This window comes from Callospermophilus lateralis, chromosome 19 (genome assembly GCF_048772815.1).
Source record: "Callospermophilus lateralis isolate mCalLat2 chromosome 19, mCalLat2.hap1, whole genome shotgun sequence".
In the NCBI taxonomy this organism is placed as follows: Eukaryota; Metazoa; Chordata; class Mammalia; order Rodentia; family Sciuridae; genus Callospermophilus; species Callospermophilus lateralis.
The window spans coordinates 30683384-30807667 of record NC_135323.1 but is presented as its reverse complement, the minus strand read 5'-3'; the positions used below and the strand labels follow the sequence as shown (position 1 = coordinate 30807667).

Genomic DNA, 124284 nt, shown 5'->3' with positions numbered 1-124284 from the left:
CTGAGTCTGGGAGCCCAATCAACCTGAGATGGGCTCCACAGACAGAGGTACCCTGACATAAACACTCGTTGACCAAATAGGGTAAAAAACACCTAGGTGAGCTAAGGAGGGCATGTGGTGTTAGAATAGGATGAATGGAATTTATCTGTATAAAGAGAGATTGTTTAAAAAAGCAAATACATCAAGGACACTGAAATCCAGTTTTCATAGGAAATGTTGGTGAAGTGACTCTCTGGTTCAGGAAAGAAAATTGGAATGAGATCTGTGAAGGAGAACTGAAATGGAATGTATCACTGTGAACTCATGCTTTTCCAGATAGAAAAATAGAGAAACAAGTGTGTGTGTGTGTGTGTGTGTGTGTGTGTGTGTGTGTGTGTGAGAGAGAGAGAGAGAGAGAGAGAGAGAGAGAGAGAGAGAGTTTGTTTGAGTGTTCGAATGCAAAAATTTAAATTCATACTTGTCTACACTAATGGGACTGGGTAACAGTGACATTTTAATAGCACTGGTCACCAAGACTGATCAGTGGATCAGTCTTGGTGACCAGATCCTTGAAAAAATATACCATATTTCACTATAGGAAGCAGGGATAGTTAGACAAAAGACTAATTCCAGGTTAAAAATTGGGAAAGACAAAAGTGAACCTTTAACACCTTTTTGTGAAAAATGCAAGAACACATTCAAAAAAGGGAGGAAGGTGTCCCAGGTCTACCCAGGCCTATCCAATCTTCATCTTGGTCCCCTGTAAGCATCTCCATAGCCCTTCCTATGCAATAGCCTCCACCTTGGGACAATAGGTAGGACTTGGAGGCAGCTGCATCTCAGAACCGGCATCCCAAAGCCACTGTAAGGCCCACATTGTAGCCCCATCTCTGGAAGTAGTTGCAACTTCACAGCTATCTTGAGTTATCTCCACTATTGCCACCACCACATTTACTTGCAGTAGCATTTATCATGGGACATTGGGTGGGGGCTAGAAGTCCAAACCAAGGTAAGGTACAAGTAATCTTCAGGATCACTATAAGATTATAAGGTAGAAACTGTAGTAACTCAGATTTGCACTGCAAGAAAGGAAGACAAATAGACAACATGAAAAAACACACCAAGATACTACAATAATAGAATCCATAGAAAGTGCAGTTGATGAAATGTCAGAGAAGGAATTAAGAATATACATAATTCAAATGACCTACAAAGTAAAGAATGACCTAGTTGAGAAAATACAGGCAAACATTGATCACACCAACAAAGAGATAAGGGGGAAAATACAGGTAGCAAAAGAGTACTTCAAGAAGCAGAGATCCTGAAAATAAAATCAGAAATCAAGGAAACAATCAACAAACAGACAAACAAAAAACAAAAACTCAACAGAAAGCATAAACAGCAGATTAGATGACTTGGAAAACAAAATTTCAGATAATGAAGACAAAATATACAATCTTGAAAGTTGAGCACACAGTGAAGATGGTAAGAAAGCATAAACAGAACACCCAATAATGATGGAATAACATCAAAAGACCAAATATAAGATTTATTGGGATAGAGAAAGGCATAAAGATTCAAACTAAAGGCATGCACAATATCTTCAATGAAATAATATCAGAAAATTTCCCCAAGCATGAAGAATGAATTGCAAAATCAAATACAAGAGGCCTATAGGAAACCAAATTTACAAAATTAAAACAAATCTACACGAAGATACATTATAATGAAAAGGACTAGCATACAGAGTAAGGATAAAAATTTAAAAGCCACAGAGAAAGGTATGAGATCACATATATGGAAAAAATTAGGATCTCTGCAGATTTTTCAATCCAGAACCTCAAAGCTAGAATATCCTGAAAAAAAATATACCAAGCTATGAAAGAAAATAGATGCCAACCAAGAATCATATTCAGCAAAACTAAGCATTAGATTTGATGATGAAATAAAAACCTTCCATGACAAACATAAGTTAAAAGAAATTACAACTAGAGAGATTGCAGTAGAGAACATCTTTGGCAAAATAGATGATGATAAGAAAATGAAAAACAACAACTAAAATCAGCAAAGGGAGTGATTACACTAAAGGAAAAATCAGCCAAACAAGAAACCAAGTCAATATAAATACCAAAAATAAACAAAAATGACATGAAATACAAATCATGGCTGAATAGTAACCCTCAATATTAATGTCCTGAAATCACCAAACAAAAGACATAGACTGGCAGGTTGAATTTAAAAACAACAACAACAATATGCTGCATTCAAGAGGCTCATCTCATAGGAAAAACCATCCACAGACCAAAGGAGAAAGGTTGGGAAAAAACACACTCACATGGACTGTGGAAACAAGTAGGGTTTCCACCCTCATATCAAATAGACTTCAAGCCAAAGTTAATCAAAAGGAATAAAGAAGAGAATTTCATACTACTTAAGGAAACCATACATCGATAAGTCATAAAAATTATAAATATGTATGCCCCAAGCAGTAGAGCATCTATGCTCATCAATCAAACTCTTCTCAACTTCAAGAGTCAAATAATCCACAATGAAGTGATTCTGGATAACTTTAACATGCCTCTTTCACCACTGGATAGATCTTCCAAACAAAAGCTAAACAAAGAAATTATAGAACTCAGTAATACAATCAAGAAATTATGTTTAACAGACATAGAGAATATTTCATCCACCATGAGTGAATACATTTTCTTCTCACCAGCACATAGATTCTTCTCTGAAATAGACCATATATTATGCCACAAAGCAACTCTTAGCAAATACAAAGAAGTAGAGATACTTACCCTGCATTCTATCAGATTATAATGGAATAAAATTAGAAATCAATGATAAAATAAAGAATAGAAAATACTCCAAAACCTGGAGAGTAAATATTATGCTATTGAATGAACAATGGGCTGTGAAAGACATCAAAGAGGAGATTAAAAATTATTAGGGGTTTTGGCTCAGTGGCAGAGTGCTTGCCTAGCATGTGTGAGGCTCTGGGTTTGATTCTTAGAACTGCTTATAAAAATAAGTAAAATAGACATGATGTCCTTGTACAACTACACAAAAAGTCTAAAATAATTTTAAAAATTCTTAGAGGTAAATGAGAACACTGACACAACATATCGAAATCTCTGGGACACTATGAAGAACATACTAAGAAGAAAGTTCATTGCATGGAGTTCATTCCTTAAAAGAAGGAAAAGCCTACAAATAAATCCCCTAAAATTGCATCTGAAAGCCCCCCAAAAAAGAAGAACAAATCAAGACCAAAAGTAGTAGAAAACAGGAAATAATTAAAATCAGATATGAAATCAATGAAACTGAAACAAAAGAAACAATTAAAAAAATTGACAAAATAAAAAATTAATTCTTTGAAAAAATAAATATAATCCATAAAGCCTTAGTCATGCTTATAAAGAAGAGAGAATAAACTCAAATTACTAAATCTGTAATGAAAAAGGAAATATCATGATGAACATGACAGAAATACACAAGATAATTAGAAACTATTTTGAAAATTTGTACTACATTAAAATAGAAAATATCAAAGGTATTGACAAATTTCTAGGGTCATATGATTTTCTCAAACTGAATTAGGATAATATTCACAAGTTAAATAGATAAATTTTAAGGAATGAAATAGAAGATGCGATCAGATGCCTCCCAACCAAGAAAATCACAGGACCAGACAGATACCAACTGAGTTCTACAAGACCTTTAAGAATTAATACAAATACTCCTCAAAAAATTTCATGAAATAAAAAAGAGAAAGCTCATGAAAACTCATTCTATCATGGCAATATTATCCTGATTCCAAAATCACACAAAGACACATCAAAGAAAGAAAGCTTCAGATTTCTATCTCTAATAAACATAGATTCAAAAATTCTCAATAAAATTCTGGCAAATAAAATACAAAAACATATTAGAAAGATAGTGAACTACGATCAAGTAGGGTTCATCCCAGGGATAAGGATGATTCAACATAAATATAAATGTAATTCATCACATCAATAGACTTTATTCATTATAAATTGTAATTCATTACATCAATAGACTTAAAGATAAGAATCATATGATTATCTCAATAAATGCAGAAAAGACAAAATACATCACTCCTTTATGTTCAAAACACTAGAAAAACTAGGGATAATAGGAACATTTTCAATACTGTAAAAGTTATCTATGCTAAGCTACAGGCTAACATCATGCTAAATGGAGAAAAATTGAATGCATTCCCTCTAAAAGCTGGAAGAAGACAGGGATGCCTTCTTTTGCCACTTCTATTTAACATAGTTTTTGAAAACCCAGCCAAAGCAATTAGATAGATGAAAGAAATTAAATGGATATGGATAAGAAGAAAAGAACTCAAATCATCCCTGTTTCCACCAACATGATTGTATGCCTAGAAGAAACAAAAAATTCCACTAGAAAAATTCTAGAACTAATAAATGAATTCAGCAAAGTAACAGGATGTAAACTCATACCCATAAATCAAAGGCATTGCTTTACATCAGTGACAAATCATCTGAAAGACAAACAAGGAAAATCACCCCATTTACAATATCCTCTAAATAAATAAATAAATAAATAAATAAATAAATAAATAAATAAATAAATAAATAAAATACTTGGGAATTGACTTAATGAAAGAGGTGAAAGACCTCTAAAATAAAACTACAGAACACTAAAGAAAGAAATTGAAGAAAACCTCAGAAGATGGAAGATCCTCCTATACACCTGGATAGGCAGAATTAATATTATCAAAATGATCATACTGCCAAAAGCACTATAGAGATTTCATGCAATCCCAATCAAAATACCAATGACATTCCTCATAGAAATAAAAAAAGCAATCATGAAACTCATCTGGAAAAATAAGAGACCCAGAATACGTAAAGCAAACTTTACCAAGAAGAGTGAGGCAGGTGGCATCATTATACCAGAACTTAAACTAAACTATAGAGCAATAGTAACAAAAGACAGCATGGTATTGGCACCAATGGTACAGAATAGAGGACACAGAGACAAACCCATATAAATATAATTATCTCATACTAGACAAAGGAGCCAAAAAATTATACTGGAGAAAAATAGCCTTTTTAAAAAATGGAGCAGGGGAAACTGGAAATCCACATGCAAAAAAATGAAATTACACCCTGTCTCTCACCATGCACAAAACTCAACTCAAAGTGGATCAAGGACCTGGGAATTAAACTAGAGACACTGCACCTAATAGACAAAAGTAGGTCCAAATCTTTATCATGTTGGATTAGGCCCTGGATTCCTTAATAAGACCCCTATAGTCCAAGAAATAAAATCAAGAATGAATAAATGGGATGGATTCAAACTGAAAAGCTTCTTATCAATGAGGTGAATAGAGAGCCTATAGAATGGGAGCAAATTTATAACCACATACACATTGATAGACCATTAATCTCTAGGATATATAAAGAACTCAAAAAATCTTAAGAACAAAAAAAACACATAATCCAATCAATGAATGGGCCAATGCATTGGTTAAGACCTGGAACATAATACATTTTAGGACTAAGCACAGATTAGCCTATTGGTATTGATATCAGTTTTTAATGATTCTATTTGTGTGTTATATATAATATTGGGGTTTGTTTTGATGTAATCATACATGCATAAAATATAATTTGCTTCACTTTTGTCCCTCGTGAATTCACTATCCCTCCTCTCCTCCTTCCCCTGTCCCACTTCATTTAATCTATTGGTTTTCTATTTATTTATAGCTTTTTAAATTAGTGTTTGTAGATGTACATAAAGGTGAAATTCAATGTACGTAGCACATTCATTTATGGACATAGCATAATTTGGCCAATATTTTTTCTCCTTTTTTTCCCATTCCTCCTCCTTTCCCCTCATTCCCCTTTCTCTGCCCCACTGATCTCCTTTCACTTTCATGGGATTCCACTCCACTTTTTATTTCTTAGTTTGGGGTATAGCTTCTGCGTATGACAGAAAACATTCAACACTTGTCTGTCTGAATCTGGTTTATTTCACTTATCCTGATGTTCTGTGGTTCCATGCATTTCCTCTCAGATGACATAATTTCATTATTCTTTATGGCTGAGTAAAACTCCATTGTGTCCGTTTTAACATGTGTGAGCTGTTCCTCATGTAAGCAGAGCAGGTGGAAAGTCAGATTGGATTTAGTCATAATATCATCTCAGAAAAACACATGTTTTTATAACATTGAAACATATAGTTTCCATAGGAATGTGTTTCCAAAAGAAAATAAAAATGTTTTGGGGTTTGGGTGGACTAATTAAATTGTTTATAGTCATGAAATAATATGCAAAACTTTCCTTGTTGAATGAATGTTGTTTTACATGCATTCAAATCTTATCATATTTTGCCAGTGATAAGTCCACATTTTCAGGCCAGTGTCAGGAATCCCTGGGGATTTACAGACCAGAAGGATGCGAAGAGTTGTCTGGGGTAGTTCAAAGTTTATACAGAAGGTTAACAATAAGAACAGATAAAAGAAGAATGACCTGCTTGTGCTGCTTAAATTTCTACTCTATCTGTTGATTTTTAAGAACTTTGAAGATTTATCACCTAATTCTTTATTCCTCAGACCAAGTAGACCCAGAATATTAGATAATGTTCCAATTAGATAGATAGTCCATCATATGGTGACATTAGATAATAAACTTGTGTTATTTCCAAACAGTCAGGGGATGTCTTTCATCACTAAAGTGATGGAGGCTCACAGGTAGTAATGACACCTGTTACAGAGCTGTTCCTCTCTTAGCTGCGAAGACTCAATGTCTACCCATTCAATTAATCATCTATTCACCAAAAATCAGGAGGCCATATATTCTGACTTATCGCAAAGGAAAAGCTCAAATCATATTTTGGTGTTCCTTGATCTTGTATCTGCTCTGTAATTGCACCAAGGTGTTTGGAGGTCTATGTGTCCATGAAGGCCACTGTTTTTTCCCCCTATTTAACATCCATTGGTTTGGGACATGCAGACTTTCCAGAAAACATGAACCTCTTTTTTGTCAAGAATTTGGGTAACTTGCTGTATACTGCAATATTCCCTCAGGGACTGCACAGCAACATGAATACCACTGGTGGGACCATCAGCTCCATCTTTTCTATGTCCCATCTCTCCTTGAGAGGCCATCTTTCCAACAGAATTAGTACAGAATGGCCTGAAAGTACAGTGAAGGTGACTGACACAGAGCCAACTCTTATTGGTATATTAACAAAGCAGGAAGATGGAGTGGTCACCAAATACTCCCGAGAAAGGATCATGCACAACCACAACAATCTCACCCAATTCAACTCAGTCAACTTTTCTTGATGCCAGGAGTAAAACCTTCTGCTGGATATCAGGATACAATAGTGGATAATACCCAGACTGGGCCCTTGAGAAGCTCAACGTCTGGTTCAGGAAAACACTGGTGGAAACAAGCAATGTGCTAGAAGAGTAGAGAGGACAACAATGGAATGGAGTGCAGAGCACAGAAGTTGCTTCTGAGGAATAAATGCTGTTGATGGTGGTGATGGTGGTGGTTTGTTCATTTCTTGGTTTGTGAGGATTTTTTGTTGTTGTTCTTTTGAACTGGGAATTGAACCCAGAGGAGTCTCTCCACTGAGGTGCATCTTTTATTCATTTATTTTATATTTATTTGTTTATTTATTTTGGTAATGGGGATTGAATCCAGGGGTGCTTAATCACTGAGTCATATCCCCAACACTTCACTATTTGTTCTAATTAGTTGTACATGACAGTAGAATTCATTTTGACACACTATACAAAAATGGAGTATAACTTCTTATTCTTCTGGTTGTACATGATGCAGACATACACCAGTCATGCAACCATATATGCCCATAGACACATAGGGTAATGACCAGTTCTTTCTACTATTATTCATATATATATATATATATATATATATATATATATATATATATATATATATATATATATATATATAATGCTTAGAGGACCACTGCATTTCTGAATCTGATTTTGAACTAATGATTTTCCTGCCTAAATCTATAGAGTCCTGAGGAGAACAGACAAGGAATAAGTTTTCCTACTCTTTGAGATTAGTAAGGAAGGCTCTACCAAAATAGATGCTATAAGAGCTGGTTTTTGAAGGCTCAGCAGGAGTCTTTTATGAGACACAAAAATATTCTAGGCAGAAGAACCTGTGTGGGCAAAGATATATGGATGGAGCTTGTGTTGACAAAGTTCTCATGATTTGTAAATATAGCACTCATGGGACTGGGGTTGTGCTCAGAGGTTGAACGCTTAACTACCATGCATGAGACACTGGGTTTTATCCTCAGCATCACAGAAAAGTTAAATAATGATATTGTGTCCACTTATAACAACAACAACAACAACAACAAAAAGACAAGCAGCTAGAATCCAGGAACATATAAGGATATTTAATGCCAGTGGCTTCACGTGAGTTTCTCATAATATCACATAACCTTTGGCATTATTGATTATGCAGTAATTTCTTGATTTTCCACAAAATAAGACTTGGAAGAATTACAGGAGTCCCATGCCAGGTACAAAATACAGGTCTGGCCACACATCACACACCCCTGGGAAAATCCAAAGAGTAATTGCAAAAATCAAGAAAAGAACATTAGTCAGTGCGGCCACACCAGAAAGACAAGGGGATCCATGTTTTAAGTCATATCTTCTGGGTGCTGGAATGACCCGAAGGTTTATAGAAGCAGAATTGGGACAGTGGGGAAGAGGTATGCATTGCGAAGCAGTTTTGTCCAAACTGATGTCTGAAGGATCACTATCTCATTTCTAGCACTGTTAGGTGGCTCCTGAGAAGTCCTTATCATTGAAAGGAATACATTTTATTTATTGTTCAGGATGTTTATCTACCAGACCTGGAATCCTAAAAGGGGCAGTGTAGGTCCCATGGGATGATTGCTCCTGTTGAAAAAATAAACTCCTGTGTTTATTTGTCTACAAGGGTCTACCTTAACTGGAAGTAAATGAACAATGAAGACTTCTTGGAACCACCCTGGGGTTCTGAACCAAGATACTGTAAAAGCTGACACTAGAGGAGCTGGGGTTGTGGCTCAATGGTAGATCACTTAACTGTCATGTGTGAGGCACTGGGTCTGACTCTCAGCACTGCATAAAAAATGAATTAAACAAAGGTGTTTTGTTCATCTATAACTAAAAAGAAAATTTTTATAAAAGCTGATAGTTGAATGTCCCTTCAATCTTGCCTCAATATTCAAGGGGGATAAGATAGGTTAGATAAATTTGTAATCTATTGCTAGTTTTTATCTGAGCACTCCTTAAATTATTAACATGTCTATGTGCAGAGCTGAGCAGTCACAAATATTAAGTTAGTAAAGGATATTGAAGGAAGGCAGAATGCCAAGCTTTATCCTGCTTTTAGTTACTCATTGTACAGCTGCAGTCCCCAGAGTCATTGTCTTTACCCCAGGCAGTATGTTTAAGTCCCTGTTTTCAAACAAAGGTCAAAGTAGGAGAGTGCATGATTCTTTGCCAACTGCAAAGAGGACACTTGACCCCTCCAATTCCAGGAGATGCAAAGGTGGCCTTTCCACTGAATTCATTTCTGGCCTCACCTCCTTCCCCAGCACAACTGGCCTCACTGAATTGTAGCTTGTGAAGGGGCACTCTGCAGGCACAATTCTGCAAAGGGCAGCCCACATAGCTGAAAGAAAGATACAGAATTCAAATCTGATGAAGTAAAGTGGTGAAGAATCTGACCCTAAATTCTTCCATAGAGACCCGGGTCCTCCTGGCTATCAGCCTTATGCTTTTCTAGCTGTGTGTCACTGTCCAGCCTTTTCTCCTCCAGAAGCCTGGAGTTGGTGGCCTAATCAGGTTCCTGTTTTCCTTAACTATTTGGAAGATCAAAATATATGATGGAATTGAAATCGCTATAAACACTTAAGAATTTTCTATTGATCTTAGGCAGACTGCTTGAGCTTCTCCCTGTCCTGAAATCTATTTTACTATGGGTTTGGGGATTCATGGGGAGGTGTGTCCCCAGAGATAATCTGATTGGCTCTGAATTCGCACGTAGAGTGATGAACAATAATTCTCCATATACAGCTAATGCGTAAGTTCTTATCACATGCAGTGGGAATCTCACCCTTTCAAGCTTTGGGAATTCTGGGGGAAACCATGTTTCTTGGGTTTTATCTCTCCATCTTCTGGGTTTTCTGCAAAAAGACATTCTGGAGGAATGTACCGGTTCATATAGTGATTCCTATGACCTCATGACTGTAGAACCATTTGTACAGTGCACCATAGCCCCTCAGACTCCATGGGAGGCTGACTGAAGAATTCCCTATTTTCTGTGAACCTCTCCTAGCACATCCTTCCCTCCTAAAACTCCATTCTCCCACCTGAAATTCAGAGAAATGTCTAAATGGTCAGTGTCTAGAACAGAAAATTCCTGACAGAAATTTTAAGAAGTTTTATTCTTTTCTTTTGTATTATCTTTCCTCCCTCTGGGATATTGGCATCAGTAAAGAGACTTATTTACCCCCAATATGAAATCTATATTTGGAGTGACAAATACCCCTAACCTAATTGGGCTTTTCTTTTTTATTTCCCTCTACAATAAGCATGAAAGAATGAATATATACCATCTAGCAGTGATGTAATTTAATTTTATTATATTGTTATAGTTAAAGCTTCATCCCAGAGCTTCATAAATTCACTTCCATACCACTCACATATAATTGCATCAACCCTTTATTGAAGCACACTAGTGGTCACTGAGGAGAACATAAAGCTGTTCCCCCAATCAGCCCTGAACAATTGCAAGGGTGCTCCTTATAAGCCTGAAAATCTCAAAAGGAATATTCGGGAGTCTAGCAAATGCAAGCAAGCCAGGTTACAGAAGCAGGAGAGTGCAGTCAAGTGTAGGGAAGCCTAACCAATCACAGTGATCCCAGTCACCCCAGTTTCAGAATCAGAGCCCTGTTACTCTAGTTACAGAAACAATGCCCCATTAGGTACTTTCATATTCTTAAAGGTTTCGATAGCAAAAGGAAAAGAACATCTTGACCCAGTCATGACCCTTCTACTTGGCATGGTTGTTTTACAGAATGAAGTAACAAAACAAAATGGAGTCACATTTGCTTTTGCTATCACATTCCCCACTTGTTTTAGTAGATTTGATGTCAATCTTACACATGATTAGAACTCAGTTTCTTTTTCATCCTTCTGCATCTAAGGGACCATACTAGGCTCACAAGACCATAAGTTGGACCTCAGCTACACATTTGTTTAAGAGGCAGGGCCCTATAGTAGTCCCAATCAGGAGAAGGACTAGGGGCCCAACTATGTCTGAGATGATGGTAGTCAGCCAAGGAGAACATGATAATAAGTTTTGGAACTAATTGCCTGAAGCATCTTATTTTTTTTTTCTTTCTCACTAGCACCAAACTGTTTTTTATTTTCCCAGAATGGTTTGCATAAAGACAACAAGTTTTTCCTAGGGCCATACAAAGTCCTACTTGTTTTAGAAAGAGGAGATGTAGACCCCATCTCTTTGTAATACTATTTCTGTCAGAGAGTCTAGTGAAATCTCTCGTTTGGAGATTGACATTTTTAGTTCTCCTAAATCTATATCTATTTGATGGCTGAGGGACTTAAAATTTTTAGAGCCTGTGATAAGAGCTACAGTTCCCAAAGCAGTATACTGACCAGCTATTCCCATACCAGCCAGAAGGGGAACTAAAATGGGGGCAGCCTGTCTATGTTGATAAATCAGTGGGCCCTGGCCTTTCAATAAGCCCAGGTTCTTTTCCTTTTTCTCCATCAAAATAGTAGGTTACATAGTTCAGAGTATTGACAGTTTTGAGATTTAGGCAAGGAGTTTGAAGTGGGACCCGGGAAGCACAATTTTTGGTGAACAGGGAGTTGTCCCACTTATAATTTGGGTTGTGGAAGCAAGTGTCTCTTTCTGAGAGATCACACAGGGTGATATTGGGGGTAGTTCCCCAGGTACATCTTCCTGAACTAGACATATTGGCGAACATCTATACTGACCATAACTTTTTCTCTAATATTAGGGACTTACTACTGCTGTAAGGGAAAAGGGCGATGACCGTTCTTGCTGCTTCGAGCTGAGAGGGGGCAATGTGCACTGGGCAAGCAGTTTGGATTCCCTTTGTGGAAACTGAGAGGGTCAAGGAGTCTATGGTTAAAATCTGGTTCAGGAAGAACAGATTGTAAATTCACCTGGGGGTGGGTACTTCTCTGAGAGAAACAAAAAGACATGAGTACTGAAATAAGATTAATGCAAAATAGCAGTTGTAATATCTGAAATCTTTTCATGAATATTATGAAAATGACAGAAATTAATTATTGTTTACCAGGAGGCAGAAGACCTGAGAAATTGTTCTCATAACAAGGCCTAACAAAGCCTAAAAAGGCCCTTTTTTAGGGACATAAATCTTTAATATTGTCAGAATTATCAGGAATGTAGACACAACATTTAGTTAAGTTAGTTAATGTCATCTGATTTTTGCAAAATATCTTTATTGGCATGACCTCTACATTCAGTAGAGATTTCTTTGTTACTTAGGGGTAGATAATTATACTAGCGAACACTTATTATGTCTACTTGTGTATGAGATTAGGAAAATATGTAGGCCTTAATTTGACTAAAAACTTCTGGCTCTGGCAATTTTTATTTTCAGGTATTGTTGCCTAAAAATTTTTCTTTTGTTGCCTCCAGTCTTACTTATTTTTTGGGGGGGGGGATGTTAACACAAGTGCTTTGGTTTTTAACTGTTTTTGCTAGGTGTTTAAGACCAAGCTGGTCAAACTGAACTTTTTCCTATTTATTGGTAAGAGTCAGCTGAGTTTCCTTGGAGGACACTCTTGGGGAACTTGTGAGCCACATTTCAGCTCTGGTAGTGCCATCTGCATTAGGATGGGTCAAGGTCTTGCTGGCCATGTGGCTTCCTTTAGAAGCATCAGGCATGTCTCCCCTTTTTAATGAACCTCCTCTTTTGCAGCATGCACACTCATTGGCTTTCTGTTCTCCAGTAGACTAATTAATCTCCCTTATCAGGAGGTTATGTGGCCCAGAGTTGCAAAGCTCTTCCTCCTGTCCTGGGTTCAGCCTGACTCAGAGGGCAAGAGCCAAATATCGGTTTTCTTTTCCCCTTTATTTTAACCTTAATTTTTAATTTTTACCTTAAGCATCTAGCAAGTCAGTTTTATCAGTCTTAAACTGAGAATACTCTGTTTTAACTTTAATGTTTATAACTTTAGAGTTATTTTTTTTACATAACACAATATCTTTATTTTACTTATTAACTTATTTAATGTTGAGGATTGAACCCAGTGACTCACACATGCAAGGCTAGCACCCTACTACTGAGCCATAACTTTAGCCCCTTTACAGTTAGTTTAATCCCTTTTAATTATTATCTGTCTACAGATGATGGCTTAATATCTCAAATTAACTTAGGTTGTGTGTTCATGAAGTATTACCTCTGTAAAACATTAACAGGCATCAGTTATTGTTAGTTTCGGAGCAGGCTGAACAAATGTTAGCTTCACTTGTTTGCCTCAAGTCTGAACACTCAACCCCACTCAAGGTTGAACACTCGACTTTCACCCATCTGTTATAATGGAAACCCACATCTGACTCCTGCCTGGTCTGCCTGAAGGCAGAAGATGACACCCTTAGCAACTACAGTGGTACAATCACTGTATGCCAACAAGGCAGTTTGTAGACCCAGAGAGCTCATTAGATTTGGCTATAAAATCTCTCTCCTGCCAGGTCCCCCTCTCTTGTTCTCTCTTTCTTATCTCACTTTTGCTCTCTTTCATTCTCCCTCTCATTCTCTTTCTCTTTCTTTCTTTCCATCTCTCATATCCTTTGTCCTCCCCCTTGTACTTTCCTTTCTCTCTCTCTTTTTTTCCTATTAATCAGACAATGCCATTATAAAGGTCTGTTGGTTGTTCTGAGTGTCATGGTCACTTTTTTTAGTCATAATGAAAATACAGGGCTGGGAATGTGATTCAAGCGGTAGCACACCTGCCTGGCATGCGTGCGGCACGGGTTCGATCCTCAGCACCACATACAAACAAAAGATGTTGTGTCCGCCAAAAAAACTAAAACTAAAAAATTAGTATTAGAAATCTCTCTCTCTCTCTCTCTCTCTCTCTCTCTCTCTCTCTTTCTTTAAGAAAAAGAAAATACAAAGTGAAATTAACAATAGTAAAAACATATCTAGCTTGTATATAATTTTGAATCCTGGTTGAGTTATATATTATATTTTTTATTTGAGATCATAGTAATCTTTTTAATAAAATCAATATTTGAATATAACTTTAAATTAATCTTTTTAATAAATCAGTCTTTGAATATAACTTTAAATTAACTGAAATCTGGCCTACTTTGAAGTTATTTTGACATGCTGTAAGGTGGGAGGCAGAGCCTTATCTCAGGTAAGGCAGGGCTCTTTACAAATCTTAGGTAAAGTGTTTTAGTTCTAAAGCGGATCTTTGTCTCTCTTTTTAGATATTATTTTATAAAGTTTACATATATTGTTTTCTGACTCTGTACAAATGTTAACTAGCACAATATGACATACATCTGAAACACTAATTAAGAAAAGGCTGAGCGCTCTTTTTTTTAATGTGGAAAAGTGGAAAAAATGTTTTATAATATTAACCTTTAAACAGATCAGGTTCTCATTATCTTTTAAAGTACCTTTAATTTTTTTTTTGGAGGAAAATTATAAAATCTTTATTTGACAGCAACTTAGTTATATACTCATGGCCCATAAAGAATTCTTATAATCCAAAATAAGAAGAAAAATAATCCATTAATAAAACAGGCCCCCAAATGCAGACAGTTTAGAAAAGAAGCTAGACTGGTAGACAATGCACACAGGAAAACATGCTCACTATCATTAGTCATCAGAAACTGTAAATTACAACCATAGACACCACTAATCCTCCCCCTTACAAAGAGAAAACAAAAACAATAAAACGTCAAGTGGAGATGGAATACTCTAATCTCTCCTTGCTAACAGGAGTAATAACTGGAACACCACTTCAAGAAATAGTTTGGCAGTTTTTATGTGTACCACAAGACAGTTTTACTTTTAGATATTTATCTACCCAACCCCTGAAAATATACACAACATTTTTATCTGGATGTTTATGGTAACTGTATTCATAACAGGCAAAGCTGGAAACAACCCAAATGATCATCCATTAGTGACTGGATAGACATATGATAATGTAGTTCTACAATAGGATGCTGCCTGCTAATGGAACACTATGAGAATGAATCTCAAAAATATTTTAAGCAATATGCTTGGTCATATATATAGAAAATTTCATAATAGGAAAAACTAATTTGTAGTGGCAGAAAACAAATCAATGGTGCCTGCGCTAGGGGTGGCTAGAATGCACTTCAAGGGGCACAAAGGAGCTTTTTTGGTGGTGAAAAAAGTTTTCAACACACACACACACACACACACACACACACACACACACAAATAAGAATTTGTTAATTAGTTCCATCTATTCATTCCAAAACATGTGCATATTTCAAAATAATATGTTGTACAAAAATATATACAACATAATGTTTATTTTTAAAATAAATTTTAAGGAACTAGAGATGTAGCTCAGTGGTAGGGTACTTTTTTTATTGGTTGTTCAAAACCTTACAAAGCTCTTGACATATCATATTTCATACATTAGCTTCAAGTGAGTTATGAACTCCCATTTTTACCCCAAATACAGATTGCAGAATCACATCGGTTACACATCCACATTTTTACCTAATGCCATACTAGTAACTGTTGTATTCTGCTACCTTTAAATTTTTATATCCCAGTGTAAAAGGTAACATAAAGTTTGGTTACAAAACATCAAGTAATATAAATAAATTCCCAATAAAATCTATTATTCTTATAAGTTTAAATTATCATTACAGACAATTTTAGTTTGGAGAATACCAACATGATAAAATGTTCCTTTAAATCTTTTACCTTAAAGACTTGCATACCTGAAAGATATGAACATATTTAATCTGTAAAGAAGAGTAATTTACCACACTTTTATCAATGTTTTTATATTAACCAAGGTTAGCTTTTAAAGAAAAATCTAGACTCTGTAATGTAGGACAATACTTTAAAATAAACTTTGCTGTTTAACCAAGATGACTTGTTCTAGAGGATAAAATTAACAGACACAATGTAATTAATATTTTTAGAAGTTTTTGTCATTTTAGCATATAAATATACCAGTACATTAATATTTATCTGTAAGGAACGACCTTGAATAGTTTTAACTATTTGTGTTACATACATAACCAACTTAGTTTCATATAAACCTTTTAATATTTATCTTTTATATGTAGACCTATATATTAATTATTTAGGCCCTTTTGTTGTTTACTTAGATATATTATAATTATGCTTTACCACATAAAGACTTTTTATCTGGAAACAGTTTTTACTAAATATATTTTTATATTAGAACCTTTTATTAATTTTTAATCCATTGATCCTTCTTTCTGTTTGTACCTTGAAATAACCCTTATACATTTCTGAATTTAGATAAATTAATCCATTTTAATAAAATGAAATATTTTGTTATTTATGGTACTTTAATTGAAATGCAGTTGAAACCTCTTGACTCCTTGTATGTAGAATTATACCTGTTGGAACTTTTAATTTATAGTAACCTTATTTTTATGATAACAAAATATTTTTTAAAGAGAGAGAGAATTGTTTAATATTTATTTTGTAGTTTTGGTGAATACAATATCATTATTTTATTTTTATGTGGTGCTGAGAATCAATCCCAGTGCCCTGCGCATGCCAGGGGAGCGCATTATTGCTTGAGCCACATCCCCAGCCAGACACAAAATAATTTTAATTTTTTTTAATTTACCAACTTATGAAAACACCAACATTGTTTGAATATTTTGTCTTATGGAATTTAAGAAGTTAAGAATACTTGATATTATATTTAAAAGTTAGCATTTTAACTTTGTAAAACAATTAGATGTCTCTAACAAACATATTCATGATTAATTTTATATATGTTTAGATGTAAATTTATGTTTCTTTTTTTAAAAACAAGGTATCATACAAGTGCCTTGAATAGTGTTAGTAATCATTTTTTCCTGTTGAAGAAAAATCCTAGAGACAATGGATATCAAACACTTTATAAAAATTAACATTTTAACAGATGTTTGACCATCTAGAAACAAAACTGTGCATTAGTAACTTTAATGACATTTGTACTTTCAATTATTTTTTCAATTTAAATTGAACCTTTTAAATCATATTAACCAAAGATATTTGGATCTATTTTTTAAATTTTAATTTATGAGCTCAGATGTCAATTTTTTTTGTACCAAATATATGTAGACATGGCAATACATGTAGATGGACAGTACACTGGTGCACCCACACAAAGCAAACAAACAAAAGCCTTGTAGCTTATATTTTAAAACCTATTAGATTGAGAGTTAACCCTTGTAAATTGGCCTTAGAATAAAGCAGAGTGTACTCAGAAAAACATATTAATCTAGGCATATTGGATCAAAGTTTTCAATTTGACAAATATAGAATTTTTAAAGTTTTTCTGACCTTTTTCCTGAGGTGGTCCTGTTCATAAAAGCTAAATAGAGTTAAGGGAATATAGAAAAATGAAAGGGTATTATTTTTTTCCTAAAGGAATTTCCTAAAGACGCAGCTCCATTGGTCTCCTTTGGAGAGTGCTCCAGGTTGGGGTCCCATTCTAAACTGGTTTTTCTGATTTCTTGGATAGTGGCCACCAAATTTTAACCTGATATTGAAAAATCTTTGGACCACTTTTTTAATAGTTGGGAGTTATTCCCCATGCTTGCAAATACTGAGAGACAAAAGCCAAATTTCCTAGACAAAATTATGCTTTTTGTTATACAATTTAGGAATAATAATTTTATAAAACACTTTAGTTTTAATCTGTCTTCTATAGGAACTGACATGATTTACCCAGTTGGCCACCTGGCCCAGTTCCTAAATGAAGGCAATCTCCAAAATGCTTTTTTTTTTTTTTTAACCTTTAGCTTTTACTTTTGACAATTCTTTTATTCCTGTTGGCAACACTTTACATTTTAATGCAAGCTGTAGTGAGCACAGTTAAAACCATTTTAAGCATTTTTTCCCATTAGAAACAAACTGAAGTAGAAATTAACACAGAACACAAAGGGAACAAACAAAAACAAATCAACAAACAAAAGTTCTGAAATTGTGAAGAAGATAAGTTAAATGGGTCCAGGTAGAGATCTCTATAGAGCTCCCTTGTCCCATTATGTTGATAGAGGGAAGGAGTCCTGATGAAAGAAGAGCAGTAATGAGAACAAGAAAAGGTCCACACACAACACACAGATAAACACAAGACAGATGGCTGGCAAACAGACACTGGACAAATGACAAATAGCAAGGCAGAAGCTGGTGAAATGACAAACAGCAGAACAGATGCAGGACAAGCAACAATCAGTAAGGACACACAAGGAGACCTCTAATGGGGCAGAGATCATGTCTCCTCTTGCCCCCAGGAACAGATGAGGCTGCAGGGAGGCCTCCAGTGGGACAGAGACAACATCTTGACCTGCCCCCAAATATAGACAGATGAGGTCACACAAGGAGAACTCCAAAGGGGCTGAGACATGACTGGTCCTGCCCCCAGGTACAGGTAAGGGCCCACTGGGAGGCCTCCAGGGAGACAGTGACAACATCTCATCCTGTCCCTGGAAAGTTGTAAGCAACAGCATCCAATATGAAATTTTCCCCAGGGAGTCGAATCACCATATCTGACAGGCTGGCAGGAGGCTTTTCAGAGCATCCTAGGATGGGGCCGAGGTTCAAAGGCCCATGATTGGAGGCAAATTTGGTGTGAGGGTAAGGAAGAAATGAATCCTGGATGAGTCCCCAGATGTTATAGTTAAAGCTTCATCCCAGGGTTTCATAAACTGACTTCCAGACCACTCTTGTATAATCAAATCAAGTCTTTATTGAAACACACTAGTGGCCACTGACCAGAATATGAAGCTGATCCCCTGATCAACCCTGAACAATCACAGGGTGATTCTTATAACCCTGAAAACCACCAAAGGGTCACTTGGGGGTCTAGCCAATGCAAGCAAGCCAGGTTACAGAAGCAGGAGAGTGCAGTCGAGTGGCAGGAGGCCTAACCAATCACAATTGGTTCAGTCACCCTAGTTACAGAAACAATGCCCCATTAGGTTGTTCCGTGTCCTTAAAAGTTTTGATAGCAAAAGGAAAAGAACATCTTGACCCAGTCATGACCCTTCTACTTGGCATGGTCGTTTTATAGAATGGAGGCACAAAACAAAATGGAGTCACATTTGCTTTTACTATCACAGTATTTAATGGCAGGATTTGTACAGAATATATGAAACCTACACTGCCTTAAACATTCTCCTCTAAAAATCAGCAGCAAGTTCTTATTGAAACTGTCTGGAACACATTATGGGTTCTTATTTTATGTTGCATATTTTCTTCTCAGTCAACAGGACAGTTCCTGAACTTTGGAGGGTCCCCCTTCATGTAGATGAAAAGAAATACAGATCATGCTGGGCCATTTATTCATGCCACAGTTTTCTCCTCTGCCACCATGGGGCCACTTTTCCAGAACTAGCTGTTTCATGGTTAAAATAGCTGCCAGGACTCTCTTGTGCATCATTTCTTTTTTCCATATTTCTCTCATCTTTTGAGATGGTGGGGCAGGGGTTGTATCACATAGAACACTCTGGCATGGGGCTGTGAGTATGACACCTCTGAGTTTCTGGCCAGCCAGGCCAAAGGAGCACCAGCCTTTGTGAGTTTTCATACAAATGGAGTTGATGCATGGAGGGCAATAAACAAAGTGTGCTGTGACTGGCCACCTTGGTGAACATGAGTATTCCTGGCTTTGAGCTGCAATCTGAGCATCACCAGTTGGAGGAACACACTCAACAAGAGGGAGAATGGCCTGGAGATGATTACTCAATTATTCATTCCTTGCAGTAGCACTCAGAGTACATAGGGAACTCAGCCTTCCTTCTGACTCAAGGCAACCAGATTGTCTGACAACAGATTTCGGTGACACTCAACATGGCTCACATTTGTGTGAGGTAGAGGGAAGTCTCATTGTTTCAAAACACTACATTTGCCATTCAACAGAAGAATATTATTACTGCTTCCAAGGATACATATAAAGTCAATTTTAAATAAGGGCTGGATGCTGAACCAGGAGCATGGCATGGAAAGAAGGAAAAGCCCAAAAGCTTTATGACCAAGTTGCAAAAAAAAAAAAAAAAAAGTCACCAGAGGCTCTCATTGGACCTGCTGTGATTGAGTAGATTGTGTTAACCAAAATCTCTTCATCAAAGTAGCACCAAAATATTATACACACACCCTTTTTAGACGGAAAATACTACATTAAGGAAGGGCCAACATACCAAAGAGACATGCAAATGAAATGCCCTGGCAGAAAGCCAGGCTAGACCTTGTAGGAGCACTCAAGTCTGGGAATGTTTCAAGTATGAACCCAAGAATTGGGGCATGAAGTCTCAACTTCTCTTGGCTCATCATTATGCCTTTGGGGTGAGGGGGGACTCTCTAAATGGAGTTGGGAAGGAGCAAATGTGCTGTTGGAGTTTTTGTTGTTATATATCACCTACATGTTACCTCCCTCATTGTCTGGTCCAGTTTCTGAGTCAGAGACTTGTCAGGCCCTTATTTACAGAATGACAATCATAGTGACCTGACTTTCTCTCTCACTTTATAGATATGGAACCTATTCACATGTGCTATGTGAGAAGCTGGGAATTCCTGGGCCAACACCTCTGCATTTCTTTGGAATGCTTCTGTAAGGTGAGTATGGTTGAGTTTCTTCTTTTTCTTTGGCAAAGAAAATGCCAGTTTAATGTCATTGGTAAAAATGCACTTCTTTGGAAAGAAGTTCCTCTCATCCATTTTGAAACAGTGTGCAAGCTCCACCCTGAGCATGGCCAGGTTTTCCTTGGGGCTCTGATGTCAACTCTTCAAGAGCCTCAGTGGAAATACTCAGATCCCTAATTCACCTGCGTTTGATGCTCATGATGTTGTTCAGACTTGTACATATCATAAAGAGGAACTTTAATTTGCCTTTGCACATTTGAGCAAAAATCTGTGAAAGAGAAGATATCAAGCACATTCAAACATTTCTATTCATAACTAGATCTCATGAGTAGCTTTATTTTAAAAACTGTTCATGGATATATTTGAAACTACAATTTCTTGAACAATGCAAGTATTCATATTCATATTTGCACATACATAATTTATTAATGTCTAAATCTATGGTTATTTCCATGGCAGTACCCAAGTTTTACTACTAAAGGTACATGTAGAGGATTTAAGAGACGAAACAAAAGCAATCTGCATTTTTTTTTTATTATCCTTCAAAGATAACACCCTATCTATGAGTCTTAGAAGGGAAAAAATACAAAAGAGATAAGACAGCTCTTATTTATGGACTTCACATAATTAACCACAAAATGAATATTGTTTTTCAACAAGGTCAGATTTAGTGATATAAAATGAGCAGAAATTGGATGATTTAAAAAATTATTAGAATTTAAGTCAATTGAATGGAGTGTTCCAAAAGAAATGTGAATTTGTGGCTTGCATTGGTGATTAACCTGGTTAGGTATTTGACTCAGGACCTGAATACTGGATATAAAATCATGAGCGCTAATCCAGATGATCAGAGGATATGCTGCTCTCTGCTTAGATTATCTTTACCAAAGACTGAGGCTTCTTAATTAGATTCTATTTCTACAATTTGGAGACCTAATGACCACTTGAGAATTCCATACTTATGTTCTCTTTGGAAAAACAATCATTTAATCTTCACACTTCCCAGATAAACTGTTTACTAAACAGCCTGTAAGGTTCATATAATTGGGGTCTCCCTGTGCATCCTGAAAGCATCACCCCTGAAACATAGCAACATAAAAAATTATTTTTAAGTGTTAGAAGCAAAAACTTAGAGCAAGGACTTTATTTATTGACTCCCATGGGTAGGGGTGGCATCTCCCCATCTTCTCCACATTGATCTGGAAAACTGGAAGGTGACTCCATTTTGTCAATCCTCACTTATTCTTTCCTCAATCCACAACATGCATGAGAATCACTGTTATGGTTGTGCCGTCCCCCAGAAGCTCATGTGTGAGGCAATGCAAGAAAGTTCAGAAATAAAGTGATTGAATTGTGAAAGCCTTAATCTACTCGGTACACTATTTCCTCAGCAAGGATTAACTGGAGGCAACTGTAGGCAGGTAGGGTCCCTGGTTAGTGGAATTTCTGTCTGCTTCCTGATGCCACGTCCTGAGCTGCTTTATTCTGTCACACTCTTCTGCCATGTTATTCTGCCTCACCTTAGACCATGGCAACAGAGGAAGCTGTGTATGAACTGAGACCTCTGAAACTGTGGGCCCAGTAAATCTTAGTTTTCTACATAGTTCTTATCAGGGTCACAGTAGTGAAAAAAACAACTAAACTAACCACATCAACATGGTCAACTTAGAGGTGACTGGTGCCTTGAACTTCCTAATTTCCCAAGTACTCTAGGGAGATTCAAGAGAGAAATTAAAAAGATCTGAGGAAAAAATGAGTGAAGTATCCTTGTGAATGTCCCTGGGAAACTCACTCACTTTCTCTCAGCTTTGGTTTTTTCACATCCATGTGGATGGTATGATTCAAAGTTGGCAGGATTTCAGAAACAGTCCATGCACATGAGAAAATGATACAGAAAGCCAGGCTTGCTTCATATTCATACTCAAGGACAATTGGCCAAACAGTGGCACACACCTGTAGTCCCAACCACTCTGGAGGCTGAGGCAGGAGAATCATAAATTCAAAGTCAGCTTGAGAAATATAGGAAACATGGCAATACCTTGTGTCAAAAATAAAAAAAGAAGGATAATTTCTTCAATATGTACAATACTTCAAGAAAATTCAAGATGGACTCTAAATTCCCTTTTCTAATATCTCATTTATTTTCTCTTCTTTGCCTTTGGATGTCTTAGAATAAGAGCTTCCCTCTAACTGACAGTGATGGACCATATTCCAATCTGATTTCAAGGGATTGGAATCATTGGTTCCTCAATTGGAAGCAGGGTTAAATATTTTCAAAATAACAATATAAATTCTCTTGTTTCTCCTCCCAAGGTTTTTGGCAATATGACCCCCAATGTCATGAAAAGTATGGGAAAATGTGGGGGTGAGTATTTTGGAAACTTCCCTTCGGTAGACTTGTTGGATGAGGAACTCCAGGGCAAGAGGACAATGCCAGCCCATAGCTATTACTGATAATTAATTATCATAAAGCTTGGCAGGGGCTCCTCCTGCCAAGAGTCCCATATTTCACCAGGTGTCAAGGTTTATGTCCAAGAATGTCACACTTCAGCCTTTTCTCAGTCTCTGATGACCCAAACACTCTTGGCCTCACCTTCTCTCCAGTGCCCAGCCTCTACACCCTTTTCCATTGTTTTTCTTTATTAGGAGCCTTTAATACTGCCTAGCAGGCATTAAGTCAGACCTTTCTAAAATGAGCAGCATGCATGGCTTAATCTCCTTTCAAGATTGTCACTTTAGTAAAAGCAACCTTTATATAAATCTGGGGGTTATTATATACATTTGAACGAAAAGTGGAGACAGATATGAACAGATAAGGAAATGATTTGACCTCTGCTTTCTTTTATTTTAACTTTCTCTGCAAGTGTAAAGTCTTGGGGATTTTATTTGTTTTTCCCTGTCAATTAGGAGTTTTCAATAGAAGTGTACACAGGGATTTCTCTGCCTGCCTCATTCTATTGACTTTGAAGAATGGACTTCCAGTACATTTTAAACCACTGTGTTCCCATGACCTTTAGTACTTCATAATATGTTAGGGTGAAATCAGCTAATTTCAGCAGCCATTTTCTTAATAATGCTTGATGAAAGCAGTTCCAGAGGTATTATTGTAGTTCTTGTGTGCCACAAGAACTCTTCATTTTCTCTCATCAAGTCCTCAAAACTGCAGAGCTGGCCACATTATCCTGCCTAACTGGCATGGCTCATAAAGGCCATGTTGTTGAGTGGAAAAAGCACATGGGGCTGAGTCTCCACTGATACTGTCTCTTGCATCTTAAGCACTTGTAAGAACTTAATAATTTAATTTAATAGACAATGATAATTTAATTGTTGTCTATTTTCTCTAATCTAATATCCTTTTACATCAGAAGAAACAATTGAGAGCATAAAGAGAGAACCTTCAGAAGTGGTTGTTAATTTATGGTGTTAATATTCACAATATACAAAGAACTCAATGAGCTTAATACCAAAAAAATCAAATAACCCAATCAATAAATGGGCAAAAGAACTGATCAGACCCTTCTCAAAAGAAGAAATACAAATGATCAATGAGTATATGAAAAAATGTTCAACATGTCAAGCAATTAGAGAAGTGCAAAATTATTTTCCATGATTTTATAATAATGTCAAAATGAAACTTATTGTTATGGATAAATAAAAAGAACTAATGAAAAATTTCAAATGACCATTTATCTTTATATCTAGAAGAGATATTATTTGATTCATTATAAGTATCTCATAACTTTATAATCCGGGGAAAACCACTGCCTCAAGGACTCGATTCTCCTCTAACTGTGGGTGGAGTTGTGTTTGTGCTTAGATGTTCCCCATCATTAACCAATATGGAGATGCATTGGTGAAGTACCTGAGCCAGGAAGTGAAGAAAGATGAGCCTGTCACTGTGAATGAGTAAGTAGCAGGCCAGCCCTGGGGTTCTGAGCTGTTTTGAGACCTTCCAGCAGCCTGCCAGGGAACTGAAATTACCACTGTTGAGCTACTTCCTGACCAGACAAAAGCAAGTGTGTGGTGTCACTAACACAATGGGCCAACCAAGAAGAAGAGGCTCCCAGGAGAAGGCGGGGCAGCTGGGACATCTGTGTACAGAAAACAGAATTAGTTTATCTGCTTGATCGTCAATGTGGATATTATGTAAGCCAAAACACATGTTTTATAATGAAGAATGTGATCACTCAGAAGTTGGGGGTAGAGCATAGGGAATGTTGGTTGGGGGAAGTTTCTGATACCTATTGATCAGGGATAGAAAGATACGATGGAGGCTATGGAACAACAAATCTCTTCATGGTTGCACTGAGAATGTCAGCAAAATGAAAAATATAAAATATTCCTACCACTTCTTCCTCCAATCTCCACAGAGATAGGGTCCTAAAAGGATACGGATTACAACTACCACATCATTTCTTGTATAAAATGGGTTATTTTGATCCATGTACAACCTCTGATACTGTAAAGGAAAATCTGAAGAGAATATTTTCACCAAGTTGTGAGATCATCCAAGTACATTTTGAGGAGATTTTTAATGTTTTAACTGAGGATATTCTTACTCATTCCCTTTTGCAAGATTTTGCCTTTGGGGCCAATTCAGATCCTGGAGTGCAGGACCTCTTGGGAGCAGTAGCAGTGGGTGCAGAGAAGGGAGGACAATGTTTCTGCCTCTCAGAACAGGGTGTTGCTGTTATGTGATGTGTTAGAGAAGAATCAGCTCTGGGCACAGACTGTGCTTAGGCAGGACCTAGGTCAAGGTCACCTATATTGGATCCCCTACCAGGAGTCAATTATAACACCCTGGTCCTGCTGAAGCTCTGTACTTAATCACTTTTATAATCTACACTCCACTCACTGATGTAATTTGTCTAATTAAGGGTGTCTGTCTCTTTGTGACTGAACTCCTTGAGCTCACTGCCCTAGTGTCCCTAACTCCCCTGGCCCAGGGGCAGCTGCCTCATGGCATTTGATAGGAGCATGGACTAGTCATTTGATCAACAGATATTTCTGACAGTGTGTGAATGTGCTCATATCACTTCTTCCAGCATGTGTAGTAGGAGAGTAAAGCAGTACAGATTAAAATTTTACATTTCTTTCTCTACTCAGAATTTTGGGGAGCTACAACATGGATGTGATCATTAACACATTTTTTGGAGTTAATGTGAATTCCCTCAACAATCCACAAGATCCATTTGTGAAAAAAGCCAAGAACATCCTTGGTTCAAATGTCCTCCAAATATTTTTTTCTTATAATTAGTATGTGGATTACCATTTCTTTTTTCATTTAAAATAACAACTTCATTAAGATATTATTTACATACTTTTGATTCCTTAAATGTAAATTCCATAATTTTTAGCATGTTAAATGATACATGCAGCCATCACCATTGTCAAAACTCAGAAAACTCATTATCTTTTAACCATCAGCTTTCAAAATCATTGATCCTAAACAAACACTACTCTATTTTCTATCTCTTTAGCTTTGCATATGATGTATACATTATAAAAATGGAGACATGTAATGTGTGGTCTTTTGTGATGCAAAGTGATATCATTTAGCATTTTGTTTCCAAGTGAAATATATATCAGTACTTCATGTTTATGACCAAATAATATTCCATTGTATATCTATTTAGTTATCCTTTCATCAGTTGATGGATATTTGTGTTATTTATATCTTTTGGCTATTGTGATTGATGCCGTATGAACATTAGTGTGAAACTTGTTTGTGAACTCTAGTTTTCAATTTTCTTTTTTTTTTTTTGAGTTTTCAATTTTATCTGAGTGTATATTCAGGAGTGAAATTGCTGCCTTACAAAGTACTTCTGTCAGTGTTTTCCATAATAGCTGTATCATTTAATATTCTTTCCAAAAATGTATGAAAGTTCCAATTACTTCATTTATTTCCTAATACTTCATGATTCCATCTCTTATTTTAGACATTGTAGTGGATGTGAGATGGCATCTTATGTGGTTTTGATATGCATTTTCCTGTTGGTTACTGATTCTGAGCAATGTTAATCACTTTTTAAAATTCTTTTTAGTTATGCATGATATGTTTATAAAAAATAAAGTATATCTTATTCTAATTAGGATCCCAGGCTTGTGGATGTATATGATGAAGATTCACAATAAGGTATTCATCTATGTCCTTAGGAAAGATAATTCAGATTCACTATTTTGAAGAAATATCTATCCATGTCTTTTGTCCACAATTACCTGAAGTATTTGTCCTTTTGTTTTAAGGCTTAAGAAATTTACTGGTGTGAGTCTGTACCATGTACAACCAGAGGAAGGAAATATTGTGCTCCATTTGTGTACAATGTGTCAAAACGCATTCTGTTGTCATGTATAACTAGTTGGAACAAATTAAAAATAAAAGAAAAAAGAATTTTTAAATAATTTAAGTGAAAAAATAAGTATTTCTATATTCTTTACACAGTTTCTTATCAGATTATGCTTTGTAACATGTTTGTCCTATTCTACAGATATCTTTTTACTTTCTTGATAGTGTCCTTTGAAGCACAAAATTTTTAGTTTTTTGCAGTTAGTTCATATCATGGGAGGTACTACATATCCCAAATATTAAAATGAATGAACTGGATTTCAAAATCTTATAATGTATTAATCTCAAAGCTGTAGTGTTCACAAAAAAAGTAATTGACAGTAGATGCATGCAACCTGATGCCATTTATATAAATGTTAAAAACTCAACAGGTCTTGGAAACCTAGCTCAATAGAGCTAATATTGTGGCAAGCATCATTGTTGGAGACTGAGTTTTTCCTTGCTGCTGAATCATTTGCTCAGCCTTCAGCGTCAGATTCTTTAGCTCCTTCCATGAGGGTAGCTTCATGGGTAGAGGGTAGAGACTATTGGGTCTCTTTGAGTCATCTTCTTTCCCCTCTTCCTTCAAGAGTTTCTCTTGGTGGAGAATCAGGTCTGGCATTTCTGGGTCAATCCTCAGTTGTCTGAACCTTGTTCTAGGTCCTCCATGTCTGATGGCACATTCAATTACCCAAAGAGGAAGAAAAGCACCTTCTGGGAAAATACAAGCATGACCTCTGCCCCACATTATGACTGGATTTGGTCCTCTCCATTGACAAGTTTGTAAATCTTTCCACCAAACTTGGCCTAAAGGGCCTGTTGCTGTGGAAGGCATGTGTCACTCAGCTGCAGTGTGACACTCTGAGTCACAGTTTTAAAAATTAAAATTGAACAGAGCATGATTGAGGTTATTTGGGGGGGTCTTAGTCCTATCTCCCCCTTTTCATTTTTGTAATTGTACCTTAATAGATAAACGACCTTGATTTACAATAACTTGACCTTGAGAGTTGTAAGGAATACATGTTTTATGGTCAACATGAAACTCTTGGCAAAACTGTTGAAAAGAGGAGCTAACATAAGCTGGTGCATTATGTTTTAATTTGTAATGAACATCCTAATACTTCAAAAGCAGGTAGAAATGAGAAATAGCATGTTGAGTATATTCTTTTGCATGAGCTGTGGCAAAGGTAAATCTAGAATAAGTATCTACAATTACATGTACATAAAATTGCTTACTAAATTGAGGAATGTGAGTTACATCCATTTGTCATAACTGATTTGGTTTTAATCCATGGGGATTTACCTCAGATGGTAAAAATGGAGTGTGTATAACACATTGGGGGCAGTGATGTACAATTTGACAAAGTTGCTCTCTAGTAATATTGAATTTTTTATGTAAGCTAGAAGCATTTTGATGATGCAAAGAATGCAAGGATTGTGCACAGTCATGTAAAGATATTTGCTGACAAACAGCAACCAATTTATCAGTCTTATCATTACATGATGTTAAAGGCCCTGGAAGATTAGTGTGGGGCCATATGGGGCCTATAAAACATGGGTGTTTTTGCATTTGTACTGTCCTTTGGAGGGTCTGAAGCAAATTAAATAATTCTTGTGATGGTGTATACTCAATAGTTGAAGTTTCAATATTTTTTGCAACTCAAACTGAATATAAACTGTCAGGATAAATAATGATGGACTCATTTGCAAAAAAGACATAAAGCACAAATGAGAACTGAAGTTCTGCTCATTGGGCAGAAGAAGATAAGGTTTATATCACTTCTGTATGAGCATGACGATAAAACCTTATTTCCCTGAACTTGAGCCATCAGTAAATACCATTAGTGCTTCCACCCTAGTCTTCACCTGCACTGGGACAAGGCAGGAACTCTGGCAATGCTGGCTAAAGAAAATCCTGTAGCATTCCACTAAGAAAACAACCTTCTGAACAATTTAGTACATTATCTCAAGGTTTTTTACATTTGAAATAAGCTTTAATAGTGCTCATTACTCAGTAGCTTCAAGGTGTGGGAGAACCATTTTAGTTACTGGCCTTGGAAATGATCAAACTTCAGGGACTTCTTCTGCCTGCAGCTCTGCAGCATCCCTGGCGGCCCCAGATGGCCCTGGGGAGAGTCCTGCGAGTGTTCTGGACTCAAACTGCCACTGGACACAGGGAGCAAGAGCCTGGGAGACTGCTTCCGGGTCAGGTTTGGATTTGGGCTCTAGCAGTGGCATCCTGCTCCCTGGGCAGTGGGCTGGGAAGAGCCCGCTGCCGCCACTTTGAAAGTCCTTGCTGCACCATGACAGGCTCGCACACGTGGCATCCACCGAGCGGATTCACGCACCCCTCCCGTATGAAAAGTATTCAGTAATAGCCTTTTGCTGCAACTTTTTTCCTGATAATCCTTCCTCCTCTGAACTTTCTTCTTTCTGACTAGAGTTCCCAGGCTTCCATCAACACATGCCCTAATTGCTCTTGGTTCCACTGGGGAGCCTTCTTCCCTTAGTAATTTACTTCTCACCCCTTCCGTATTTTCATCACAAAACAATACAACATTTCAAGACAAAACAAGACACAAACATACTGCATCAATCCTCTCCATTTTCTCGAAATGGCCATTTTTCCTCTTGCCCCATCTAGGGATGAGCAGATTTGCTCCCATCCTATCTATGGATGGGCAGCTTTTTTTTCATCACTTACCCCCAAGTGTCCCTGGGCTCCCGGTACGGGCCACCATCTGCCGCAGTCTGGCTGCAGCAAAATAACCGGGGGGTGACAAACAACTTGTGTAGATTGATACAGCAGGAGTGGGAGCCGTTTATTGTAGGACCAGAGGGGTATATATACATTACACACAGCTTATCTTAATTAACATAAACTACATACAGCAGTCAACCAATAAGGAATCTCCACACTTAATGGCTCACTGGCGTTACTTCACAAACCACTCCCTCTGCAAAATGTGAGGCGCCATCTTGACTTGTTTACAGACTCTAACACTCCATCTATCGGATGTACATGCACAATCTTTTGAAAAATAAGTGTAGTTACAAAGGCAAATTGAATAATTTTATCACAAGGATAATGACTTTCTATCTGACCAGGAAAATTAGCAAAAGCTACTTGCCAATTATTAGAAGTTTGGAAAAGTCAATCATTCTGTTGAGCAGAAAATGGAATGATTATAATATTAAGTTCTGATCCAACCAACTATAAAACTCTGCCCTTGATAACTAATTGAGCAACCAAATCATGAAAAGGAGTTAAAGACCTTTGAGAAGAGTAGGCTAAGTGAATCCACTCAATAACTCCCATATTGCCCCTGTAGGAGATTAAGTAGTGGTGAATATCAATAAATATGAAGGCCCTTGTGGGTTAATTCTAATAAAGTGAGCATTTTTAATAACGATTTCAACTTTCCTCAAAGCCATTCTTGCTTCTGCTCTGACCTGAAGAAAAGCTGTAGAAGGCTCTCCCTGTAATATCTGGAATAAAGGATTTAAATCTGAAGGAGTTAGCTTTAAAGATGGCCTCGGCCAATTTATATCACCTAATAATTTTTGAAAATCATTAAAAATGTGCAACTCCTTGACTCTAATTTGTATGTTTTGAGAACAGAATATACGCCCTTCAATCACATGACCTAGATATTGAAAAGGAGATATCCTTTGTACATTTTGAGGTGCAATACACAATTAATTGCCCTGCAATAACACAATTAATTGGCCTGAGATCTTGTAATAATCTCCAGTTGCCAGATTTTTTCTTAATTACAAAGATGTTCCAAGGACTGAGCATAGGTTGTAAATGGCCAGCCTGAAGTTGTTCCTGAACTAACATGTGGGCTATTTTAAGTTTTTCCCCTGTTAAGGGCCACTGACTAACCCAGATTGGCTCTTCTATGAACCAATAAATTTTTTCTGCTGTTCTCTAGATTGGGGATCAAATTAGGGGGCCTATCAAAAGTTTTGGCTGGGTGTATTAATTAGTGTCTCTTGGGAAGATTGAGTTGTAGGTAAATACCCTTGTAAATTTTCCTCTATTTCCCTAGGAAAATTTTTTTATTAAGTACCTCAAAAAACATGAAAAATTTGAAGTTAACTAATAACAAACCTAAGCTGCTTAGAATATCATGGCCCCACAAATTTACTGGCAAGATGTCTAAAACATAAGCCTTGAAAATTCCAGAGTTACCACCTTTATTGTCCCAGTGAAGATACTGAGCTCTCTGTGCAGGCTGAGAAGTCTGACCTATCCCCTCCATGTTAGCAGGTGCAATATGTAAAGGCCAGCCCCTAGGCCATAATCTAGATAGAACAGATCTATCAGCCCCAGTATCTATGATCCTGAATTTTTTTATGATTAATTTTAAGATCCAGTAGAGGGCATTCTTGTTGAACTAATTGAGCCCAGTACACTTGGTCTGGGGACCCAGAAGTTGAGGTCTACTCTGGGGATAGGCATGTGGCTCAGTGGTAGAACACTTGCCTAGCATGTGTGAGGCACTGGGTTTGATTCTCAGCACTGCATATAAATAAATGAATAAAATAAAGATCCACAAAAAACTAAAAATATATATTAAAAATAGAATGATCAATTTCATAAATGCAAATTCCAAATACATGACTCAGTACCTAGATCATAGCAGTAAAAAGGACTCAGTAAATATTTGTCAAATATATGTATTTTACCACCATTTCACCCAGCTATTCCACTCCTTGGTTTATACCCAAAGGACTTAAAATCAGCATATTATAGTGATGCAGCCACATCAATGTTTATAGCAGCTCAATTCATAATAGCTAAACTGTGGAACCAACCCAGGTGTCCCTCAATAGATGAATGGATTAAGAAAATGTGGTATATATACTCAATGGACTCTTACTGAGCTTTAAAGAAGAGTGAAATTATGCTATTTATCAGTAAATGGTTGAAGTTGGAGAAAATCATGCTAAGTGAAATAAACCAATCTCACAAACCAAAGGCCAAATGTTCTCTCTAATATGTGGATGCTAATTCACTATAAGGCAGGGGACACTAGGGAAGAATACCATTACCTTAGATTCGGTAGAGGGAAGTGATGGGAGGGGAGGAAAGAGGATGTAGTGATATGAAAGGCAGTAGAAAAAACAGACATTATTACTGTATGTATATATATGACTACATGACCAATATATATATTACAAATAGTATATACAGGAACTATTACGTTGTATGTAATAACACTTCTCTTCTAAAAACTTACTGATTCAGGAACTTATCTTTCACTCTTTCTTTCAAGAAACACTTCACTTCATGTCCCATGATTCTGACATTAAGCAAGATCTTCTGATTTTATATTTTATAAATACTCTTGAGTGGCATCATTTATATCTGTTTTGTGGATGAAAATATTAATGGTAAAAGCTCTTATATCTTTTTCTTAATATTTGTTGGAGTGTCACTGAACTTTGCAAGTTTTCTTTGGAGAGATTTTTAATCTTTTCCCCTAGTTCTCTAAGGGAGTGTGAAATGTGCCCCATGATGCTTGGATACCTGAGAAAAAGTTACAACAGTGAAGTTATACATAAGCCACCTATTTTTTGCAGTATACAAAGAGAATCAGAGACCTGGATTCTTGAAAGGTTTATTCAGATCAACATAAGGAGCTTATTCTACTCCATTCTCTGTTTGGGACAACTGCGAGTGGAATCACTGGGTGATCTGTATCCCTAACACTCTCCTCAGAGCCTTAGCTACATCCTTGTTCCGGAGAGTATAAATCAGAGGATTCAGTGTGGGAGTAATGATGCTATAGAACACAGAACCAACTTTGTCTTGCAGTGGAGTGCGCTGGGACCTGGGCCTCATGTATGAGAAGATGCAGGCACCAAACCAGAGAGAGACCACAGTGAGGTGGGAGCTGCAAGTGGCAACGGCATTTCTCTTACTCCCAGCTGAATGCATCTCAATGACACTGTGCAGGATGAAGCCATAGGATGTAGAAACCAGGATGATGGGGAGGAGGAGAAGCACAATGGTGCTGAGGTACACTGTGGACTCATAGACGGTGACGTCAACACATACCAACTTCATGACAGCTGGATACTCACAGTAGAAGTGGTGTATTTTCCGAGATCCACAGAAGGGAAAGTGCATCAAGATGACTGTGTGAATTAGGGAGTTCAGAGATGCCCCCAACCATGAGGTGAGGGCCATCATCAGTATCACCTTCCTGCTCATGAGCACAGTGTAACGCAGAGGATGACAGATGGCAACATACCTGTCATAGGACATGAGAGCTAGCAGAACACACTCAGCACCACCCAGAGACAAATAGAGGAAGTGCTGGGTGGCACAGCCCAGGAAGGAGATGGACTTGCTGCCAGACAGGTAGTTGGTAGCCATCTTGGGGATGGTTGTGCAGACGTGCATCAGGTCCATGAGGGAGAGCTGGCTGAGCAGGAAGTACATGGGGGTGTGAAGCCCACGATCCACACAGATGAGGAGGATGGTGAGGGTGTTGCCACTCAGTGCAACAAGGAAGACCACCATGGTCAGGCAGAAAAGGAAAAGGTGGGTCAGGGAGTCATCAAAGAGCCCTTCAAGGATGAAGTCTGCCAGAGACGTCTGGTTCCTCAACCACATGGTCCCTTCTCAGTCCCTGGGGAAACAGGAATGGAGACAAAGTGTGACGCCAGAAATATGGGAACCTGTGTACAGGGTGATAAGCTCTCTTGACCCAAGAAAACATTTGTGAAGAGATTTTTTCTCTATTTGTAAGTATCCAGAAACTGAAATTATTGAAATTCAATGTTTTTCAAAACAAGACAAACCTAAAATTTGTCATCACGATCATGGTCATTTGAAATTCCATGACTCTATTAAGTGCCAAAATTTAGAATTCTTCTTACTAAATATAGGCATATGTGTGTGTAATCATATGTGTGATTTGTGTTAGTGTGTGTCTGTGTTTGTATGGTTGTTGGATTATGTTTCTTATTTTACCAGGCAGCTTATAACAAGAGCAGCTGAACCACTAAGATGTTCCTAGTTATGCATGTAATTGTTAAGGGTTGCATTACAGAACTTTGGCCTTATTTCTTTGTGGAAGCTGGTTAAGAAGTTGGTGTACTGCTTTCATGTTTAAGTCTGATGTGGAAACTTAAAGTCTACAGGACAAGCAGTAGAAAGGGAAGATAGTACAAAGCAGGGCAGACAAGAGACAGACTAAATCCAAAAGCATGAGCTATAACCCCACAAGAGAAAAACAAAAAGGGTCAGGTCTGCTTGCCTACTGAATTAGGGACTGGGGTTCTTTTTTTGTATTGGCTCTTTTGAATTCTACAAAATATTAATGTTTCTTTTAACATAATTAAAAAGCATAAAATAGGCCTCAATTCAGTCCACATACTTCTCTTTCCCTCTCCTTCTCCCTTCCTCTGATCTCTTCCCTCTACTCTGCTGATCTGCTATTTATTTATAGGTTTTTTATTAGTTACTTGTGGTTACACATAAAGATGAGATCCATATGGTATATTCATATAGGCATATGGGAAATTTAGGTCAGATTTCTAATGAAGCTGAATGCACACCCCTAGCCCAGAATTCCAAGAGTCTAAAGGAAAATGCTGGGGAAAAGTGAGCAACTGCAGGTCCAGCCACTGCTCTATACCAGTGAGGTGTTAGCCAGCAGATCAACAACAACAGTTTAGCACTACAGAATGGCTGCTTCCATTCTGCCCTCTAATCTCCCAGGAAGCTACTCTAAGACCCACCTTAACTAGAAACACGAAATTAGAGAGAAATTTGGGGAATGTAGTTCATCCTAGCCAACCTCACACATCACAAAGTCACTGCAGTCCATCTTCTGCCCTTTAGGCACACATGCACACCTCCATCAGTCAGGTTAACCTCCAAATACAAAAATTATACCTGTGTAACTAAATACAATACATCCAGCATGAAGGCAAACACGTTAACCCTATCTCCAGGAGAAAATCCAAAGTTCTTTATTTTGCCTAGGGGAGACATTCATTCCTCTGATACATGTGTCCCCTTTAATATCCTGGAACTTCAAAATTTTCTGAATGATATATATGAAAAATATTCTTATGGAAACAAGAAAGAAATACTCATTACTACCACCCACAGGATAGAGATTCTTATCCAAAAATGGGTTAACATGTAATTTGGATATCAGCCCCTGTTTCCTCACTCAGTCCTGGCATCTGCCCAATAGATCCATGAACAAACTGGACATGGCATCAGGGGTAAAATTAATCCCTGGATTCAGCATGATGGACGTACACTCACCAAGGCCAATCTGTCTGAAGCCACTGCTGAGTACTCATGGCTAACAGCAAAGATCATCGTGAGTTCCAAACATCGTACCAATACCTGAGGTGATCAGCCAGCTCCTACATAGCACATTGATGACATTGGACCACATTCAACATAAAAGGGACACTCCTTTTTTTTCTGGACTGGACACTCACTCGGGGTATGGATTTTGCTTCCTCTCCTGAAGTGCTGCTGCCAGAACTACCATCTCTGGACTCACAGAATGCTTTATTCACCATAAGGGTATTCTACACAGAATTGCTTCTGAACAAGGAGCTCGATTCACAGCAAACAAGTGTGTAATGTGGCCTGTGTTCATGGGATTTGTTAGGTCCTCCATCTTCCTGAAACACAGAACCTGATAGAATGGTGAAATACCCTTGGAAGACTCTGCCTCAAGCAACACCTAGGTGGCAACACCTCTCATTGCTGGAGCAATGTCCTCCAGGATGTGATACATGCTCTGCATCTGCATCTAATTTATGGTACTGCTTCTCCCACAGCAAAGATTCATAGGATCAGACCCCCAAACATTCAATGGATAGAAATGAGAGTGTGTTCTCTCCCTATAAGATTGATGTCTATGAACCACCAACATTATTTGTCCCTGCACTTTTCAGTTCTGCTGCTTTAGAAAACTCTTAACTACAAAGGGAGAGATTCTTCTACAGATACAAAGTGATTCCATTTTCTGAGAATTGAGGTTGTCCTACTGCCACTTTAGGATGCTCATTATAGCTGAATCAACAGGTGAAGAAGAAGGTCACTCTGTGGCAGGGAGTGATTGATTCTGACTAGGAAGGGGAAACTGGGTTGCTACTACACAATACAGAGAGGAAGATCAAGTGTGACATAGGACATTTTCTCGGTGCCTCTTCGAATTCCCAGGTCCTGTGATGGAGGGCAATAGGAAACTAAAGCCCAAGTCAGGTCACACTGATAAGGGTTCATATTCTTCAGAGATGAATGTTTGGGTCACCCTTCTGACTAGGAAAAATGGCCAGCTGTGAACCAAGGCAGTATGGACTGCAGAGTGAAATAGGATAGTTATAAACACCAGTAATAACCATGTGGACAACCCTCAGGAACACAAACTGCCATACTTTGTGCATTTCTTCGTAATGCTGATAAGAATTTGTATTTATATTATACACATTAAGCATTTATTTCATTGCCATCCTCTTATCAAATATGAGGTGTGATTAATACCTAAAATCATATCTCAGTATTTAAATAACTGGATATAAATGAAGGAGTATGAATCAGTAGAAACAGAATATATTACACACAAAATGCAAAAAAAGGATTTTTCTCCCTAAATGAGGAAAGGGTTGAATATTTTATATAATCTGCTTGGGAAAAGATGATGATATCTTAGGTTATACATAGAATAGTCATATCAGACTAGGTAGAAGGATATTTTATGTTGTCTTTATTTGAATAATGAGCAAAATTTTTTAAAAAATGCCTGAGTGCTGTGTTGACACAAAACAAAGCAACCATACCTATGTCATGGGTAGATTTGTGAGTCAACAGATGACAAAAAATACTGACAAAACTAGGTTTCTCACATTGATTCAGCCACACTTTCCAATCTGCCCTCTCTCCAGTTCTCCCACAAACACTAATCAGAATGAGAAGTTGATCTCCATGGGGGAAATTAGACTCAAAAAGTCATAAACTAAGTAGAGTCTTCTATCACTTCTTGTGTCTTACCTCCTAAATATCTTCCTATACTTCACATATTCTGAATCACTGATGTACATTAACAGGAAAGAACCACCACCATTGAAGGAAGTGATCATGACAATTATAGGAATGAATACCAGTAATTAAAAATAATTATATGAGCATAAAAAATAAACTTCAAAAATAAAAGCAAAAAACACAGGACTTAATGCATTCTGATCAAATTTCAACTCCACCAGTAAAAACGAGCTCACATTTATTTTTCTTCTGTCCTAGGGTCACTCCAGGTTTATAATGATAGTCATGTCACACTGTTACTTCCTGCTCAGCTTCTGTGGACTAAGAGAACAATTTCAACGCTGGTTCCCCTGATTACTTGAACCAGTCGTCATCATCTGCATACATCTTTTGTACCTAATTATCCACAAACATCTCTTTTTCTTTCTTCATTAGTTTCTCACTTTCTCTATGAACCTCCTTGGTATAAGTTTTCCATAATCTGGCTCTATTCTCTCTTCCTTCCTTAGGCAACCCATTCTTATTTGTACCCCTTAAATTATGTTTTTCTCTATCTTCTCAGGAAACATCCTCATGTGCTGATGAAATGTCACCATTGATTAAAGAATAATCTCACAATGCCCTAGTTTCTGATAAAGGCTTCTGAACACCTCAACCCCCAACACTATCTTACCTGCAATTTGCTCTGCAGAGATTTGTGTTCAGAAGTGAAATGGAGAGAGAAGAACAGTCCTCCCAGCCACACATTGGCTATTGGTCTTCCACAGAAGCACTTGCTGAAGTACTCCTCAGACTCCTCCTCTAACCCTGGAAGCTGCATCTTCTAGCAGAATACCAGAGAGAATATTTGTCCAGCTCACTCATCATGGTTTTCACTAATTATCCTAGGATGGAGCATCACACAAACAATAGGACATGGTGTCCTGGGAGCCTCTCAAAATCTGTGTTCATTATTTTGAGCCCTGTCAGACAGATTAAGTAAAACTGAACGCATTTGGCCCCTACTAGTTGGGACTTGGTGTGGTGCATATGTTTCCTCTTGACTCTGAACTTATATTTGAACTTCCTTCCATTACCAGATCGAGAGCCTGGGAAATAGAAATGGCCATTCATGTTACCTGAGTAAGGTACTAAACATAATAGCAGATTAATCCTCAATGCTCCCAGAGTCCAACAAAAAACCTCTTTGCAGTCTCTGTGGTTTTGGATCACTGTAGCACACTTGCCATAGTTTACCTCATTCCCTAGTAGTAACATACAAGTATGTATGTATTATGAGTTACTAAGCTCCTTCCTTATCACAGAGATGTTTCCTCAACAGTAATCAAAGGGGTCAGAAGAGGCCAGACTGGCCTGACCTGAGCCAGTCATGAGGGAAGAGGAGCATGCTCCATGAGGATGAAACATCCCCCAGGTCCTCAGGACTTCTGATGTCAGCAGCGGTGAGTAGAGATCTGAAGACCTGATGGCATCAGGGATTCCCACTCAGAAGACACACCGGATGTCTTCTGGGCACCATTCCCCAAGATACCAATTAGTCTGTGCTGTGTGCACTGAGGTGAGTATCCCATGGTGCTGTACTTGAAGTTTGTTTGCAGGGGTGGGGGATCTGGGTAATTTGGGGGATCTGGTTCTGAAGATAACATGGGAATACTCTCTCTAGGGGCTAGTTAATAAGACAGAGTAGCTGTTCCTACAGTCCCTGATTTGTTCTGTTCATTACAGAATCCAGGTCCCAGTAGCCCCTTTCCATGCTACACTTTTGAGAAGACAGTCTGAGTGTCTTCTTGCCCAGTGGCCACTTTTCTGGGTTTTTTTCCCATGTGTCGTATTATAGAAATGACAACAGGTAATTGCCATGCTCAGTCTTGTTGGTGCTTCAATTCTATGGACCAGACAAAATAGCATTTCAGGAGAGATAGAAAGAAGAGTACATTTCCCTACATTTCATTTACTCCCATGTTTTATGCACTCACTGCCCTCCTCTAATCATAAGCATATTTGAGCTATTCTTGTTTCTCTTTTCTCAACTCAGATATTAAAATGCCTCGCTTCAATAAGCTTACCTTGACTCTAGATCAAGGCTTGTTGTTTAAGTAGGGGAAACGTATTATCACTTGCTTCAAATCCTACAGGCTATTACTTTTATCTGGTACCTTCCTTTATGACAGAATGTAGTTTTAATTAAGGCAGTCTTGGCATTTCTATGATTTATTCATTGTTTGAGAAATATTTTATGAGCGCCTGCTGCATTCCAAGAACTGTACTGATTATATAGTGATTAACAAGCATGAGGGGTCTTTTCCTCCTTAGGAGTTATAGACACAACTATGTCAACTTGGGTTACGAATTTGTACTAATCAAGACCCAATGCAAGTGACATAAAATAGAATGTGTTGATTTTGTTTTTCTTTTTTAGTTATGTCTAACATTAGGATTCTTTTTGACATAATTACAAAGCATGGAATATAATTTGTATGGATTACAACTACCATATCATTTGTTGTATAAAATGGGTTATTTTGACCCATGCACAACCTCTGATACTGTCTTGGGAAATCTGAGAGAATATGTTCACCAAGTTGTGAGCTCATCCAAGTACATTTTGAGGAGATTTTCAATGTTTTAACTGAGGATATTCTTACTCATTCCCTTTTGCGAGATTCTGCCCTTGGGGCCACCTTGGGTCCTGGAGGCAGGACCTCTCGGGAGCAGTAGCAGTGGGTGCAGAGAAGGGGGGCCAATGTTTCTGCCTCTCAGAACAGGGTGTTGCTGTTATGTGATGTGCTAGAGAGGAATCAGCTCTGCACAGACTGTGCTTAGGCAGGACCTAGGTCAAGGTCACCTATCTTGGATCCCCTAGCAGGAGTCAGTTATAACACCCTGGTCCTGCTGAAGCTCTGTACTTAATCACTTTTATCATCTACACTCCACTCACTGATGTAATTTGTCTGATTAAGGGTGTCTGTCTCTCTGTGACTGAACTCCTTGAGCTCACTACCCTAGTGTCCCTAACTCCCCTGGCCCAGGGGCAGCTGCCTCATGGCATTTGATAGGAGCATGGACTAGTCATTTGATCAACAGATATTTCTGACAGTGTGAGGACCTCCTGTTCCTCTTCTTCCAGCATGTGGAGTAGGAGAGTAAAGCAGTACAGATTAAAATTTTACATTTCTTTCTCTACTCGGAATTTTGGGGAGCTACAGCATGGATGTGATCCTTAGCACATCCTTTGGAATTAATGTCAATTCCCTCAACAATCCACAAGATCCATTTGTGAAAAAAGCCAAGAGCATCCTTAGTTCAGATGTCCTCCATCCGTTTTTGTTTTTTTTTTGTATAATTAGTATGTGGATTACCATTTCTTTTTTCTTTTAAAATAACAACTTCATTAAGATATTTTTTACATACTATATGATTCCTTAAAATTTAAAATTTCATAATTTTTAGCATGTTAAATGATACATGCAGCCATCACCATTGTCAAAACTCAGAAAACTGATTATCTTTTAACTGTCAGCTTCCAAAATTATTTACCTGAAACAAACACTACTCTATTTTCTGTCTCTGTAGCTTTGCATATAATGTATATATTATAAAAAATGGAGACAATAATATGTGGTCTTTTGTGATGCAAAATGTATCATTTAGCATTTTGTTTTCAAGTGAAATATATATCAGTACTTAATGTTTATGGCCAAATAATATTCCATTGTATAGACATACCACAATTTAGTTATCCTTTCATCAGTTGATGGACATTTGTGTTATTTACACCTTTGGGCTATTGTGAATGATGCTGTTATGAACATTAGTGTGAAACTTGTTTGTGAACTCTAGTTTTCAATTTCATCTGAGTGTATACTCAGGAGTGAAATTGGTGCCTTACAAAGTACTTCTGTCAGTGTTTTCCATAATAGCTGTTCCATTTAATATTCTTACCAAAAGTGTATGAAGGTTCCAATTACTTCACTTATTTTCTAACATTTCCTGTTTCCATCTCTTATTTTAGACATTGTAGTGAATGTGAGATGGCATCTTATGTGGTTTTGATTTGCATTTTCCTGTTATTTACTGATAACAAGCAATGTTAATCACTTTTTTATTTGTTCTTTTTAGATATGCATGACATATTTATAAAAACATAAAGTATACCTTATTCTAATTAGGATGCCAGGCTTGTGTATGTACATGATGTGGAGATTCACTATGAGATGTTCATCTATGTACATAGGAAAGATAATTCAGATTCATTATTTTAAAGAATGTCTATCCATATCTTTTGCCCACAATTACCTGAAGCATTTGTCTTTTTGTTTTGAGGCTTAAGAATTTTACTAGTGTGAGTCTGTACCATGTACAACCAGAGGAAGGAAATCTTGTGCTCCATTTGTGTACAATCTGTCAAAATGCATTCTACTGTCATGTATAACTAATTGGAACAAATTAAAAATAAAAGAAAAAAGAATTTTTAAATAATTTAATAGTGGGGGATAGGAAGGGTAGGAGAATACAACAGTCATTAATATGGTATTATGTAAAAATGTGGATGTGTAACCGATGTGATTCTGCAACTTGTATTTGGGGTAAAAATGGGAGTTCATGACCCACTTGAATCAAATGTATGGAAGATGATATGTCATGAGCTTTGTAATGTTTTGAACAACCAATAATAAATAAATAAATAAATAAATAAATAAATAAATAAATAAATAATAAAAGAAAACTACTAATATTAGTAATAAAAATAATGAACACCCATACATGTAAAAAAAAGAAAAAATACTTCTTCATATATTCTTTACACAGTTTCTTACCAGATTATGATTTGTAACATTTTGTCCTGTTCTATAGATATCTTTTTACTTTCTTGATAGTGTCCTTTGAAGCACAAAGTTTTTAGTTTTTTGCAGTTTATTCCTATCATGAATGAATGAGATGAATTTTAAAATCTTAAAATGTATTAATTTCAAAGCTGTTGTGATCTCAAAAGAGAGCAATTGACAGTAGATGCATGAAATTTGATGCCATTTATATAAATGTTAAAAACTCAACAGATCTTGGAAACTTACATTTAAATGATGTATGATTTATGTCATTTCCTTTTATTATTTGTGTTTTAAGTATCAAATCTAAGAATCGATTGAGACCATATGAACTTATACACTTTTATGGTCTACTACTAAAAATTGTAGTTTAGCCCTTATATTTAGGTTGCCCAACCATTTTAATTTAAGTTTTACATACAGGGCCAGGTGAGGACATCATGTTATTCTTTTGCATGTGGCTATCCAGTTGTTCCAGTACCATTTTTTAAAGAGTGTCTGCCCCATTCAATGGCCATGGCACCTTTCTCAAAATTCCATGGACCATAGACATGTGGGTTAATTTCTGGACTCTAAATCCTATTCCATTTATCTATATGTTTACCCATCTTCCAGGACCACATTTTATTTTTTCTTTGGAGTAGGTTTTGAAATCAAGAAATGTGAGTCCTACAACTTTAATCTCATTTTTCAACATCATTTTAGCTATTCTGTGTCCCTTTGAATTCTATGTGAATTTTAAATCAACTTGCCAATTCTTCAAAGAAGCCAGCTAAGATTCTGTTTCAAATTCATTAGGATCTGCAAATCAATATCAATACTATTGCCATTTGGACAATATTAAGTTTTCTGATCCACAAACCTGAAATGTTTTTTCTAGTCATATAGATCCTTTCTTTTATTTCAACAGTATTTTGTAGTTATTAGTGAGCTTGTTTTGCACCTTTGTTAAATTGATTCCTAAGTATTTTATTCTTTTTGATGACATTGTATATAGAATTATTTTTTTCACTTCTTAGTTTTTCTTTTGGTTTGTTTGTTACAGTGTATAGAAATGCAGTTTATTTTTGTGTACTGATCTTACATCATGAAATGCTGGTGAACTTGTTATTACTTACAGTACTCCAAGAGAAGTAGTGAGAGAGGGATGCTTGTCATGTTCTTGATTTGGGGTGAAACTATTAAATTATTAAGCTACAAGTTTTCATAGATATCCTTTATCAGGTTTACAAAATTTCATCCTAGTCCTAATTTGCTGAGTGTTTTATCACAAAAGAATGGTTTTGAGGATTATTTCTCTGGGGGGAGGGGTAGTTTTGATTTTTATCAAATGTTTTGTTCTGCATCAATTGAAACAATCCTCTTATGTTGACTTTTTATTTCATGGATTTCGTGTATTACACAACCTTTTTCTGTGTTGTCTTTGCTTGGTGTTAGTATTAGGGTAATACTGGCCTTTTAGAATATATTTAGAAATGCTCTTTTAATATTGGAAGCGTTTGTGAATACTTGATATTAGTTCCTTATTTCATAGAATCTACTATGAATAATTTCTACTACTAACACAATCATGTTACATTTCACAAGTTTATTCAGGTTGTATATTTAATTCTCAATCAATTTCTATGTCTTTAAGGATTTTGTGCATTAAGATATGTGAACAATTAAATTGTTAGAACTCTCTCATAATCCTTCTCCAATGTTAGTAATAATTTCTCCTTTCATTTCTCATGCTATTAATTTCATTCATTTCTTTTTTAATACTTATTTTATTTTTTAATTAACATGCATGTGTTATGCAAATAAATGGGGTTCCGTGTGATGTCTCAACACATGTACACAGCATACACAAATGAAATACAGCCTTTCTTTATACACCTTCAGCCGTAACCCTTCCCAGCCTTTAATAATCACTATTATACATTCAGGTCAAATATTTTACCTTCCACATATGAGAAAGAACATGTGGTACTTGTATTGATGTATCTAGTTTAGTTCATAAGCTGAATGTCCTCTAATTCCATCTACTTTTTGATACAAAATACAGGATTTTATTCTTCTTTATGAATGAATGTTCCATTGGGCACATATGTATATATATGTATATATTTTATTATAATATAAATACATAAATTTTATATTATAATATATAATATATATATATATATATATATATATATATATATATATATATATCACTTTCTTTATCCATTCATTCATGGATACCTAGATTTAATTCACATCTCAGATTTTCAGATTAATATAGTAATAAATCTGGATGTACAGATGTTCCAATCATTTAGATAAAAAATAAATTAATATAAAATAGGTTTATATCTCTATAGAGTATTACATTTATAAATGATACATAATATAACAAATTTTTAAAAACCTAACAACCAAAATCCCAAGTAATCCAGTATAAAAATAGGCAAACACTCTAAATAGTAATTTCTCAAAAGAAAAAACACAAATGACTTAAAAATACACAAAAAACTATTCAAAATCACTTGGTGTCAGAGAAATGCAAATCAAAACTACAATACAACATCATCTCACACTGGTTAGAATGTACATTATCAAAAAAAGAAAGAATGAATGAAAAAATAACAAATGCTGGCTAGATGCAGAGAAAAAGTTCTCTTACATATTGTAGGTGGAAATGTACACCATTCTGGAAAAGAGTGTGAAGGTCCCCAAAATATGTAAAAGTAGATGTACCTTTGGATCCAGATGCCCCCTTCTAGTACATATTGAGAGGAAATATCTTCATATGAAACTGTTATCCCTTTGTATTTCTTGGTCAATCTGGCTAAGGGTTTGGCAATTTTTATGATATTTTCAAAGGGGTGAGGTGACTTATAGACACCTTTTGTTTTCATCAATTTTATTTCTTTTCTATTTCATTTGTTTCAACTTGGGTTTTTATAATTTTCTTCCTTATGTTTGCCTTTTGTTTAATTTCCTCTTTTCACCATTTTATGATTTAACTTAGACTATTGACTTGAGAACTCTTTTTTTATAAAACTTATACATCTGTAGCTATATGTTTATGAGCGCTGCTTTTGCAGCTTCTCCTAAGTATAATATAACGTGTCTTCACCTTAATTCACCTAAAAACAACTTCTAGTTGCCTCTGGATACCATCTTTGATGCTTGACAGCTGTATCTGGAAGTTTTATGGTTAATTTGCACTTCTGTCTGAGTTTCCTGATTTTCCATCTGTTATTGATTTCTGGTTTCATTTCTTGACAGCTGAGGAACATAGGCCAAATTGTACCTATCCTGCCTACTTTCCTTGAATGCATAATTAATTACACACTGATTATATACTGGTTTACCCAGAGACCCTATCCCAATACACAAAAGGGTAAGGGGCCAGGGAATTTAATCCCCTTCCTTTGCTCAGTCCAGTTGCATTGATGGGGCCACTGATTCCCTGCTATGGTGGCTGCAACCCCATGTATGAAGTGCCCTTGCTCAGACATGAACCAGACACCAGGTACTGGCCACAGAGGGAATGGCTGCTGGTTGAGAAAACTGATGATTTTTCTCTTCTGTATTTTTTAGAAAATGATCAATGCTCCTGGGATGTTGCCTTTTCATCAAGGTTTCTCTTTATGTTTTCTTTCACTTTCTTTCTAGTGCTATTTCCATTCCTTAGACCAGTGTTTCAAGCATTAAATGTCTGCAGGTTTTCAAAAAGTGTTCTGGATTTTTTTTAAATGTTGTAATGCAGATGAAACAAAAACGTCTAGAAGATAAAGAAAAGGTAAAACCTGGTGGTGTTGACATGACGATGTTCACTTTCTGATCATTTATTTGCTGTGTACATCTGACTTGTGCGTATATAAATATACATGTAATTTTGTAAGTGGTGCTGGGGATTGAACCCAAGGCCTCATATATGCTAGGCAAATACTGAATCACTGAGCTTCATTCCCCAGACCCTCTCTGTACATTTTTTTAATGTTGATGGAATACTTTAAGATTTGCACTGGAGAATTTTTACATTTTGGATAGAATGAAGATCAAATTTAAAAAAGGCAAACTGATAATGAGTAAGATTGACAATGTTTGACACAATAATAGACGTGATGTTATGTCTTTTTTCTTTTTTTATTGGTTGTTCAAAACATTAGAAAGCTCTTGACATATCATATTTCATACATTTGATTCAAGTGAGTTATGCACTCCCATTTTTACCCCGTATACATATTGCAGATTCACATTGGTTACACATCCATGTTTTACATACTGCCATACTAGTGTCTGTTGTATTCTGCTGCCTTTCCTATCTACTATCCCCCTCCCCTCCCCCTCCCATCTTCTCTCTCTACCCCATCTACTGTACTTCATTTCTCTCCCTTGTTTTTCCCCCCCTTTCCCCTCACCTCCTCTTATATATAATTTTGTTTAACAATGAGGTTCTCCTTCCATTTACATGCAATTTCCCTTCTCTCTCCCTTTCTTTCCTACCTCTCGTCCCTGTTTAATGTAAATCTTCTTCTCATGCTCTTCCTCCCTGCTCTGTTCTTAGTTGCTCTCCTTATATATCAAAGAAGACATTTGGCATTTATTTTTTAGGGATTGGCTAGCTTCACTTAGCATAATCTGCTCTAGTGCCATCCATTTTCCTGCAAATTCCATGATTTTGTCATTTTTTAGTGCTGAGTAGTACTCCATTGTGTATAAATACCACATTTTTTTATCCATTCATCTATTGAAGGGGATCTAGGTTGGTTCCACAGTCTAGCTATTGTGAATTGTGCTGCTATGAACATCGATGTAGCAGAATCCCTATAGTATGCTCTTTTAAGGTATTTAGGGAATAGTCGAAGAAGGGGAATAGCTGGGTCGAATGGTGGTTCCATTCCCAGCTTTCCAAGGAATCTCCATACTGCTTTCCACATTGGCCACACCAATTTTCAGTCCCACCAGCAATGAAAAGTGTACCCTTTTCCCCACATCCTTGCCAGCACTTATTGTTGTTTGACTTCATAATGGCTGCCAATCTTACTGGAGTGAGATGGTATCTTAGGGTGGTTTTGATTTGCATTTCTCCGGCTGCTAGAAATGGTGAGCATTTTTTCATGTACTTGTTGATTGATTGTATGTCGTCCTCTGAGAAGTGTCTGTTCAGGTCCTTGGCCCATTTGTTGATTGGGTTATTTGTTTTCTTATTGTTTAATTTTTTGAGTTCTTTGTATACTCTGGATATTAGGGCTCTATCTGAAGTGTGAGGAGTAAAAATTTGTTCCCAGGATGTAGCCTCCCTATTTACCTCTCTTATTGTTTCTCTTGCTGAGAGAAAACTTTTTAGTTTAAGTAAGTCCCATTTGTTGATTCTTGTTATTAACTCTTGTGCTATGGGTGTCCTATTAAGGAATTTGGAGCCCGACCCCAAATTATTTAGATCGGAGCCAACTTTTTCTTCTATCAGACGCAAAGTCTCTGATTTGATATCAAGCTCTTTGATCCATTTTGAGTTAACTTTTGTGCATGGCGAGAGAAAGGGATTCAGTTTCATTTTGTTGCATATGCATTTCCAGTTTTCCCAGCACCATTTGTTGAAGATGCTATCCTTCCTCCATTGCATGCTTTTAGCCCCTTTATCAAATATAAGATAGTTGTAGTTTTGTGGATTGGTTTCTGTGTCCTCTATTCTGTACCATTGGTCCACCTGCCTGTTTTGGTACCAGTACCATGCTGTTTTTGTTACTATTCTTCTGTAGTATAGTTTGAAATCTGGTATTGCTATACCGCCTGATTCACACTTCCTGCTTAGAATTGCTTTTGCTATTCTGGGTCTTTTATTTTTTCCTTATGAATTTCATGATTGCTTTATTTATTTCTACAAGAAATGCCATTGGAATTTTGATTGGCATTGCATTAAACCTATAGAGAACTTTGGGTAATATCGCCATTTTGATGATGTTAATTCTGCCTATCCATGAACAGGGTATATTTTTCCATCTTCTAAGATCTTCTTCTCTTTCTCTCTTTAGCGTTCTGTAGTTTTCATTGTATAAATCTTTCACTTTTTTGTTAGGTTGATTCCCAAGTTTTTTTGTTTTTTTTTTTTTTTGAGGATATTGTGAATGGGGTGGTTGTCCTCATTTCCAGTTCAGAAGATTTGTCGCTGATATACAGGAATGCCTTTGATTTATGCATGTTGATTTTATATCCTGCCACTTTGCTGAATTCATTTATTAGCTCTAGTAGTTTCTTTGTAGACCCTTTTGCGTCTGTTAGGTATAGAATCATATTATCTGCAAATAGTGATAATTTAAGTTCTTCTTTTCCTATTTTTATGCCTTTAATTTCTTTTGTCTGTCTAATTGCTCTGGCTAGTATTTCAAGAACTATATTGAATAGAAGTGGTGAGAGAGGGCATCCCTGTCTTGTTCCAGATTTTAGAAGGAATGCCTTCAGTTTTTCTCCATTTAGAATGATGCTAGCCTGAGGCTTAGCATATATAGCTTTTACAGTGTTGAAGTAAGTTCCTGTTATCCCTAGTTTTTCTAGTGTTTTGAACATAAAGGGATGCTGTACTTTGTCGAATGCTTTTTCTGTGTCTAAATTTAGGGGGAAGGGGAAGAAAGGAGTTCTTAAAGAGAAAGAGGGAGAGAGAGATAGGTAGAATAGAGGAGAGTGGAAAGAACAATAAAACTTGAAAAGGGAAAAGAAAGAAGGAAGGAAAAAAATCGAATAAAGTAGAAAATAAAAATAAAAATAAATGAAGTCTTAGAGATCCATTTTCTTCTCTTCCAGTAGGCGGAGCTGTGCCCTCCAAGCTGAGCTTCTGCCCTCTATGTGCAGGCAGCAATCCCTGTAAGGCGGCTCCTGGGCGTCTCTCAATCCTGTTAGTCCAGAGCCATTTCTCTTCTCCAGCCCCTCCCCCCTTTCCTCCTGCCAGCCAGCTAGACTCCCGCTCATCGGAGGCGCTCTCCAAGGACCTGGTTACACTTGCAGCCCCACTGCATGCCCTATTTCCCGAAAGACTGAGCACTCTCTCTGTCATTCATCCAAACCCCAGGGCTGTGGAGCAGTGATCTGGGAACCAACAGTTTAATTTGTCCAGACCCCGTTGGTGGGCACGCCCCCGGGAATTGGTGGCTAAGACCTTGGGTGTCACCACTGGCGGTAGTGGGAGTTGGGGGTCAGGAGTCTCCTCTGCTTCCCTCGGCCCCTACAATCACGCCCACGGATCTCTGGGTCGAGATTCTTGAGGTTTCCCAGCTGTGTGTATCTGGTGGGGGTGGGAGTCAAACACCTGCTAAAGCTGATTCCGCTGGGAAGGGATCCCATCAGGAACTCTGGTGACGTCACCTCTCTGCTATGGGGCTCCAGACTCCTTGCTGGAGTGTCCAATGTGAGTGGCGGGCCTGGCCTGTCTCTGGTCTGACCCAGTCTCAGTTGGTTTCAGTTCTTGTTCGCTGTTTCATGAAGGCTTGGTTAGTGACCTCTTCATAGGGTCCCTACACCCCACCTTGCTGAACCGCCTCCTACTGTGCTGGTCGCCACTCAGCAGCAGCAGGTCTGGACCTCCGCACCGCGTGGGGCAGAGATTCACTCGTCTGGGGCAAACTGTCACCTCCAATAATCCTACAGGTCTCACTTCAGCGGAATTTTGCTAGAAGTTTCTCAACAGGTAGAATCTGACCATATTAATGCATCTCTCAGTCCCCGTGATTGAGGAGGTACTGAAAGCACTGCCTCCCCGCCATGTTGTCTGATCCTGATGTTATGTCTTGAAATAAATATCATTCAAATAAAAACCTTATCATTTCCCTCCCATTCAGTAAACTGTCAAAATAAAAATCCTATTTCAAAATGATTACACTGTTAAAAAAGTATTCCCCAAGTCTTAGATTGGTGAACAATCATTACAATTCCAAGCCCTTTACATCTTAGTTGACACATTCTTCAAAGGAAGGTCCTATTGGGCACCTGGTGAAGTATGTGTATCTTAAATCTGAGTCCTGTACTGTCCACAATCAGGCCGTGCTCTTCAGTGACCATCAAGGTGATATGCTAACCCAGCTTTGCCTTCTGCTTTGCCTGGAGGTAGGCACAAGAATGTCTCCAGGTCAGGGAGGCAGGACAGTTGTCCCCAAGTGTCACTGAAGATTGAATCATGTACCTGATGGGTGGAGAATTTGATGATACACAAACAAAAGCTAGTAATCATCTTTGAAACTACCAAGTGTATTCAGTGTGGCCATTGAATAAGAATCAAGGCAAACTAAAAGAATTGAAGTCCAGGACCACTTCCTGGGCAAGCAGGTGTGACAGGAGAAGGAGACAAACCCAGCAATAGGGAGAGCAAAGACCAACAGATATTGGACACCATAGCTGGATTTCTCTCAGGAAAATATCCTGTTTTCCATGGTTTATACATGCATGTCTTGTTCACTGGTGGGTTGTGCAAACCTAGCCAGACTTCTGGACTTAAAGGAGCCATACTCTAAGAAGGGAGGTGAAATGCTACATTCCAGATTTACTTCTGATATATGGCTGATTTAGTCATTTCCATTTCCATTTCTGCTTCCAGCACCTCATTGATTTTCTCCAGTTAATGATTGATTCCCAGAATTCCCAAGACAAGGAATCCTGCAAAGGTAACCAAGAATGTTTCATGGTCCATTGACAGGGAAATTCAGAGTAAGCAAATTATCCTGAAAATATACACATTTTCTAGAAAAAGATTTCCACCAAATTGCAGGAAGATACACATTTGGATATTGCAAATGGTGACCACTTGTACTGTCTGGAATCATACAGGTGTAACAAGGCTCAAAAATTGAAGGGAAACTAGGAGAAAGCATTTCAGTCATGAAATTAGTCAGTTGTATTTTTACCATCGACATCAGAACAATCGCTGATTCACAGCCTCATTCAGATGCACTGAATCAGAATCTCTGCCTGGATATTTGCATTTGTACATCCAATCAGGAGGTTCACTGTCCCAATAGTGGTGAGGGTCACTGGCAGTACTGGGTGAAAATGTGTTCACTAGCTTCATCTGATATTAAGATTAACTTTTTCCCATGTAATTCATAGGACTGTTGTGGGGGAAACCTCTGACACTGTGTAAGCATCCTGTTCCTCAACATACTTTCACCAACTAGTTTTATCATACATTTATGATTTTTGATAGAAAGAATTTGTATTATGATCTTTACAAACTGCTGTCTTTATCATTCTATCATCTATTGTACATATATGAGTTGGTATTAGATTGTAAGAGAGTTCCATTCTTATTTATGTCTGTATGATGTTATATACTATGAATTTATTCTCTTGCTAACATTTTTTATTTTGATGGTCAAATTCTCTTGGGCTTAAGTCTTTTAGTAACTTCTCTCTCCTCCTTCTGTTCTTCCTCCCTCTCCTTTCCCTCATCTTATATATTGTTAAAATTCACTATATTTTACAGCAGTTTTAGTTTCATAACAAAACTGAGGAGAAGGCTTAGAGATTGCCCATATCCATTTTTTCTCTAAATTCATATGTTGCCCCCATTACACACATCCCTCACCAAAATGATATATTTGCCATAATCAATGAACCATCACAAAAAAGTCACCTTACCCCTAAGTTCATAGGTTAACATGAGGGTTCTTGAGTTTGTACATTCTATCAGTTTGATACCTATATAATGACATATATCCATATTATAGAAACATACACAGTATTGCATATGTTTTCTCATATTGTTTTGGGAGAACATTCTTGCTTTCTGGTGCAAGAAACTCTAGGTTCCTTATCTATTTTCTCTGATCAGGCCTGGAACCACCCATTTTTCCAGAAGCCTTGGCTCCTTTAAGTGAGAGACGGTATTAGAAACCAAAATCTGGAAGTGTAATGTGACCATTACTACTGTAGTTTCTTCTAGATCCTTTCTCTGAATAGAGATATGAAAATAAAATATATTTGTGCAGACTGAGCAATATAAATATTTCTATGTGAGTCCATATGCATGGTGTAAACAGTACTCCTCTCCCTGCTTCCACTACAACTTTCTGTGGTGAAGGAAGTACTCAATATACGGTATATTGTTCATACAGTAAGCACTAGACACTTGGCTATGAGCTTTTGGCATGTAGGTAGTGTTACTGAAGAAGTGAACTTTCTATTGTTATTTAGATTAAATTCATTAAAATTTAAATTTAGGTAGACACATATGGTTAGTGGCTACCAGATTGTACTGAACAGTTGTAATTTAAGTTTATAATCCAATTTCATTTCAGTATCATTGGGTTTATGCCAGTAGTGGGGAAAACACGGTGTGAGTTTTCCCACAATAGCATCATAGAAAGCTTGTGTAAGATAGAATTCCATGTAGATCTTTCTTACACTCATTTTGCATTAATTTTTGTTATGAATTACATGGTTGGAATGTATACCATGTTTCTTTCAGGTATTCCAGTATCAACAAATCCTAATCATTTCTCCAATCAATGAGATGAATGCTTGAATGTGACTTTTCAGGAGAAAAGTCAAGAGAAACAACACCTTCTATCACAAAGGCTGTTTGATGATTATAAAGTTGAGCAAATAAGGGGACATGTACTAGGAAAGATGACATTCAGCCCAAGATTGATAAGCAATATTAATTCCACTCACTGAACCCCATCTTCCTATGGTTTCTGCCTAATGCCCTGTATCAACACATTCTTTCTTGTGTGATTTATTTATACCACTCATTAGACTCCGGTTAATCACTACTCTTCTGGTTTTTTTTTTCTCTGTTTAGTTTCTGCACACCCTGAGATCATCCATTTTGAAGACTGGTGCCCCAGCTCTTCTATTACCTGATGATTCTTAGGTAATAGAACAGAGTTGACCACATCTCATGAAAGTTCAGATTTCAATTTGGTAGCTCTAGAGCAATGCTTGAGCTTCTGTGTTTCTAATAAGCTCCTTGAAGCTGTTGATGCTGCTGGTCCATGGACCACAATTTGTGTAGAAAAATTTCTCTGTGGCTCAGTATAGTTCTGTCAATTATGGCCTTTATTTTCCCTGCAAAGATGTCAGTATTGAAAATTCTTTCAAGGTTCTTCAACCTACATTCTAGATAGAGTAAGTTTATTTTTTTTCCCCAGGGGAAGAGTGCTACCCAATATTTATAGCCAAATAACTTTCATCATTCTGATTTATGTTCATGTAAACTGTAAAGTGTGCATGGACCTGCTTAGGCTAAATTGTCTTTCCTCTCCTTTTAGGTCTATCTGATCTGGAGATTGCAGCCCAGTCTATTATCTTTATTTTGGCTGGCTATGACACCACTAGCAGCACTCTTTCATTTATTATGTATGTACTGGCCACCCACCCTGATGTCCAGAAGAAGCTTCAGCAGGAGATTGATGAGACTTTGCCCAATAAGGTGAGTGAATGGCACCTGGAGGGGAGAGGAGAGGTAAAATATCTGGGCATCTCAGTGTGCCATTGGGCAGTTCTAAAATCATGATGGTTATTAAATGCTTTGTAAATGCTATGGTATTTTACCAATATGAGTTATTTGAGGAGCTCTGAAAACATCACTGTACTGTGTCAACAGTGTTTTAAGTCATTTCCAAATCTTAATTTACAAAAATTTCTTTCTTGCTAGGCAACTGTCACATACGATGTACTATTTGAGGTGAAATATCTGGACATGGTGGTGAATGAAACTCTCAGATTATATCCAATTGTTGAGAGAATTGTGAGAGTCTGTAAAAAAGATGTTGAACTCAATGGGGTGCTCATTCCCAAAGGAACAATCGTGGCTATACCAACATATAGTCTTCATCAAAACTCCACGTACTGGCCAGAACCTGAAAAGTTCTACCCTGAAAGGTACAGGGCTCCTGAGAAAGGAAATCCACCCTTAAGAGGCTGTTTCACACATATTCTGAGGTCTCTTAGTGCAGATGACATACATGTGATTTTAAAATTTTCTTGTTTTAAGAAAATTTAAGAAGTTTATTACAAAGTGGTAATTGTTTGAACTTTAGAAAACAAGCATTAGAAAAAATAAATGACTATAGCCATATATGGCCCTAGAACATCAAGATAAGCCCTATCTATTATTAATGTGATAAATGTCTGTATGAACATTTTTATATAAATATGTAGCTTTTAAGGGCTGAAATGCTATCACATTATATTTGGTGTTGAACTCTTATTTATTTTATTTAACAGTAATCTATAAACCTTTCTGCCATTTGACCACTCTCTTATTTTAGGTGCTTACATTTTTTAATAGTTTTCGTGTTTTTGTCCTGTTCACTTTAGCTCCTTGAATTTTCTACCAGCTTTAGGAAGCACTTCTGTCTTCCATTTGATTAAACATTGCTTACTGGTTCCTCCAGCACAATTGTTAAATACAAGTTAAGGCCTGAGAATCCCCCCCCCCACCGCCACCGCCAGATGGTTTAAGCAGCCTCACTGAGGATGGAGAGAGCTCAGATCCTCTGAGTCGTGTCTCTGGAGTGTTCTGGGCCAGCTTCCTCATACTCTCCACAGTTGATGACTCTTTCAAAGCCAAGTAACCTGTCCCCAAGACACCTGAGATATTCATCCTTAGATATGTCTTGACCTTGGTCTTCTGAAAATTTGGATCTAACCTCACAGTTTGCAGTCTGGAAAGAGTTACTGTTCTCCTGTTGTTGTACTGAAGAGCAAAATAGAGAAAGTTTTCAGGGTAGTGTCTGGTGGGTCAGGTGGCATGGGATCAAGACTTCTTTGGCCCCTAACTTTACACTTCTTAATTAGAGTGACCTTGTCTTGTTGGTTATGAGTTCCTCAGTGCCAGTTTCCTCCAAATTCAGCACTTCCATCTTTTGAACTTCTCAGATAAAAAATCAGAAATTACACATCTCTTTGATTCACTGAGGCATGGTAAGATACTAAGTGCTTAAGGTGCATAAGGTACTAGACCAGGATGAGGAAAATTATAAAGATGTATAATATGGAGGACACTTGACACACACGCAAGCATAATCTACAGACAGTAGTTTGGAAAAACGCTTTAATGCTTCAACATCTGCTCATCATCTGCCCAAACAACCATCCACCAACCTCATGAGAAACTCCACACACTACCTCACCCTCCAATAGCTTCCATGTTACTTTGAATCACAAAAACCTGTAAATTTGCCAAAATGCTCTCAAAAATATAAGAATACTTTTTAAAAGAATCACAATGTCATTATCACTTTCTTCAAATCAACACTTTCTCCATAAAGCAATCAAATAACTAGGACTCAATTTGAATAAAACCTGGGTTCAACATTCAAGGAATTATTTGTAACCTGATGAGACAGACTCAGAAGACAATGATGATATTCTATGGGGAGAGAGGCAGAGACAGAAGGAGAAAGAGAAAAAAAGAAGAATGAGGAGGAGATAGAGGAAGAGAAGAATTGGGAAAGGGAAGGGAGAGAGGAAGGAAGGGAGACAATACGATTGAGAAAAAAAGGAGTATATTGAAGAGAAGAGAAGAGAGGTAATTATACTACATAATTATACTCCTTCATTAATAAAAATACAAAATGCAGGAGTGGGAGTTGAGGCAGGAACATACTTTTCTTCATTTATAAGCTCATTTTCTAATGTTTTCAGAGTGTGTATGGATCACAATCCTGAATATAATTTCAGTACTTAAAGACATATGTTCTTTTAAATAGCATTCATCACATCTTAAGAAGACAGAGAGCTCCTCTAGTGTAAAGAGAATGAAAAAGTTCTGTAGGTTTCAATTCTTATAAGCAAAGTCACAGCAGGATTTCAATGACCATTCCACAAAAGAATCCTGTGTTTTGCTGCTTATGAATGTTTAGGAGACAACCCCAATTATGTAGCTTTTATACATTTATGTCTCAAATACTTGTTTTCATCTATTATTGTGGAATCAGGTTCAGTAAGAAGAACAAGGACAGCATCAATCCTTACGTATACATGCCCTTTGGAAATGGGCCCAGAAAAGGATTGGCATGAGGTTTGCTCTCATGAACATGAAACTTGCTCTCATCAGATTACTGCAGAACTTCTCCTTCCATCCTTGCAAGGAAACACAGGTCAGGACACTTTATGAAAAAGTAAGGTCTTGTGGGTAGTTTCTTTTAGTTGAGGAACCTATTTAAAGAAAAGTATCTGCTCATTCAAAGAATCTCTTTTGTGACATTTGTGCGATGTTAGGCTTCTTTAGTTTTGGAGCTCTATATCTGTGGCTTTATAAAAAACAGAGTATAAAAGATCAGGTAGCATCCATTGAGATTAGGTTGACATGCGTATGTGCAGTGTTTTTGAGCTTTATCAAAGTATAAACTCGATTATAATTCAAATGAGGATGAGGCTGCTTTACATAATCAATCCTGAACTGTGAAAATCATGTTTTGATGATGTCAAGTGCTGTTTTCCTCAACAGAACTTATGGAAATTTTGTGACAGTTTTTCTCAACTATTTTCTGAACTTTGAAATCAACATAGAATTTTTAAAATAAAAGGTATTTGAATCATATCCAAAATTCTAAAATTACTTGCCTAGAGTTTGACTCTAAAAGCTCCCTGTTGGTCTCATTCTCAGACAAAGTTGAGAAACATTGACATCAATCATTTCTTAAAGATATGAAGAATTTATGCAGTTAAGTGTTTTCCTAATTGATCCAACCTTCCTGGAGTCCTATTGCAGAAAAACTACTTTTAGATTTCAATATTAACACTTTGAATCTTATTTCCCCATTTTCCTCATTCTATTCTCATCTTTCAACTTCTAGTTCAATCCCCAAACTCCTCTAAGGAGTCCTCCCATCTAATTCAAGACCCATTCATTCCTCTATTTTGATATTGGTTACTCCAAACTTTTATGATCATCTAAGTTAATATTTTGTCCCAAAAGCATCCCATTTAGAGGCCCGTTTATTTCTGTATATTAACTACATCATTACCACTTAACTACATCACCTCATTTTTGCCCTTCATGAACTCTCAATGGTGACTTAGAGGGAAACTTGTTCATGGATGGATTCAGGAAATATTTAAGGAGAGACTTATCATTGATTTAGAGTACTTGGCTATCAATTTTTTTATTCTTTTAATATTAAAATTTAACAAATGACATTTCTCTCTCTTCTCTCTCTCTCTCTCTCTCTCTCTCTCTCTCTCTCTCTCTCTCTCTCCATCTCTCCTAATCTAATGTCAACTTAATCTAATGTTTGTGTTTCTCTCTATGCAGAAAATATTTGTAAACTATTTTAAATTTAAAAATAGTAATGTGTTACATTTATGGAGCTATGTGGAATCTCTCCTCTGAAGAATACACTGTTCATTGAGTCACAAAAAGCAAGGTTCTATATGGCTTATTCTAGGGACTGATCATTTATTATGCAATTTCTTTCCCATTTGTTCATGTTCCATATGGGAAAGGAGGAGACAGAAGTGGTGACCATTTTAATTGAGAAGTCAGGGCAGTCAGGTAGCTACCCTCTAAGCAGGAAGGAACTTAAATCTCAGAGAAAGTAGGTCTCTAGTACATCTGAGATGGGGCAGGTACTTTCTGCAAGCTCCTAGTATTTCCCAGACTGGAACTCCTCAATCTCCATGACAATTGTCTTCCCTTCTCTCTCTTGGTGTAGAAGATTACTCTGTTGGAGGTATCCCCAACACTAAAGGAATGCCTTGGTGAGAATGGGACTAAAGGGATACTCAAAACTATGTAGGACTCAAATGTTCCCCATTTGCACTACAAAGAGAAAGAGAAACTTTAGGGGGAAAAGCATGTTGTTCCCTGAAGGTCTTTTCCATCTTTAAACTTCATGGGTTCTATCAAGAGGCATGCCTGGACTCTTAGAAGGGAAGGACTGCTCATAGAGTTCAAATTATAAAACCTGATCAGGGTTACCTATGTAACCCATCCGTGAAGCAACCTGAGCAAACATCCATGAAGTTCACTTTATTTAGCTTTACAAAAAAGCGTTTGAAATGATATAAAAAATCTAGTTAAAATTATTTAAATTCATCTATTTTGCTGAATATTTTTTGTTTGTGTTGTTAGGGAACCAAGGGCATCACACCTCCTAGGCAAATGTTCTACCACTCAGGCTCATCGTCACCTGTTTTTCTAAAATTTAAATTAAAAAGAACACAAGGCAACATTATTTTATCTTAGGCATGGTAGAGAATAGATGCTCATGAAATACTTCTTTGAATGGACAGATGTATGTATGCTTTCATTCTACAATCTTGGCAAAGCTTATAAAATAAATGTAAGGAATCCCAGACACATGATACTGAAAGTAGTTGTTATATGTTTGTATAGCTTTATTGTCTGAAATATACCTTTTCCAATTCTTTCTGTTGTTCGAGCTTCACTTACTATATCTAAATATACTTGGTTAATGATTGCAGATACCTCTGAAATTAAGCAAGACACCATTTCTTCAACTAAATAAAGTAATCATAATGGAATGAGAAACAGCATCCTATCAATCCTGAATGATGGAGCTTCTTTCTTGCCATGGGATGGTCCATCCTCTTATTCTTTGTCAGCCCAAGTGACATCTTTGAGAAGTCTGTTCTGACTTTCACTGGCAACTAAATTGCTCATGGTATTGGTTTATGTTTTACATTCAAAACTCAGAGGTCATAATCTTAAATATTCAAAAAGAAAAAAGAAAGAAATGAAAGAAAAGAAAAGATGATTTGTGTAACTCAGCTCTCAAATGCCCTTTCTTCAAAGTAGGGATTATCTTCATCTTGCCAGTTTTGGGGGCAGTATCTAAGTTTTGTGGCTGGGAGAGGGAATGGCCAAATCTTCTGGCCTTTGTGTTTGTGTTGGTGAGGAGAGGGTCAGGTCTAGGGACACTCCCTCTTGGCACTGGATGAAGTATGTACCTCACCCCAGTATCACTGCAGGGTGACTGGGCTGCATGCCTGCTGTGTTTAGGATCTGAGCCATGCATCACACATAAGCCAGGCAGAACCTTGGCCTTCATGAAGTTTAACATTTCCTGGATGAAAGAGACACTAAACAGCAACAACAAAAATTTCATTCATACAGATTTTGAATTACAAATTGGGATAAATTCTGTGAAGTAAAAGAATCTTTTACTGAATCTTGCAGCAGGATTTAATTCATTCATCCTTTCTTTTCCTCAAATCACTCCTCCTTTGAAAAATATAAAAACAACAGAATCAATGGAACTGGAGGAATGGAAAGTGTGAGGCATTGGGTGTGCCTGGACCTCTTTCCTCATGTGGGAAAAATTGACCTAAGAGGTCCAAAAGCCTTGTTATCTCAATCACAAAACCCACTCAGCATTGCCTGCCTATCTCAAGCTTGGCATGAAACACACCCATTCCTCATTATTCTAATTATCTTGTATATTATAGTCCCCAAATTTCTCCAGTTCAAGCAGAAACCAAGAGATCCTATGGTCAGGATGCATAAAGGGTGGAATAAACTGGAACTGAAAGATGACACACCTGCCACAGAGGTCCTGAGCTGTAAAATCTAGAGAGGGTCTCTCAACTGGGAGTGCAATAAAAAAGGCACCACATACAGGAATCAATAACTCTGGAAAGAATAGCTAGCATTTATTTACTTATCTATATTTTTTATTTGGTCTTTTTACATATACATAACAGTAGAGTGTGTTTTGACATTACACATACATGGAGTATAACGTTTTAATTAGAATAACATTCTTGTGGTTGTACATGATGTGGAGTTTCATTGGTCTTGTATTCATATATGAACATAGAAGGTGATATTCATTTAATTCTACTGTCTTTCCTAGTGTGTGTGTGTGTTTTTTTTTTTTTTTTTTTTTTTGTTCTAAGAACTTCATTAACTGGCACAATCCATTCAACAACTCTATGAGATTTGTGTGGTTATAGTCATTATTTTATGAATGAGTAAACTAAGTCCCACAAAGTTTAACTCGCCCACCCATGGTTACCTAGCTAATTACTACCAGAGCCACTGTTTTAATTTAAATCATCTCACTCTAGTGCCCAGGATCTTAACCTTGCAACCTGGGCTCAGCCTCACCTACTGCCACACAGGATGCGTTAAGGGACTGGAATGTGGCCCAGATCTTCTGAAAGTGCTGTGCCCAGAGCTCTGTCTCCTACAAAGGCACAAGTTGAAGATACCATTTTAGCCGCCTAGGGGACATCCTATCTCCCCTCCTCACTCTGGAAGAGGAAACCTTCTGAAGATTTTGAGGTAAAGAGTAAGAAGTCTTCATCATGGCTGCTCACTTCCTTCTCCATCCCTGAGCCTTTCTTCTTTTGGAAATAACCAATAAGTGAACAGAGTACCTCATAGTTTAGAAAACTCATTTACATGTCTCTTAATGATGGATCCTATTTCTACTCTGTGAGACAACTAGAGTTGGGTTGTTTTAATTCCCCTGTTATAGCCGTGAAACCAACACTGAAGAAGAAACTTGCTGAGGCAATTTAATCCTGAATTGGGGCCTGGAGCCAGAACTTGTGATTCCAAATTCTGCTGAAGGTACAAGGGATTCTCTCAAAAATCTGTTTGATGTGTCAGCCTCACATGGGTTAAATATTTCTTTCCACACCTCCCAGAATACTCCCAACATAGTTATGAAATGGTGCAGAACTGCTTGTGAACACAAATTCACAGACAGCCTTTAGTTTATTACTGGAGTCAACAGACAGTCAGAGGTAGAAAGAGTTCAGTCATTTTATAATCAGAATCATTTTGATAGGCAGGAAAGCAGGAAGCAAATGAGGACAAAGCCAATAAATCAAAGAGAAATCAGAATTCGTGAAAGAGAACATGAGTAAGGAGAAGATGAGCATCATGGGGTCATGTTGAAAAGGACGGCAATGCCTGCACACTCCCCTCCACATGGGACAGTGAGCTTCTAACTTGCTTGATGGGACTGTAGGCTGGTCTTATCCAGGCAATGCCCTGCTCACCACCAGGAAGAGCCTTGTAAAATGGGTCTTTTAATATTTATTTATTGATTTTAGTATTCAGACTTTTTACTTTTTATTTTGAATCCAGGTCTTACAAAGTTGGTTAGGACCTCACTAAGTTGCTAAGGCTGGCTGTAGACTTGTGATCCTCCTGCCTCAGCCCCCCGAGTCACTTGGATTACAGGAGTGTACCACGATGCCCAACTAACATTTCTCTTTTACTAAAATCCCTCCAAATGCTACTAACACCCACAGGATTAAACCGAATTGCCTTCAGCAACACCTGATTCTTCTTCACAAGGACACACAGGCCTCTTCAGTCTTGTCTCACTCTATACCTCCATAAGATGTTTTAAGGGATTGTTATCATTTATCACATCCCAAGCTCCCTAAATGTGACATATTCTTGTTTTCTTTTGTCTGTACAGGCTAGTCTTCTCCTGGAGTGACCCAACCTGTTTTTCATTTAGTGAATTCCTAACCAGCTTTCAGGAGTCACACAGGGCATCATGTACCCCAACTAACCCCTTCCACTGACTCATCAGAGAGGTGGTGAAGAGCTCCACTTCTTCCCTCTCATAAATCCTACAAATAAACACCCAGTGGCTGTCAACACAGGATTCCCATTAAAATTGATGTGCATGGGAGGCTTAAAAAATAGATACCATAATCAAACAACATGGAATATAATTTGCCCCACTCCAGACCCTAGTAATTTCTCTCTCCCTCCCATTCTCCCTCCCTCTGTTGCCTTTCTCTATTCTACTAGTATTGCTTCTATTTATTTATACCTTTTGAAAATTAGTGCTTTATTGTTATAATGAGATTACAATAAATCACTGAGTCAAACTCAATATAGGAATTGGAACTTTTATTCACCAGCTGGTGGGCCAAGAGAAGGCCAAGAGAAGTCTGCACTACTTGACCCACTCCAGGGGTGGAGCACACCATTTATCGTTTAAAACCACAAGTCACTACATTAAGCATAAGTGGCTGTTACTATGATTCAAAACATACACACAAACCATAAGCTCTAAAATTATAAGCAGATGGGGGAAATGGATCAAAACAACCCTAAATGAGTACAATTGAAAGAGTGGTTACCAACATCTAGGCAATCATTCTATGTGGTTAGGGTACATTGCCAAGAAAAATGGGAACCAAAAAGAGAATAATTTTACATTGTATAAGAAGAAGAGAAACATTTGCATTTCTAAGCAGGGTGTGGCAAGCAGGATCAGGATGGCAGTGGCAGGGTTTTCTCCTGGCAAAAGCATTTCTTATATGAAATGGAGTCTCAGAGTAAAATGGAGTTTGTCTGGTTAAGGCACATATATCCTGGCCCATATCATTTCCCCCTTTTGAATGAGGTAGGGGGTTGTAATGAGGAGATATATATATATATATACCTGATTCAAAAAATATGTTGTTTTAGTAGTTCTGGCCTTAGAACACAGTCTGAGCAAGAGAAAAAAACCATAATTAACTTTTTCTTTCTTTCTTTCTTTCTTTTTTTCTTTCTTTCTTTCTTTCTTTCTTTCTTTCTTTCTCTCTCTCCCTTTCTTTCTTTCTTTCTTTCTTTCTTTCTTTCTTTCTTTCTTTCTTAATCTTTAGAGGGTGGTTGGGGTCTCTTAGTCTGTCCATTCTTTTGCAGGAGATATTTTTGTTGTCTTTACTTAGGTGAGGTAAATCTACCCTGTGAGTTCATTTACCTTCATGGCCATTAGGGTAGTCAGGATGAATGAATAAGGTCCCATCCAACTAGATGTTAATCCTTTGTAAAACCATTTGACATAGACAAAGTCATAGTCTTTGTTTTCTTTAATAATGAAATTAACAAGACTAAAAACATGCTTAGTTTGTGTAATAGCTATCTTGAATTTTGGCCATCTTATACATTATGTTCATCTTTTAGATCATAGTAATCTTTGAAACAAATATCACTCTTCTAAACATAACTTTAAATGAGCTGAAGTCCAGCTCATTTTGGAGCCATTTTAACATGTAATAGGTAGAAGGCAGAGTTTTATCTCAGGTAAGGTGGGACTTGACAAATTTTAGGTAAAGTGTTTTAGGTCTGAGGCTGATTTTGCCTCTTTCTTAAATGTCATTTTATAAAGTTTGCATATATTATTTCTTGAGTCTATATGAACATTAGTTAACACAATATAACATTACATTTAAAACATGGATCAGAGAAAGGCTAAGGGGGCTGTTAGCTTTCCTTTTGTGTGGGTAAGTGGCAAAATGTTTTTATGTTTTACAATATCACCTTTAAACATATCAGGCTCTCCTTATTATTTTTAAAAGTGCATTGAAATTTCAATTGTAATGTGAGGAGTAACACAAAATTATATATATCTTGTAGACAACAGGTTACTTTATCCAGTTATAAAACATTAAATGACATGAATAAATATCAACCCAATTTGTTATTTCTATACACATCTAAGACTTTTTTTACAGATACTTTTAGCTTGGAGAACATCAACATGGCAAAGTGCTCTCTTAAGATTTAAAGTTTTACAAATTTTAACTTTTACAGTAAATTTAGAATCCAGAGTATAGTAACAATAATTATAGATCTGCATGGGTTTATAAAAATCAAAGGATATCCTTAAATTTCCTATACATTTAGTAAACAGTGTTAATAATCAGAAACTGTCTTGGTGAAAGTAAAGAGATATAAGAGAGATTTCCTGGGACAACATATGAAGGAGGTAGAGCAGATTGACCTGGCCCCACACATCAAGGAGGTGGACAAGAAAGATCTCAGCCCCATGAGCAGAGGAAGAACAGACTGACCCCAGCAAGACACACAGAAAAGGAGAAAACTGACCCCAGCCCAATATGGGGAGGAAGAGGAAGAGGAGACTGACCTCAGCAAGAACATGGAGGAGGAGAAGAAGATCTATCACAGCTGTGTGTGTGTGAAACAGGAGACCAACTATGCACATGTGGAGGAAAAGACCAAACCATATTTACCAATGCATAGCTCTTCTGGCTCACTTCCATCTAGAGACAACAACCAGGCCCTGGAAGACCATCACCAAGGTCCTGGTCTGGTTACACCAGAGGTATCCTTGCTAGCTTACTTCTCTTGATACCTCTTTCACTCTCCCTATGACCTAATACCTCTATATTCTCACTTCTACCTCACAAATCCCACATCCTATACCCTCCCCTTTGTTCATCATTCAAAACTGTAGATCCTTATGCAAACCTACTATTTTTAATGTGGATACTAATTGAATGCATTATTTCTGTTTATTGTGACAAAACTGTAATTGTCTAAATAGGAGTTATATAGTTTAAGGCTGCATATTGTTTGCTTTGGATGCCTTAAATATTAATATCCTCCTTAATGTTGAGGTATTGGTAACCAGCAGGGACATTACAAGATTATAGAGTAGAAACTATAATTATTCAGATCTGTACTGCTTGAGAGGAAGACCATAAACAACATTAAAAGACAAGAGAAGAAAGTGACCCCCAAAAAACCAAGACAGTACAATAATAGAATACATTGACATCACAGTAGAAGAAATGTCAGAGAAGGACGTCAAAACATACATAATTAAAGTGATCTTCAAGGCACAGAATAATGTAAGACAGCAAATACAGGAGACAATAGATCACTCCAACAAAAAAATAAGAGAAAAAACACAGGTAGCAAAAGATTACTTCAAGAAACACATAGAGATTCTGGGGAAAAACCCCAAACAACAGAATCCTCAAAATGAAGGAATCAATAAACCAAATTATAAATTCAATAGAAAGCATCACCAACAGACTAGACCACTTGGAAAACAGAACCTCAGGTGATGAAGACGAAACATACAATCTTGAAGATAGAGTTGACTCTGCAGAGAAGATAGACAGAAACCATAAATAGAACATTCAAGATTTATGAGATAACATGAAAAGATCAAATTTAAGAGTTATAAGCATAGATGAAAGAACAGAGATACAAACCAAAGGAATGCACAATAATTTAATGATACAATATCAGAAAATTTACCAAACCTAAAGAATGGAATGGAAAATCAAATACAAGAGGCTTACAGGACCCCAGATGTACAAAATTACAGCAGACCCACACCAGGATACATTAGAATGAGAATGACTAACACAGAGAATAAAGTTAAAATCTTAAAGGCTGTGAGAGGATAAAAATTAAATTACATATGGGGGAAATTAATGTGGATCTCAACTGGTTCTCAACCCAGTCCCTCAAAGGTAGGAGTTCCTGGAATAAAATATTTCAAGATGTAAAAGAAAATGGATGCCAACAAAGAATTTTACATCCAGCAAAATTAAGTTTCAGATTTGAAGATGAAATGAAAACCTTCCATGATAACAAACATTGAAAGAATTCACAACTAGAAAGCCTGAGCTACAGAACATTCTCAACAAAATATTCCATGAGGATGAAGTTAAAAAAAGTGAAAATCAGCAAAGGGAGGAACTACACTAAAGTAATATTCAACCAAAGGAGAAAGTAAGTCAAATTAAAACCAGAAGCAAAATGACAGGGAATACAAATCATATCTCAATAATAACCTTGAATGTTAATGGCCTAAACTTATCAATCAAAAGACCTAGACTGGCAGATTGGATTAAAAAGCAAGACACCACAATATGCTCACCTCCTCTATGGGCATGCTTTCCTCTTACCTCATGAGCTCTCTCCTCGAGTTCTCATAGAGTTAGGAACCTGAAGACACCAGTGGTGTGCTTAGACCAACAGACTTATGTACATCCCAGGCATAGTGTGGAGTAGAAAGTGAGTGAGCAAATATCAGAAAACTTGCCTCCTGAGTTCCCACTCAGCATGGAGAGATGGAGAACTGCCACCTCTACACAAGGACAGGGCAAGTTCAACACTTGCCCTGAGTTTTCCCTTCTGAAAGTTAAGAATAAATCTTTCCAATGTTAAAATGCAATTGTGAATTTTAACTATATAAAAGTAGGTCACAGAAATGTGGATTTTGGGATACATCTACTGAAAAGTTCATTTGGGAGATATGGAGAGGAGATTATTCCTTTTTCAAAGAGAAAATGCATGGAGTCCTTCACTGGAACAAACAAAATCCTCTTGATGTGCCAGAGATTTGGGCTGTGCACCTGAGGCAAACACTAAGCTTCAAAGTAATAAGGTTAGAGCCCCAAGGAAATCCTGGCTATACTCTGTGGAGCCCACACACAGTTTCTGAACCTCAGCACTTCTTCCCAAGGAACAACATCTACATGGAACTAAGTGGATCTTTGCAACCAGGAGAAGCAAAACAGGGAACTCAAGCAAGACTTACCTTGCAGCAAGCCAGAAGAGTTCCCCCAAACAACAGAGGTTTTGGTCCCAGAATCCCCAGCTCCTTAAAAAAGTCCACATAAAGAGGTCCCATAGCTATACTGTATAAGAGAAAGCCAGGTCACAGGAATTGTGAAAATATGTGGGGCTTGCCTGTCACAGACTCAAGAACCAGAGCAGTCAAGCCATGGAGGTGACATGTAGGTGATAAAATGACAGCAAAATCCCCAAAGCATTAATAGCATTCACTCACCTTCTCCTCCTCCACCTCCAGTGAGGGACCTCCTAAAACTCATGATTAACTAAAAGATCCTGAATTCTTTATGCTCCCATCCTTAAATGAATAGTTGATAAGCATCCCCAAACTAGAGTGTTCCTGAGAGGTTCAGACTGAAATTCTGCCAGGGCATTTGATTTGCCTATGTCGATTGGAGAAATTGATTACTCCATGAAATTATAATTCTCATTCATGGAATAATAAATGCAGTAGAAATAGAAAGATTTTTTCTTTTTCCTCAAATGATAAGATTTTGCTTAAGTACATCTTCTCAACATCACAAAGTCATGAAGCACCTGTGGTAACATCGTTCTTACAATTTGTTCTGAGGGTTTTATAATTTTCCTTTTCTCTGAAGCATGCTCCTATTTTAGGATCTGGCATTTAGATCTGTCTTCCCAGAAAGATCTGGGAGTGCTCACAGTGCTCTTATTTATATAGAATGACAACTGGGTCCAAGGCTTCCCATGACATCAGAGAAATCTGAACACCTTCAGAGATACCCAAATTGCTGTCGTCAGACAGTCCATATGATTTGACATGTAGGGAAGGGTGATTTTCCACATTTCACCTGAGTGGCACTGGGCACAAAAATGGGTTACCAAGGAAAGAATGTTGAGGCCATTCCTCTCCTCATGAAATCTTCCACCAGTGATGCTTGCATGGTCAGCACAGTGCCAGCCATACTCACACTTATCAAGAGGGTCAGTTACAAAGCCATTCATTTGCTGCCTCTGTCCATCAACTACCTCTGTATGAAACCCATTAGGGCTGATGCTCCCTAGGGCACGCCTGCCTGCAACTCATCTTTGATATGTCATGTCCTGAAACCCACAGCTCTGGGTTCTGGATCCTGCAAACCTCTTTACTCCAATGTGGCTGACATGGGGCAAACTTAAGAAAGAAGAGAGACAGAGGAAAGAGGCTGCCAGCAACCACTGAAGCCTGTAGTTGTTATTCCCAGAAGGTTGGTCCCATAGTGACAAATGGGGAAGGTATGAAAAGTTCTATGTATATGAAAGGAATGTTTCCCAAGAGACCTTTCAGTTACAATAGAGGTGCCCTTTGTAGTTCAAGTTTCTTCCTGTTCACAGCAAGAGATGCACTGTGCAATATCAAACAAGAAACTGTAATGTGTTCCAGATGGTTGAATTAACATCTTCTTCTCCAGAGATGAGCCTTTAAAGCAGACAGTGTGTCAAATATTCTGTAAAAATTCAGTTACTCTTGTAAAATATCATAAAATTTATTTCAGGAAAAGACTTGTGTTTGAAGAATCCACAGGCATTCCTCAGCAAGGCCCAGCTGGGCTCTGGGATTCCTCCTCTGTATTTCCAACAGCTGTCTCTGCTCTAAAAGTTCAACATTGAGAGGTAAATAGTTCTGCATATTGCATGGTGTAGAAATTGAGTTCTAGGAGGGGATGGAGGTTTGAGGGGAAGATCACAGAAAAGAGGGAAGGTGAAGTGTGACCCTCCCACTAGGTATGGGGTGCACTGTGGAGCTTTTTGTAAATGATGCTGGAGAGTAGGAGGGAGGAGAACAGGAAACCCTGATATCCACAAGACAACCACACATCTCCTCCAGCAGACATAAAAGAGAAGGTAAAGATAATAAGACAAATCTCCAAATAACCCAGATGCCTCCAGAATTCCCAAAGGGAATAGAGAAAGGGGCAAGGTTCCTACTGCACATGGCAGTCAGTTTTTTTTTTTAATTTTTTGTTTTGTATAATTTGCCTCCATTGTATTCTGGATCATTGGTCTGGGTCTAAAATTCAGTTAATCAGATCATCCCAGGAAATAATTTTGTCAATAACCCCATAGACACAGGAATAGGAAGTTGGGGGAAGGGGTAGGAACTCAAGCAGATATTAAGGATCTAGTTAAGATTAATAGAAACTTATGCATTTCTAGCATTATCTGTTTTCACCTTCCAAACACTTTAAAAAAAATAAGGCCCTGATAACCACCTCAATTCCAGGGTTACAGAGGAGAAGGGCCTGGACAGCTACTCACGGACAGAGGAACACCAGGATGATTGTGAAGAGGAGCCAGGTCTCCATGGAGAAGTCGGGGATCAGGTCTATCACAGCTTTCCATGGACAATTCTCTACACTGAGTTTTCCTGTCAGCTGAAGATGAAAAACTTTAAGGCTGCCCTATGCAAGGCTGTCTCTGCAGAGGTTCCCTTCTGTGCCCAGATGTATTTGGTGAGGCCAGCCTGCATTTTCACATTATGGAAGAGGAGATGGAGATAGTATGTCGGCCAGGAGTAGGGCCACCTGTGCCCCACCTGAAGTTGGTGGGGTTAAATGCCCTCTGAACCCTGGCAGTTGGAAAAGGGTCATAAACACCCCTACTCTGACTTCCTCTGAATGCATGTTCTATGTAAAAACAATAAGCAATTATCTTACTATTGTCCTAATGCCAAACATCGTTTACTCATATTAGATATTTAAGTGAGCCCACTGGCATTACATCTCCTGACTTGCTCTTCTCTCCATTGCTCCCCTCATTCTAAAATACTTGAATTCAATCCAACAAGTCACATCTACAGATCATTAACCAAGTAGTTTCCTCAGCCTAAAATGACACTGTGCCCCACAGAAAGCTCCAAATCACACTTCAAACACAACTCAGGAACAAAACCATTCCAGTAGAAAGTTTCCTCAGCAATTGCCTCCAACAAATAAAATCATATCTTCCTCTGGATAATTTCTACCTGTCTCCCCCACCTCCATTTCTATTATTGGCCTCTCTGTGCTCTTCCTCCCTTGGGGACTTCTAGGAATATTTCCCTCACCAGATTATCAAGGAAAATGGGTATCATTCACTGTTATGTCCCTAGTCCCTAGCAGAATACTTGGTACAGAGTTGGCATCCAGAAACTTTGGTTGAGTTGAATTGAATTTGATGGCTGGGCCCCTGCATGTCTTCCCCTGTAAGCCCTTGGCATCCACTCTACCTACCTAACAGAAGGTATCACCTATGCCTCATTCTTTGTCCCTGTAAGTTCAGGTGGATCCAGCAGGGTTCTCTTGACAAAGGGCCCTTGAAGAAGGGACTGGACATGGTTGAGATGGAGTTGACAGCTGAGTGAGCACCATCAATTCATGGTGCTCTTTGGGAAGTTCCTCAAAGGTGTCTGCCACAGAAAGGAATTAAGGGTGATTTTGGAACAAAGAATGGCCCTATCTCCCTGGCATAATGAGAAAATGGACAGAAAAGAAGAACCATCTGTGTGGCCACTTGGACCCCAAACACCTTAGCTACCAATGCTGTGGAAGACGTCATTACAGGCAGCATATACAGCACCTTGTAATCCATAAATGATTCCAGGTTTGGTGGGAGGTCCATGGGTCAGAGACAGTGGGTTCCACTTTTTGATGAATGGTGATCACTCAATGGGTGATTAAGAGACCTGGGAAACTGGTCAGGGGACATTGTGTAATTGATATCTCTGTCACTTGTGAGTTTCTACCACATCTCCAATGGTAGAGACCGCACAAGTGAGTGTTTGGAAATCACACAAGCTCATTATTATCATTCTGACTTATATCCTGAATAAGTTTATTGTGAAAAAAACATGATTCATGACAAGGAAAAAAACCTTCATAGTTCTTGATAATTAACAAAATTGAAGACACTTGAGCTGCACTTAGCATGTCTCTTCCTCTTTATCTTTTCTCATCATTGTCAGACTTTCCACAGAAAACTATAGGTTATGCATGACCTATACTTAGAGAACCCAAGTTCCCTCCCCACATTGGTAATTGGAAAAGAATTATGTACACATTCAGTCTGACCTCCTTTTAGTGCTTATTCTGTGGGAAGTCAATAAACACCTCAATCAGTGTTATTGGTAAGTTCAGTGGTTACAGATCACCACTTCCATTTCATCCCATTATTCTGGGTTTAAGTATATGGGCTGCTGAACAGTGGCCTGTGTAGGTGGACATCTCAATACTAAATATCGGCCACCTCCTTTCTTTGCTTTGGAGCTTATCAAGCAGCATTAAATGTTGAAGATCATAGTTTGTCACTTTGGAGTGAAAGATTTCTTCAGGAGACACTAGATAGACACTACAGCTCCTCATTTAAAGTGCGATAAGGAAATACATCTATTTATCCATGCATTGATTCAAGGCCAAGGGGAGGTGTTGTACCAGGTAGAGTCTCCTGGCACACAGTCTCCTTACCCAGGAATAGCTTTAGGTGAGCAGAAGACACATAAATGGGCTCTGTGGTATTCCTGTGGAATGTCTGAAAAAAATGACACTCTGCAGAGATGTGATTAAGGATAGATGTGGCAGAGATCTTTACAGACAAGGAAAAGGACAGGAAAGGAAAGCTGGCAGACAATCACCAGGCATGGTGGGATTGATAGCCCAGGAAATTCTTACACATGCCTGACTTCTCTCCTTGACTTTAATGGACTCTGTTTCATAGAGTGAGGGTACTATCCCTGGTTCAAAGAGGTTGAAACCGAGGCTCAGTGACTTCAAATGGCTTCACAACAGCTGTGGATCACAACAAAGTAGGATAGATAGAGCTAACATGAAGGGAGTTTGAAAAGTCTTCTGCTTGTCTTTTCTCAGTGCTTGCCATTCCCTGACAGGGTCAACCTCAGACATAGCCAGATCCATGACTGCAACAGCTAATCAGTTGAGATTCTGTTCCTATCCCATGGTTACTCCCTCAGCAGCTCCCCTGTGGCATTTTCAGAAGTAAGAACACCTCTCCCCCTTTCTCTCTCTCTCTCTCTCTCTCTCTCTCTCTCTCTCTCTCTCTCTCTCTCCCTCCCTCCCTCCCTCCCTTCCTCCCTCCCTCCTCCCTCCCTCAGGAGGGATAAAGAGGGAGGAAACTCAGGGAGATACTGAAGGTATTGATGAGTAAGATCGTCCTCTATGATCCCCACCAGAGGGGTTCACAGAATGCATCAAACAAGGTCAGAGTGTCATCTCATAACCACTGGCAACTTAATCCCAATGCCTTCCTTATTTTTTTTGGAAATAAATCCCCTGTAGAAATTCATGTTTTCATTTTCCTCCAAAGCATATAATTACAAATACTGTGTAATTACCAAGTCCAATGTGATAGTTCCTCTGCCCTTGTCATCTTAGGCCCTAACCAGGGTGCTTAGACTTCATATACAATGGAAGCACTAAAAAATAACAAAATCATGGCATTTGCAGGGACATGGATGGCATTAGAGCAGATTATGCTGAGTGAAGTTAGCCAATCCCTAAAAAACAAATGCCAAATGTCATCTCTGATATAAGGGGGGCGACTCAAAACAGAGCAGGGAGGAAGAGCATGAGAAGAAGATTACCATCAAACAGGGATGAGAGGTGGGAGGGAATGGGAGAGAGAAGGGGAATTATGGAAGATGAAAGGAGACCCACGTTGTTATACAAAAATACATATAAGAGGATGTGAGGGGAAGGGGGAAAAAAGAGAGAAAAAAATGAGTTATGGTAGAGGGAATCGAGAGAGGTGAGGTGAGGGGAGGGGAGGGGAGGGGGGATAGGAAGGGGATAGGAAGGGGATAGGAAGGGCAGCAGAATACAACAGACACTAGTATGGCAGTATGTATAAACGTGGCTGTATAATCAATGTGATCCTGCAGTATGTACACATGGGAATAATAAGAATTCATACCCCATTTGAAATAAATGTATGATATATGATATGTCAAGATCAATGTAATGTTTTGAGCAACTAATAAATTTCTGATGTTTTAAAAAAAAACAATAGCTATCATTACTTGGGATGAAATGTAGTCAGAACTATTTCCCAAATGGTGCAAATGGCCTTACTCTACAGAGGATAATAATAAGAGACATGTTCTTTGTGCCATTTGATTCCCCAGAAGCAATGTTTTCTAACATAAAAAGTTTGCAAACTGACAATTTATTTGAACATATACAGAAAGCACCCAAACCACCCCTTGTCTCCCATCTACTCTTTGTTGTATTGAAGCATCTCCATGTACTTTTAGAGGTCTGCTGTAAGTGCTGAGATTACAAAGATGACTAAGATTTAGGTGTTCTGTCCAAAAATGATGACAAACAGATAACTACAGCAACCATCCAAGTATAATAAATGTCTTTGTCAACATTGAATATCTGAGTTTCTGTCTCAGTGTTCTTCATATACTATCAATGTGGAGTCTCAAATAATATTCACAGGGTATTAGGCTCAGATTCCATCACTGGATTCAGAGTATTGCAAGGATCTCCGTGAATCTGATATTATACCTTACATTGTTAGCCCAAGTTTCTCCTCTTATGGGAAACCTGTCCTGATTTCCATTGTTTAAGTATTTGCTCTCATTGCAGGGAGGCAGTGTTGAGCTGAAATGATTTGAGTGTTAGATTCAATTTTCACAATTTCTAATCTTGACTGTGCAAAAAAGAGAGTAATTTTTTAAATGCAAACAAGATTTTTTTCTAACTCTGTTCTCAAGAGCCTACACTTCTTAGTAGGGGCAAACTTGATTAGGTCTATTTAGGAAACCAGGTGGTATCTGGCTTTGATTGCTGAAGAAGGGGAACAACGAACTCTTGTAGGCCTCATAGTTGGATGTTGTAGGGAAAGTGGCAGGTCCCATGGCGTTCTCTCCTGGCATTGGAGGAGGTGTGTTCCTTACCTCAGTGACACTATGAATTGGCTTGGCTGCATGCCTGCTGTGTTTGGGACATGCAACAGCACTGCACATAAAGGTCAGAATTATTGCTCTCATGGAGCTTAACATGTAACAGGAAAAAGATGCAAATCCTACAAGCAGAAACAAATATTGAATTAGAAATAGAACTACTATATGATTCAGCATCCCACTTCTGGATATTTATCTAGATGAAATATGCGTCAGAGAGGCAAGTGTACTCCCATGTTTATTGCAATATTATTCATGATAACCAAGAATAAAAATCAACTTTAGTGTCCATGAATTAGTGAATGGATAAAAGGAAAGGTGGAATGTATACAAGAGATAACACTATTCAGCCTTAAAAATGATGAATTTCTATCATTTGGGACAGCACGGATGTGACTGAATGGCATCATTTCTTTACAATATATCCTGCCTCAAATTATTCATTTTAGTAATAAAATACAGATTTATAGAGAAATTGGTAGTGAGGCATATGGTCATTACTGTAACTAAACTGAAAAAGTGGAAGCATTTTTAGAATTGAAAAATGCCCATAGGTTGGGAGAGTTGGGAAACAGCCAGATCAACACATACATGGAATTTTAGAAAAAAAGAGGAGGAAATAGTAACAGTATCGAGGGGAAATCATTTCAGGAATCCAGACACCATAGACACAAATCTATCCACACCTGACCATGGGAATAAATCTATATTCTTCTAAGTCTAAACCTTTCAACTACATGTTCTTAGTCAGAGAAAGTAAGTGAGGTGACTGAGACTTACAGCCAGCTGGAAGATGTCACAATTCCAACAAAGTCAGCAAGGATGACATGTATCCAATAGCTTTTTACAACACTATCTCACTAGCAAAACTCTGGTTGATATTAAACACCAACCTCAGGTGACCACAAAAATCTCAGAAAGTGTAGACAATAACCAGTTCAGGAAGGGTAAGAATGGGAATTTGTGTCACCCAGGAACATGCTTTTAGGCATTGCTTTAGAGCCTGTCACTAAAAGTCAAGATTTCATTAACAATTTGTCACAGATAGTATATATAAAAGTGAGTCCTAAAAGGCAGACCTTGACTGCCACCAATCATGACATGTATCTAATGTTTTTATACCTTGTAGATATAATCCTGGTTGACTATTAACTAACAACTTCAACTTACACATAAAACTTAGGAAGTTCATATTTTAATCACCCTAATCTGGCCCATTGAGATTGTGAAATTAACAGACTGATTAACTGGTCACCTTACAAGACACCAGTTTGGGCCCAGATTCTACTTGTCATAAAGAACAGTTGGAACTCAAATCTTATTTGCCACGGAGAAGGCCATGTAACCCTGCAGAATTATAAATAGTTCACACTCATTAAATTTTCTAGGGTATTTAATCAATAAAACCCAATGGTGATGAATTATTTTAGCAACAACAAAGTCAGAAAGTTTCAGATACTTTACCAGAAAGAGAGAAGGGCTGCATAGCCTTCTGTGACTACTATAATGAAATAGATACTATTTTTTTGCTAAATATTAACATGAAACCATATGAAAATATCCAGAATTTTGGTAAAAGTAAATATATGAACAACACTAAAAAATCTATAAAATAGTTTTTTTGTTGGTAGATCTTTGCTCCTTTCTGTTATAGGTTATCAAAGCTAAAAGATTAAAATGAAGATAAGTCATATTAAGTGAAATAATACAGTCCCAAAACATTAAACTTCAAATGTTTTCCCTACTAAGGGGAAGCTAATCCAAAGTAAGGCAAGTAAGGTGGAGATAAAAATACAAGAAGAAAAAGAGAGAGGGAACAAAAGAAGGGAGAGGTAATTTCATCAAAATAGAGGAAAGCTCAGTAGAATAAATGGAGGGGTTGAGGAGGAAGAAGAAGGGACAGAAAAAGGGAAGAAGAGTGAAATGAATCTCACTGAAGATGGAATGTGCATGCATGGGTGTGGCACAGTGGGTCCCAGCATCACATGTTTCCATAGGACATTAATAAAAAAATTGTAAATGGATTTGTTATCGGATGCTTTGAAAATTAAGTCAGTCTGACCCAATTTTGTTCAGACAATTCACCCTGGGCAGAATTGGCCCCCATTTCTGCATGAGCCACCCTTACCAACTTGATCCCTGAGAACAATGTCCTTAACTGTAGAACTAATGCAAGCTTACTTCCTGACTATGCACAAAAAGGTGCCAATTCTGAGAACTTGGTGCTTTCCACTTTATGAAATATGTCTTATAATTGTACTTGCCTCTCCTGCCTCCCTTCTTTGTGCTTTTTTGTGTTTTTAAGCTGCCCCCCACCAGCATTCAATTCTTGGGCTGCAGAACTGGCAGCTTTGTGTTCCCTTGGCCCTGGCCAGAATAAACTTCAAAAAGACATAGAGTTTTATTTGGGATTTTGGAATAGTGCCTTAACATTCGGAAGCCCCAGAGAGATATTCTCTGGCATCTAGGCTGTGGCTCTTGGCCACCTGAGACCCCAATGCCACAAACACAGAGAGAAGATCCTGGAACCACATATATCAAGCTCTGAAAAAAATGGGTGCTATTTGCAGGGAAATGGATGATACTAGAGCAGATTATGCTAAGCGAAGTTAGCTAATCTCTAAAAAACAAATGCCAAAAGTCTTCCCTGATATAAGGGAGGTGACTCAAAACAGAGTCAGAAGGAAAAGCATGAGAAGAAGATTACCACAAAACAAGGAAAAGAGGTGGGAGGGAATGGGAGGGAGAAGGGGAATTGCACAGAAGATGGAAGGAGACCCTCATGGTTTCACAAAATACATATATGATGGTGTGAGGGGGAAGGGAAGAAAAAAAAGAGAGATAAGTGTCTCAGTAGAATGAGAAGAGAGAGGTGATGGGAGGGGAGGGGGGATAGGGAGGGCCACAGAATACAACTGACACTAAGATTGCTGTATATATACACATGGATGTATAACCAATGTGATCCTGCAATCTGTACACGTGGAAAAATGAGAATTCATACCCTATTTGAATCAAATGTATGATATGTCAAGATCATTGTATTGGACTGAGCAAATGATAAAAAAAATTACAAATAAAAATGAAAAACAACAATGAAAATCAGCAGAGGGAGGTAGTACCCTAAAAGAAAAACTAATCAAAGGAGAAAATCAAGTCAAGTTAAATAACCAAAATAAACAAACATGGCTGGGAATACCATGTCTCAATAGTAACCCTGAATTTTAATGGCTAAAACTCACCAATTAAAAGACATAGTCTATCCCACTGGATTAAAAAAAGAACAATATGCTGCCTCCAGGAGACTCATCTGATAGGAAAAGACATAAAGAGACTGAAGGTGAAAGGTTGGGAAAAATCATACCACTCACATGGGCTGCAGAAGCAAGCAGGGGTGTCCATCCTCATATTAAATAAAGTAGACTTCAAGCCAAAGTTAATCAGAAGGGATAAAGATGGACATTATCTACTGCTGAAGGGAAGCATATACCAATATGACATAACAATCATAAATATATATGCCCCAAACAATGGTGCAACTATGATCATCAAACAAACTCTTCTCAAGTTCAAATTGAACACAACACAATAATTTTGGGTGACTTTAACACACCTCTTTCACCACTAGATATATCTTCCAAACAAAAATTGAATAAGGAAACTCTAGAACTCAATAATACAATCAATAACTTAGACTTAATGAACATATATAGAATATTTCAACCTGCATCAAACAGGTAAACTTTCTTCTCAGCAATACATGGATCCTTCTCCAAAATAGACAATATAATATGCCATAAAGCAACTCTTAGCAAATACAAAAAGTAGAGAGATACAATCATGCATTTTATCAGATCATAATGGAATGAAATTGGAAATCAACAACAAAGTAAAAAATTTCTCCATCACCTTGAGACTGAACAATATGCTACTGAATGAACAATGGGTTGCAGAAGACATAAAGAAGGAGATCAAAAAATTCTTAGAGGTAAATGAGAACATAGACAAAACATATTGAAATCTGGGACACTATGAAAGCAGTACTAAGAGGAAGGTTCATTGCATGGAGTTCATTCCTTAAAAGAAGAAAAAGCTAATAAATAAATGACCTTATATTACATTTCAAATCCTAGAAAAAGAGGAACAAATCAGCAGCAAAAGCAGTAGAAGGCAAGAAGTAATTAAAATTAGAGCTGAAACCAATAAAATCGAAACAAAAGAAACAAGTGAAACAATTGACAAAGTGTTGGTTCTTTGAAAAAATAAATAAAATTGACAGGCCCTTAGCTATGCTAATGAAGAGAAGTAGAGAGAAAACTCAAATTACCAACATACACGATAAAAAAGGTAATATCACAACAGACATTACAGAAATTCAGAGGATAATTAGAAATTATTTTGAAAACTTATACTCCAATAAAATAGAAGACATTGAAAGCATCGATAAATTTCTTTTAAAAAAAATTTTTTTTAGTTGTGAATGGATTTTTTAATTTATTTGTATGTGGTGCTGAGAATCAAACCCTTGCTTCAGGCATGCTACGCAAGCACTCTACCACTGAGCTACAACTCCAATCCCAATAAATTTCTTAAGTCATACGATTTGCCCATTTGAATCAGGAAGGTATACACAATTTAAACAGACCAATATCAAGTGATGAAATAGAAGACGCCATCAGAAGCTTACCAACCAAGAAAAGCCCAGGACCAGATGGATACAGGGCCAAGTTCTACAGACCTTTAAAAAAGAACTAATACCAATACTCTTCAATTTATTTCAGGAAATAGGAAAAAAATTAAATGTTTTAGACAAAAATTTCACCTATTTTATCAGTCATCCACTTCATGCTTTGAATACAGTCTTTGGCTGCTTTGCCACTGAGGCTTATTTTAAAATGGACAGGATTTTATTTTCCTCTTCTCCCTCTCTCTCTTCATAACCTGGGGGTGAGGAACAAGATTATCTTTTCCCATCCTAGGCTGAGTTATCCATCTGTCTTTGAGCATACACCCACCACAGGAACAAAGTAATTCAGACTTCAGGACTGGCGCCATAAGAATGGCTATCTCCCAAATTAACAGGTGAATTGAACTCTCACAGGGAACACCTGGAATGGATTGTGTCTTTAAAAACCATCTGTTCTTGGGTTGAGTCAGAGCACTTGCCTAGCATATATGAGGCACTGTGTTCAGTTCTTGGCACCACATAAAAATAAATAAATAAAATAAAGGCATTCTGTCCATCTACCACTACCAAAAAAAAGAGCAAACAAACAAACAAAAAAGGAACCCTCTGTTCTCCCTGATGGGCAGAATCACAGCCTCTGGGAGAGGAGTTCCCTGTGCTTCTCCTTCCCCAGTAAAATAATAAAACTTTCTCCTTTTCTCAAAACTGTCTTTTTATTGAATTGACACCAGGGACAAGACTGAGCTTTCAGTAACACTATTGTTGCTTCAGGTACATTATGTGTGTGTGTTGGGCACAGTGATGCACATCTGTAATCCCAGGGGATCTGGAGGAGGATCATGTGCTTGAAGGTTTAAAGGCCGATTCAGCAAGGTTGTAAGCAACATAGTGAGACCCTGTCTCAAAATAAAAAAAAATAAAGTGTGCTGGGGATGTGGCTGGATGTTTAAGCAACCTTAGGTTCAATCACTGCTACTAAATCACCCCCAAATTGGTGTGTGTGTGTGTGTGTGTGTGTGTGTGTATGCATTTGTATTTGTGGGCAAATAAGTGTTATTGTGCATGTGTATGATGCCCTTTACTCTGTACTCCTAGTTGAGAAACCACTTTAGAATTTTAAAGCTAGGACCTCCTTGGCAGATGTCTTCTTCAAGGTCCAGTCTATTCCGCTGTCTTTGTGCTTCATCCTGTCCTCAGGAGTTCTTGGTTGCTGGCTGAACTGGAGGACCTGGGGGACTCTCATGATATGCAAGATAAATAGAATAATGTAGAGGTGGCATATTTTTAAATACAAGAGAATCATAGAGGTAGAGAGAGGCAGGTGATCCTTGGGGTCCTGTGATTTGAAAGATATTTACTGAGCCCCTTCTACAGTCAGATGAGGGATTAGAGCTAGGCATACCAAGTTCTCACACAACCAACCCCTCAAGTCCTGTGGATTCTGATTTCATAACTTACAAAGTAGGAGAGAGTTAAGGGGTAAAGGAAAAATCATGATATGGTTTGACTCTGGAATGTTCCCAAAGGCTCAAAGATTAACAGCTTGGTTCCCAGTGCAGCAATGTGCAGAGGTACAGATTTGGGGAGGTGATTTGATCATGAGCTTCCCTAACCTCATCTGTGAATGATCCATAGATGGATTCACAATTTTATGGCATTATCAGCAGGTGGTAGAGAGGACAGAGCCTAGGGCCTAGTTGGAGTTAGGTCACCAGGTGCAGATCCTGGAAGAGCTTATCAAATCCCTGGCCCCTACCTTGCCCTCCTTATGCTTCCCAGTCACCATGAGGGGAGCAACTTTCCTCCATGGTGCACTTCTGTCATGGCAATCTGCCTCACCACAGCCCAGAATCAATGGATCCAAGTGATTATGGACTGAAGTCTCTCAAACTGTGAGTCCAAATATATCTTTTCTTCTTTATTTAATATGCTTCAGTTATTTTTCTCTTATGGTTTTTAAATTTTTATTTGTGCATTATGATTAGATAGATGAGTGATTTTCATTGTGATATATTCATATATGCACATAGCATACACTGTCTATTTCATTCTCAGATCCCTCTCTTTGCTCCCCCTTTTCCCTCCACTATTTCCATTTCTCTACTGGTCCTTCTTCTGTTTACCTGAGTTCCCTTTCTTTCCTTTATTTCTCTCTAATTTCCACGTATGATAAAAAACGTATGAACCCTTAGCTTTCTGAATCTGGCTTATATTACTTAGTATGATGTTCTCTGTTATGGTTTGGGTGTATAGTGTTCCCCAAAGGTTGAGGTGTGAGACAATGCAAGAAGGTATGGAGGAGAAATGATTGGGGTATATAGCATAGTCTTAACCTAATCAGTGAATTAGTCCCTGATTGGATTAACTGAATGAGAACTGTAGGCAGGTGGAGTGGGACTGGAGGAAGTGATTCATTAGGGGCATGGCTTTGGGGTATATATTTGTATCTGGCAAGTGAAGACACCTCTCTCTCTCTCTCTCTCTCTCTCTCTCTCTCTCTCTCTCTCTCTCTCTCTCCCCTTTCTGATAATCATTGAGCTGGTTCCCTCTGCCACAATTTTACACCATGATGTTCTGCCTCACCTTGAGCCCCCATGGAATGGAGCTGGCCTTCTATGAAATAAGACATCTAAAACGATGAGCCCTTAGATAAACTTTTCCTCCCCATACAATTGTGCTAGCTGGGTCCTTTAGTCACAGAAGAAAGAAAGCTGACCAAATAATTCTCTGTTTCTATTAATTTTCTTGCAAATGGCATAACTCTATTTGTGTTTATGGCTGAGTAAAACTCCACTGAGTACATATACCATATTTTCTTTATCCAGTTGATGGACACCTAGATTGCTTCTATAAACTAGTTATTGTAAAGTATGCTACCAAAAACATGGATAGGCATGTGTTGCTATAGTATGCTGATTAATTCTGTTGGATAAATATGGGGGATGATATAGCTGGGTCATATATTGATTTAATTTCTCATCTCTTGTCACATCAACCACCCATGTCAAACACTGCTGGGAAGTTCAACAAATTTTCTTTTATTTTGTAATAAAATTTGTAATTTAATATTATTTGTGTATTTATTTGATTAACATTGCTCTCCCTTAAGGTTAAATTTCATAAGGGCAAGGATTCTGACCTGCATATAGGTAGAATTTAACACAAGTCCTGAACACAGTAGCCAGACAGTCCTGCCAATCTACAGTGATACTGATGTTAGGCACACATTGGAGGAGTCCAATAACGAGAGGAGGAACTGTTGCTTTGATCTGACATGCTCCTCAACCTTCCCATCCATTAGCCCAGAAGAGTTGGTTATTTCCTCTTCTACCCACCAAAGCTTAGATACCATCTGATTCCCCAAATTAGCAAGATCAAGTTTTACCCAACTGAGAAGAATGGGCACTTAACTAAGTTAAATAATCTTGCTTGCATTTTTTTTTCATAATTGTAATTATAAATTGTGGAATTTGAACCTGAAACACAAATCATTCCAGAGCACTTCTGTGTCTCTCTACACCAAGAGAAATTTAGTCAGACAATTCCAGTCAAGACAGGCTTTCCATGGGAATAACAACTTGGGCTACCATTATGAAAGGATGGAAATATCATAATGATGGGGACCCTTAAATCACTAAGTTTGTGGATCACCTGTTCATTTACATTATAGCAGCCTGATGTTTCCTGAATGTAATCTGAGATTGGACTTTTATCTGTTGTATATGAAAACAAGAAAGAAGATAAACCATTCATATTGATAAGGACTGTATGTTTTTCATTCTTGTATGATTAATTTTATGTGGCTGAAACATCCTTATTTATACTATGTCCTTATTTTTTGCTATCACTATCTGCAACCAAAATAATAACTGGGAATTAAACATCTGAATACTTAAATATATAGAACAGATCTTTAAAGTATGTGGTTAGTGCTTCACTAAATGTATAGAGGAGATTCCAGAGTCATGAGGGCAGTCTTCTGGCACATAATGCTTTCCTGGACATGCACAGCAAAAATTTGGTATGCAAATATCTTTGTGTTTGATGATATTACCTTCTATGGAATTAAGTTCATGAGGAACATGCCTCTCTCTCTCTCTCTCTCTCTCTCTCTCTCTCTCTCTCTCTGTGTGTGTGTGTGTGTGTGTGTGTGTGTGTGTGTGTGTGTGTGATGACTTCTCCCTGTGTTACCTGGCCTTGAACTCCTGGGCTCAAGTGATTCTATAGCCTCATCCTCTTGAACAACTAGGACTACAGAAGTCTGCCACCCTGCCTGGCTAGAGCTTGGCTTCTTTGATTGCCCTTTGCAGAAAAAGAACTTTTGCATAGATTGGGGTCCAGCACTGGATGCATTTTTCATCTCAAGGAATGTCTAACCCATCTTTGTTGGTACAAATCACAACCAGTCCAACCAGGATCAGAGCTATGAAAGATGGGGAAAATAATAATAGCCCTGGATATTTCATTATAGTAGTCAAATACATGATTTGAAGGAAGATGAAATTATATTAGTTCCACAGAGGTTTTATATACAGAAAATATAAAAAAGATTTTGGGTTATGGTAAGATTGTTACTGACAACCTAACCCTGGGAACTGCCTTGATCCTAGCTGGCTGGATTTGGCTTCCTGCCCACATAATAAATAGACAAAAGATGGTAAAATGAGTATTGAACTTGATGCAGTCCCATCAACCCAGGAGGAAGTGGTTAGATTACTTCTCCTTACCTATCCCACAGACACAATTATAATTTACAGAAACAAAACCCAGGTGATAGACATGTGTATATTTGGTTGATCTGAAGAGGGAGCATCTGGAAAAAAAAGACAGGAAATGCACAGATGCAGATTTAGTCTATGTTGTCCCAGATAGAATGAAATCCCCATTTCCATCCTCTTTGGTGCCTGTCAGGGTGGGAGGTGGAAGCCCCATGGCCCCCAGCTTCAACTCTCAACATAAGGAAGTCATTCCCAATTTCAGATGGGGTGCCTCTGAATTCAGTCTGTTTCAAGATTTTAATTGTCAGTAGTTATCAAATGACACCATAATCTCTCCTTGTTTGAATGCATGACAGAGATGTAGGAAAGGTTGGTGAAGGGTAAGTATCAGTTGGCACAGAGTCAGAAGAAAGAGAGAAGGAAGCACACAAGCACAGCTTGAATGTCTTCTCATTCTGTTATGTTTTGAAAACTTGGAGGCTTTGTTACCTAAACCTCTCTTTCTCAGGCTAATCAGACAAGGAATTTGACCCAGACTTGAGATAATGAGCTGATATAATTTCCAAACACTCAGACATGGCATCCTCACATCAGGAATCTGTTGAGAGTCTCACAAGTGACAATTGTTTTTATAAGACTCCTCCTACACCAGCTCCCAGGGTCTGCTCTCCATCCACAACCACCAATTTACCGAAAAGCAGGGAGCCACCTGCTCAGATACCTCTTGGCCGAACGAAAAACCTGGGATCATCTTTTTGGAGTTCTGGTGCTGGATGTGCTCTCTGTGGTGATATCTGCCATGAGATGGTTGGGTAGAGATTTGTGGTTCACCTGGTCATGCAGGCTGCATGTGTCCTTTCACACCCATTGATCATGGACATGCATTATTTTCAGAGACAGAAGTTATTTTTTGCTCTAAAATCTGTCTAACTTGCTGACTACTGCAGGGATCTCTTAATGGTGGCACAGGAAGTAGCCTGAATTGACATTACTCAGTGCATCCATCAGTGTCATCTTGTTCATCCCCATTTTTTTAGGGGACTTCTGGCCATCAGGGTACTGGCACACAGCCTAAATGTGCTGGGAAGGTGGCTGTGGCCCAAACAAGCCAAATTATCTTTCTGTATTAATAAACCAGGAAGATGAAGTGATCAGCAAAGACACACAGGGAAAGAACCTGCAGAGGCCCAGCAATCTCACCTGACTTAATGACCAAACGTCCCAGATACCAGCTCTTTGTAAAGAACTCTGCTAGGGACTAAGGGCATAATAGTGGATAGTACAGAGACCCTGCTCCAGAGAAGTTCACATTCTGGAAAGTTAAACAAAGGTGGAATCCAACAATGTTGTAGGACAGTAAAGAGAACAAAAACAAGAGAAATGTGTTCCAGGGAAAATAGAGGTTGTCCAGGGGAGGAAGTGGCTCCGTGTGAAGAGGTGGTGTTGAAAGCCTTTACCAGATGAAGTTTTTTTTCTGAGCTGGGTTTTGAAGGATGATTAAGAATCTTCTGGGTTGGGGCTGTGACAGAGTGGTAGAGTGCTTGCCTAGGGTGTAAGGCCCTGGGTTTGATTCTCAGCACTGCATAGAAATAAATAAGGAAAGAAAGAAAAATGGAAAAAATGGTCCATCAACAACTAGAAAAATATTTTTTAAAAAGTCTTCTATGGGGCATGAGGGCATTGTAAGCAGAGGAAAGTGCATGAGTAGTTATTTAGATATAACTTTTTGGGGTGGAATTCAAGGATTTGTAATGAGAAGACCCAAGGAGACAAAAACTGATTAGAGGATATTTAATTCCAATGTTTCACTTCAGTTTCTGATAAGAATTAATAATCTTTGGGTGTAATGATAACTCTGATCGAATTTTTTATTAATAATTTCATAAACCTGAGCTCATAGATCAAAATGGGCATGTCTCATGACTCACTGCCAACTGCCAAGGTGGAGGGGGCACCTGGCTTCTGCAATAGTGGGTGGGGCACAGGTGGTTTTTTCTACTGGCTGTACACCCAGCTCCACTTCCTTTCCCAGCATATAAATATGCCAGACTGACTTCACTGACTCACAGCTGTTCACAGAAGACAAGCTTGGCACCTTCAACAGTGAAAAGATAGCTCACATAGCTGGAAGTCAAACTCAGAGGAGAAAATTTTGGAAGGAAATTAGTGATGGATCTGATCCCAAACTTTTCCATGGAAACCTGAGTTCTCCTGGGAATCAGCCTGGTGCTCCTCTACCTGTGAGTAACTGTCCCAGTTCCTCTCCTCTTGAAACCTCCCATTTCTGTGACTAGGAGGTTTAGTGATATCATTTGATTTGGGGGATGAACTTCTGATAGAGTCTCAGTTTGTGCCTAGATTAATCACCCGGAGTTCTGTAGAGGCAGATTACAAACAACTGGACACCTTCTGAAAAGTGATGCACCCTCTGCAAACTTTCAGAATTCTGGGAGTAAAGAGGAGTCTTCACAAGTTTCTGTGTCATTGTTTATCTTTTGTGTTCTATGTGCACTGCAAGAGATGTGTAGGAGGCTCATCTCCTGTGGAACAGGTGGTTCCTGCTCCTTCTCCCCCTGTCCCAGCACCACTTGTAAAATGCACCAAGTGCACCCCAGGTGCTACCACAGGCTCAGACTCAATTCTTCCCTCTGTCCTCTTCCCTTTCCCTGGAACAGTTCTCCCTCCAAAAACTAAATTCCTTCTCCCTGAAATATGCAACTACTGCTGAATGATGAAACTATTGAGCAAAGACCTGGGAGAAATTTTGAACTTTTATTCCTTAAGTTAGCATCAGTGTAGAGATTTGTTTCTTTCTTGATTTGAAATCTAATGGCAGCTTCAAGAGACAGAAGTTAACAAGCCCATTTTGTATTTTAAACATTTTCCCATGATACTCCAGTATAGGAGCATGAATAAAATAATCTAGTAGAAGAATTCCTTTAAATAGTGGGATTCCTGGGCTGGGGTTTTGGCTCAGTGGTAGAGAGCTCATCAGGCATGTGGGAGGCACTGGATTTGATCCTCAGCACCACATAAAAATTAATTAATAAAATAAAGGTATTGTGTCCGCCTACAACTAAAAAAAATATTTGAAAAATAGTGGGATTCCTGGTTTTATGGAGCAGGTGAAGAGAGCAGTTATTTCTGACTGAGGGTAGAAGACATTGCCCCAAGGAAACCTTTGACTTCTATCTTAAATCCACTTTTATAAGAGTAGGCATTCATAATGAGGTGAAAATAGAAAATATAAACCTGGTTGTAACAATTGAAGTAAAGGGTAGTATTCAGGCTTTTGTTGCATCTATTTCCCCTCCAGTGGCATTTTAAAATTAATGGAAATGTTTTAATTTCATTCTGTTCAATAGTACAATTTTTTGAGGTAAGTTCCTCATGTTCCTTCTGAAAGTCAAAATAGGACCCTAGGATTCTGTATTTGTGAAAACCAACCTGTTTAAAAATGACCCATCGGACAGCCGCCCAGCCAGACCGGAGCAGGAAGGCGCCAGCCGCCAGCCAGACTGGAGCAGGAAGGCGCCAGCCGCTCAGCCAGACCGGAGGAGGAAGTCCGGTCCCGCCCAGAGCGCTAGTCTCCAGGAAGCCCATCAACCCTTAAAACCCATCAAAGTGGGTGTGGCTACCAGCACAGTTGCGGCTGATCCAGGTACCCGGTTTCCAACTCCCCCACCCTTAGCTGCGATAACTCAAAATATTTCCCACAAGCTTTTGGGGATTGTACCTATCAACACAAAACAACAACTCTAGAGGCACCTGGTTTCTACCTCAGAGACTAGAGTAGGGAAGATACAGGTGGAAGCTCATTTCCCTTCACACTGGCTATACCCACCACCCTGAATACAGAGGCTCAAACTAGGAATAGACAACGCCACCTACTGGAAGCAAGGAAAACAGTGTTCTGAGAGACTTTTTTTTTCTCTCTTTCTCTTTTCTTCTCTCTCTTCCACAACTTCAGCCTATGTGAAACCAAGAACTGAGCATGAACAACTGAATTACCAAAGTAATATAATATAGAGGAATTGCATATACCCCACCTCCCCCCATTTTTTTCTGTATTTCTATCTTACTTCCCTTTCCCTTCTCTTATTTCTCTTTTCTTCCTTGTTATTTCTTTTCTTTTCTTTTTTTTTAATTCATATTCTCTCTATACCACTTTCAATCTCCTAACTTTTGCTATCTATACATAGGGTAACTATCTAAATAGGAGGTTGAGTCTATACATTCTTCCATAAATTACCAGTTGAGTGGTTAGAGTTCTCCAAAGGTGCTAAGTTAGTTTAACCTCATTCCCTCACTCCTTTCTCTTTAAGTATAACATCCTTTGTCTGAAATTAAGTTTTCTATATGCCACCAGATATGGTACGCCTTTTATGAAACTAAGGAATATATTCTTAAGTAATAATTAAATCCAACATCTATAGTCTTAGAATCTAACTATAAATGTATTAATAATGAAAACTTGTCCTTAGATAATGTACTGTTGATATTGGGATCTGTTAGCATTGTCTTTCTCCGAAAAAGAGGGATATTGGAGCTATTCAAGAACAATACAAATATATAAGGGGAAAAACATTAACTCAACAGTTTCACAAAGCTAGAAAGAATCATGAGCAGTATGAAAAGACAAGGAAAGAAAGGACCACAAACAATACAGGTCAATTCAACATTAGATGAGGTAATATCTGCAGCTGATGGAATGTCAGACAAAGAGTTCAGGATATACATGCTTCAGATGATCTGGAGTCTCAAGGAAGACATTATTCATCAAATTCAGACAATGAAAAATCACTTGGACAATGAATTACATAAACAAATCCAAGAAGCAAAAGATCAACTCTATAGGGAGATAGAGGATATAAAAAACAAACAAACAGAAATCCTGGAAATGCAGGAAACAATAAACCAAATTAAAAACTCAAATGAGAGTATTACCAGCAGAGTAGAACACTTGAAAGATAGAACATCAGACAACGAAGACAAAGTTTTTCAACTTGAAAAGAACATAGACAGCTCAGCAAAAATGTTAAGAAATCATGAGCAGAACATCCAAGAATTATAGGATAACATCAAGAAACCAAACCTAAGAGTTATTGGGATACAAGAGGGTACAGAGGTCCAAACCAAGGGAATGAGTAATCTATTCAATGAAATAATACTAGAAAACTTCCCAGACTTAAAGAATGAAAAAGAAATCCAAATACTAGAAGCCTACAGGACACCGAATATACAAAATCATAAGAGATCCACACCAAGACATATAATAATGAAGATGCCCAACATACAGAATAAGGAGAGAATCTTAAAAGCCACAAGAGAGAGGAAGCAGATTACATTTAAGGGTAAACCAATCAGGATAACTGCTGATCTTTCAACACAGACTCTGAAAGCTAGAAGATCCTGGAACAACATATTTCAAATGCTGAAAGAAAAAGGGTTCCAACCAAGAATCATGTATCCAGCGAAATTAAGCTTCGGGATTGATGATGAAATAAAAATCTTCCACGATAAGCAAAAGTTAAAAGAATTTGCAGCTAGAAAACCAGCTCTTCAAAACATCCTTGGCAAAACATTACAGGAAGAGGAAATGAAAAATAACAATGAAAACCAACAACAGGAGGTAGTACAATAAAGGAAAAACTAAGCATAGAGGAAAAACTAATCATGTTAAGTATCATACATAACCAAATATGGCTGGAAATACAAACCATATCTCAATAGTAACCCTAAATGTTAATGGCTTAAATGCACCAATCAAAAGACATAGGCTAGTAGAATGGATTTAAAAAAAGATCCAACAATATGCTGCCTACAGGAGACTCATCTGATAGGAAAAGACATACACAGACTGAAGGTGAAAGGTTGGGAAAAATCATATCACTCATACGGACCCCGGAAGCAAGCAGGGGTGTCCATACTTGTATCAAATAAAATAGACTTCAAGCCAAAGTTAATCAAAAGGGATAAACAAGGACAATACATACTGCTCAAGGGAACCATACACCAACAAGACTTGACGATCATTAATATATATGCCCCAAACAATGGTGCAGCTACGTTCATCAAACAAACTCTTCTCAAGTTCAAGAGTCTAATAGACCACAACACAATAATCATGGGAGATTTTAATACACCTCTCTCACCAATGGACAGATCTTCCAAACAAAAATTGAATAAAGAAACCATAGAGCTCAATAATACAAGAAATAACTTAAACTTAATTGATATATACAGAATATACCACCCAACATCAAGCGGATACACTTTCTTCTCAGAAGCACATGGATCCTTCTCAAAAATAGACCATATATTATGTCACAGGGCAAAGCTTAGCAATTACAAAGGAGTTGAGATACTACCATGCATTTTATCTGATCATAATGGAATGAAATTGGAAATCAATAATAAAATGAGAAAGGAAAAACCCTACATCACATGGAGATTAAACAATATGCTACTGAATGAACAAAGGGTTACAGAAGACATCAAAGAGGAAATTAAAAAATTCTTAGAGGTAAACGAAAACTCAGAAACAACATATCGAAATCTTTGGGACACTATGAAAGCAGTACTAAGAGGAAAATTCATTTCATGGAGTTCATTCCTTAAAAGAAGTAAAAGCCAACAAATAAATGACCTCATACTACACCTCAAAGCCTTAGAAAAAGAAGAACAAATCAGCAGCAAATACAGTAGAAGGCAAGAAATAATTAAAATTAGAGCAGAAATCAATGAAATCGAAACAAAAGAAACAATCGAAAAAATTGACAAAACTAAAAGTTGGTTCTTTGAAAAATTAAATAAGATTGATAGACCACTAGCCACACTAACAAAGAGAAGAAGAGAGAGAACCCAAATTACTAGCTTACGGGATGAAAAAGGCAACATCACAACAGACAATTCAGAAATACAGATGATAATTAGAAATTATTTTGAAACCCTATACTCTAATAAAATAGAAGATAGTGAAGGCATAGATAAATTCCTTGAGAAATATGAACTACCCAGATTGAATCAGGAAGATATAAACAACCTAAACAGATCAATATCAAGGGAGGAAATAGAAGAAGCCATCAAAAGACTACCAACCAAGAAAAGCCCAGGACCGGATGGATATACAGCAGAGTTTTACAAAACATTTAAAGAGGAACTAATACCAATACTCCATAATCTATTTCAGGAGATAGAAAAAGAGGGAGAACTCCCAAATTCATTCTATGAGGCCAATATCACCCTGATTCCCAAACCAGAGAAGGACACCTCAAAGAAAGAAAACTACAGACCAATATCCCTAATGAATTTAGATGCAAAAATCCTCAATAAAATTCTGGCAAATCGTATACAAAAACATATAAAAAAGATTGTGCACCATGATCAAGTAGGATTCATCCCTGGGATGCAAGACTGGTTCAATATACGGAAATCAATAAACGTTATTCACCACATCAATAGACTTAAAGATAAGAACCATATGATTATCTCAGTGGACGCAGAAAAAGCATTCGACAAAGTACAGCATCCCTTTATGTTCAAAACATTAGAAAAACTAGGGATAACAGGAACTTACCTCAAAATTATAAAAGCTATATATGCTAAGCCTCAGGCTAGCATCATTCTAAATGGAAAAAAACTGAAGGCATTCCCTCTAAAATCTGGAACAAGACAGGGATGCCCTCTCTCACCACTTCTATTCAATATAGTTCTCGAAACACTGGCCAGAGCAATTAGACAGACGAAAGAAATTAAAGGCATAAAAATAGGAAAAGAAAAACTTAAATTATCACTATTTGTGGATGATATGATCCTATACCTAGAAGACACAAAAGGGTCTACAAAGAAACTACTAGAGCTAATAAATGAATTCAGCAAAGTGGCTGGATATAAAATCAACACGCATAAATCAAAGGCATTCCTGTATATCAGCGACAAATCTTCCGAACTGGAAATGAGGACATCTACCCCATTCACAATATCCTCAAAAAAAATAAAATACTTGGGAATCAACCTAACAAAAGAGGTGAAAGATTTATACAATGAAAACTACAGAACCCTAAAGAGAGAAATAGAAGAAGATCTCAGAAGATGGAAAAACATACCCTGTTCATGGATAGGCAGAACTAACATCATCAAAATGGCAATATTACCAAAAGTTCTCTATAGGTTCAATGCAATGCCAATCAAAATCCCAACGGCATTTCTTGTAGAAATAGATAAAGCAATCATGAAATTCATATGGAAAAATAAAAGACCCAGAATAGCAAAAGCAATTCTAAGCAGGAAGTGTGAATCAGGAGGTGTAGCGATACCAGATTTCAAACTGTACTACAAAGCAATAGTAACAAAAACAGCATGGTACTGGTACCAAAACAGGCGGGTGGACCAATGGTATAGAATAGAGGACACAGAAACCAATCCACAAAATTACAACTATCTTATATTCGATAAAGGGGCTAAAAGCATGCAATGGAGGAAAGATAGCATCTTCAACAAATGGTGCTGGGAAAACTGGAAATCCATATGCAATAAAATGAAACTGAATCCCCTCCTCTCGCCATGCACAAAAGTTAACTCAAAATGGATCAAGGACCTTGATATCAAATCAGAGACTATGCGTCTGATAGATGAAAAGGTTGGCTCCGATCTACATATTGTGGGGTCGGGCTCCAAATTCCTTAATAGGACACCCATAGCCCAAGAGTTAAAAACAAGAATCAACAAATGGGACTTACTTAAACTAAAAAGTTTTTTCTCAGCAAGAGAAACAATAAGAGAGGTAAATAGGGAGCCTACATCATGGGAACAAATTTTTACTCCTCACACTTCAGATAGAGCCCTAATATCCAGAGTATACAAAGAACTCAAAAAATTAAACAATAAGAAAACAAATAACCCAATCAACAAATGGGCCAAAGACCTGAACAGACACTTCTCAGAGGAGGACATACAATCAATCAACAAGTACATGAAAAAATGCTCACCATCTCTAGCAGTCAGAGAAATGCAAATCAAAACCACCCTAAGATACCATCTCACTCCAGTAAGATTGGCAGCCATTATGAAGTCGAACAATAACAAGTGCTGGCGAGGATGTGGGGAAAAGGGTACTCTTGTACATTGCTGGTGGGACTGCAAAATGGTGAGGCCAATATGGAAAGCAGTATGGAGATTCCTGGGAAAGCTGGGAATGGAACCACCATTTGACCCAGCTATTGCCCTTCTCGGACTATTCCCTGAAGACCTCAAAAGAGCGTACTACAGGGATACTGCCACATCGATGTTCATAGCAGCACAATTCACAATAGCTAGACTGTGGAACCAACCCCGATGCCCCTCAATAGATGAATGGATAAAAAAAATGTGGCATTTATACACAATGGAGTACTACGCAGCACTAAGAAATGACAAAATCATGGAATTTGCAGGGAAATGGATGGCACTAGAGCAGATTATGCTAAGTGAAGCTAGCCAATCCCTAAAAAACAAATGCCAAATGTCTTCTTTGATATAATGAGAGCAACCAAGAACAGAACAGGGAGGAAGAGCAGGAGGAAAAGATTAACATTAAGCAGAGTCATGAAGTGGGAGGGAAAGGGAGAGAAAAGGGAAATTGCTTGGAAATGAAAGGAGACCCTCAATGTTATGCAAAATTACATATAAGAGTTTGTGAGGGGAATGGGAAAAAAATAAGAAGAGAAATGAATTACAGTAGATGGGGTAGAGAGAGAAGATGGGAGGGGAGGGGAGGGGGGATAGTAGAGGATAGGAAAGGTAGCAGAATACAACAGTTACTATTATGGTATTATGTAAAAATGTGGATGTGTAACCGATGTGATTCTGAAATCTTTGTAATGTTTTGAATAAAAATAAATAAATAAATAAAAATGACCCATCTTTTTTGAACAATTGAAGGAATATTAATCTAATACATACATCCACGATGTAGATTGCACATGTCTCTAAAATATACCTGCTCAGCAGGTTATTCTTACTCAATAGTTTCCCATATGCCAGTTTTCTTAATCTCTTACAGCAGATGAGTAAGAGAGAATGTGGACCAGGGATGCAATAAAAGGCATCCAGATAGGAGTTATGAAAAAGTGGGAGAATACTCCTGTCTGCTCAGTTAAGAAGTCCCAGAGTGGGGATGACCCCACTGGAGGCCACTAGAGGGGCCAACGTGGTGGCATCAAGTCAACTTCCTAAACTGACACCAGTGAGTGAAATTACCTGGAAGAAATTTAGGCTGAATTGCTCAGGAATTTTCAAGTTCATGTTTGGGGACTTATATCAGATATTCACTGTAGCATTGGGAGCCTAATGATGGAATTAGCTGCTCTGAGCTAAGTATTATGACTTTTGGAGTCTCTCAGGGAATGTGAGAGAGGAGATGATGAGCAGATGTAATTAGGGCCATTGGAGTTTTTGTTGTTATTTATGGCCTACATGTTACCTGCCTGGCTTCATGGTTCCCATTCTTGATCAGTGACTCATGAGCCACTATATACACACAGACACAATCCCTTGACCGGGATTTCTCTTCCACTTTATAGATATGGGACCTATTTACATGGATATTTTAAGAAGCTGGGAATTCCTGGGCCAACACCTCTGCCTTTTTGGGGAGCTCTTCTTAATTATCGCCAGGTGAGTGTCATTTGAGCTCCCTGTTTTGCCTCTTTGGGTTGCAAACATCTGCTTAGTTACATCAGTAGGAATTCAGCTCCATGAGAGAAGTTTCAAGATTTCTAAGCTTCAGAAACTGTGTGAGGGCCTCATCCAAAGCACAGTCAGGTTTACCCTGGGGCTCTGTTTACAACTCGTCCTGGCTTCAGGTTCACTTCTGTTGATGGGCTCAGGACTCTGGCACATCCACACTGTAAGCTGTGGACTTTATGTTCAGCAGACTGAGCATTCTCAGAGGATTTTCATTTTTCTCAGTGCAGATTCTAGGAAGACACACTCAAACCTCTGGGATGCTTTATTTTCACACTTAATATATTACAAATAAAACAGCATGAGGAAGATTAATTGCTTAGTTTTTATGATGAAAACTCACAGCCAGTGTCTAACTATATGTGTCCTATGTGCAGAGAGATAGCAACTTCCCTTTTCCAAGTTGAGCTACAACATAGGAAGGCAAGTCCACTTTTAAATAAAAGTCACTTACTTACTCAACAACATGATTGTAACAACATAAATGTCCTAGGCTAGATGAGGTTGCTGGTGTCCTTAACTCCCTAATTCTACTAGAATTCTAGTTAAAACACGAGATAAATTAAAATGATACTCAATAAGGAAATAAAAGATCATGCGTGGCCCTGGGAAACACTCACTTTTCCTCACCCTGGGTTTCCTCATGTGCCCATGGAGGTGATAATTCCGAAGATCCCAGTATTTCTGAGTCAACACAAGCAGACAAAGAAATACTGCAGAAGAGAAGCATGTTGTATTCATAGACAAGGGGAATTGGCAGATTATTTATAATACTTAGAGAAAATTCAAGTGACTTTACATATTTTATTTCAAACATTGCATATTTTCTCTTTTCTCCTCAGAAGTCTCTGAATAAGAGCTTCTCTCTAACCACCTGTTAGGAACAACAAGCCTGATTTCATGGGATTTGGGTAATTTGATGGAATGTCAGTACATTTGCAACAATAATGTAATTTCATTTTGTTCTTCTTCCTAGGGTTTGTCTAATTTTGACACAGAATGTTATAAAAAGTATGGGAAAACATGGGGGTGAGTATTCTGGAACTTTCTCTTTGGTAGACTTGTTATGATGTGGCGCCCCAACGCATGAGGACAACCTCAGCCCTGAGCTTTTGGATGCAACCTTGTGTGCTGCAAAGTCCTTGGAGTCTTGCCCTGCCAAAGGTTCTGCATGTCACCAGGAGTCTGGGTCTACAGTCTGACTTAGGTTGAGAATGTTGCATGTTTTGGCTTTTCTCTTGCTTTTGATGACCCAGAGTCTCCAGCCTTACTTTGTGTCCAATGTCTGGCTATTCCTATCTTCCCCATTTTTCTTTCTTTTTGACCCCTTTAGCTGAGTAAAATGTATTATTTGAGAATTGTTTTTTAAAATCATGGGTTTATAAATTTATGGCATTCTCTCTTTCCTCCATTGATTTCCATTTAATTTAAAGACAAAATTCTCTTATTTAAATTTCAGATTTAATGTATGCTTTTGAACAAAAGGCTGGGAGGTACTGGGAAGCAGATGGGAAACCATTTCTGCTCAGATTTTTTCATTTACTTAACTTTATTTCTTCTTTTTTATTGTCATCATTATTGTTGCTCATATGCCATTTTTAAATTTTCAGCATTGACTTTTCAATGAAGCATTTCTTTCTCTCCTTCACCCATTTAATGTTAAGACCAGACATAGGATGTAGTTACACCAGTGAGTTCCCTGGTGAATTGATAGGGTTTATATTGGAGGGTGGCCACAGCTAACTGTAGCAAGTATTCCCTTTTAGAGCTGGTGGGGGGTTGGTGGGAGCCGTAGAAGAGGTGTAATCATTTTGCTCTACACTAAAAATAGTGGTAGAAGACATTGACTCTTCTTCTCCATCTTCTCTCATCAATCCCCATAAAGCCACAGGCCTGGCCAGAGTGTTCTGCTCAGTTGACATGGCCCAAGGACACAACATGTGATCCAAGGATACAACATGTCCCACTGGATCTCCAAATCCCCCATTCTAGCTACCACTTGAAAAACTTAGTAATTGTGAGAAGTTATTCAGTTGTCTGCCTTCAATTTTTTCACAAACCTATATTTTGCTATGTAAAAAATTATGGAGACTATGGGCTGGGGCTGTAGCTCAGCGGCAGAGCGCTTGCTTAGCACGTGTGAGGCACTGGGTTTGATCCTTAGCACCATATAAAAATAAACAAATAAAGGCATTCTGTCCACCAACAATTACAATAAATAATAAATAAATAAGTTATGGAAAGTAGTGTACGCAATACTATTGTATTCACCATCTAGATTTAACAAGTGTTCCAATGCTATTTCTAATTATGATCTCTTAGGTGGTGTATTTTGTCTCTTTCTACCTACTTTACCTACATTACCCTTTATGATATGAAGACTGCAGTGGCTTTGGTGGTCAGAATTCCCAACTAGAACTTCATGTTGCTATGTATTGTAGGACTAGGCAGATAGAATAGGTAACATCAGGATCAAAGTCTGGATTTCTGCTGCAGAATCTAGCCTGTTAGATTTAATCAGCCCTATTTTTCTAACACAGCATATATGATGGTCGACAGCCTGTTTTGTTTATTATGGAGCCAAGAATTATCAAAACAGTGCTCATCAAAGAATGTTATTCTGTCTTCACTAACTGGCGGGTAAGCATTCACTTTTCAACATTTTCACATTTAATTAGTCATATTTTAGTTTTAATTTATTCTTTTCAGTTATACATGACACTAAAATGTATTTTGACATATTATACATACATGACGTACAACTTCCCAAGCCTGTGTTTGGACATAATGTGGAGTTTCTCTAGTTGTGTATTCATATATGAAGATAGGAAAGTTGTGTGTGATTCATTCTACAGTCTTTCCCATTCTCATCCCCTCACCCTTCCCTTTGTTCCCCTTTGACTAATTCAAAGTAACATTTATTTATTTATTAACTCAATTTTTATCCTGAGATATTTATAGGTTCAGAGGGTATTCCTTGCCAAACAAATTATCAGGCAGTTGCATGTATAATTTATTCTGTTTTACCAAATGATAATTTCTTACATGATTATAAATTTATTAAGTTCCTATCTCTATAGTAACAGGAAATTGATACAATCTAGGCTTTTTATTTTCATTTTTCCTGTTTTGTGTGCCTATATGTATGAGTGTGCAGCTCTGTGCAAATGTATCACAAGTCTACATTTGTGCAGATTTAGACTGTGTTTTTAATATGTTTTCACAAATTCTTCATTAACCTTAGAAATGTGCCTGGTTTCTTGTGTGTTGACCACATTGGTCAACGTTTGCACATACAAATAGGGAAAATCCTATCTGTATGCTTTTTATTTGTTTGTTTTTCTTTTCCTCTGACATTAGCTCAGAGTTCCAGTGTGAGATTGAATAAGAGCCAGGAGAGTGAACATTTCTTTTGAAGGATATAGACTTTAATCTTCCAAAGTTTACCCCAATTTTAGATGAGGCTGATGTGTGTGTGTGGATTCCCATACAATCTCTATCTTCACTTTTTAAAAACTTTGGGGGCTGGGTTTAGGTCAGTTGGTAGAGTGCTTGTCTTGCAGGCACAAAGTCTGGAGTTCAATCCTCAGCATCACAAAAAAAAATTTTAAAACTTTGATTAGTGTATGATAATTGTGGATGATAATAGGATTTGCTGCTATGTTCAATAATACATCTACACTCAGATGAACGTTTTTATTTGTATTTCTGTATATGACTGAGCAGACATTGTAGAATTGTTCCTGATGCTTGGGAGAAAGCATTCAGTTTGCCACCAGTAAGTGTATAGTTAGCTGAAAATGGATTTTTTGTAGAATCTCTTTATCAAGTTGAAGAAACTTCCCTCTGTTCCTAATCTCCTAAATTTTTACAGTGAATGAGTGCTGGAAGCATATATTTATTTTTGGGTGCGGTGGGACTGAACATTGAACTCAGGGCACTCAACCACTGAGCCACATCCCTGGTCCTATGTTGCACTTTATTTAGAGACAGGGTCTCACTGAATTGCTTAGCACCTCACCGTTGCCAAGGCTGGCTTTGAACTTGTGATCATCCTGTCCCAGACTCCCGAGCTGCTGGGATTACAGGCATGACCACTGTGCCTGGCTGGAAGCATACATTTTAATACAAATATATATTTTATATGATGGAACTAAATTTCAGGGATTTTGCTTTGGTGGGCTAGCTCCCAGGTGAAAAATATAATTATCTTCCTTTCGCCCTCTGCCCTTGTAGAAAATATTGGAAGAACTTCCATTAATAATTTGTGTTTTTTTCTATATGTCTTTTATTTATTTGTTTTTCTTTTCCTCTGACATTAGCTGGGAGTTTTATGTAGACAAAATCTTTTAAGTTTCAAATATTATTATTTTTAAAATTATCATACCTAAGCACCCCTTTATCAAGATGCGTATGCTGTAAATGCATGTAAAGACAGAACTGGTCTTAGGAAACATACAGTTGACCGAACATCTGGTATCTGTCACCAACCCATTTCTGCTCTGCATAGCCCTGGGGGTTGTGCTAGGTTTTCTTAAGTCTTCTTCCTGTCTATTCCCCTGGAAAAAGCTTCCAACCAAGGGAAATTTTACATCTAAACAAGGGTTGGAATATAAAGTCCAAAAATGATGTGAGGTACCTGGTGTCTCTTCCAAACTCTCAGGTGGTTAGGCATTTGGAATAAATTCTATTGAGTGTCTGACATAGAGCTAGCTACCTAGTAGGCAGTCAATGTTATAGTTAAAGCTTCATCCCAGGGTTTCATAAGCTGACTTCCAGACCACTCACGTATAATCGAATCAAGCCTTTATTGAGGCACACCGGTGGTGGCTGACCAGAACATAAATTGTTCCCCTGATCAGCCCCGAACGATTGCAAGAGCACTCCTTATAAGTTTGAAAACTGCAAAAGGGGTGTTCAGGGGGTCTATCCAATGCAAGCAAACTAGTTTACAGAAGTGGGACAGTGCAGTCAAGTGGAGGGAAGCCTAGCCAATCACAGTTAACCCAGTCATCCCAATTACAGAAACAGAACCCTGTTACCCTAGTTATAGAAACAATACCCCATTAGGTAGTTCCATGTTCTTAAAGGTTTCTATAGCAAAAGGAAAAGAACATCTTGCCCCAATCATGACTCTTCTACTTGGCATGGTTGTTTTACAGGATGAGGTCATAAAACAAAATTGAGTCACATTTATTCCTACTATCACATTCCCCACTGGTTTTAGTAGGTTTGATGTCAATGTTGCACATCATTAGGCTTAAGTCCAGGTGTTCTTTTTTTACTATCACATTCCCCACTGGTTTTAGTAGGTTTGATGTCAATCTTGCACATCATTAGACTTATGTCCAGGTGTTCTTTTTCTACTATTACACACTAAACATTTTTTTAAATAAATAAAGCTTGTTTAACAAACTTTTGCACCTGTGGAGACCTCCACATTTATGTAGGCAAAATCTCTTTTTCTTTGGACTCTAGAATTTTGTTCCAGTGGGATTTATGAAAAAAGCCATCAGCGTGTCTGAGGATGAAGAATGGAAGAGAATAAGAACACTGCTGTCTCCAACTTTCACCAGTGGAAAACTCAAGGAGGTAATAAAGTAGGAAGGCTTTTCATTGGAAACTTAAAGGATTAATCTGGGTATGGGTAGAAAGTGTGATAGATAGTTGTCCCTTTCAAATGGATAGTCCTCTGAATTTGAACTTCCTAAAAATATTATTTTGTCTTTATGTTTTAGAAGAGATATAATGAGATTCATTATAAATGTCTCATACTTCTTCATCCTGGGAAAGCCATAGCCTTGGGAACTGAGTCTCCTCACTTAACTATGGGTGATCTTGTGTTTTGTGCTAGATGTTTCCCATCATTAACCAGTATGGAGATGTGTTGGTGAAAAACATGAGACTGGAATCAGAGAAGGGCAAGTTTATCAACTTGAAAGAGTAAGTAGCAGGGCAGCTCTGGCATTCCAAGCTCCAATAGGAGCCCCTCCAACTGCCTGCCACAGAACCGAATTCCAAATGTTGAGCTAGTGCAATGAGCAGACAAAAGCAAGGGTTTGGAGTCAGATCTCCAACTGTTAATCCAAGAAGGAGCTGCTCCCAGAAGGAGACAGGGCAGCTGGGGGAGAAAGGATCTCTCCTGTATCCACCAAGGTTTGTTTGGCTGCAAATATTTGTGACTTTGGATATACTAGAAGACAAAATACTGTCAAGGTCAAGATCACCTTTTGTGAGTCCTCTAGGAAGACTTAGTTATTCCTCCCTTGTCCTGATGAAGCTCAGTTTGTACACAACTATTATTATTCACATTCTATTTGTGCTACTGTAGTGTGTCTGATTAGGGATCTTATCCCTGTGTGGGTGAGCTTCTTGAGTTCAGAGGTGAGTCTAACTCACCTCACTGTCCCCATCACTCCTGGAACAAGGGCAGTACCTCATTTGAAACTCATAAAGGCCTCATAGTAAGTGTGAGGGGATCATGGACTCATCTGATAGTTCAGCAGATAACTGTGAGTGTGTGGCTCTCTGCTTGACTTGCCTGGGTATTTGAACTTACTCCTACTTCTTGCTGCATGTATAGTGGAAGGATTGGGAAGAAGCACTGGTTTTATCTTTCCATATCTTTCTCTATTCAGCATCTTTGGGGTCTACAGCATGGATGTGATCACTGCTACATCATTTGGAGTGAACATCGATTCCCTCAACAACCCACAAGATCTTTTTGTGGAGAAAGTCAGAAGCTCTTAAAATTTAATTTCTTTGACCCTTTGCTTCTCTCAGTAAGTATGTGGAATACCATGTTATTTGTTCCCTTTCTTTATTTAAATAAGATCATTATTGATACATAATTAATAATCTTTTAATTACCCCACTTAATTATACAATTAAATTGTTTCAGTACAAAGATATACTCAGCCATCACTAGTGACCATTTGTCAACTCAGAAGCAGGCTACCATTTCATTATCAACTCTCTATTCCCCAAGCCTAAGCAACCATGGATCTATTTTCTGACTATATATTTACTGATACTGTGAATTTTCTTTTTTTTCAAGAGATAGATAGATAGAGAGAGAGAGAGAGAGAGAGAGAGAGAGAGAGAATTTTTTAATATTTATTTTTTAGTTTTGGGTGGACACAACATCTTTATTTTATGTGGTACTGAGGGTCAAAGCCAGCACCCCGCGCATGCCAGGCAAGCACATTACCGCTTGAGCCACATTCCCAGCCCCCGTGAATTTTGTATTAATGAATCCTACAATATGTGGCTTTGCATGTCTGACTTCTTTCATTTATCATTGTATTTTCAAATTCTTCCGTCTTGAAGCATGTGTGAGTACTTCATTTATTTTTTTTAAAAAATTATTTATTTATTTGTTCTAATGAATTATAGATGACAGCAGAATGCATTCCACTACATAAAACACAAAGGGAGCACAACTTTTCACTTCTGTACTTGTAGATGAAGTAGATTCACACCATTTGTGTCATCATACATGTTCCTAGGGTAATGATGTCCATCTCATTCCACCATCAATCCTACACTCATCTCCCCTCCATTTCCCTTGTCCTATCCAAAGTTCCTCCATTCCTCAGATGACCCCCCACCCATTATGGATCAGCATCCACTAATGAGAGAAAACATTTGGCTTTTTGTGTTTTGGGATTGGCTTACTTCACTTAGCATGTTATTCTCCAACTCCATCCATTTATCTGAAAATTCCATGATTTTACTCTCTTTTAATGCTGAATAATATTCCATTGTGTATATGTACCACATTTTCCTTATCCATTCATCTGTTGATGGGCATCTAGGTTGGTCCTACAGTTTATTGTGAATTGAGCTGCTATAAACACTGATGTGGCTGCATCACTGTAGTATGCTGATTTTTAATCCTTTGGGTATAAACCAAGAAGTTGGATAGCTGGGTCAAATGGTGGTTTCATTCCAATTTTTCTGAGGAATCTCCATACTGCTTTCCAAAGTGGTTGCACCAATTTGCAGTCCCACCAGCAATGTAAGTGCCTTTCCCCTCACATTCACACCAACATATATTTCTGCTTGTATTCTTCATAACTGCCATCCTGACTGGAGTGAGATGAAATCTTGGAGTAGTTTTGATTTGCATTTCTCTAATTACTAGAGATATTGAACATTTTTTTCATATATTTATTGATCAATTGTATATCTTCTTCTGAGAAATGTCTGTTCAATTCCTTAGCCCATTTATTGATAGGATTATTTGCTGTTGTGTGTGTGTGTGTGTGTGTGTGTTTTGGTGTTAAGTTTTTTGAGTTCTTTATATATCCTGGAGATTAGTGCTCTATATGATGTGCATGTTGTCAAAATTTGCTCCTATTCTTTAGGCTCTCTCTTCATCTTATTGATTGTTTCTTTTGTTGATAAGAAGCTTTTCAGTTTGAATCCATCCCATTTATTATTTATTGATTTTATTTCTTGCACTTTAGGAGTCTTGTTAAGTAAGTCAGAGTCTAATCTGACATAATGAAAGTTTGGGCCTACTTTTTCTTCTATTAGGTGCAGGGACTCTGGCCTAATTCCTAGGTCCTTTATTCGCTGTGAGTTAAGTTTTATGCATGGTGAGAGGTAGGGACTTAATTTTATTTTGCTACATATGGATTTCCAGTTTTCCCAGAATCATTTGTTGAAGAGGCTTTTTTTCCCAGTGAATGTTTTTGGCACCTTTGTCTAGTATGTGTAGGTTTGTCTCTGTATCTTCTGTTCTGTATCATTGGTCTACATGTCTGTTTTGGTGCCAATATGGATTTCCAGTTTTGCCAGCACCATCTGTTAAATAGGCTCTTTTCCACAGTGAATGTTTTTGGCACCTTTGTCTAGTATGATATAACCATATTCATGTGGGTTTGTCTCTATGTCCTCTATTTTGTACCATTGGTCAACAAGTCTATTTTGGTGCAGATACCATGCTGTTTTGTTACTATAGCTCTGTAGTATAGTTTAAGATCTGATATAGTGATGCTTCCTGCTTCACTTTCTTGCTAAGGATTGCTAGCTATTCTGGGTCTCTTATTTTTCCAAATAAATTTTATGATTGCCTTTTCTATTTCTATGAAGAATGTCATTGGGATTTTAATGGGGATTACATTAAATCTGTATAACACTTTTGATAGTATGAATTTGCCAGAATTTAATTGAGACTTTTTGCATCTATGTTCATTAAAGATATTGGTCTGAAATTTTCTTTTGTTGATGTGTCTTTGGCTGGTTTTGGAATCAGAGTGATTGAATGAGTTTGGAAATGTCCCCTCTTTTGCTATTTCATGGAATAAATTAAGGAGTATTGGTATTAGGTCTTCTTTGAAGATCTTGTGAGAATCTGACTGGTTGAGCTCTTCTTTGTATGTAGGCTTTTGATGGTGTCTTCTATTTACTTGCTTGAAATTGATCTGTTTATCTTGGTGAATATTAGCTTGATTCAGTTTGGATAGATCATGACTCTAGAAATTTGTTGATGTCTTTGTTATTTTCTATTTAGTTGGAGTATAAATTTTTAAATAGTTTTTAATTATCTTCTGTATTTCAGATGTGTCCATCATGATATTTCCTTTTTCATCACAGATTTTAGTAATTTAAGTTTTCTCTCTCTTTATTGGTGTGGCTAATGGTTTATGAATTTTATTTATTTTTTCAAAGAACAAACTTTGTGTTTTGTCAATTTTTTCAATTGTTTCTTTTGTTTCAGTTTCATTGATTTCAGCTCTGATTTTAATTATTCCCTGTCTTCTACTACTTTTGGTGTTGATTGTTCTCTTTTGGGGGGCTTTGAGATGTAATTTTGGGTCCTTTATTTATTGACTTTTTCTTCTTTAAGGAAATGAACTCCATGTAATGAACTTTCCTCTTAGTACCATCTTCATAGTGTCCCAGAGATTTCAATATGTTGTATCATTGGTCTCATTTACCTCTAAGAATTTTTTAATCTCCTCTCTGATGTTTTCTGCTATCTCTTGCTCATTAAGTAGCATATTATTTAGTCTCCAGGTGTTGGAGTAGCTTCTGTTTTTCATTTTATCATTAATTTCTAATTTCATTCCATTATAATCTGATGGCATGCAGGGTAGTATCTCTATTTGTATTTGCTAAGAGTTGCTTTGTGGCATAATATATGGCCTATTTTAGAGAAGGATCCATGTGCTGCTGAGAAGAAAGTGTATTCACTCATTGATGGATGAAATATTCTCTGTGTGTCTGTTAAGTCTAAGTTATTGATTCTATTATTGAGTTCTATAGTTTCTTTGTTTAGCTTTTGTTTGGAAGGTCTATCCAATGGTGAATGTGTTGTGTTAAAGTCACCCAGTATTATTGTATTGTGGTCTATTTTAATCTTGAAATTGAGAAGAGTTTGATGAATGTAGACGGCCATTACATTTGTCCTTTTCTCGTCAGCCCATAATTCATTGTTCGGTGCATAAGTATTTATAATTGTTATTTCTTGTTTATTTCATTCAATCTTGTTGATGAATGGTTTTCTTAAGCACTATAAAATGTCCTTCTTTATTCCTTATGATTAACTTTGTCTTGATGTCTACTTTATTTGATATGAGATGGAAACCTGTGCTTGTCTACACAGTCCATGTGAGTAGTATATTTATTCCCAACCTTTCACCTTCAGTTTGTGGTTGTCTTTTCCTATGAGATAAGTCTCTTGAAGCCAGCATATGGTTGGTTTTTTAAAAAATATCCAATCTGCCAGTCTATGTCTTTTGATTGATGAGTTTAGGCCATTAACATTCAGGGTTATTATTGAATCATGGTTCATATTTCCAGTCATTTTGCTTTATTTTCGGTTTTTAACTTGACTTGGTTTCTCCTTTGATTGGCTTTTCCTTTAGTGTACTTCCTCCCTTTGCTGATTTTCATTGTTGTTTTTCATTTTTTCTTCATAGAATATTTTGCTAAGGATGTATTCTGTAGTCCAGGCTTTCTAGTTTTAAATTCTTTCAATTTTTGTTTATTATGGAAGGTTTTCACTTTATCATGAAATCTAGAGCTTAATTTTACTGGATGTAAGATTCTTGATTGGCATCATTTTCTTTCAGAGTTTGGTATATATTGTTCCCAGACCCTCTAGCTTTGAAGGTCTGGGTTTAGAAATCTGCAGAGATCCTAATTGATTTCCTTCTGTATGTAATCTGATTTCTTTATCTTGTGGCTTTTAAATTTCTTTCTTTATTCTATATGTTAGGCATTTTCATTATTATGTGCCTTGGTGTAGAATCTGTCGTGATTTTGTATACTTGGTGTTCTGTAAGCCTTTTGTATTTGATTGTCCGATTCATTATTCAGGTTTGGAAAAGTTACTGATATTATTTCATCGAATAAATTGTTCATTCCTTTGTTTTGGAACTCTATGCCTTCTTCTATCTCAATAATTCTTACATTTGGCCTTTTCATAATTCATGAATGTTCTGCTCATGGTTTCTTACCATCTTCACTGTGTGATCAACTTTACTTTCAAGATTACATATTTTGTCTTCATTGTCTGAGGTCCTCTCTTTCAAGTGATCTAGTCTGTTGGTGATAATTTCTATGGAGTTTTTAATTTGCTTTATTGTTTCCTTCATTTCAATGATTTCTTTTCCTTTTTTTGGTAGAATCTCTATTGCCTTATTGAAGTAATTTTTGCTTCCTGTATTTGGTTGTGTAGCTCTTTATTGAAATGACCTTTTGTTGCCTGTGTTTGCTTTCTTATATCATCCTTTAATTCACAGAACATTTTAAATACATACATCCTGAACTCCTCTTGGACATCTCTTATGCTGTGCTGGCCATTGGTTCTAGTAATGTATCTTGGTTTGTTTGGGGCACTTTCTTCCTTTGTTTTTTCACATTGTTTTTGTGTCTTTCCCTTTAGCAGTGTATATCTAAGGTATTAAAGTTTATAATAATAGACTTATAATGTCCCTGAAGAATTCCATGACCTCTCCTTTAAGGAGGAGATCAATATTAACATATCCCAATGCAAACAATATTCAGGCTTAATTAAACCAAATAGCTTCTATTGAGATGTTTACAGTTTTGTCACAACAGACAGAAATGGTGAGTATGATTATTATTAACAATGTAAACAGTAGGTTGCAAAAGGACCTACAGTTTATAATGGTGGGCAAAGAGAGAATGGGGGGTGGGTTTAGGATGAGATGTTAAGAAGGTAGGAGATGAGGATATAGAGTTATTAGATCTTAGGAAGCATGAAAGAGGAATCCAAAGATGTTAGCTAGTAGCAGGAGAAAAGAGAGAAAGAGACTTTGGGGAGATAGATAAGTGGGGAGAGAGAGAGAGAGAGAGAGAATAATAACAAATTATTTTGTTGAGATTTTTGCATCCATAATTATAAGATATATCAGTTTGTAGTTCTCCTGTGTTATATTTGTGTTAAGTCTTAGGATTAGCTTAACACGGGCATTTTAGGATCTTTTACAAGTGTTCATTATATTCTTTATTTAGAAAATACTAGGTATTTCTATGAATGTTTGTAAAGAGGTAAAGAATTGGTATTAGTTCTTTTAATGTTTGGTAGAATTGTCCATGGAATAACTGGACCTGAGTTTCACTTTGTAGAAAAGTTCTTAATTTCTAATTTAGTCTCATCACATGCTGTATGTCAATATATATTTTGTATTACTTTTTGTGTTAGTTTCTGTTGTTTGTGTCTTTTTAGGAATTTGTCTATTTCATTTACATAATATGTATAATTGTTATGATAATCTGATTGTTACAATATCTTTATAATTCTTTCTATGTTTATAATGTCAGTATTTCCCCAGTTTTCATTTTGAATGCTACTAACTGTAGCCTTTCTATTTCTGGGTCAGTGTAGCTACTTTTTTGCGAATTTTGTTTTTGTTTTTGTTTTTTTTTTCAAAGAATTGCATTTGCTTTTATTAATTTCTTCTATTGATTTTATTTTTTATTTGATTAGTTTCCACTTTGGTCCTTAATATTTTCTTCCTTCTGTTTCCTTTAAGTTTAATTTGCTTTTTTTTTCATAATTTATTATATAAAGTTTGATCATTCATTTGTGATCTTTGTTTTTATTTAATAGATAAGAATTTCCCTCTGAGCAATGATGGCTTTTTCCCCATTCCATAAGTTTGATATATTATGCCTCCTTTTTTCCTTTCAATACTTTATCTATTTCACTATATTTCTTCTTTCATCCAGTGTTTATTCAGGTATATATTGATCAATTTGCTCATACTATGAGTTTCCCAATTTTCTTTCTAATAATGCCTTCTGGATTCCTCCTGTGGTGCTTGAAGAACACATGCTCTGTTGGTCCCATCCTGACTGCTCTTTCTTGAAGAGCATGATTAACTGCAGCCTCAGACTAAAGCCTAGTTTTATCCAAAGACACTCTATTCCAGTACATGAAGGGAAAAGGGGTCAGAGTTTTCATCTTGCTCCTTTGGTCACTTCGCAGAGGCAGAAGGGGCCACTGATCTCACTGGTTTGGTGGTGGCCGTATATATGACATCCTCTTGCTCAGCCAGTGGCCTGGAGCTCAATCAGTTGTCCCAACAGAAACAGTTCCTCTTTAGGAACTCTTGTGACTTCCACTTTTCTGATAGGTAGAAAAGATGTAATTGCTCCAGGTAAATTTTACATTTTTCACTGAAGTGTTCTTTGTTTTTTCTTTCCCCTGCAGTAATATTTCCATTCCTTACTCCAATTTATGAGTCAATGACTATCTCTCTGTTTCCAAAGGATGTCACAAATTTTTTAAAGAAAGCTATAAAGAGAATGAAAGAAAGTCGCCTTCAAGAAAAACAACAGGTAAAATCCGGTGGTGGTTACAGAGGAGGTTCATTTTTGATAATTTATTTGCCTATGGGTGTATGACTTCCATACTTCTTTGTATATTTTTAAAAGGTTCTCTCCTGGTTGAGAGTAGTAGAGGGTTTCATTTGGGGAGAATAAAGAATTTAGCATCTGGTGATTGAGAAACAAGAATGAATTAGAGAGGGAACTGAATTAGAGTAAGATATATTCCATGCTTTTATAATTGTCATAATGGACTCTACTCTCATGTAACTAAAAAGAACTATTAAAAAAGACTTAAATAAATAAAATTATATATTCCAAATACTGAAAAAATAATTAATCAGAGAGAAAGCATTTGCAATTAAATAATGGGCATGGAATTTAGTTTGTCAAGGCATAAATATTGCTGATAGAAAAAGCCCAAATGCTCTAAAAAGGAGTCCTTGTACATTGTTGACTAGAATGCAAATTAGGACAGCCTTTATGGAAAACTGTGAGGAGGGCCCTCAGAAGTCAAATACAGACCCACTGAATAATCCAGCAATCTCATTACTAGGTGTATAACCACAGGAAATGAAATCAGTATGTCAGAGACATCTACACTCCCATGTTTATTGCAGCACTATGTTAAAATTGTTCTTATTAATTGAGCCTAATAGATTTTGAAAACATCCACCATCAAGAAATGATAAATGCAATTAAAGATTTTTCTAAACTGACATAAACATCAAACAGCATATACATATATCAGAGTAATCAGGTACATTGTCAATATGTACAGCTTAATGTTCTTATATATCAGTTGAAATGATTTTTTTAAATAAAGAAAAAAATGTTTTATCATATCCCTTCTCTTCAATAGATAAAATTTCAACATCAAAATTATTTTCCTGGTGCTGTAATTTCATCAGATTTTATATGGTCAAGAATCATTGCATTTCCAAACCTCTCACTTTACAAACTCACCACAGAAGGCATCCTCAGGGTAGCTGGCACCGTCTGGCCCCTCATGGAGCAGGCATGGGGTTCTTTAGGTGAAGGTTTTGTTTCATGTATGAAGGCCAGCACAAGGATGTGTGCAGGCCAGGGAGCCAGGATGGGCCCTCCAGGTGTCAGTACAAAGTTCATAGCTTCAAGCATGGTTGGGATCCTTCAAGAAGCTTGCCCCAAATCTAATGAGGAGCTCTAAAAATGTCAGGAGATTAATCTATGGCATCTTTGGTGAAAAATTAAGAAGGTAAAATAAAATATTGAAGTCCAGGACTTCTCCCTAAGCAAACAAATGTAACAGGAGACAAAGCCAGCCACTCTCTGGCCAGGAGGCTGTGTTCAGAATCCACAGAGCTCACAAGTAGGGAGAGCAAAGGCCAGTAGCTATTGGACCCCACAGCCAGTTTTCACTCAGGGAAACATCCTACTCTTCAGTTTGTATATGGATGCTTTTCTTCACTGATGACTTAGGAAACTCCAGCTGGACTTCTGTACTTAAAGAAGTCATAGTCTCAGAAGGGAAGATAAGTTCTTCACTATTAATTTGTTTCTGACTTAATAATTGATCTTCAATCTTTGAAATCTCTCTGTTTCTAGCATCGGGTGGGTTTTCTTCAGCTTATGATAAATTCTCAGAATTCCAAAGATTTGGAGTCTCATAAAGGTAAACAAGGTTGCTACCTCATCTACTGATGGGGAAACTCAGAGGGAAGGATTGTTCTGGAAATGTGCAGGAGATTTTCCAGGAAGAAGAGCATTTCTACCATATTGCAGAAAGGCCATGCTTGGATATTATATACAGTAGCCTGAGGAACTTCCTAGAGAAACACACCTAGAGCCATGTTCAAATGTTGAAGCTGATATAAACAAGTATTTCTTTCACTAACATGGTATTTTTATTCAACTTATTTTCTTTGTATTTTTATTTTGATGCTCAATTCCCCCATATTTGTCCACTGGAATCCCTTTTATGTAGGATCCTGAGTCCTCTATTATTCTTGTGATCTTTTTAATGATTGTTCTAAAGGTAGCTTCTGTTTATTTTGGCCATAGTAACATTGAAATGAAAACATAGAGGTTCTCCATGTAGTCATGAATACACTGCTTCACTCCCAATATCTACCACCAGAGAGTTATATTTATCACAGTTCAGGAACCTGTATTGACACACTTCTATCATTCACAGTCAATAGATTTCCTTAGGGTTTGCTCTTGGTCTTGTACATTCTATGACATGTAACCATATTATAGTAGCATACAGTGTATTCTGTGCCCTTTTCATTTATTTTCTAAGTATTTTCTTGCTTTCTGATTTAAGATATTCTAGGTTTCTGCTCTGTTTCTCGTGACAGCTTTGTTTTTTGTTTTTGTTTTTGCAATTAATGGAATTTAGAAATCAAAATTTGTGATCATCTTGTGGATTTTTGCTTTTAGATACTCTCAGTATACAACATTATTTACATAAAATACTTCTACATGCAACAGAGGAAAGAAATATTTCTGTATCTACTCACATCCAGTGATATAAACTATTTTTCTCTCTCCTTCAATTTTTTTTTCTAATTTATTGCTTATTTCTGTAATACTCAAATACTCCCATTGCAGTTCTAATTTGAGGTACCTAGTGCCTTGACAACCATCTGAAGAAAGTCCTGAATGTTGAGCAATTAATTCTAGAGATGAGTACTGGACTTACTACAACCTGCCAGTATACATATTTTTTAAAAGATATTTTTATTTTTTAGTTGTAGGTGCATACAATACTTTTATTTTATTTTTATATGGTGCTGAGGACCAAACCCCGTGCCTCAGCGTGTGCTAGGTGAGTGTTCTACCACTGAGCTACAACTCCAGACCCAGTGTACATATTTTTATGTTCACATGTACATATTATCTATCTATCTATCTATCTATCTATCTATCTATCTATCAATCTATCTATCTATCTATTTACTTAACTATCTATCTATCCATCCATCCATCTATCCTGTATGTATTTACCCAGTTCTATTCAGCTTTCTGTGATGAAGGAGACAGTCTGTAGTTTAACTCTTCAATGAAATAACCACCAAACACATGTGCCTTCTTAGCACTTGACATGTGGCTAGTGCCACTGAAGAACTGTTTAAAATTTAAACATTCACATGTGGCTAGTAGCTACAAATGCAAACAGCCGAGATCCAAATCTTGACTTTTTTTTGGTGCAGGGGAGAGGGTTACCTGGAATTGAACTCAGGGGCACTCAACCACTGAGTCACATCCCCAGCCTTACTTTGTATTTTATTTAGAGACAGGGTCTCACTGAGTTGCGTAGCGCCTCACTGTTGCTGATGTTGGCTTTGAACTTCTGATCCTCTTGCCTCAGACTCCCACTGGGATTACTGGTGTGTGCCACTGCAACTGGCCTGAACCTTGACTTTATAGTCCTATTTCATGGGGTTCATGCTCACTGGGATAAAAGATTTGATAATTAAATGTTCTCATGACATCATCATAGAAAACCATCATCAATAAATCTGAACTCTGTAGACCTTTCAAACACTTGTTTTATGTATTCTTTTTTATCTTGAATTGCATGTTTTGCACAGGGACCATGTTTATTTCAGGGCCCAGGTATCTGAAAGTCCATATTGATCATACTGTGTATCTTAGATAGAAATGGTATCTCTTGAAATTACCTCTCTTTGGTGGTGCTGAGTTTGGCACAGTTAGTAGCCAAGTCCAAGAGTGGTATAGACGTCAGGAAAACTGGATTAAAAAAAGTTTTTCTTTGACTCCCCTATCAGATAGACACGAAAGTGGAAACCACTCTGAGAATGCCTCTAAATTGCTTTTCCATGGTCCTGCCTAGTGATCTGTGGGTTTTAATGGGATTCCTCTTCATCTAAGCTTCTGATATTGTGATTTGCTGGATTTACCTAAATTGTGTTTACTCTTCCGTTAGCCCTGTCTGATCTGGAGCTTGTGGCCCAATCAGTTATCTTCATTTTTGCTGGCTATGAGACCACTAGCAGTGCTCTTTCCTTCATTTTGTATGAACTGGCCACCCATCCTGATGTCCAGACCAAACTGCAGCAGGAGATTGATGTGGCTTTGCCCAATAAGGTGAGAAGATGGTACCTGGAGAGAGAGAAGAGAGGCAGAGCCTCAACAAGACTGCCTCCTCGTCACTTCCTAGGAGGCTTTGACCAAAATATAGTCACTGATTCTTTTCACCAGCTCTATTTGGAAAGGATCTGAAGAGACAAATGAAGGAGAAAACAGTATTTTGGAGAAAATGCTATTTCCAAAACTACAAGGAATTTTTAAAAGAGTGTAGTTTCAGTTGTACCCATTACCAGTTACCATGATGACACCTAGGAAGGGTAAGCATGTGTCACTCAAGTGTCCAGATCATTGGTTCTGCTCATCTGTGGCATGAGCTCCTGCCTGGCTGTCTGCTGAGTGATCCTGGGCTTGGTGGGCAGGCCGATTCTGCTCTGCTCCACACATTTTCACACCCTAGTCATGTATTAGAAGCAGCCAAGGGATGAGTCAGGATTTCTGACTCCTGAGCCAAACTCTTTACTTCTACCTTGTATCCTCTCCAATATCACACCAGGCACTAGCTACATGTTGTGCCTGCTGTCCTCAGACCTCTGCCTAAACAGGAAGTCTATTGAGTCTATTGAATATGAAGACACCTGGTCTCTGGGGGCTCACATGGCTGGTTTGGCAGTGAAGTGGGCACAAATCCTCTTCTTCAGAGCTCACAATGAAGCCCTGAAGAACAACCAGGAGACTGGTCCAGCAACAAGGGGTGGGGCTGAGAGTGGCTTCCTGTCCTCCTTAGAATGTTCTCTGAAACTGAAATTGTTTGACATGGTGCCATCGAATCTTAGCCTTCTTTTGGGATGGAAGTTACCAGTTTCTCCCAACATTTTTTACATGTTGTAGTGTTATCTCTAAGATACATATATATACACATGTACATATATATACTCAAAGCAGGATTATTCAAAAAAAAACTGATATATAATGGGTTATTTCCTCTTTTCTATTTCCTTGAAATAGACATGTGACTTTTCTAGAGAAAGGTAACAGTGACTTTCACATATTTTGCCTGAGTTTAATTGTCATATTCTATTAGTTACTTTTCCTCACATGAAGAAAAGTAGTACATGATGATGCTGAGGATATTATACACTGAATTTGGGATTGTCTCAAAGGTCTCTTATGTACATTGTGAACGTCTAGTGCATTCGGGTCCCTGGGTAAGGGTCACGAAATAACCGGGACACAGGGGATGCAGAGCAAAGGCAGCAATTGCAACTGCATGCTGAGGTTTATTTGCAAGTTCCTTTCATATTCTTCTTCTAACAAAGCAAGTAATTCTTCAATAACACTTTGCCCACATTGCCCAGATAACATGCCTCAGCGGATACACAGAGCTAACTTCAGATCGTTCCTGTTTATTTGATAAGTACCCTCCTAAAGTTCTTTGTAGACATTATCTACTCCCCTGAGGATGCATTTATCTCTTCAGAATGTACTGTTCCCAGGACAAGTATGCAGGAAGCTTCTTCCTCTTGGCCAAACCATGCAGAACTTGTGACTTGCGATAAGGGGAAGAGAATGTTTCCTCCTCCTAACTGAGGTTTGCCTCAGCTGACCTAAATCACAGCCACAGCTCTTGCAAAAAGTCAGGCCTGAGGGAGCTAAACTCTGCACACTCAAACCCCAACAGTACATAACTACTCTGCACTTATCAATGGACCATGGACATGGTTGTCAAATGGACATGATTGTTATTACAATGCTTATTCAATTGTAAGCACTATTATCCTTCACCATTCTGTTATTCTTGGGACCTCCTAACACTTTAATAAAACTATGTAGATTGTGTTTAAAGTTAGTTCCAAACATGAGTTTCCAAAAATCTCTTTTTTTTCTCTTCAGGCAGCTGCTACCTATGACACTGTGTTACAGATGGAGTACTTGGACATGGTGGTGAATGAAACTCTCAGGTTGTACCCAATTGCTGGAAGACTTGAGAGGGTCTGTAAGAAAGATGTTGAAATCAATTGAGTGCCCATTAGCAAGGGGACAGTGGTGATGATATCAATCTTTGTTCTTCATCGAGACCCACAGCACTGGCCAGAGCCTGAGGAGTTCCGCCCTGAAAGGTACAGGGCCTCTGGGAAAGGGAACCACCCTGGGTTAGGGTTGTCCAAGCAAGTCCTTGTATTTCTTATCATAGATGACAAACAGGTAGCTATGTAATCATTTTCATATATGTCTGTATTTTAAGCAGTTTTCCTGTTATAAATTAACACTTTCTTGCAAAATGATATGAATTTGTGACAAGGAACAAAATGAATGCTATGTCCATTCACTATCCTAAATTCTTTTAAAAAAATTTTAAATTGCTTTTTTAAAAATAAATGACAACAAAATGCATTACAATTCTTAGTACACATATGTAACACAATTTCTTATATCTGTTTGTATATAAAGTATGTTGACACCAATTTGTGTCTTTATACCTGTACTGTGGATAATGATGTCCATCACATTCCACCATCCTTGCTAATCCCCTACCTCCTCCCTTCCCCTCCCACCCCTCTGCCCTATCTAGAGTTTGTCTATTCCTCCCATGCTACCCCTCCCTACCCCACTATGAGTCAGCCTCCTTATATCAGAGAAAACATTCAGCATTTGTTTTTTTTTTTTGGAATTGGCTAACTTCACTTAGCATTATCTTCTCTAGCACCATCCATTTACCTGCAAATGCCTTGATTTTATTCTCTTTTAATGCTGACTAAAATTCCATTGTGTATATATGCCACATTTTTAATCCATTCATCTACTGAAGCGCATCTAGGTTGGCTCCACAATTTATCTATTGTGAATTGTGCTGCTATAAACATTGATGTGGCTGTGTACCTGTAGAATGTTTATAACTTTTAGGTATAAACCAAGGACAGGGATATCTTGGTCAAATGGTGGTTCCATTCCCAGATTTCCAAGGAATCTCCATACTGCTTTCCATATTGGCTGCACCAATTTACAGTCCCACCACCAATGTATGAGTATACTTTTTCCCCCACATCTTTGCCAACACTTATAATGGCATCATAATAGCTGCCATTCTGACTGGAGTGAGATGATATCTTAGAGTAGTTTTGATTTGCTTTTCTCTAATTGCTAGAGATGATGAGCATTTTTTCATATATTTGTTGATTGATTGTATATCCTCTTCTGAGAAGTATCTGTTAAGGTTCTTGGCCCATTTATTGATTGGGTTATTTGTTTTTTCGGTGCTTCACTTTTGAGTTCTTTATATACCCTAGAGATTGATTTTCTATCTAATGTGTGAGGGGTAAGAATTTGCTCCCAAGCTGTAGGCTCTTTATTCACCTCACAAGTTGTTTCTTTTGCTGAGAATAAATTTTTTAGTTAATTAAATTCTTTAAATAATCATGAATTAATAATATGATAATGTTCTCATAAACATATTTCTATGCATATATAGATTTTTTGATAAACTAGATTGTATCACATTTGATTTTTGCTAGCACCTGATAATATATACATTCAACCTCTGCATGTATGATTTTTTTTTGCAGAGTACCAGGAGTTGAACTCATGGGTGGTCGACCACTGAGCCACATCCATTGCTGGGAGCCATCAGCCAAGTAGGTATGACAATTTCCTTGCCAGCTACTCCCATGCTGTCTAGTGGAAGGACTCCTGAAAGGTGACCTTGCTCAAGGACCAGGGCGGATCCGTGTTTAGGGTGTCCCCGGTTTAGCATAATAGGAGATTAGGGTGTTCCCCCTTTAGAATAGGGCGGTTTAGCATAATAGGAGATTAGGGTGTTCCCCCTTTAGAATAGGGCATATCCTGCACCTGAGTTCCTCTTGAGTTCTTAGGGTCAGACAATATATTTGGGAGACAGAAGCCCATGAGTAGTGGATTTGGGCAGAGAACGTGGATTCCCCCAGAACGTGTTTGTAGACGGCCGGTGTGAGTTCGGGAATAAAGAATTGCTGTTTGAATCTACAAGCTGTGTGGAGACTCGTGATTTGTGCCCAGCCAGAGACTGCGGCAATCTGTAGCCCTATTTTGTACTTTATTAGAGACAAGGTTTCGCTGAGTTGTTTAGGGCCTCACTAAATTGGTGAAGCTGGCTTTGAACTTGGAATCCTGCTGTCTCCACCTCCCAAGTTGCTGGGATTACAGGTGTGTGCCGTGTTCAGCGTGTATGTATGGTTTTTGCATCTATAATTTCAACTAACTTATGTTTTTTCTTGTCAGTTTTCCCTAAACAGTGTAATACAATAAGTATTTATGTAGTATTTAAATATTATTAGTTATTATAAGCAATCCAGAGAAGATTTAAAATATATTTCAGGATGTGCATAGGTTATACAAGTATTTTCCCATTATTTTTATAAGAGACTTGATCACCCAGGATTTTGTTTATTCAGATGCTAAAACTAATTCTCCTCAGATATGGCACCATGACTCTGTGTGTATGCATGTGTGTGTGTGTGTGTGTGTGTGTGTGTGTGTGTGTGTTTCTGTGTTTCTGTGGTTTCAAATTTTATAGCATGTGCCATAACTGACATAATCACTATCTCATTTCATTCTATGTATTCACTCTTATACTCCTTATATTTTATGTGTGTTTTGTTTTCTTTACTGTCTCAATTTACCATGATTTCCATTGAAACAACATTTATCTCATCTCAAAAAGACTGAAAGATCCTATAGGCTAAGGAGGAGAAAGGTGGAAAAACTCCTATAGGCTAAGGAAGGGAAAGGTAGAAAAACTCCATAGCTTAACAATTTTCATAGCAAAACCACAGCTTGATTTCAATGACCAGCACACAAAATCAGTTTTTACACTATTGCTTGGGGGTGTCTAAAGCACAAACTGAAACAAGTAATTGTTGTGGTTTTAATATTTTTTTGACTTCTCATCTATTTTGGAACCAGTTATTCAGTAAGAATAACAAGGACAGCAACAATCCTTACGTGTACATGCCCTTTGGAAATGGACCCCAAAACTGCATCAGCATGAGGTTAGCTCTCATGAACATAAAACTTGCTCTTGTCAAAGTAATGCAGACCTTTTCCTTCCAAACTTGTAAGGAAACACAGGTCAGTAGCTTTTCATATACATAATGTTTTATTTGAAGATGTTTTTCCAAATAGAGGGGCTGAGTCACAGAAAAATATATGCTCATTCATCATTTAATTCTTAAATCTATAGTCCAGTGAGTCTCTTTTGCACCATCTTTGAGATTTAGAGTTCTTCACCATGGGGGCTCTAAATCTATGGCTTTATGAAGACCAAAATTTAAAAAACATATGGACTCAATGCAGATTAGTGTGACATGTGTATGTATGGACTATGAACTTGAGCACAGTGTAGATTCAGCTCCAAGTCTCCTGGAGAGACCCTGTGCACAGTCATGAGGTGTGGTGACCACAGGGTTCTGATGTTTGAGGGAAGTTCTCCTCACCAGAACTTACAGAACCTCCCTGTCTCAGGCCTTGTACAGGATAAATGCTTATGAAATAATTTTTCAGATAAATGAATAATTTTACTATGCAATCATGACACACCTTAGAGAATGAGTAGGACGAATTCAAAGTACATGATACTAAAAATAGTTTTTTTTTGTTTGTGGAGCATCACTGGGCTTAATGTATCTTCTCTACTTTGCTACTTTGGTTCCTGGTGTTTCATCCATTGCTTCTCCATGTGCTTGTCTATACACTACAGATTCCCCTGAAATTAACTGATCAAGGACGTCTTCAACCTGAAAACCCCATTATTTTAAAGGCTGTGTGCAGAGATGGGACAATAAGTGGAGCCTGAACTTCCCTAAGGATTTGTGCATTGTTGTTCTCAGAGCCTGGGAACCAGAACATCAGAGAACAAAAATTTATTTTGTGAAGAAAACTCAAAAAGAAGATAGACTCTATATTCCTCAATTGATGAATGATAAGAGATGCTGGACCTTTGCTGAGCTTGCTCAGGGTCTGTGCAAAGTATTATGTATTTTCTGATGGAAGGGAGGTGCCCACTTCCGTTCTGGATGTGAAGACTCACCCTTTCTGGGTCTAAGGGGCTCTCTCCTCTCACTGCCAATTAGTCCTGGCAGCTCCTCCTGAGCTCTGATTAGAGAATCAACAATTATCACCAAATTTGTCAATAATTTTTAATTAGAATGAGGGTGGTTGTGGTGGCTTTTGTAGTGACATTGATATATGATGTGTTCTTTGAAATATGTTGTGATAAATTTTATAATGAGAAAGTCAATAAACATATCCTTATAGATGTTTATCTGAAGCATTTATGTCTATTAAGGGGATATATAGTACTGAATCAGTGAGAGTCAAAATTCAATCTTTTGATCATCACAATCAGTGAATACAAGGAGCTTTTTCAGAAATTCAAATTAAATAGTAAGATAGAGTTAATCCACTATGAATTTCTCCATTGCTGGAAAAGAATATTCATAGTGGCCTTGTGTCATTTTTGAAGCACAAAATTTATAACACTCTATTGAGGTAGGTTTTACTATATCTCTAGCTTAGATTTCGTACTCCCATTCTATCTCCCTTGTTGATTCTGAAAAGCAAGAAACAAATTTGTAGTCCATCTTCAACTCCTAATTTGATAACAAGCACAAGGAGCATTGAATTAGAAAGTGGTTGATAGTCAATTGTCTCTATAGCACTGCTCCTCAGATTCAACTGGTATCAGGAGCTACACAGGATTTTTCCATCTTATGTCCTGTCCCTTCTCTTTCTTCCCTTTACTTCCCCTTCCCTTCTTGAATAATTCATTCCTAAAGCCATTAGATGTGGTCCAGCACTGTGAGGGCACACTTTGTGGTGGAGGAGGGAATAATGGTGGCTTCAAGTCAGGTATGAGATACAATTGGGAAGGTGTCCTCAGAAGGGACAGCCTGGCCTGGGTATGGAAACCCAAGCAACCTGAGATGGATTCCACAGACAGAGGTAACCTGTCATAAACACTCATTGACAAAACAGGGTAAAAAACACCTAGGTGAGCTAAGGAGGGCATGTGGTTTTACAATAGGATGATTGGAATTTAGTTGTATAAAGAGAGACTGTTTAAATAAGTAAATACATCAAGGATAATGAAATCCATTTTTCATAAGAAATGTTGGTGAAGTGATTCTCTGGTTCAGGAAAGAAAATTGGGATGTGACCTGTTAAGTAGGACTGAAATGGAATGTATCACTGTGAATTCATGCTTTTCCAGATAGAAAAATAGAGAAACAAGTGTGTGTGTGTGTGTGTGTGTGTGTGTGTGTGTGTGTGTGTGTGTTTGAGTGTTTGAATGTAGAAAATTAAATTCATACTTGTCTGCACTAATGGGACTGGGTAACAGTGACATTTTAATAGCAAGATCAGTGGATCAGTCTTGGTGACCAGATCCTGGAACAAAAATACCATATTTCACTATAGGAAGCAGGGCTGGTTAGACAAAAGGCTGATTCCAGGTTAAAAATTGTAAGTCCAAGGTGAGCCTTTAACACCTTTTTATGTAAAATGCAAGAAAACATTTGAAAAAGGGTGGAAGAAATCCCAAGTCCACCCAGCCGACTGGCAGACCTACAACAGAACTCAGGCCTAACCCCACCTCCATCTTGGGCCTCTATAAGCATTGCCATAACCTTCCTCATGCAGTAGTCTCCACCTTGGGAGAACAGGTAGGGCTTAGAGGCAGCTGCATCTCAGAACAGGCAGCTCAAAGTCACTGTAAGACCCACTTTTAGGCCCCATCTCTGAAAGTAGTTGCATCCAGCTTAAGACAACCCCACAGCTATCTTGAGTTATCTCCACTATTGCCACCAACACATTTAGCTGCAGTAGCATTACCACGGGACATTGGATGGGGGCCAGAAGTCCAAAACCAAGGTGAGGTACAAGTAATCTTCAGGGACACTATAAGATTATAGGGTAGAAACTGTAATAACTCAGATTTGCACTGCAAGAAAGGAAGACAGATACACAACATGAAAAAAAACAAGGGATAAAATTGCCCCAAACACACCAAGATACTATAATAATGGAATCCATGGACAGTACAGTTGATGAAATGTCAGAGAGGAATTAAGAATATACATAATTAAAATGACCCACAAAGTAAAGAATGACCTAATTGAGAAAATACAGGCAACCATTGATCGCACCAACAAAGAGATAAGGGGGCAAATAGAGGTAGCAAAAGAGTACTTCAAGAAAGAGAGATTCTGAAAATAAAATCAGAAATCAAGGAAACAATCAACAAACAAGCAAAAACTTAACAGAAAGCATAAACATCAGATTAGATCACTTGGAAGACAGAATGTTAGATAATGAAGAAAAAAAAATACAATCTTGAAAGTAAATTTGAACACAGTGAAGATGGTAAGAATCCATAAACAGAACACCCAATAATTATGGGATAACATCAAAAGGCCAAATATAAGATTTATTGGGATAGAGGAAGGGACAAAGATTCAAACCAAAGGAATGCACAATCTCTTCAATGAAATAATATCAAAAAATTTCCCAAGTATGAAGAATAAATTGGAAAATCAAATACAAGAGGCCTATAGGAAACCAAAAGTACAACAAATCTACACCAAGATGCATTATAATGAAAAGGTCTAGCATACAGAGAAAGAATAAAAATTTAAAAGCCACAGAGAAAGGAATGAGATCACATATAGGGAAAACAAATTAGGATCTCTGCAGATTTTTCAATCCAGACCCTGAAAGCTAGAAGATCCTGAAAAAATATGTACCAAGCTATGAAAGAAAATGGATGCCAATCAAGAATCATATTCAGCAAAATTAAGCTTTAGATTTGATGATGAAATAAAAACCTTCCATGACAAACATAAGTTAAAAGAATTTACAACTAGAAAGACTGCACTACAGAACATCCTTGGCAAAATAGTCCATGAGAAGAAAATGAAAAACAGCAATGAAAATCAGCAAAGGGAGTTATTACACTAAAGGAAAAATCAGCCAAAAGAGAAACCAAGTCAATTTAAATACAAAAATTAAACATAAATGACTATTTATGTTTATTTTTGGTATTTAAAATACAAATCATGTATGAATAGTAACCCTCAATATTAATGCCCTTAACTCACTAATCAAAAGACATAGAGTGGCAGGTTGAATTTTTTAAAAAGACCCAACAATATGCTGCATTCAAGAGGCTCATCTCATAGAAAAAAGCATTCACAGACCAAAGGTGAAAGTTTGTGAAAAAACACATGCACGTGGACTGTGGAGACAAGTAGGGGTTTCCACCCACATATCAAATAGACTTCAAGCCAAAGTTAATCAAAAGGGATAAAGAAGAACATTTCATACTACTTAAGGAAACCATACATCAACAAGACATAAAAATTATAAATATGTATGCCTCAAGCAGTAGAGCATCTATGCTCACCATCAAACTCTTCTCAAATTCCAGAGTCAAATAGACCACAATACAGTAATTCTAGATGATTTTAACATGCCTCTTTCACCACTGGATAGATCTTCCAAACAAAAGCTAAACAAAGAAATTATATAACTCAATAATACAATCAATAACTTAGACTTAACAGACATATATAGAGAATATTTCATCCACCAATGAGTGAATACACTTTCTTCTCAGCAGCACATAGATTCTTCTCTGAAATAGACCATATATTATGCCACAAAGCAACTCTTAGCAAATACAAAGAAGTAGAGACACTACCCTGCATTCTATCAGATTATAATGAAATAAAATTAGAAATCAATAACAAAATAAAAAATAGAAGATACTCCAAAACCCAGAGAGTAAATACTATGCTATTGAATGAACAATGGGTTGTGAAAGACATCAAAGAGGAGATTAAAAATTATTAGAGGTTGTGGCTCAGTGACCTAGTGCTTGCCTAGCATGTGTGAGTCTCTGGGCTTGACCCTTAGAACTGCTTATGAAAATAAGTAAAATAAAGACATAATGTCCATGTACAACTACACAAAAAATCTAAAATAATTAAAAAAATTCTTAGAGGTAAATGAGAACACTGACACAACATATCAAAATCTCTGGGACACTATGAAGGCCATACTAAGAGGAAAGTTCATTGCATGATGTTCATTCCTTAAAAGAATAAAAAGTCTACAAATAAATGCCCTAAAATTACATCTGAAAGCCCCCCAAAAGAACAACAAATCAAGACCAAAAGCAGTAGAAGACAGGAAATAATGAAAATCAGATATGAAATGAATGAAACTGAAACAAAAGAAACAACTGAAAAAAATTGACAAAATAAAAAGTTGGTTCTTTGAAAAAAAAATAAATAAAATCAATAAACCATTAGCCATGCTTACAAGGAAGAGAGAGTAAACTCAAATTACTAACATCTGTGATGAAAAAGGTAATATCATGATGAACAGGACAGAAATACACAAGATAATTAGAAACTATTTTGAAAATTTGTACTACAGTAAAATAGAAAATATCGAAGGTATTGACAAATTTCTAGGGTCATATGATTTGCTCAAAGTGAATCAGGATAATATTCACAAGTTAAATAGATACATTTTAAGGAATGAAATAGAAGATGGCATCAGAATCCTCCCAACCAAGGAAAGCCCAGGACCAGACAGATACAAAGCTGAGTTCTACAAGACCTTCAAAGAACTAATACTAATACTCCTCAAACTATTTCTTGAAGAAGAAAAAGAGAGAGCACTTGAAAACTCATTCTATCCTGCCAATATTACCCTGATTCCAAAATCAGACAAAGACACATCAAAGAAAGAAAGCTTCAGATCACTATCTCTAATAAACATAGATGCAAAAATTCTCAATCAAATTCTGGCAAATAAAATACAAAAACATATTAGAAAGATAGTGAACTATGATCAAATAGGGTTCACCCCAGGGATGTAAGGTTAGTTCAACATAAATATAAATGTAATTCATCACATCAATACAATTAATTCATTATAAAATGTAATTTATTACATTAATAGACTTAAAGATAAGAATCCTATGATCATCTCAATAGATGCAGAAAAGACAAAATACAACACTTCTTTATGTTCAAAACACTAGAAATACTAGGGATAACAGGAACATTTTCAATACTGTAAAAGTGATCTATGCTAAGCCACAGGCTAACATTATGCTAAATGGAGAAAAATTGAAAGCATTCCCTCTAAAAACTGGAAGAAGACAGGGATGCCTTCTTTTGCCACTTCTATTTAACATAGTTCTCCAGAGCAATTAGACAGATTAAAGAAATTAAATGGATATGGATTAGAAAATAAGAACTCAAACTATCATTGTTTTCCAACAACATGATTGTATGCCTAGAAGATCCAAAAAATTCCACCAGAAAAATTCTAGAACTAATAAATGAATTCAGCAACGTAGCAGGATGTAAAATCAACACCCATAAATCAAAGACCTTTCTTTACATTGGTGATAAATCGTCTGAAAGAGAAACTAGGAAAATCATCCCATTTACAATAGCCTCAAAGTAAATAAATAAATAAAATACTTGGGATCAACTTAATGAAAGAGGTGAAAGACCTCTAAAATAAAACCACAGAACACTAAAGAAAGAAATTGAAGAAGCCTCAGAAGATGGAAGATCCTCCCATGCTCCTGGATAGGCAGAATTAATATTTTCAAAATGATTACACTGCCAAAAGCACTATACAGATTTCATGCAATTCCAATCAAAATCCCAATGACATTCCTCATAGAAATAGAAAAAGCAATCATGAAACTCATCTGGAAAAATAAGAGACCCAGAATACATAAAGCAAACTTTACCAAGAAGAGTGAAGCAGGTGGCATCATTATACCAGAACTTAAACTAAACTACAGAGCAATAGTAACAAAAACAGCATGTTATTGGCACCAATGGTACAAAATAGAGGACACAGAGACAATCCTACATAATTAAAGTTATCTCATATTAGACAAAGGAGCCAAAAAATTATATTGGAGAAAAGAGAGCCTTTTCAAAAAAAATGGGGCAGGGTAACTGGAAATCCACATGCAACAAAATGAAGTTAAACCCCTATCTCTCACCATGCACAAAACTCAACTCAAAGTGGATCAAGGACCTAGGAATTAAACCAGAGACACTGCACCTAATAGACAAAAAAGTAGGTCCAAATCTTCATCATGTTGGATCAGGCCCTGAATTCCTTAATAAGACTTTTATAGCACAAGAATCAAAATCAAGAATCAATAAATGGGATGAATTCAAACTGAAAAGCTTCTTATCAATGGGGTGAATAGAGAGCCTATAGAATCGGAGCAAATTTTTAACCACATACACATTAGATAGAGCATTAATCTCTAGGACATATAAAGAACTGAAAAAATTTTAACACCAAAAAACACACAATCCTATCAATGAATGGGCCAATGCATTGGTTAAGACCTGGTACATATTACATTTCAGTCCTAAGCACAGATTAGCCTATTGATATTGATGTCAGTTTTTCAATGATTCTATTTGTGTGTTATATATAATATTGGGGTTTGTTTTGATGTAATCATACAAGCATAAAATATAATTTGCTTCACTTTGGTCCCCAGTGCATCCACTTTTATTCCTCTCCTCCTTCCCCCTGTTGCACTTCATTTAATCTCTTGGTGTTCTATTTATTTATAGCTTTTTAAATTAGTGTTTGTAGATGTACATAAAGGTGAAATTCAATGTATGTAGTACATTAATTTATGGACATAGCATAATTTGGTAAATTTAATTTTCATTTTTTCTCTCTTTTTTTTATTCCTCCTCCCTTCCCCTCATTCCCCTTTCTCTGCCCCACTGATCTTCCTTTCACTTTCATGGGATTTCACTCCCCTTTTTATTTCTTAGTTTGGTATAGCTTCTGCATATGACAGAAAACATTCAACACTTGTCTGTCTGAATCTGGTTTATTTCACTTATCCTGATGTTCTGTGGTTCCACACATTTCCTATCAGATGACATAATTTCATTA

The 124284-nt window shown here is 37.4% G+C and overlaps 1 protein-coding gene and 2 pseudogenes across 1 annotated transcript; 2 read left to right on the top strand and 1 right to left on the bottom strand.

Annotated features, from left to right (window-relative positions):
• Positions 1-24757: 24757 nt before the first annotated feature.
• LOC143384892 (cytochrome P450 3A11-like) lies at positions 24758-58582 on the top strand (annotated as a pseudogene).
• Positions 32961-33896, bottom strand: LOC143385373 (olfactory receptor 2AE1-like). The gene has a single exon (XM_076840848.1). It carries the CDS (start codon positions 33894-33896, stop codon positions 32961-32963), a length of 936 nt encoding a protein of 311 aa, XP_076696963.1.
• Positions 58583-84888: 26306 nt separating the features above from the next.
• LOC143384728 (cytochrome P450 3A9-like) lies at positions 84889-117115 on the top strand (annotated as a pseudogene).
• The last annotated feature ends 7169 nt before the right edge of the window (positions 117116-124284 follow it).

Bases quoted from the DNA above. Each gene is read 5' to 3' on its own strand.
- LOC143385373 (XM_076840848.1), bottom strand. From the start codon at position 33,896: ATGTGGTTGAGGAACCAGACGTCTCTGGCAGACTTCATCCTTGAAGGG.